Consider the following 144,179-nt stretch of genomic DNA (forward strand, 5'->3'; position numbering starts at 1 on the left):
TGTCCTGTCCGCTGACCGACTTGCTCCCTTCACCTTCCCCAGGTCGAGCCGACCCGGGGCATTCCTTATTTGGGCATGTACTTTCCCGCGAAACACGGATGCTTTCGCGGGCTTCTACATGTCTTGTGTGTGCCTCCAGGATGTGGGCTGGGATGTCTGGTCCCAATACACATCCTGGGTGCCAGAGAGTCTAGGGTGGTGTGAATGTCTGGGACCACCGTGGTCCGTGATTGGTCCACAAATGGTGTGAGTGTTGATGAGCGGATCTCCCATTGGGTCCCCTCCTTTTTGGCGCGAAGGGAACCGTGGATAAGAGGGGGCTGGAAACACCACTACCATGTCGATCTCCTGAGTTCTCACGAACGAAGGAATACAGGAGCCAAGTATCCTGCAACCAAGAGGCTGGACCAAGGAATCGGTGGTGACCCGCTGAAGGACTTCTCCTCTGCACTGCTGTCGCCTTGTGAAACCCTTTTCACCTTTGATCGAACCAGAAGGCCTGTACTGATACTTCGACCCTTGGAATAGCGGGAACAGCTATTCTCGGCATCTTCACCATCTCCTGCCAGTAAGCCTTCGGAAGCGTCTCTGGGCCATCCAGCTGACTGACCAGCTTACACGGGAGTCTTGCTCTGTAATCGCCGCCAGGTTGTGTAGTATTTAGAGTCCTTGTCACTCTCACACGCTTCGTACACTTGGCGTTCCCAGGTCTGAAGTGAGTAGTTTACATTTGGCTCAGATACACACGGCCGCTCCGTTGCCCTGCTGTGGTAACAAACTGTGTGGGTTTCTTCGATTGCAACGTCTTTTTACTCAACACGACGACGAGGCGTTCCCTGCTCTTCTGAACCTGCCAGCTGCTGAAACTGACGCGGAGAAGCCTGGGTCTGCTTGCATCGGGGACCGGTGAGTAGCATAGCTAGGATCTGGTCGCCCTCCTGCAGGAGCCCATTGCTTTTCCCCGCTGTGTCAAACAGCACCCTTTTCCGTACTCGCGCTCTGCTTCTGCCCACTGTGGAGGCTGCGCTTGAGTCGCAGAACTTGTTCTTCTTCTTTTGTGCACTAAACTGAACTGCCTGATTTCCCTCGAAGAGCTTCTCCTTTTGCCCGTTGGCACCAGCGCGTGCAGGTACTTTGAGCACAAGGCTCCACTCTTCGCAGGGCTCGGACTTCCATCTAGTTAGGTGCCGCTGAAGGCGAACTGGGTCTAAGCATTATTGCGCACTGCCTGTTTTCCCTCCCTTTTAGGTGGACTACACATTTCGTGCATATAACGCTTGAGACTTGTTGTATTTGTATATATATTGTGTTGATATGGTATGTGTTGGTTTACTATCGTTATATTGTGATTTTCTCGCTACGGTCATTGTTTTAAAGGCCTTGAAATAAATGTGTATATATTTTTAATATAGCAACTGTTTGGAGTAGTTTGTGAGTGTTCTTGCTTTGTGTGCTCATTGAGGGCTTTCAGTCACCCTCACCCCTCTTGAGACCTAGTCTTGACCGCCGCGATCGCTACCTTGATTGGTCTGGCTCGTCCAGAGGTTACCCTGTTCCAAGTAATTAGGTTGGCCTTCTCAACTTCTGCGCCACCAGGACAGAGTTCAGAAATCCATCTTAACAACCTGCAAGATTAACATTATGCTTAATGAACAATTCATGAGTGCCAACAATGTCTTTGTCAGTGTTAGTAAATGTCTCTGCCATGAAGGTAAATACTTATCCTTGCATAAACCTTATATCTCTCCCAATGATATGCACCGTCTCAAAGCTTGTGGTGTTTTCAATGCAAATAATCTCAACACGTTGCAATTCAAGGTCTGGTTTGACATACAACTACACTTCGCTCGATGCGGACGAGAAGGTCAATGACTGTTTCCTGCTTATACTTTTCAGATTTGTTTCGATAAAAAATGAATGTAATCTGCCACTATGTCCTGCAACAAAGTCACCAAAAATCATCACTCTTTGTTTGAACACCGCCAAATTGACCTGAGATGTCGAATGTATGAAGCCCTCAATGACCCCGAATGTCCCGTCAAATCTCTTTTGTATTATATTTCAAAACTGCCAACAGATGCTCCTTGCTTCTTTGTCATGGCCTGTTCTTTCAAAGCAAACAAGTATACAATGGAAAATATCTGGTGCACCAGCCGTCCTCTGGGAAAGACAACTCTTAGCAATTGCATGCTCAAAATTTGCAAACGTGCTAACCTACTTACTAGTGGCACTAATCTTTCTATTCAGGAAACATCTGTCCAACTTTTAGCCAATGCCGGTTTAGAGGCACGCCAAATCATGTCAGTCACTGGTCATAGAAGTGCCTCCTCTATTGATAGCTATTGGAAGCCTCTTGCAAATGGACATCAGAAATGGTTATCCATCCAACATCATGTCGGTTCTCCTTCTCCTACTACTGAGCGACCTTCCATTAAGCCACCACTACACTTTCTCACTACTGCTAACTCTACTTCCTTTTCTAATGTTTCAACTAATCCTCAATTAGATAACTGTTCATTCACATTTCATGGAAATGTTCAATTTAATCACCCTCCACAGTATCCCTATTAATACATCATACACTCCTCTAGTCCACTACTGCAATTGTACTTGTTTTGTATATTGCCATAATCTTCTACTCTTAGTCTGCATCTGTTGTGATGTTTCCTAGCATTGTGTGAGGCCTGATCCTTGCACCGTAAGTGCAATACATTCTATTCTTCTTCCAGTGTGCTGTTATTTTTCCCAGTGTAGCACTATCCACTCAGTGTTTTCTTTTCTGTTCCCAGTTACCTTTCCTCTTTCATCAGTTCATATTTTCTCAGTTTCACCATGAACTCATTTTATGCAAAGAAGTTACGTCATTGTTTACAAATTCAGCACTGCATCTACAAAGAATGTTTCTGTCATTTGCTTTTAAATATTAATAAAGTTTATTCATGTTTTTTTATTTCATCTGGTGTATTCAATTATGTTTTCTTTTCTTTAAGAGACCACTGATTAGCAAGGTTTGCTAATTAGTGGTGTCTGTGTCCTTACTGACAAGGACTGCCTGGAGTTAAATGGCCCATGGCTTTATTTCATCTGATATATACTTTTCTTTTTGGGAGACCACTGATTAGCATTGCATGCTAATCAGTTGTCTCTAGTGGTTCCATGTGTTTATATTGAAAATGTTATTGTGAAGTATACATATATGGAGTATTTTATAATGAAAACCTGTATACTGAATGCACCCCCCTTTACCACCCTTCAAAACCCACCCCAAACACTTCCCCCAAACATGTAACCCCCTACCCACCCAAAAATACATTCGGTATACATGTTTTAGTTATAAAGTACTGGATATATGTGTATATTCGATATAAACACTGCATACCGTCTATAGTACATCCAACATGGCTGCCCGCCGTCACCACTCGGAATAGAACGAGAAGTCTAGTTTTCTCATTTCATTCCGACTGATGATAGCCAGTGGCCATTTCATGTCGGCTTTGTGTACAAACGCAGATACAGACAGAGGATTAAGCTGCATTTGACATTCTGTTGCTGTTAGCAGTACTAATAGCCACAGAACCCTCAGAGAAGGGCATTACCAGTAGGATAATGCCTGCAGGCCAATGTTAAAGCCCTTGCTACGCTCAGGCTTATAACTCAAACTCTGGGGGCATTTCCTAACCAGTAATGCCCCCCTCCTCGGGTTCTATTTCTACACTAATGCCCTCCCAACCTTGTTATTAGATTCGCCACTCCCTTGTTTCTCTGCTCCCTAACTGTATTCTCCCCCCTGTGATTGTAAAGCACTCTGTTGCTTCCCAAAGCTAGATCCCTGCTAAAAATATACCCTAATCGTACTAATAATAATAATAATGATAATAGTAATGATAATAATAACTGGACATCTCTAGTACACCAGAAGGGATCCGAACAGATTGGAATACAAGTAAATTATAAGACATTCTTGTCCGATTTTGGTAACGTGAATGGAACGGCAGGCTTATCTCTGCATGGTTGTGGATCATTGGTTAGTTGCAACACATCGAAAACACAATTATTACCCATTGATAAAAGGAGTGTCCAGTCAAGGTTGTTTAAAAATATCAAATGTATTATTATCACAATAGACCGTTCTAGCACAAAAAAAAATCAACCCACCTTGTAAAGGAATGCAGAGGACAGACATTTTCAAAAGGTAGCAAGGACAGCTTTTGGGCAACGCGTTTGTCTTGGAAGCAAGATAATGCAGCGCAACACAGGTTTGAATCCCGATTCCGTGCTTAGAAAACACTCACTGGTATTGAGCGAGTTATAAAAGAACAATTAAAAGAACACAAAAAGAAAGGCTAGGGATGCACTCTGGATACTGACAGGAGGGTAGTTGGTAAAGTAATTAAATGCAATTGCTCAAGGATACTTGGTTTCAGCATAAACAGAGCAATGGGTTGTAAAATGTGACTAGGGGCCTTCGCAGAAGGACCAGAGGGACAGAACTACAATGTACCTTGTGCTTGTAGAAGTGCTTGGTTCTCAACAGTGTAGAGTCGGTTTCAGGGCACTTTGCAGCTCCTGCGACAGAGTTCAAAATGGGAGACAGCTGCGGTATCATGTTGCAGGCAGCTGGGCAAGCAAGGCTGGATGGACGGCTGGAGGCATGCCTATATGGCTGGTTGGGTGTCAGAATTCATTGTCTCAGTGCTGGTCGGTGGTTCTGAAGCACTGGTCGAGGCATCTTGGACAGCTTTAGTGACTGCCGTGTAATAACAGTCAGCGTTGCAGTCGGTTGGGGCTCCAACATGTCAGTTAAGGTGGATGGTGGATGTCAGTAGATGCTTGTCGATGCACTCCTCCTAGCTTCTTCACTGGGCTTGGGTAGTCCTTTAAGCTGGAGGAGATAAGATATGATAGGTTATTTATGACGCACTTAATACACAGAGATTTCTAAGCGCGGACCCGTGGATCAAACCTGTGGTGCTCCATGTCGTCTTGCTTCCAAGGTGAGCACGTTGCCCCTGAGCTATCCTACAGAGTTTCACAGGCAGTTGCCTTGTCCTTGGTTTGGTTCAGGTACTTCCCACCTAGGAAGCTTGCTGCAGAGCCTAGCAGGGCACTCTGTGTGCTATCTGGTACCTATTCTGGAGCTGCTGGAGCGTCCTCTGGATTTGGTATCGCCCTCTGTTCCCTGGGAAATGTTTAGGGGAGAAATCTTGCTTCACTCTTGGAGGTCCTGGCCTTCCTTCACTGGCAGAAGATGTAAGGCAGACTGTACCTTCATGAAGCCTTCAGATGAGCTCCCAAAAGAGAGGTTCAGCCCTCTTTTAAAGCCAAATGGATCACAGGGATTGGTGCAGGCTAAGCCTGCCTTAAACATCCATTCCTGGGTCCCCACCAACAATCTGATTCATGCGTAAGGTCATAACCATAATGCTTTGCAACAGAAAAGGTAAAGGCAGTAAAACATGTACTACTAAATCCCACCCATCTTCCTGCCTGTTGTGGATCAAATGGTCCTATGGTTAATGGAGCACTCTGTGGTTCCTTAATAGAGTGGCAGATCTCCCTTGAAGCTGCAATGATACCAGTCTTTCTAGCTCCGTCAAACCACATACTCGTACCTTCTGAATGGGGTCCCTATGCAGGGATGACTATTGTAAACACACAGTCCCAGACGTGACATTTCACAGTCAATCGATGCTGCAGGTAGGAGCTGGCTTCAGGTAAACACAGTTTATATGATAGGGTTTCTTGGTCTCCTGTCTCCTTTGTTAGCCTCTGAAGCCAGGCGCCATGTGGGCCTGTTTGAATGAAACTCTGAATAGTATGCAAATGCTGCTACCAGTTACAGGGGTCAACAAAAGGACACAGCAGATCCATGGAGTTTTTGTTAGTTAATTAGGTTGACCATGGCAGGGGGAAGGTTTGGCCCTCCCTCTTCTGGAGATGCATTGTGTAATCCAACGGTCAGATCCCAACTACATATGACAGGGGGGGCTGTGTCTATAGGCTATGTCCACCCAGAGTACAAGGGTCTAGGTGTATCTCATGCAGTGAGCATAGGAAAATGTGTGCAGATTAGCATTTTATATTTTCTGGAGGTTGATCTACCATTATTCAATTTTATTTCAAATTTCAAAAAAGCCCAGGCGAGCACAGACCGACCATGTGGATGATCAAATTCCTCACACTTCTACCATGGACAATCCACATAAACCCCAGGAGTTGGAGGGTAAAATGTTCATTTTCCAAATGCAATGTTACCTTCAGCTTCACATATGCACATAAAAAAGTGTGCAGCAAAGTTTCATCTTATCATCCTTTTCAGCCCCTGTGAATGTGGAGAGCTGGCGAAATGTTAGACAAATCTCTGCTGGTACCTCCATCTCTATCAGCATCGATAGATGGAGTTCATGAAAGTATAAGGTTACTCAGGAAAGTCTGCCAAAGAACAAACTGCTTGCCACATATAGGGGGGGTATTTTAATGCAAAAGGCCTCACAGTACCCCTCTTTGGTATTTCCAATGTTCTGTCACACTTGTGTCAGTTTCCTAGCACCCTACTTGTATTCATATGTGTGTTTTTTGTTTGGTTTTTGCAGTTGAAACCTAGCCATGAAGTCACAAGGCGCTATAACTTTGGGTCATTGTGGATTACCATAGGTTGGTGTTAGCAATGCTAACAGGTTATTGTAGCCTGGTTATCGCATAGAAGAGAGGGTGTTATAAACATACAAGAGTAGCAGGTCCTAGGGTACTCCTGCATATCCTACACATAACATGTGAGGTCAACCTAAATATAACTCAGAATTCTTCCAACGGAGCATGCTGCGGTCCGGCCAGAGAGGCGTGAGTGGTCACCGGGAACACATGTACTAAATGAGCTTGCAGTCCAAGGTTCTTTCGATGACTGGTGCATTCGCACAGAAAATATCCCTTCTTGTGACCTGGCTTCACGTGAGTTCAGGCCGTCTCAAGACGTCCTCGTGGACCTTAATTGACGGTTTGAGACCTTTAGTAGCACGTGAAAGGGAAGGGTTCCAAAACTGCACCTCAGAGCCTGTTCAGGAGGGGGGATCTGGGAAAGGGACATGCAGACAGGCCCCCATTCTCAGGTGCAGGGCAGGGGTGCAGCTAAAGGTTCTCTACATGCTTTGCTCTGCTCCCGCAGTTACTTCACTTTGACCCTGTGAAAGAGAGTAGAGCCGTCTCTAGGGAGCTGCACCCATGATCTCCCCGGAAACGGCTGCGAGTAGAGCGTTGATCTCCCATTGTTTTGGTCCTATGACTCCACTTCCATGTGGTGAAGAGTTTGGACCAGAGACACAGACCCTTCAAATAATATTCATAAGGATTAGGAGAGACATTTGTTGGAAGAGGAACTTCACTGGAAGGTGCCTACATTTGCAGACGGACCCAGTGTGCCAGCAGAAGCCTTTAGCCTGGGGGGTTTAGGGGGGGGGGATAGGAGGGAGGAGAGGAGTCGCAGAAGGGAGATCCATCTCTGTGGGTTTCTATGGCAGGGGCCTTTAGCATCCTAAAGTCCATAGTCATTGCTTCTGGCGCATGTTGATGTTCATCAAAAAAGTATTCGAGCCTGTCCCCCAATCCATGGCCGATGCTTAACAGCCTTCGAGCCTTCGGACCCCACCATGCATATGACCAGCTCATGAGCTCTGAACTAAGGATGCACCTGGTGAGCTGTGTCTGTGGGCGAGAGCACATTTACTAGAGCCCCACCAGCCGTTGCTGACAGCAGTGTGGTGGGAGAAACAAAGACATCCGAAGAGGGGTGTGGGGGGGGCGCCGTGAATGTTATGGGTACAAGTAGAATGATAGCCACAGTGACAGGGGTATCAGCTGAGGTGGGGATGAGCCAGGTCATCAGAGACATGCAGTGCCATTGCACGTCTACATCCCACTGAGGGCACATTGGCCCTCATGAGGACCCTGGCGCTAAGTGTTTAACGGCGCTGTAAAAGGCTGCGGCACCGATAACCACTTAGCGCCTTACTACGAGGTCCCTTTGCGGGACCGGACCTGAACGGCTGGTCTAGACCAGCCGTTAAAGTAGGTACCCGCAAAAGGACTCTCCAATTTGCGGTACCGTACTTACCGCCTTCCCCAGTCCCATTGATCCCTATGGGGCAAAAATGGGAATGGGGAAGGGCCAATGTTCAATGGGGAATTACCACCCCGCCAACCTTGGAATGGGTTGGTAATTCCCCATTGAACATTGGCGGACTCGTTACGATACGGGCACCAACCATGATGCTAATAGCGCCATGGTTTAGCGCCGGTGTTGTAATGAGGGCCATTGTCCTTATAGAGTGCAGAGGAAGGAGAGGTTAAGAGACTCTACAGTGACTGACCTTGTAAGGACACTGAGGCCAAGGATGCAGGGTCTACAAGTGTGTTACCTAAGTTATTTTTTCGAATTTGTGTAAATGATCAGTGTTTTGGCATACTGTAAGAAGTGCAAAGATTCTGAAGCACTAACAACAAACCAGTGGGCAGAAAACGAAATCAATTATTTCTTTGTGCTCACAGACAAAATGGAATCATGGTTTTCATCTGAGCATAGCCCTATCCAATAATGACGTTGATGTTCAGAGACAAAATTGTGTGACTTTTCAACAAATGATGACATTGATCAACTACACCTACGAACACAGGGAGCAGAATAAATAGCATCAATGAGGGTTCTTAGCCGCCTTGCATACAATCAACCAGTATTTTGGGATCATAAAAATGACCATAGGGCTGCACCATATGGCACTGCAATGGGGTCTTTTTCCACAGACAAAAGTTTCTCATCAATATGAGGAGAGTGTCACTAGGTTTTGGAGCCGTACAGAATGTAAGAAGAGGAGGGGCTGAGCAGTGAAGCTGGGACTCGTAAGGACATATGTGCATTGGGGTTGTGCCCACGATCAGTCCATAAAATGAACTGAACGCAGAGTGAGAAATCATTCACGTTTGTGTTGGCTTCTTTCTTCATTATGGGTGTCTGTTAACTGAGTACACATGATGAGTTCACATGAAGACAGAAAGACATCTGTGAAGGAATATGAAATTGGAGACCAGGTGTATACATTTAATTTCGGGAAGGGGAAACACAAGGGCCATACAAAATTACAGATAAGCTTTCACCTGTGGCCTACAGAATTGCTAAAAAGGAGGGTGAATTGACAGTCAAACAGTTTGTCCATGTTAATGAAATCAAACCTTTCCACCCAAAGCATGAGATCAAAAGATTAGAACTGGTTGAAACTAACAGAGAAAAGAAATTTATATAGATTTGCCATAGCAGATGATTACGTGTAAGAACTGCTAGTGCACAATCGTATTAGGGGGCTTTTATCTGGAAGTACCAGATGGTAGTGGGCTGATCCATTGCATACCTATTGAAGGAATGACTTGGTTGCAAGGCATATGTCTATAATCTGTATTTGTGTACATAATCAAATTTGATTTCAGATGCTCCAGTGGAAAAGGAAATGAAAGTTTTTTTGTGCTTGATACTTAATGGGCCTCATTACGAGCTTGCCGATCTGGATACGACGGTACCGGTAAGCTTGCCGTTTGCATCCGGACCGGCAAACTCAATGTTGTGCTTGCAGGTGCCTTTCATTCAGCCAGGTCTGACCTGGCGGAATCAAAGGCACCCGCGAGCACAGCATTTCTGTAGCACCGGGACTGTTAGAAACGGTGCCGGTGCTACAGGCAGCCCTATGGGGCTGAAATGGGAATGGGGATCACCTGATTCCGGCACCCGCGAAAGGGCAATTACCGGGTCCGGCGGGGCCAGAATAGCCCAGTTATTGCCCATTCGCGAGTGCTGGACTTTCTTGCAAGATTGTAGGCCTTGTTGGTTTTACCGGCAAGGCTACCTCCAACCTTGTAATGAGGCCGATTGTGTCTTTTCATTTTAGTCTAGAACAATAATTGTTTTCCTCGTCAGTGGCAGATTCTTGGAGCGCTGGAACCCTGGAGGATAACCCTAGAGGATATCCCTGGATTGAAGTCCCCTGGAAAGCCCCCTGGACCGAAGAAGGGGGTGAAGATGACAACCCCAAAAGATGTGGAGATGGCACAGAAGGATATGGAGTGGTCCCATGGAATCCTGGAATGGCCTAGTTGTGCCAACGGCAGTTTCCTGTGTTACTTTACAACAAACCCTTATTTTTTTATGAACTGATTTTATTTAAATTGTTACTGTTTTTTTAATATTTGATTGAAAAACACTGTTGTTGTATGTTGTCTGAAAATGTTAATGATTACATTGTTGCTTAAAAAATACAATTAAAACATGTTTGGATCACCAATTAAAATATCAAAAGACTCAAATGTGATCTAAAGATTAAAAAAGATAAGTTCTCATAAACAAAATTCAAAAATCATTTTAGGAGATTTAAAAAAAAACAGATCACCAATAAAAAAATGAAAACAAGATCAAGATAAAGGTCATCAAAAGATTTTTAAAAAATGTTTTTTTTTGTTTTATTCCATTTCAAAGATATTGTTTCTTTGTTATTGTGATTAAGAGTCGTAATTATTTTACTCAAGACTGTTTCAATGGAAAATAAATGTGCAAGCTAGATTAATGCCGGTTTATGAAAATGTGAAATTCTGCTTTGCTGAAAAGAACCATTGCGGAGTCAGGAAGTGAAGGAAGAAATGTAACATTTGTTGTTCAACAATGTAGTTATTTCAATGTGGAAAATACACCGAGCACATCGGATGATGTGGGTGGATCTAGATGGGAGGTATTTTCTTTGAGTGGCAGGAAGGAGTAATAAAAGGACTCAAGTGGGTGTAGCTGGGTCAGACATCCTCAAATGCTGAACTGAGACGAGCTGGTAGGCAGACATCCTGGGACACTGTGCTGAGAAGGACTGTGAATTGCAGGACAGAGTTCAGTGCTGGCAAGCTTCCTGGTGCCATAGCAGTACTTATGTGTGGCCGACCGTGAGGGGATTTCCCATGTTCAGCTGAGACAGAAATATCACCATCCCTGGGGTAAATATGATATGATAGGTTATTTATAACACCTTAATACCCAGAGGTTTCTAAGCACTGACCTAGGGATCGAACCTGTGGTGCTTAGTGACGTCTTGCTTCCAAGGCGAGCACGTTGCCCCTGAGCTATCCTCCCGAGACTAAATTTATGTCAAAAATGAGCAGTGCGGATTGCCTGTCAGTTAGGTAGTCAGGGAAATAGGCAATTGCATGTGCAATGCTGTCATTGTTAACGGGCACGCAATTTCGAATTTACATGAATGCCTTTGCAGTTTTGTTATCTTTTTTTCTCAAAGTATAATTCTTTCCCAGTTCTTCGCTTTCAAGGTCGGATTGGTAAGACTGGTCAGAGCTCATTCTATTTTTGAAATGTGCCATTGCTCATTGTAATACACTCAAATTGAAAAATCTGTCCTTTGCATAATTGTTGACATGCGTAATTGGTAAGTTTATCTGTTACGATAAAATCACACATCACAAAATTACTTGGTGTTCTGGTGCATTTTTGTGGCAGTCGGTCATGTTATATTAAGAGCAAAGGGAGATAGTGTGAGATAATGTTTCCAAGTGAAATATCTGCTGTGAGCTCTCTAGCTAGAAGATGAATGAGTGCACGCTATTTCAATTTGACTGTTTACAATTGTAAAGATATGCCAAAAGGGCATATTGGTGGCGTTGTACATAAGATCCCACAAAGAAATCTAAACAGTTGTCCTAGATGTACCAAGCCTAGTATTTTGTGATAGGAGGTAACCCTGGGAAAACAGTTGTTAGGCAATATTGTGAAGTTAGTCTCACAAATGTAAAAAGAGACACCCCAACGAATTACCATAAGAGATATTGCCACCATAAAATACCACTGTTTACCACCATAATAAAATGCCATAAAGTTAGGTGTAACCCCAAAATATATCCCACAGATGTATAAGCTAATGTACATTTTGAGCATCATTTACCAATTTGGCTTGGTTTGCCACTCCTGCCACTCCTGCCAGGCCGTTCATCCAGACATTGTGGCATGAATCTACATCCAAATGACCATTCCTGCCAGACAACACCCCGGCATCATGGCATGAAGCAGCATCCAAATGACCACTCCTGCCAGACTGTTAATCTGGGATCATGGTATGAATCTACATCCAAGTGACCACTCCTGCCAGACCATTCATACCGCCATCATGGCATGACCTTACATCCAAGTGACCATTCTCCTGCCAGACCGTTCATCCTGGTGTCATGGCATGAATCTATATCCAAGTGACCACTCCTGCCAGACCGTTCATCCCGACATCAAGGCATAAATCTCCATCCAAATGACCACTTCTCTCAGACCGTTCATCACGGCACCATATCATGAATCTACATCCAGTGACCACTTCTGCCACCCAGTTAATCCTGGCTTCATGACAAGAATCTAGATCCAAGTGATCACTCCTGCATGCCGTGCACCCCAAAATCATAGCGTGAATATAAATCCAAGTGACCACTCCTGCCAGACTGTACACCCCTCGGCATCATGGCAGGAAGAAGCATCAAAAGGACAACTCCTGCCAGACCATTTATCCTGGCATCATGCCATGAATCTACTTCCAAGTAACCACTCCTCATGGACCGTTGATTCCAGCATCATGGAATGACCCTGCATCCAAGTGACCACTCCTGCCAGACAACACACCGGCATCATGGCATGAAGCAGCGTCCAAATGACCACTTCTGCCAGACCGTTCATAACACCATCTTGGCATGACCATACATCCAAGTGACCACTCCTGCCAGAACATTCATTCTGGCATCATGGCATGACTCTACATTGAAGTGACCAATCCTGCCAGACAACACCATGGCATCATGGCATGAAGCAGCATCCAAATGACCACTCCTGCCAGACCGTTCATCCTGGCTTCATGACAAGAATCTTCATCCAAGTGACCACTCCTGCACGCCGTGCACCCCGAAATCATGGCGTGAATATAAATCCAAGTGACCACTCCTGCCAGACCGTTCATCTAGATATCGTGGCATGAATCTACATCCAAGTGACCACTACTGCCAGATTGTTCATACCGCCATCATGGCTGACCCTGCATCCACGTGACCACACCTGCTTCACTGTTCATCCCGGCATCATGGCATGACTTTACATCCAAGTGACCACTCCTGCCAGACCATTTATCCTGGCATCATGGCATGACCCTACATCCAAGCGACCACTCCTGCCAGACCTTTCATCTCGGCATCATGAATGAATCTACATCCAAAGGACCACGGTGAGACTGGAAATGCATTGGAGGGACTGGGCCTCCCTGTCCTTGTCCTGTAGTCCTTATTTGTTTGTGTTCTGATTTGTTTTCTGCCCAGGAGTCCATGTTGGACTCCTGGCAGTGCAGCTCTTCCTGTTTTTGGTTTGGTGTACAGACCCATGGGATACCCTTATGGAACCCATGGGTGGGGGTGCTACCCTTTGCCCCTAGTGTATGTTTTTGGGCACCTGTGTGTGACCCACAGAGCAGGGTGTGGGCTGGTGGCAGCTCCATGCTGAATTTGACAGGTGCCCTGAGGATCCTCCATTTTGGGATACCCAGGCCCTGCCATTGGAATCAGTTGATTCCTGATAGGAAACAAGATGGCCCCTGTGGCCTCTTGCTTTCTATTGCTTCTTTACCTTGTTTTCCCAAAGTCCTCGGAAGCCCTGATGCTGTCCCTTCCCCCTGACTAGCTGTTGTGTGGAAGTTCCATATATGGTGTTGTTGTGAAGTCCAGGCCAGACTGGCTGGAGCCTTTCCAGTAACTGTATTCTGTGGGTACACCCTGTGGGTGGGACCTGGGTGAATGGATTGTGTGACCAATATGCACTTCTTGTTGTGGATGTCTGGTTTCTGGTGTTTGACACAATAACTGAGACAGCCCTGCCCGAAACTGGAATGAATGCAGTGTGTAGTGTTAAATGGCTGGGTACTTGTCCCAATACACATTCCTTGTTGTGAGTGTCTGAGAGGGAGGGGAATGGCCCAAATGCACTGTATGACTGATTGGCTGACTGACTGCTGAATGCCCTTCTGAGTGATTGGTTGCCTGAGTGTGCCTGAGTGTGACCCAGCAGAATGAATGGGAGATCAACTAGTATATCTGGGGGCCTCTCACTGCTAGAAATCGTTCAGAAGTTGGAGTTGAAACTAACATTGAAACTGAAGCTGAATCTCAAAGCCGAGCTTGAAGAAGAAGGTTCACTACTGCCTCCCTTTGCCGAAATCCGAAAGCTGAAAGCCGTCGAGACTTAATCAAGAGAGGACCTGGTTAGGCGCCCACTTCCCATGCTCCGAGAGACCATCGAGCACCGATAACCATTGCTGAAGCTCCCTGGAAGTCAGACCCTCAAAAGGCTGCCGACCGGAGACAGGGGCCGCCGAGGAGAACGAAGATAAGCACCGGACATTCCGCCCACTGTCGTCGACCAGGGTTCGCAGATATGCTATAAATGCTGGAGGCCTGTCGAAGTCGTGTTGCCCAGAAGTGGGAACTGCTTGACGCTGTGCCATCGACGACTGAAGCAGCATGCTCCTTTGCCTAAGACTTTTGATTCACGGACGCACTCGTCCGCATCGCCGCCCGCCTTTTCCTGCCGGAGAAGGCCACGCCGTCGATGTGCCGTGGAGCATCTGCCGGTGGGTTTCCTGTCGCCCAACGACCGTAGAGACGCTGAACGACTCAATGCCCTTGCTGGGCCATAGTTCTTCAAAAACTCTTTGCGGCCCTGAACTATCGCCTTCGAGGTGCCCCGCATGCCTCTTCCTTGCAGGACATCTTCGCTCCGTCGTCGACGAGCACCGATGGGACCAAAAATGCCAACTCGACGCTGAGTTCACTTTGTTTGAGGGATCTCGATGATCCATGGCTCCTGATTTAAAGGGATCCACTCAAGAAGGATTTGTCGACGATTCGTCATCGAACTCTGCTATTCCAGGTACATTGGGGTTGTAGAAACATTATAGAAGGAAATAAGACTCATATAACAATATATGGACTGGGCATGTGATATATCTTTACAGGTTGTCCAGGTGGGGGGGATCTCCACACAGAACTGTGTCTAGTGGTAGGGGCCAGCATTCTGCCATTTGTTCTAACCAACTGCTTTCCTTCCTATGTCTATTGTTGGTTACCTTTATTAAGTGACTTGTGTGACATTTAACCAGAGTACAGTGGATGCACTTTAATGAAATCTAATAATAATTGTGGTACTACTTAGAACTGAATATATTTGCCATTGTAGATTTACTATGCACAAAGTGAGTTATTGTGATTGTGTATATAACTTTGAACCTTTAATTATATACTGTGTTTTAACTAATAAGGCGTGTGTACATTCCTTTGTGGGGGCTTGGGGACTACACTGTACTTAAGAACCAGCCTGCATCACCTCCTGAGAAGCTCGCCTCGATTGCTCGACTACGTTACCAATAATAGAGAATCTTGGCTGGGGTCCTCTCTGCCTCTCCTCTGCCATATAGAGAGCTGGAGTACAGACACCCCCCCTCCAGCCTTTACAACCCCTTATGCAAGACCGTTCATTCCGGCCCAATGTCATGAATCTACATCCAAGTGACCACTCCTTCCACATCGTTCATCCCAGCATCATAGCATGATACTGTGTCCAAGTGACCACTTCTGTAGAGAAGATAAGGTAGACGGTGCAGACCACATATTATAAGCTACATATAGTAGATAAGTCCAGGCAAGCTGGCTTCAAATTCTAAAGTTGCAAGGGAGGAAAAAAGGACCTTGGCACAAGGTCCCACTATGCACATGAAAGGAAAAAGAGGATCCAAAGTGGGAACCCTCCCGTCCCTTGCACACTATGTATAATCCGCCAAATAGGTGCTAATTATTCATACATGTTGATTCATAAAGGTTATATATCTGAATTCTCTAAAAGCAGTTAACGTGTAATGCATTCACAAAAATGTTTCTAGAAACACAGAATGTGTAAGAATGACAAGCATTTTAATCACATAACAATCATAAATGTGATAGCGAGCAAAAACACATTTCTCAAGTCCAACATAACGTGGCTTTATGTGTTCCAAGGAAAGTTTCTCTTCATCAGAAGCCTATATTGAACTGTTGGCAGTTGATGGTCGGTAATAGTACAAAGAATCTACATGCGAGTGACCACTCCTGTCTGCCCGTTCATCCTGGCATCATGGCATGGATTTACATCCACGTGACCACTCCTGTCCAACCATTCATACCACAATCGTGGCATGACCATTCATTCAAGTGACCTCTCTTGCCAGACCATTGATCCCAGTATCATGGCATGAATCTTCTTCCAAGTGACCACTCCTGTCTGACCGTTCATATGGTCATCATGGCATGACCCTACATCCAAGTGACCACTCCTGCCAGACCATTCATCCTGGCATCATGTCACAAATCTACATTCAAGTGACCTATTCTGCCAGACCGTTCATCCCAGCATCATGGCATGAGGTGTATGAGTGCTACTGAATTCCAGACCTCTGGGTGGTACCCCTGACTACCATGACAGACAGTGAAACCTCTTAAAACTCAGAGGTAAATCGGGGCACACACCAGCTCATGGGAACGATGAGTCTGATAGGTCAAGCCAGGGTTGAACCCTTTCCAGTGGAAGAGCTGGAATTGTGGGATCACAAACACCTCATTGTGCTAGATTCCTACACTTGAGTTCCAATGGACCAGAGAAGAAGTAACTCTCCATCTAACTGCAAAAGACAGTGGCCCACTAAAGCTGAACTATCAGTGCATTGCGCATTGCGTTTCTTGCCAGGACAGTGAAGGAATGCTCGATCTGCCTGGCCTCCTGCTTTACCTGCTTTTGGCATCAATTCCTGGATGTGCTTCCCTCAGACTCTAGGCGACACTTGAGACAGGCACATCATTTGGCCAACCAGGAATCTGTGTGGCAGAGAGACTGTGCGCATAGAAGTTGAACCTCCGAGCCTGGTGCCTTCTTGAGCCAATGAGAGGCTTGCTCTCACTGACTCTCACTCACCTGAAAGTACCTGCCTGGGAGGTCCTCTAAGACAGAGAGGCATTGTCGGCCATGCCAAGTTTCCATGGGACCTTTAGACATGTCTTGCTTAGAGTACTGGGTCTTTAGCTCCCTTCCTTTTCTACAGGAGAATACAAGTATGCCCTTACAAGAGATTTTAGAATGGAAAATAATGTGCAGACATTAAGTGGGGGCAAACTACAACAGAAATATTGCAGGCTCTTGAGCATGCTGGAGCTGTGGAGAGGTTAAGGGCTGCAACAAGGAGGTACTTAGGAAGGTGGGGGCACAGGTGTAGTCAGCAGATGGCCTGGGACGAGTTATAGGAAACGCTGATAGGGTTTCTTCCTCATCAACAGGGTCCACAATGTCACTAACTTGCCGGTCACCACTTCTGCCCACCATCAGCAGCTGTGGAGCCTGCCCTTTACCCACATTTGCACAAGCAGCTCAAATTTGATAGAGAAAACTTACATTGGATGTTATAACCCACTTATGAAAGTTCTCAAGGATCTTTGCTGAAGACCACCTAAAGTATTCTGTTATGACACAAGTGTCAATCCTTTCCTTACATGTTCTGAAGCCTTTGTTAGGGGAAGCATGCGCAATGGACGGCGATAATACATAAGTGAAAGCAATGCGTAATCCACAAATACCCCCAATCCTGAAGTGATGGCTACTTTTCCAGGCTTGGTGACAAATGCAGCTAGGCCTGCGATGAGCTGGGATTCAGGCTGTAAGAATCTGGTATTGGAGTGGGATGAGCCGGGATTCAGACTGTAGGTAGCTGTTATTGGGGTGGGATGTGCTGGGATTCAGGCTGTAGGTATCTGTTATTGGGGAGGGATGTTCTGGGATTCAGGCTGTAGGTATCTGTTATAAGAGTGGGATGAGCCAGGATTCAGGCTGTAAGTATCTGTTATTGGAGTAGGATGAGCCGAGATTCAGACTGTAAGTATCTGTTATTGGAGTAAGATGAGCCGAGATTCAGGCTGTAAGTATCTGTTATTGGAGTGGGATGAGCCAGGATTCAGGCTGTAAGTATCTGTTATTGGAGTGGGATGAGCTGGGATTCAGGCTGTAAGTATCTGTTATTGGAGTAGGATGAGCCGAGATTCAGGCTGTAAGTATCTGTTATTGGAGTGGGATGAGCCAGGATTCAGGCTGTAAGTATCTGTTATTGGAGTGGGATGAGCTGGGATTCAGGCTGTAAGTATCTGTTATTGGAGTGGGATGAGCTGGGATTCAGGCTGTAACTATCTGTTATTGGAGTAGGATGAGCCGAGCTTCAGGCTGTAAGTATCTGTTATTGGAGTGCGATGAGTTGGAATTCAGAGGATAGTCCTCATTGTATTAAAGTGGAGATGTTACATCTACGGTGGCTCGTAGGCTAAGCATACACTCTCTGTCTTTCGGTTAGGGCCATGGCAACCTGTAAACAACACAATCTGCCTGGATTGATAGGACTTGGAGAGGATGACACGCATTGCAGATGTTTATTTCCCCTAAACATTCGTTTAACTGCCTGCCTGTTAGAATGTTTTGGCATGAGCGATATTTCAGGGTGACTTTTTGCGGGGGTATCTTGTGATAATGCATTCCATTTTTTAAGTTTCCTTATTTTTTAATTTACTGGGTATTTATAATGCACCTATACACAATGTGTTTCGAGGTGCACATTGTGTTGCAGCATAAAATAATAATAATAATATTAATAATTACTTGTTATATATATAGCGCTTTTATACAATGTGCTTTACATAGACATTTTAATACACACTTATTATTACCCAATCGAAATTGCAACTCATTTTAGCAGCCTCAGAAGGATGAAAGTATGAGTCCACATTGTTGAGATTTGAACCTGCAACCTGCAGCTCACATAGGGAGGATAGCTCAGGGGCAATGTGCTCGCCTTGGAAACAAGACGACGTGGTGCAACATGGGTTCGATCGCTGGGTCCGTGCTTAGAAATCTCTGGGTATTAAGCGCGTCATAAATAAACTATCATATCATCATGGAAATCACAGCAGCAAGTGCTTAACCCACTGAGCTATCTTACCGGCCTTTGTGGAGGTATCTAGAGAGAGTCTGCTGTGGCCCTTAAGGAGTAGACATGGCGCCTATGTCTGAGCAGAGACCACTAGAGTTAAGTGTTTCCTAAATGGTGAACACGCTCCAGGCGAGAGAATTGATATTGGCCAGTGTCGGAACCTACAGAAATGCTCGATTTGATGATTTTTATTCCTCTGGCCCAATGGAAAACGTATCAAACAGTGCGTATCTCATTGTCACTGTTCATTTATCAAGGTCTAATTTTTTTTGCAATCGTGCACTCATTATTACATAATTCACCCATCCTATTTTTCGGAGTGGGAGAAAGTTATTTAATATAACCAGTTATCTGACCAGGTGCTAGTAACCACTTTTAGCAAGTATGTCTAGCGGAGAGCTCTGAGGGGGTATATATCACAGTCCGCCATTTCAACAGCCTGATTTCCCCAACTAATTAAGCCTTTAAAAAGTACCTTTGTGCAAGAAACATGTGTTGCTTGATTAATTTACCTTTGGGACATATGCATACAAATGATCAAAGTATCGAGTCAAGCATTATGCAAAGATGTATTACTAGATGTGCCTTTCTTCACTGGGCATGCGCAGTCCAGCATTGAGAACCCCCTGCGCTCCACAGTTTCACTTCAGCCTCTGTTTGCAGCATCCTCGGCTTCAGCTCTTCCGGGTTTCTTTGTTGTAGAGTCGCACCAGACCAACTTTGCAGAACATGTTCAGCAAGCCTAACCCTTTTCCTATGAGCACATTTGAAAATAAAATAGGTTACCACACAGAAGAGGCCCAGGGTGCAGACGCCTACTGGGAAATCTCCAAAGTTCCCCATAGGCCAGTCCACCTCTGCCCAGGGTGCAGAGGCCTACCGGGAAATCTCCAGAGTTCCCCATAGGCCAGTCCACCCCTGCCCAGGGTGCAGACGCCTACTGGGAAATCTCCAAAGTTCCCCATAGGCCAGTCCACCCCTGCCCAGGGTGCAGAGGCCTACCAGGAAATCTCCAGAGTTCCCATAGGCCAGTCCACCCTGACTTTACACAGAGTTCTTTCACTGCACCAGAGGTCAAGTTTGCAGCAAATACACTTTCAGAAGGCTCTTCCTTATTATCAGCAAATCCCCCCTCACACCTCCTACGTTCAGGGGCCATTTGCATATGTTCTGGTACATATGAGGCAGGTAAACCTTTTGTATGAGGAAACGAGTAAAATGCAAACCACTCAGATCTGTTTTGCCAGCCTTCATTCTAGCAAGAGCACAATTCAAGTGTCGGATGCTTTATTTCTCAATTAAACTGTGGATGTAAATAAGCAACCAATCAGAAACAAGGAGCTCCTTCTGCTTTAGCAGCTCACATACAGGCACAACAGTACATTTATAAATAAATACAAGTAACATGTACACAATCATTTCTTTTTCCAATTCGCGAGCCCCCCTCGCATGTAACTAAGTGAATCCAGCCAGCCCTGAGCTGTCATGCCAAGAGGCAGTCTCTCGTCTAGCGCTATGAGTCCGACTGATTGCAACTCTGCGTGTCCGTCCACCTGCACTTCAGGAGTTTGAGGAATGTCTCGATCTTGTGGGCGTCCTTCCGGAAGCAGTCCAGGAGCAGGTAGTTTCGTTGGGCGGAGTCCCCTGGCCATGTCCCAAAATCCACATGGCTTGGTGCTTGATCGTAATCGGCTCTGAGGGGGGCGCCGTCCACCACCTGGGCGGGGGAGAGATCATACCAAACATTATCAGTACATCCTGCTTTGTTAAGTTGTGCTTTCGGTTGTCTTTATGTACCTGGTATGGTATCGTTTATTTATAAAGCGCCTACACACAGGCACGTGTTTCAAAGCGCTCAATCAAAGCTCTTAAGTCAAAGGAGCATTATGATGGGGAAACCCAGCAAATGGAGATGAAATAATGAAACGCAGTGGTTGATCAGTGATGGCGCTTCTGCTAGTGACTGGTGACGTTTTATATTTTCTCCAAATTCCTCTGAGTGAGCCCCAACCATTTCTGAGGATTCAGGGACATTCTCTCCGATAGAACATATTTTAATTACTGTATTAAAAACATGGATTATACAGCTAAAATACCAGAAAAGGGGTAAAGCTAACCATATAATTTGCAAACAGGTTTGTGGCGGAACACTTAAAGGCCCAACAAATACCAGGTCATCAACAGCACACAAGGGAATTATGGGACAAATGTCCGCAAACAAAAACAGCATCCCCTGTCTCAATAATGTATTCCAGCAACATTTTCATGCTACCAATGCTCAATGTTATATGCCAGAATTGCCCCGTAAAATAAATGTACATGTTGCTAGTGCCAAAAATATAGGCCTGCATCGCCCCAGTAAAACAAAATGTGTTATGCTGCATGTGACCAATGTGTGCCAGTGTTGCCACTATAAAAACATGTGTATGCTGCTGTGCCCAATATATGCCTGCACACCACTGAAAGAACACATTTTCATGCTGGCTGTTTCCAATATATGCTGGTATTGCCACTGTAAGAATGCATTAGGGAGACTGCTGATATGGGTCAGCTTTAGAGGCGAGAAAGTATTTGAGACAAATGTTTAGATTTTCAGTTTTTGGGAAGAATTTAAGAGCGTACATATGAAAGACCAGAAAGTGAATGGAGATTAGCAAATGGTGTTTGAAACGATTAAAAGGGGATACTTAGCTGTAAAGCTACTAAAGAAACACAGCATAACAGAACTATTAAAGCGATAGGGTGAAGATGCTATATTTGAAGGGGGGCATAAGCATTTGAAAGTGGTAGATAGCCACACAGGAGAGGCAGAAGCAATGACCTCCACGTTGACTTCTGACTTTCACATGGATTGGTAAAAAGGAGCGAGCACGCTGCAGTGGTACTCCAATAGAAAGCGAGAGAACAGCCGACCATGGTAACATGTGAGAATAGATGGGTATGGTTAATGGCTAATGAGTTCAGTGACAGAGAGGTTGATGAAGGGACATATTTTACGGCAAACGAAAAACGGATTTAGGTAGATGCAGGAAGAGGTGATGTGTGTTTTACGTAAACCTGGCTGAACGCCAAGTCACATGATTTTTGTGGTGATTCGAGGTTTGACAGATCCCCAACGTTTTCCCAAGTTCGGGAAGGTGAGTAGGGGTATCTTTTCTTTCTTCTTAAAAAGCCCTGTGAGTGGAGGCCAGGATCCCCAAACGGCAGTGCAGTATTTATTCTTCCATTGAAACGTCTCCCACCCATTGCAAAACGTACTTACTCGGGCCTTAGCAGGGCCCAGGAAAGAGCACGATGCCACTTGCTAGCTCCTGGCAGGTGTATGCTATAGATAATGCGAGGTAGTCCTTCTTCTATCTTTACTGCTCGGATCCTGCCAAAAGCTGGGACTGGCTGAATGGCACTGATGCCAGGATAAGCATGCCTGGATGTGGGTGTGGGAGGGGGAGTGGGTTGGTTTTATGTCTAAATTATGGTGCAACGCCCTGTGGGTTGTCTGCCCCCCTCATTGCATCATCAATGTTTGCTGGTCACAAGACCTTTGCAAACCAGAGTTGTGAATATTTGTGGATGTCCTTTTAAAGCATGCGCCCATGCACAATTTACCAGCACATGGATGGGCCATTCATGACTTGTAACTCGTATCGTCAGTGATTCATCAGGTAACAATAACAGCACATAACGAGAACCCCCACTGGTTGGTTCTATGTTAATTCCTCCACAGTTTTGTTTTTGCTGACTTTTTTGCCGAAATGTTTGGCTGAATTCTTTTTGTGGCACATGACATGGACATAGCGGGTATTTTAAAACATGTAAATAACCCCAGTTTTTTACAACATGTAAATAACCCAGTACTTTACAACGTGTAAATAACCCCAGTATTTTACCATATGTAAATAACCTAGTATTTTACAACATGTAAATAACCCCAGTAGTTTACCACCTGTAAATAACCCCACGAAACGAAATAAAAAAGGGGAGAATCACTTCCAAATGCAAGATGAATTATGAGGCCGGGGTTATTAATTAATTCTTCGTCAACAGAAGGGGACCCTGAGAAAAGCTAACAGAGATGGGCCCAGAGGAAAGCACTGCTATTGGGGTAACATGGAGACCTCGAGAGGATATGGCCTGCTGGTCAATTAAAAACTCTAGACTGTGATGCTCATATTTCAACCCTTACCCTCCAAGAGCCCACACCTCGATTCTTACTTTCTGGCTCTGTAAAGTGTGAAGTGAATGTGGACCAAAGGGCGACCTGATCCGTTAGAGTGGACTTAGGACACCCCGTCTTACCTTCTTGGTCAGAACCATGACGCCGTGCTCTAAGCTGGAGAGTTTTCCAGATAACCCCTTGATCTTTTCCAGCAGCTCTGCAGGGATGTTATCACTGTGCTTCAAGGCGCTTTGGAGATACAGAAAGGGCTCCATCCAGGACTGGACCATCAGCAGGACAGAGTGCAGCAACCACTTATCCTAAAACAGAAACAGGGATGGACAAGTCAGGATCTACGAATAGACTGACTCTGCGCCCTATCTTGTCGTCATTTGGAATTGCCATGCTTATTTCGGATAGTTACAGGAGCTTCAAACACCATTAATTTACAGGGCGGGGGGGGGGGCTTTGCAATGGTTAGGGAGCAGATTGATTAAGTGTTCAGGTCATGTTGCATCTTGAGCTTTGGCTAGCTCAGTGTTGTGCAAACATTGACTCCATTAGCCGTAGCCAAATAATCTAGCCAAAACATCTGGAGCACAGATGTGCTTCTGCTAGGCAGCCTATGAGCACTGCCCTCCGCTTACTCGCGGTCAATAGATGGTGCCTCAAGCCGCGGGCCACCGGTTCAAGCCTTGCTGGGAAGCGCCCCCTCCAGATTCTCTTGCTGACCAGTGAGATCCCTGGGACAGATCACCCCACTCAGCTGCATCTACCCAGGTGGGCTGAGGGGAACCCTTCGTGTTTCCAAGACCAGGCAGGTAGGGGTCTACCGATAGCACCAAGATGCCGGACGGGTAGCTTTATTACTGCTGCAATAGGATGCCCCTCATACTTCCAATAGGCGGCTGTTTCCACTGCTGGCTTCAGAGAAGGTGGAGAGGGGCTAGTGTCCGGGAAAGGTCAGAGATGGGATGGGGCAAAGCTGCCCCCAGCAGGGGCGACAGCAGCCCACCTCATACTCAGGCAGTTCTGGGCGGTCTACTAAATTGGAGTCAGATGACGCCTTCCATCAACAACCAAACCCATCCCTAAATTGGATAAGCAAAAGTTGTAAAGTTATTTGTGTTTTTTTCTTGCTTTTTTTCTTTTGCTGACTGGACAATTGGTTTGAAATCAGAATGCTGTTGCATTAAAAAGTAAAACAAGTAGTATTCCTGGGCAGGTGCAGGTTAGCAAATGCTAATCAGTTATTTTTTACTTAACCAATTTGTTCGTTAATATTATTTTTATTTTTTTATATTTTTTTAAACCAAAAAATACACCTTTTGCGAATTCATTATTGTTGTTAAAATTCCCTTTTTGATCTCATAGAGAACAGCCGTAGGACATTTTATGACATGATATTTGTGGTTCAGTTCTCACCATTTTACATCAAAAATATCCAATTAAAATTCACCCACACTAGCAGTCAATGGATTTAGATCCATGCCTAATACCCTCCTTGTATAAAGGTGAATTGAAAGAAGTCCACCACTACCGTGCCCTATTCAATCCCAACAGTATAACTAACAGTATATCTGTGTAATATAGAATCTAAAACTGTGACTAATAATCTAATACCCCCTCTAAGCAAATTGAATCTAGAGGCTGACCGAATATCTGCTCTGTGTACAGGTGAACTTAGAAGTGTACCCAATAAACTAAAATCACCTCTGTTTACAATTCTATCTAGAAAACCACCAATAGTCTAGTATCATCTTCAAGCAATTGAACCTTGAGGTGTGCCTAAAAGCGTGTCACCACCACCGCGCCTCAGAACTACAATCAGAAAGCCCTCCTAAATCAACCTAAAAGCTCGCACCAATCATGAATTCCCCCCATTCCTCAAGAGTCAGTCAGAAACGAACCCCGTGGACACCCCCACTCTCCGATCTGCCTGCCCTCCCGCCCCCCTCCCAAATCTCTCCAACCTCCTTTGCACTCCCTGCCTTTCCCCTCTCCAAACACCAAGCCAGGGGGGCACGATAGCGAGCCACTCACCCCAAGACCACTCATCCCCTGAACCCCACCCCCACCCCACCAGCATTACCCATACCCGCTCCCCTCACTATAATTCCTGGCACACCCCACCCTGCATTCTCCCACCTCCCACCCTCCCCTCATACCCCTGCCACCCCCCCCGACCACACCCTTTCCCCTCCCTAAAAACTGCATGCCTAGCCCTAGCAAGAACCGAAGCTGCATCCCTCTCCTCCTCCGACCCCCCTACTCTCTCCCACACACCAGTCGCAGCAAAGAAACTAAAGAGGAAACATTCCTTGTCCCTTTCAATCTCTCAGCACTCCTCACCTCCCTTGTCTTGACCCATCACCTCTATCCCGCAATCTCCTCCTTCCCCCATGGCTTCTCCCTGCCTGAAACCCCTCTCCCTCGACTTCACATCACCTGCAACTGAAACTCCTAACCGCCAACACCCCTCCTTCAAATCCCCCAACCCAAACCCGATCATCCTATCACACGCAGCCTTCCAATCCCACCCGAAGCCTGCCAATCTCTCTGCTCGCCCACTATTCCCATCTATCATCACCCACCCTACCCCCCTCCGTCCACCCGCTCCTCCACCGCCCCATCCCGCTCCAGCACCAAGACCATCCTTGGCTGCCGATGTGAACTGCATCCTATTTAACGCCCGATCTGTGGCAAAAAACAGACATTGCATCTTTGATCTCCTCGCCTCAGTCAAACCAGACCTAGTTTTCATCACTGAAACCTGGTTCTCTGACGACTTCGGCCCAATCGCTAATGAAGCCTTTCCGCCTGACTACTCCCTCAACCCACTGAACTGTCCGTCCAGGAGGGGGGGGTAGCATTCGTCTTCAAATCTCTCTTCCGCGCCTCAATCATCGACAACCAACCCTCCGTTCCATCCTGCGAATCTCTCCTTGTTAAACTATCCCTCTCCCTGTCGCTCTCACACAGCTTCCTAATAATCTACAGGCCCCCTGGCTACGATAGACACTTCACAAACAACCTTTGCGATTCTATTGCCACCCTCCAACTAAACCATCCCAACCTCATCCTTCTTGGAGACTTCAACATATGGCTCGACATCCCCACCAACCCTATGACACACTCCCTGGTTGACGGTTTAGATGCAATTAATCTCCAACCCCACATAAACGGCCCGACTCACTATAAAGGACACACCCTTGATGCCATTTTTAGCTCCAACTCCCTGACCCATCTAATGCCGCCCACCCCTGTCATCTGGTCCGATCACTTAATTCTCTCGTTCACCATCCACTCACCCGAACCCCTTCCCGTACTCACATCTGAACCTCCAAACATACGCAAATGCTGGAAGAAACTAATAATCATCCCGGACCTAGCCGAGGCACTCCTCCAGTCTCCACCACCTACCTGCTATCTCAACAACCAACTAACCCCTGAGGCCTTTGATTCATGGCTCAACGCATCTCTGATGCGGCTCACCCCCTCATGCAAACCATCAACCCGCCGTGGCCTTTTCCCCAGATGGTTTACCCCTGAGCTGAAGACCACTAAACAACAATACAAATACCTAGAACGCAAATGTCAGAAAGAGAAAACCCATGAGAGCAAGACCTCCTTAGCCCGACACCTGTATCGGTACAAAGCCGAAATACGGAAAGCAAAAAAGGCCCACTACAACTCCCGAATCCTAAACTGCAAAAACCAAAGCAAAGAACTTCACAAAATGATCTCCGAATTCACCAATCCGGCTTGTAACACAACCATCCCGACCGCGTCACAATCACTGTGTGACTCTCTCTTCCTCCACTTTTACTCCACGGCTATCGAAAGGACAAAAACTCTAACCAACAAACTGGCTCTCTTACAGCCACCTAGCAATCCTCCGCCTGTACCGGCCAGCCCATCAGCTGCGACCTCTACGCAACCAACGTTCGAATCCTTCAGTCCAATATCACCAGAACAATTTCTCAAACTCCTATCCGCCCGCAAACCATCTGGATCACCATTGGACCCCTGCCCAGCCACAACCCTAAAAGAAATCTTTGCCTCCACCTGCGCAGGAGAACATGCAAGATCTATCATAAATGCCTCCCTTTCCGCCGGTATCTTTCCAGACACATTCAAATTGGTGCACGTCAAACCTCTAATTAAAAATCCTTCGCTCGACCCTCTCGAGCCCAAAAACTACCGCCCCATCTCAAACACCAAGTTCCTTGCCAAACTCATTGACCGAACCGCCTACTCCCAACTAAATGCCTTTGTTGAAGCCAACAATCTCCTCGACCCCGCCCAATTAGGATTCAGAACCCGTCACGGAACTGAAACCACCCTAACCTCGATCTGGGATGACCTTAAGATGACAGCTGACTCCGCGGGATGCGCCGCACTAATCCTTCTCGACCTATCGGCCGCCTTAGACACGATCAACCACTCAATCCTCCTGGACCGCCTCCACTCCCTAGGGATACGTGGAACCACCCTTAAATGGATAGCTTCGTTCCTCAAAGACAGGCACCAAATAACGACACTCTCCGACTTTACCTCCCAAGCCCGACCAGTCGACACAGGAGTCCCACAAGGAGCATGTCTATCCGCCCTCCTGTTCAATCTCTACCTGATCACTCTCTCACCAATAATTCGTTCACACAACATCCTGTGTTACAATTACGCCGACGACACTTAACTAATTCTAAAAATCCTGAACGCAAAACCCAACTCCCGACCTGATATTGCATCCTGCCTCCTGAACATAGAACGCTGGATGACCCAAAGCCACCTCTTGTTAAACCCATCCAAAACAGAAATCATGGTTTGCGGCAACTCTGATCTTCTACCGCACCCACTACCCTGGCCACCCGCCATGGGCAACTCACCGACACCCTCCAACACAGTGAAAAATCTTGGATGCACTCTTGACTCCGACCTAACACTCTTGCGCCAAGTCAACAATGTCTCAAAGTCCTGTCACTACCACCTCAAAAACCTTAGGCACATCTTTCCATATCTCTCATTTCCCAACAGAGTTTCTGCGGTCCAATCAATCGTCATATCAAGACTGGACTACGGAAACCCCTATACCTCGGAATTCATGCCTACCAACTGAATAAACTCCAAAGAGCACAAAACGCGGCGGCCAAAGTGCTACTCGCGCTCGGTCCAAGAGACCACGTATCCCCAGCCCTCAAGACACTGCACTGGCTTCCAGTAGCCCGTAGAGTGGCCTTCAAAACCTTATGCCTCACCCATCGAGCACTACATAAAACTGGACCGCAATATCTTCAAGAAAAGTTAATGCCTTATCACCCCACTCGCACCCTTAGATCAAGCTCAGCCGGCCTCCTAGTAATTCCCAAGACAAACTCAGTCAGGTTAGACGGAGCATCATTCTCAGCCCTGGCACCAACCCTATGGAACTCGCTCCCTCCCCACATCCGCCTAACTAAGGACTTAACGGCATTCCGCAAACTACTAAAAACCTGGCTTTTTCCCTAAAACCAACCGGTTCCAAACCAGCAACATCAATCATCACAATAACACCGACCCAGCAAACCACAAAATAAATAAATAAATAAAGTACAGCTAAACTAACCAGACTGTAACCTACAATGACAAACAGAAATAAAATGAGTAATGTAGATCTAAAACAGTGAAGTGGACAATAGAAATAAATCACTGGGAATGTAGAAAGTGCAGAGAGCGGATGAACGTGGAGACCGGACAAGCGTGGAGAGCAGAAGAGTGTGGATGGCGTGATTGGACGAGTGGGGAGTACGAATGACTGTGATGAGTATAGATGAGTGTGGATGAGTGTGGAGAATTAATGCTGTTGGCGGATGAGTGTGGAGGGCAGTTGAGTGTGTAGGACGGTTGGTGACTGGACGAGTGGGGAGTACGAATGACTGTGATGAGTATAGATGAGTGTGGATGAGTGTGGAGGATGAATGCTGTAGGCAGATGAGTGCGGAGGGCAGTTGAGTGTGTAGGACGGTTGGGTGTAAAGAGCGGACGAATATGAAGAGCAAATGAATGTGGAAGACGGATGAATGTGGAGAGCTCATGAATGTACAGAGCGGTTGAGTGTAGATAGCGGAGGAGCGTGGAGAGCGGATGAGCGTGGAGACCCGATAAGCGTGGAGAGCGGTTGACTGTGGAGAGCGGATGAGTGTGGAGGACGTGAGCGGATGAGTGGGGAGAGCGAATGAGTAAGGATGAGTGTGGATAAGTATAGATGAATTGTGGATGAGTGTTAGAGGATGAATACTATTGGCGGATGAGTGTGGAGAGCGGATGAATTTGAAGAGCAAATGAATGTGGAGGACGGAAGAGTGTGGAGAGCCGTCGAGTGTAGAGAGCAGTCGAGTGTGGAGAGCGGCTATGTGCAGAGAGCGGAGGCACGTGGAGAACGGAAGAGCGTGCTGAGTGGAGGAACGTGCAGAGTGAAGGAGCGTAGATAGCGGAGGCGCGTGGAGAGCAGAGAAGCATGAGAGTGATTGAATGGGGGGAACGACTGAGTGGGGGGAGCGACTGAGTGAAGAGAGCGAGTGAGTGGGGAGAGCGAGTGAGTGGGGAGAGCGGTTGAGTGTGCAGAGCGGTGGGGGGAGCGACTGAGTGGGGGGAACGGATGAGTGTGGAGAGCGGATGAGTGTCGAGGGCGGATGAGTGTCGAGAGCGGATGAGTGTCGAGAGCGGATGAGTTTTGAGAGCGGATGAGTGTCGAGAGCGGATGAGTGTCGAGAACAGATGAATGAGGAGGGCGGATGAGTGCGGAGGATGAGAGAGCTGAATAGGAGACCGAATGAATATAGATGAGTGTAGATGAGCATGGAGGAGGAGCGCTGCTGGCGGACGAATGTGGAGCGCGGATGAGTGTGGAGGTTGGTTGAGAGTAAAGAGCGGACGAATATGAAGAGCAAATGAATGTGGAAGACAGATGAATGTGGAGAGCACATGAGTGTAGAGAGAGGTTGAGTGTAGAGAGAGGTTGAGTGCAGAGAGGGGAGGAGCGTGGAGAGCTGACGAGCGTCCAGAACAGAAGACCGTGCAGAGCGGAGGAGTGTGGAGAGCGAAGGAGCATGAAGAGCGAAGGAGCGTGGAGAGCGAAGGAGCGTGGAGAGCGAAGGAGCGTGGGAGCGGCTGAGTGTGGAGAGCGGCTGAGTGTGGAAAGCGGTTGAGAGTGGAGAGCGGCTGAGAGTGGAGAGCGGCTGAGAGTGGAGAGCGGCTGAGTGTGCGGAGAACGGCTGAGTGTGCGGAGAACGGATTAGTGCGGTGAGCGGCCGGGTGTGCAGAGAGCGGCCGAGCATGCGGAGAGCGAACGAGGGTGTGGAGAGCGAACTAGGGTGTGGAGAGCGAACGAGGGTGTGGAGAACGAACGAGGGTGTGGAGAGCGAACAAGGGTGTGGAGAGTGAACGAGGGTGCGGAGAGCGAATGAGGGTGCAGAGAACGAACGAGGCTACGGAGAGCGGACGAGTGTGTGGAGAGCGGACGAGTGTGGAGAGCGAACAAATGTGTGGAGAGCGAACAAACTTGTGGAGAGCGAACGAACGTGTGGAGAGTGAACGAGTGTGTGGAGAGCGAACGAGTGCATGGAACGAACGAACGTTGTGGAGCGGACGAACGCATGGAACAAATGAGTGTATGGGTGAATAGTGCATAGAGCGGATGTGAACCAAAACACATAGAACGGACCTGACCGCTCAGAGTTGCGCGACGTGCATATTTTATTTTGGAATGCAAGGAATCTTTGAAAGAGCATACTGCATATTACACCCCACGCTTACTCTCTCCTTACACCACCATTCAACTAGAACACAGAGACACTATGACACCATTCGGTATAACTGTTCTCATATCAACATCTGCCGCTCACCCCCCATCACTCTAAGTAAACATGGCTGGTCTCACACCCCCAGCCAGGCGTTTCTCCTCAGGCCTAACGCCGGCACACTCGGTCTGGATAATTCCAGCCAGACCGAACACATATCTCTGATCTCTCAACCACCACACCTACCGCTAAGAAGCAGCTACCACATGAATTCCGCACCAGCTGCACACATACCGGTGCGCACACGCACCTTTGGACTCTCTCTAATCTTTCCACTGACCCGAACTTCGGTTCCCAAGGGCGTTCAACCTACCAGCGCCTTCTGACCATACCAATGGTATATAAGGCGCTATACAAATGCAAAATAACAAATAACAAATAACAAATAACATTAAGCTGCAAGCCCCATTAAGACCTATCTGGCATATTTTCATACTGAAGCAATATCTATATTCGCAGAGAACTGGATATGTTTCCACCCTAAAGCTACGCCAATGAATATTCATCAGGTCGGTATACTTACTGAGAGTTTATGGACCTCAGGCTTAGAGTTGGGAATTGTCATGGTCAACTCTTTGTTGTAACAGGAAGTCTGATACTTTTGGAGGCGTGCACTTGGGACAAGGCGTTCTTCCTGCATTTTAAGTGAAACATAGGATTTGTATTTATGTGGGCAGTGTTTAGTGATTACAACAATAAAACACGTATTTAGCTATGGTCATAATTCCAACAATCGCAGTGAGCATCTTTAAGAAAGGTTGCAATGTTAACTGTGCAACATCAGCAATCAAATGTTGAATACAGGTGTGTGAGCTTCACAAACGTGTTGCATATTTGGAGGACAGGGCAGTGACCGACAGAAGGCTGCTACCTGGTTCCAGAAAGAAAATGGATATAATTTTGTATACAGAAAAGCGATTCTTGCTTGCTGGTGGATGATGTTGTACCACATTATTCTGACTAATAGGAAGACTCTGCTCTTGAGTGAAACATGAAAGTACACAACTGGATACTGTGGCGACAAGGAGTGAAGAGAGTGACCAGGTGGTGGACCAGTGGTTGCTATAGACATTTAATAAAATGAAAACCAAACCTATCTATCCCTAACTATGAGAGGATTTCCCTACCTAAATAAAAAAAAAAAAAAAAAACACCTGGTTGCTTGTCAGGAAGTATGTGATAGTAAAAACAAAAATGCACATCCCCATACACAAAGGCTGCCTTGCTATCCCTGGCACTGCAACAAAACACCATAAAGTCCAGCTACTACTCGTAATCCAGGAGAATGTGTCCCTTCTCCTGGATGGAAGTGTCAGAACACCTCTCAGGTTGTTCAAAACAAAAGTTCCACAAAAGTTCTGGGTTCTTCATAACCCAACGGAAAAAAAATAAAAGGTTGCATGAATTTCACATGGGGCTAGGAGAATGAATCTTCTCCTAGCTGGTTTCCCAATGCCTCTCACAGTTGCTAATACAATGTGTTACTCCCTTTTTGATGTTTTCACAATCTCTCTGTTTATTTCACAATTCTCAATCTGCACCACTCGGACAATGAAGCTGCTCCCAGGAGTCCCTGTGGACTCTCCAGCACCACACTCCGGTGGAACTAGACTGGGAACTATATCACAAATTTGTTTACACATTTATCTCTTTCTTTCTAGTTTACAGTCTCAACAGGATTTCGATTTTCCAGGTATTTGAAGCTCGAAGGAAATGAAAATGCTAGTGGTTTTATTCTTATCTCCGAGGAAGGCAAGGTTAAGGTCATGGGCTGAAAAGACATGACCCTTGGCAGTATCTGGTGTTGACCAATCAGCAATGAGTAACAGTGGTATCGACAGATGATGATTTGGGTGTGGCTCGATGGTCCAGCCATAGACAATTCTGGGGTATGTACAGTGCATCTCTCCTTTGTCAAAGGTGTTCCCAGCCACTCGATGTTCGGATAGAGGAGGGGAGCCTTAACTATTCTCAGGCCGCCAACTCCTTTAGGCCCCTTTGGCTGTACTTTCCATGGTAAATAAGATAACGCCATTGTATGGTGTTTCAGGGAATTGGGGGTCTCGGTTTCATAGACGCACTATCTTCTCAACCACTGAGGTAGGTGTTCTCAGTTCCTATTATTCACTGTTCACCCTTGTTGCCTTAAGTTTCATGAAATGCCTAAAGAGTTTCTTAAACAGCGTGTCCACTCCCTCCCAGACTTTCGTTAACTCTTGTTATCTGTATTGGGGTCGGGATGCTTCACCGGGTCGGTAGGATTTCAGACGACAGTCAAGCGCCTTCTCCCAATTTTGTTGGGGTTTGCTTCCTGGTCCTTGTACAGCTGGCTGTTGGGAAGTGAACCAGGGGCTTAACCTTCCTTCCCTGTAGAGAACATCCAGCTGCCACCTCTCTAGATAATATGCAGGTTTGTGGTTTCGGCACAGTTTTTGGACCACCCAGTCCACTCAGTACAGCTCATGCCACCATGACCCAACCTCCATCCTTCTGTAGGGTAAACTTTCGGTTGACTGGTACAAGACTTTCCTTGTGTCTCAAGAATAATGTACTTCTGGTCAACCAGGGTGCTTTGCCACTCCTTCTCTTGTTCGCTTGCCTGTCACCCACCGATTACCAGCTTGCGGTCATATAGCCTTTGGGCTCTGCCTCCAGGCTGGAGAGCTATTCCCTTCTTTGTTTCTGCCTTCTCCACACCCAACACCTTGTTGACCTGTGAGACAGCCTTGTGCGTTCCTTTGAATCACACCCTCCATGTCTTTTGCTCAAGCTACTCGGATTTACCATTGGGTGTTCTTTCGGCTTCAATTCCTCCCTCTGATTCTCGTTTTCTCGCTCAACCTTGACTGCTCTCTCTAATTCTCTCTCTTGTACTCTTACTGGTATCCTTCCTGGTACCCTTCTGCCTTAATTTGTTTCTGACACCCTGATATAGTAGGGTCTGCCCTGATGTAACGTCCATTCCATTGACTACAGCTGCTCTGGTGTTTTTCCTGCTAGCTTGTAGTGTTCTTGGGAGCTTCTGCATCTCAGTACTTAAACGGTCAGAGTAGTTTGATGTTTCACAGCAAAACATGGTTCTAGTCATGAGTTTAGAGTCCTAAGGTTCAGGTTCGACCATCAGCCTACCGGGCTGTGCCTCCCAATTGCATCCTTATCCCTAAGAGGAGACTCCCTCTCCATGAGATACTCCTGCATATTACCACCCCTACGGGGACTATTGGTTAACAACCTCAGCTCCCTAGCCTCATTCTGAGGGTTCCCCCCTGGGGAGAAGTGATGCCATCTGAAGGATCCTCAGAGTACCGATAAGATCAAAAAGAACTCTTGAACAAACACAGTCATTGATATATTCTGAGAGGTGTCTGTACCCTACAGCACTTCAGATGTTTTCAGCTACAACTCCCATTATCCCCCACTGCTATCTGCATTGGCCAGGGCAGATAGGAGTTTTAGTCAAAAACATCTGCCGATCTAAATGTTACAGATCCCTGTACTACTTTTGCTAGATATGTTAGACTGGGCATGCAGCAATACAAATTAACTTGATTGGAATGTTTAGGTTGGTGTAAGACGAATGGCTTGAGTTGAACCCTTGGTTGAAGTTCCCCACCATCTAAGTTCTGTAATGATGTTCACAGATATCTTAGCATTCTGAAGGGTAAAATAAATGGGTATGTCAAAAAAAAGAATAGTAACAGAATATGAAACATCTTTGGTACTCACAAAGATAGTGCAGGACTGTTCGGACAGTCGGTAGATGAGCTCGGCGTGCTGGACGACTCTGTCAACAACCATTTCCAGAGAGATGGAGGCACAGTGGATAGAAATTCCTTGTTCGTTTTTACACTCGGTCGGGTAGGCAACACCCTCTCTTAGCACGTAGGGCAACAGCAGAAGCAGGACAACCAGAAAAACTTAAGTTAAAAAAAATACAAAGCGTTAAACAAAAAATCTGATTATAACCCATACAATCTCTTGTGCCTCATGTTTTGGGGGCTGGAATATTACTCAAAATTATCACTCAAGGGTCCCAAAATCCAAGATAGCAAGTATACACACAGTGGAGGGTTGGATCAGCAGGTAAAGAGCCTGGCCCAAGTTATAGGGACGGGCCCTGTTCCATTGCCTGACTGATCCAGTCTATCACCATAGGTATTATTGCTGTTAACACCATGGGTTTAAGAACTGGGATGCCGATACCAATGTCTTTAGTTCAATGAATGGGTTGAGCGCTTGTTATCATGGACATGAGAGGAAGGGCACCATGCAGAGCTCCTCCTGCTTTTCCATGGTAGCCCAGGAACGGCGGCCCCGAAAAGTAGAAGTTAGGTTGTTAGGGTAGCAGCAGGTGACGTAGGTGGCTTCGGGACTGGGCATGGACAGGAGCAGGTGGCAAGATGTCGGTGCACTTGGCAGCAATTTTCAGCATACTTGGAATGCTGGCTTGGACTGTGAGATGTAGCCCGTGATCCAAGCAATCTGATTAGCTGTGGCACCCAACCCTGATGCTAATTATGAATAGTGTGCTCTGAAATAATATGTTTATCGGGTCGAAAAGTTCATCTTCACCTCCCTCTAGTGCTGATAAAATATTTTTCTCTAGCAATGACTGCCTTACATGTAGTTGAAATATTGCTTTACTAAAGCTTAAGACAGGCATGATACCAAATGTCTTTTTTCATTTTTTAAAGCGTATTAAAAGTTGTAAAAAAAATAAATATTTGAACATCAAAGTGCTATCCTCCAGTGGGATGTACTCATTAATGAGGACATAGCACTAAATTGGGTCCTCTATCTGCTCATTGTGAGGATTCTCTTTGGGGGTTCATTCCCCACTCAAAATTACTTATTGACAATGGAACTCATTACGAGTTTGGCAGGAAATCGCCGGTAACTCCTTTATTGTTACTCCCACTCTGTCCCACGGCATAACCACAGGATTAGGAGTGGGGGTATGGCAGTATAAATCCCCATTTTGGGAGTCAATAGGACCCCGTGTGGACTTTTTGTTTTTGTAAATTCGTTTTATTGAAATCTTGCCATTATGTGCACAATATTTCACATGACATGACATTAAAACTATGCAAACATTGTGTCCCCTTTTCTCCCAACCTCCTCCCTTAACCCCTACAGCTACCCGCACCCCACACTTGGCAACGGGTGGAGGAGGCCGTCCGGCAGTAATGAACATACTCCTATGTGTTGTTTTAGTTAGGCTACTCCAAGGTCTACAAATCAAACCATCGACTTCCCCCTTGCCTGTCGTGTTTATCCTCTCCCGCATCAGCGGTCGCACCCTGAGTGTCTCCCCTTTACCCTACACGTCTGCTAAATATGGTACTAAGGCTCTTTTGGTCTATCGTTTGCAACTTTACCAGATTTACTCAAAAAAAGTGGACCATTCCATCTCCCTAGATGTACGGATGTCATGCAAGACCCCAGGGTGTTTTCCATTTTATATATTTCTCTGGCCTGCAAAGGCCACGTTTTGTCTCCTGGCAGCAATTCTCTCTTCCACCTTAAGACAATACAGGCCCAAGCTTCCAATAGAGAGGAATGAGGAATTACCAGGCCCTCCAAGGTCGGAATGGCCTGGTAATTCCTCATTCGAGGAACCCAGGCCTGCAGAGCACTCAACCTTTTTTGTCAGCAAGGCGTGTGAAAACAGCTGATTTTCTTTTTGACTGGTGAGAGGCCCATAGAAGTGAATGGGCGTATGAGGGACTTGGCGGGTGATTCATCTGCTTTCAAGGCGGGTGACACCCACCAAAAGCGGGTGAGTTGAGCGCTATGGACCTGGTAACCGGTAAGGGGTAGCCATGCCGCTACCTCCTAACTTGTAATGACACCCTCTGTCTGTTAATGCCCTCTGATCATTTACCAACGTGTAGGCCCTCCTCCAGTTCCCTTATTGCAACACATTCCTCCCCTCTTCTGCATTTGCTCTACTCTTTCCAGTCCTGCTTCAAACCACAACTGGAATCGGGAGGAATCCACAAAGTCATCAAGGATCGGCGGGGCCGGAATGTGGCTAAGTGGAGACGGTCGTGTGGTGATGCCTTGCATCTCCCTTTGTCATCCACACTGCTTCCATGAGGGCCCTAGGATCTTATGCCTCTGAACTCTCTGTGGTATGGCCCTCTGTGGAGCCTATGGTCATTCCTGTACCAGTGATTATCTGACCTTATCCACTGCTTATCTTCATCCTTCCTCAAGTGTGGAACCATTGCCCGGAAATGAGCAGCTCTATGATATCTAACACATCCGGTAGTCTGACTCCTCCTTTGTCCTGTGGTATTATAAGAGTGGCATATGCCATCCTATGCTTCTGATCTTGCCATAAAAACAACAGGATCCTCCACCTCAACTCAGGAACATTTCCCTTGGAATTTCTAGGCAGAGCATCTGGAACAAGTACAACATCTTCGGTAATAGCGTCATTTTTTTCCGCATTTAAACATCCCATTCAATAAAGCGTCCACTGAAAACAAGTCTCCATCCCTTCATACAAAACTCTCAACAGTGCAGGGTAATTTGCCACACACGGGTCCCCCAACTCACCAGTAACTGTCACCCCAAATATCTCATATTATCTCGGCACATGGGCACACTCAAGAACTGAAGGTCTTCAATTGACCGCTCCAGACCCCTCGCACATGAATTCAATTTATTTTAACTTACCTTGAAATCTGATAAACACCTGCAGTCTGTTATGATTCGGAGAACATTCAGAATCAATACCCCTGGGCTGCACTGGTGTAAGAGATCTGCATACATTCCGATCTTATACTCCTTATCTGCCACTAACATGCCTTTCACTCCTTGATCATGGCGAATCTTAATGCCCAATGGTTCAATTGAAAGGGCGAACAACGGTGGAGACAGTGGGCACCCTTGCCTCATCCCCCTACTCAGACGAAAGCAAGGTGAGGTCTTCCCATTGACCACTTCATGCACGCTCGGGTCCACGTTTATACCTCGCACTGCCTCCGGGCACCCAAGCCCTTAAGTGTCTGTGGGCCTCATTGCAACTTTCGGAGAACGGGTTAACGGGCTCCGCTAATGGAGGCGGACCCATTGAACCCGTCCAGCGAAATTACGATGTCCAATCGCGGGACCCGGTAAAGACGCCTGGTAAAACCAGGCGTCTTTACCGGGTCCCGCGAGGGGAAGAGGGAGCTAACAATGGGCCGGTCGTAATCGTCCCGTTGTTAGCTCCCTCTCCCATTCCCATTGAGACCTATGGGGGCTCAGATGGGAATGGGTAAGGTCCGGGCCCGGGTTCCCAGAGGGAGGAATTACAGGCCCTCCGAACTCCGAATAGCCCGGTAATTCCCCATTCTGGGAACCCAGTAAAAGAGGCCGGTTTGGCAGCAGCTATGGAGCTAATAGCTCCATGGCTACCGCCAAACTCGTAATGAGGCCCTATATCTGCAACCCTACAGTCCCTTCTCTCTGCAATTATGTGCTACCCGCTGGCTGCACTTGTGAGTTAACTGCACTTCCCCCTTCCATTCCCCTCTGGCACTTCTCCCCTTCCTTCTTCCTCGCACTTGTGCAAACTGAATGACGCAAGACCTAGTAAGATTGTTAATTTGTCCTCCCTTTGTTACCCCCTCCTTGTCTTGTCGCACCTAGAAACACTTGTGTACAGGTGCGTTATAAATGCCACATCATATCATATCATGGCCCTATCCTAATTTTCTCCCCAAATAGCAGTTTCCAGAGGACAGCAAATAAATTTAAAAAAAACATTCTACTCTGTCAGTTGGTTTCTCAGAGTCAAGAGCAAACAATACTGGCTCCTCCTGGCCGTCTATTGTCAGTTCTATTAGATTAACTGTTTTTCATCACATTTCCGCTCCCTGCCACCCTTTGATAGAGCCGAGTGGACCAGGTATGGCATTAGCACTTTGAGGCGCGACTCCAGAGTTCTAGTGTAAATCTCTGCGTCAACGTTCATTAGGGACATTGGGCGATACGACTGACATAACCCACGACGCTCCCCACGGTTGCCTAGCAACCCTTATCTGCATATCCATAGCGCCTGGCAACAGGAGGCGGAAGCCGGCCCTAGCTGCCTAAGGCCCGTGAGCCAAAGGCCCCTCCTGTCTGCCCCTGTCCGCACCTAGCGGTACGGCGCGGGGCACTGCCTCGCTCCTCATATTGCGACCTGGAGGAACCTTTGTTGCTTCCAGGACAATGCGCACGTGCCGGCCTCCGCAAAGCAGGCTTTGACTGGATAGAGCTTTGTGAACACTCTGGTAAGATTTGTGCCCTTACTCTTGCACTCATACAAAGCCCCACCTGTGTCTATGTCCTCTGTTTATAACACTCGGATGGCGCATCCGCCCATCACATGTTGGATGATCCTAGCCTGACGCAAACTCGTTCCTAGGGTGGTCCTAGCTCACGCCTAAATCACATGATGTGCACCCAGCTCGTGCAGCGTGCCCAACACTGTTGCTGCCCACGCATCTTTTCTTAGCAAACACTCGCTAATGCCGCCCTGAACCATGATGGTCGGATGACCTACAACACTGGACAATCCACTTTTCACTAATCTATGCATTCAAGGTCTATGCTGTACCTATGGTCGCTCACAAACCACCTCGACCATTGTGTTGTGCCTTTTGGTCGCCTATCAGACCACATTTACCATTGTGTTGTGCCTCTTGGTCGCCTTTCAGACCACATTTACCATTGTGTTGTGCCTCTTGGTCGCCTCCAGACCACATTTACCATTGTGTTGTGCCTTTTGGTCGCCTATCTGACCACATTTACCTTGTGCTGTGCCTTTTGGTCGCCTATCTGACCACATTTACCATTGTGTTGTGCCTTTTGGTCGCCTATCTGACCACATTTACCATTGTGTTGTGCATTGGTCACCTGGTCGCCTACTGACCACGTTGCCTGTTATGATGCCTGGCACAGATACTCATTGATCAATTTCAATCAATTTATGTTGTGCCTCTGTCAGCTAATAGACCACCCCTGTCACCCTGTGTACCAGCATCACCTTAAACATCATGTATTGGTACCTATCAACGCTCATCCATCTACTGTATACTTACAGTAGTTATTGGTCTAGTCAGCCTATACACTCTAAACAATATACTTTCACCAAATCAGGTATGGCACCCACCACCTCCTCCCTGAGGCCTAGCACCACGACCCCCGCAAATCTATACTTGGACGATCCAGCACTCTGGATACGCCACTTTGCCACCAAACCAACACCCAACCAGCCCTGTACTATCACCATCAGAAATTCCAGACTGAACTCCAGAACTAGAAAGGCTCGTTCCACCCTAACACACTGAAGAGAAATACTAGTCTAAACATCCGAACCAGTCATCCTACCTCCCCATATTCTCACCACCCTAGTATCTTAAGCAGGAACACCAGACTAAGGGCCCGCACCATGAAACACTCGCATCTTGCCCATAATCACGCTGCTCCCCTCTTTGACGCCAATAATCTCGCCCATAATCCACCGCCAAAATCTGAAAAAAACCTCAAAAAAGATAAACTCATCAAAGCAGCACTTGTGAATGCCAGGTCTCTTCCTGCCCATGCTCTCGACATTGCTGACTTCATAACTTATGAAAACCTTGATGTCCTCGCAGTCACGGAAACCTGTCTGAATGCCGCATCTGGACCATCTCTGGCCCTCGCAATACCTAACGATTATGCTATTATAAGATCTGACAGAAACACCACTCAAACAAAGGGAGGCGGACTTGCCTTCATATATAGAAATACATTCGACATCAAAATCATTCAAGGTGCGCAAATCCCGTCTGCCGAATCCCTGTTAATTAAGCTACCCCTCTCACCCAACCACACAGCCTCCGTGCACCTCATTTATCGACCACCAGGACCCATCTCCTCTTTCACTAAGGACATTGCATCACTTACATCTATAAACACCAAACCCAACTCGCAAACCATCCTACTTGGGGACTTTAACCTCGGTTTCAACGATCCCAAAGACACCAACGCCCTTGACTTAGCTAATTCCCTATCTGATCTGGGTCACACGCACATTATCCACGAACCCACCCATATCAAAGGTAGAACCCTAGACTGGCTCTCACACAGCAACTGCTCTATTGACCTCCTATCTAATGACCCATGCATCTGGTCTGACCACCACAAACTAATCTTTGCTATCAAAGCTAACACCACTCACTCAGCGCCTATCATCGCCCGTGCCATCCGCACGCGAAACAAGAAAGACATTACTCCCGACAAACTCCTACCTATACTACTCCCTATTCTGAATAATATTGATTCAGATGCAGACCCAACAGCTCTAGTGGACACTTACAACCAGGCTATACTTAAAGCCCTGGATTCCATTGCCCCACTAAAACTGCGGAAACCGAAACCACAGCGTCACCTCAACACATGGTTCACGCCACAGTTAAGAGAACTACGTAAAACCAAAAGAACCGCTGAGGCACTTTGGAAAAAATACCCCACAGCTCCTAACAAAGCTGAACTAACCCTAGTATCCTCTAGTTACAAAGAAGCCATACTCCTCGCCAAAAAAGACTCATATAACAAAAGGATTACACAAGCAGACTCCAACTCTAAAGAACTTTTCAAAATACTCAAAGAATTATAATCACCTATTGCCCCGAGTGACAAAGGTATTACTGACGCACTATGGTGTAGCAACATCCAGAAAGCCTTATTAGATAAAATAGCTCGCCTACAATCCAAAATTACCTCAACAAAATCCCTGCTATCTGCTGACCCCAACCACAAACAACTTCCTAACATACCTCCAACCTTCCAGACAACTTGTAAACCTTTCAGCTTCTCACCCCTTTCAACATGGGAAGTAGAAAACATCATCATGAAACTAAAACCTTCAAACTGCCAAGGGGATGCCTGCCCTGCCCCGATTGTTAAAGCAGCTGCACACGATCTGGCGCCATTCATCACCAATTTCATAAATGCCTCTTTCAAATCCGGAATAGTCCCTGACAATCTTAAAAACACCTGGGTCATTCCACTCCTCAAAAAACCCACGCTTGACCCAGCCAACCCGTCTAACTACAGACCAATAACGACGGTACCATTCCTATTAAAAATACTGGACAGAGCAGCTTACCTACAAATACAGGATTATCTAGAAGCTAATAATTTCCTAGGGCTCAGGCAATCAGGCTTCCGACCAAGACACGGTACGGAAACCGCACTTATTGACCTCACTACCCAGATCCAAACCTTGAAAGACCATGGCAAACTAGCACTCCTTTTGTTGCTTGACCTGTCAGCAGCGTTTGATTTGGTTAACCATCAAACACTCTGTCAACACCTGAAATCTGCAGCCCACTTCTCAGATGCAGCCACGACATGGATCGGCTCCTTCCTGGCGAACAGAACCATGAGGGTCTTCTCTCCCACAGATTCCGCCGAGCCGGCTCCAGTACCTTGTGGTGTCCCGCAAGGCTCCTGCGTGTCCCCGACACTTTATAACATATTCACAAAACCCCTCTTCGATATCCTAGATTATCTGGGTGTTACGTATACCAACTATACGGACGATACCCAGATACTCTTTCCTATCACGGGTGACTACGGAATAGACAGCACAACCCTCAACGAAATCTACTCTGTCATACAAGCATGGATGGCACACCATGGCCTGTGTCTCAATGACGATAAAACTGAGTTGATCATCCTGGGCACTCATGCCAAACTTAAAAATCTCAATCCTTTATTCAAAGCCTTTACCATAGATGGCAACCTCATTTCAGTCTCTAATAACACTAAAACTCTTGGTATTTACATCGATGCTACCTTATCCCTCTCTAAACAAACTAACGCAGTAGCGTCATCTGCTGCTTACACCTGCAAGCTTATTACTGCATGTAGACCATTTATATCCGCACCCAACTGTATCACTCTCGCGAGAGCTCTAGTCCTCTCCAAAATAGACTACTGCAACGCCCTTTACTTGGGCACCAGCTACAAAAATATCAATAAATTACAAGTAGTCCAAAACAATGCAATCAGAGCTGCCCTTAACATCCCCAAAAAAGCACACATATCTGAGACCAGACGTAACCTACGTTGGCTCCCAGTCAAGCATAGAATATCCCTGAAAACGCTTGCCCTCACACACAAAGTTAGGGCTAACCTTGCTCCAGCATACCTCACTAACCATTTCACACCACACTCCGCCTCGAGACCTCTCAGAACAGCCCAAACTAACACCTTAACCATTCCGAGATTTAAACTCCACAACTCCGGTGGAGCTAGCTTCCCGGTACAAGCATCTAAACTATGGAACACCATCCCCCCACATCTACGTGCAGAACCGTCATTTAACCGGTTCAAACATAGCACGAAGTGTTGGCTCCATAACATGGACTCATGACAGCTTAAACCTTAACCTATTGGACATTGGCCAATCACTTGGAATATGCACTTGCTTACTATGCCAGCTCCTACCTGTAACTATTTTGGAACTTGGCTTACTGTATTGTTGTGATTGCACACTTATGTAACTGTAACCTTCCTGTAATTGTAACTGTAACGTAACTCATTTAATTGCTCCTTTGTAACTAGCTCCTCATTTACGCGCCCTTATGCCCCCGGGCCTGGCTGCGCTTTATAAATAAACTAAATACAAATAAGTCGGGGTCTCTACCTTCTTTTGGTATGACCAATATCAGTGTTCTAATGAATGATGTTGACTCCATCCCCATCTCCAAAATATTATTAAAAAGTATGACAAGATGTGGGAGGAACGCCCCTGAAAACCTTTTATAAAACCCAATTGTATACCCATCTTTCCTGAGTGCCGTCCCATTTGGTAACCCTTCAATTGCTTTCTATGTCTCCTCTGCTGAGATCGAGGCATCTAAGTAACTTGCCTCCTCATAATGAAACGTTTTATTACAATGGCCTCATAACAAGTATGGCGGTGAGGCAACAACGGCGTCGGTATCACTACTGGCACCATTGCTCCCGTAACGCCATCCCAGGAGTTCTGCTTGCGGGTGCCCTTGCAGCCACCTGGTCTGACCTGGTGGCCATACCGAAACCCATGAGCAGAACATGATGGTAGCACCGGTACTGTTATTAACAGTACCGGTGCTACCACCCTCCCCATTCCCATTGTAGCCCTACGGGGCTCAAATCGGAATGGGGATGTACCGGGCCCGGCACCTGCGAAAGGTCAATTACCGGGTCCGACTGGGCCAGAATAGCCCGGTAATTGCCCATTCGCGGGTGCTGGACCCGGATGCAAGTTTGGAGGTAGCCTTGCCGGTAGAACCGGCAAGGCTTCCTCCAACCTCGTAATGAGGCTCAATGTCCTTTAGGTTCCGGTCTACTGCCATACCACTATTCCCATTTCACCAGTGTACAATTTCACATAGAATTGAGCAAAGCACTCAGAGACGCCGCTGGGTTTTCAAGCACCCGTCCTTCGCCATCTCTCCACCCACCTTTCAGCTCCCCACACTCTGAGTCGTGCCACAAGAAGTGCATCACTTTATCCCCCTTCTCATATTTCTGCTTTAAAAAGCACAGTTTCCTTGCTGTATATCCTTCCATTTCAGTTTAAACTCAATATGTTTCTGACAAACCTTCAATGTGTCACCCCCTCCGTAACCCTCTATTTTCCCCTCCAAGGCACTTTTAACCTTGCGAAAATCCGTCTCTATCTATTCCTCTCCCATTTCCTCCTTGTTCCTTTCCGTATAAGCAGACGTCGCCATGTGGCTTTCCCTACCTCCCAAATTACGTCGTCCCCATTCTCTCCTCTATCGTTCATCTCTAAATATTCCCAGATCTCACGATTCCAGCAGGTCTGCAAATATCTGATCTCTCCATAGAGAATCATTGCATTTCCATTGTGAGTCTCTCTGACCCATCTCCTGTATCTGAACTGCCATACACACCATGTCCTGGTCCGTCCAGCCGACCGTCCTTATCTCACTAGAACATATTCTACTCCTACGTTCCGTGTTTAACAGCAAGTAGTCAATCCTCGTGTAGATGTTGTGCGGTACAGCATAGAGTGTATCCTCTCTTCTGAGGGTGCTGCTAAACCTCCAGACATCCACCAGCTCATTCCTCTCTATATATTCGATTGAAACCCATTCCTGCACCCCATGACATTTAGATGTGTCGGGTAATGCCGTGCGCGCCTATCCACGGCTTCATCTGCCTAGGCATTAAAATCTCCACTGATTAGGACCAACTCGCGCCCTATCGCCATCACTGCCTCTTGCGCCTGTGCACTAAATACATTTGCCCCTGGTTTGGACTGTAAATGGAAGCAAGCAAAGACCAGATGCACCCCTCCTAAATGTCCTTCTACCACCAAGAGTCGCCCATTTAATATTTTCAACACTTTCATTTGAGTCAACCTTAGTCGCTTGTGGAGCACAATGCCCACCCCCCCTTCTTCACCACACTGAAAGCCCAATACACGTCTCCCAGCTCATACGCCCTTATTGGGCACTCCTCGCATTACTTCAACCCTGTTTCCTGCATAAATAACACATCAAGAGCTACCCTTGGAACTCCTGTAACATCGGTGACCTCTTTGTGGGAGAATTCAATCCTTTAAAATTGGCTCATTACGAGTTTGGTCGTATCTGGGTGGTAAATCTGCCCAGATACCACCAGACTGTACTACCGTTGCCGCCATTTGGTCCAGCGGTATTACCACGAGAATACAAGTGGCTGTGGCACTGTAAGTTCCCATGTTTGTAGTCCATAGGAATCTATGGGATATTTTGGGCAGAATTACCACAACAGTAATTCCACCACGGTAATTCTGTTGAAATTTGGCAGAAAGCTGACAGATTTACCACCAGCTCATCGCTGGAGATGAATCCACCAACTTTAGGCCAAACCCATAGTTGGGCAGTGCAGTAATGTGGCAGTATACAGTAATACCACTGCATTTTACCCACACTGCCCAACTCGTAATGAAGCTTGTGCCTAACAACATCCCTACTGCTCCAGAGGAGGCCTCTCTATTACTGGCCGTCATCTCAAGTCAGAATCAGGGAATCTATACCACCGCGGCCACATGCCCTTCATGCTCTGAGCATAAATCGCTTCCCTGCCCCACCTGTTGTCTCCCCAAAATCCACCTTCTGTCCTCCAACTATTAACAACACTGTGTACTCCCCAAACATAAACATTCCCCTCTCCGCCTCAGCCTCTTCCAAGGACATGGGGTGCCCAACTTCACACACTTCCGGCCCACAGCCCCTTTGTCGCTCAGGAGATCCTCTTGGAGGCCGGGTACTGATCTGCCTTCTCCCCTTGTGAGAGCCCTGGATCCGACCGTCCCTCTCTCAAACGCAATATCCGGTGCCATCCTCACTTTCACCAGCACTGCCACTGTTTCTTTATAGCGATGGGATCTCACAATAACCGCCCGTCCGTTACTGACCGCTTTACCTCCTCTATTGGCCCCCTCATGCCGCACCACCTTCCCGCCTTCTGACTCGCGTAGGGGGTTATTTATCACAAGTGGCAATCCCATTTGGTAAATGCTCTGTGGTAAACTGGAGGATTTACCTCCAGCTTTTTGCTGAAGATCAATCCCCTACTTCACCTCCAAAGTCGAAATTCAGCAACGAGTTTAAAGTGGCGGTAATTCTAAAACCGCCAAAAAAAGCGGCAGTAGTGAAATGACCAGCTCTTTTCATCGTACCACCGGAATCGTAACCAGGCCAAGTAGTTATAGTTTTCATAGCAGAAGAGACTTTTAGGGACGTCATACTGGCGGCGTTTTCATTGGCTAAACGGAACGGCCATTTTGTTATCGGTGCCCATCAGACCCTATTCATATATTTTATTAGGTGCTTTAATGTCTTATAAACTGTATGTTTTAATCAATGTCTGTGCATTAAAGGGACACGGAATAGATTGGTGGACAGAGAGAAGCCCTGCTCGCCCCTCTGGTGTCTGTTCATTCTTCGTTCCTGAGTCAAATTATTTATCCCAGGAACTCTGCAATGTGCCCTCATGCCCATAATGGCACCCGTGTCAATTTGCCTTCAGCCATTGATGCTCAGATATTTCTGTATATGCAGGGGGCGGGGGAGGGTGGGGGCCTTTTAGAGAAGCCCCTTCACGCCATTAACCCATTTCACCATTATAACTGCTGTTTCTATCCCACACACGAACAGAGGTCTGCAACTTGCAGTGCCAGTTCCTTTGGACTACAATTCCCATGATCCCTCACAATGGATTATGCCGTTTAGGGCTAATCAGAGTCGTACTGCAAAAAAATCTGCAGATCCAAAGATCTCAGGTTCCTGTATTACAAGGTTTCCAGCAGGTTAGCGAGTTTCGAAATCAGACACTTTCACTGTATTCCTGAAAATCACCCAAATCGCAGCTGAGTTCCTCACAATTTAGCAATCTGCCAGGCAGACTATTCGATGATTAGCTCACACATATCCAGGGTTTTTAAGATACACAGCTACACCAGGGACTCTTTAAATGATTTAGACGACAACTCCAATCAGCCCTAGTCAGCATAGTCAATGGTGGGGTTGATGGGGGTTGTAGCCCGAAACTATTACAGAGTGGCAAGTTACAGACCCCTGACTGACAGAAATACAGTAGGCTCTATCTCAGATTTATGTTTCAAGACAAGACATTCCTGCAAGAAGAGGAGAGACGGAAATGGCCTTCCTTACCCCCATGACAAGTCATTCTGGCTCTTGTTGGAGAAACAGCTCTGACTCCTTTGGGCTCGCGACTCTGTCCGAATGTCGACCGGCGTCGACGCTGCCATTCTTATACAGCGGTAGACCGTCATGGCCGCAGCGGAGATCTTGAATGTATTCATGTTAAGAATAGCACCCTGGATTTGTGAGGATTGATGCAAAGCTATCATTTATCCGCACACATGCTCAAAGTGCACACCGTACATTTTAATATTATGAATATTGAGTCTTACACAGAGACAGAGAGTCCATGAACTTCTTTGAAAAGAAGCCAGCGCTTCTAGGTCACTTGATCCCAGAATTGATCAACAGCTGGGTATGCACAGGACAAAGCATTGAAACATCTACCCTGTTATCAATGTTTCTTTAATGCAGGGACAGGTCACCTTGAAAAGACATCCCCTGCACTTCACGCAAGCAATAGCATGGGGTTCATCAGGCTGCCCCTCTGACCAATTCTCCAAATTGAAGGTGTAGTATAAATGTAGTGGGTCAGCCAGTTGGATTTAACAACTTTATTTGCTGTAGTAACGATCAGCAGATAAGACTGAAAACGGTTCTTTAAATGTCCAGGAACCAAACGAAGTAAGCAATGCAGGGCAGCTAAGTAATACAGTGCAATAACAGTCTTTAGTCTCTCCCATAAAGAGGAGCGCCGGGAGCGCGGCTGCGCTGTGGCATTGGTGCCTTCAATCTCGTTCCTGGCGCGCTTTGCCGGCTCTTGCCGGGTCACGCGGGATTTCTTGCGCGACTACGCCATTGCGCGTCAAGCGAGGTCCCTACAGAAGGCGATTTTAATTGTGCTTGCAAATGCACCACAGAGGAGGCCCTGTAGCCTATTCAATGTGGGTTTGAAGTTGGGGTGTATAGTTGATTCCAGTTCTGAATTCACACTTTGCTATTGGTCAGGACAGTACTTGGTTAGCTGATTCTAAAAATAAAACATAAAAGGAATTGACTTTGTTGATATTTATCATGTGAATGCCTGAACAGAGTAAATATTATCTGTGAATTTTCCCTGCTCCTCAAAAAGCTTGTGCGACAGTCAGAGATAGGAGACGTGCCACATGACATGGTTTCCATTAAAGTGATTTTATTAAAGGAACGATTGCCTCATCTGTCCCAAGCGCTAAGACAAATTCCCTATTCTTCAAAGAAAAAGAAAAAAAAAACAGGTGCACGCCAGGACTACTCACAAAAACTCTGACCTCTGTCCACACCCGTTCACTACTTATCTCTGACCCTAACACTATTACAAAAGGAAATGATGACCTAAACTGAGGAAAGGATGACTTCCCGCTCGTGCTTGGCTGCTGTTATTTTTCTGACCCTCACCCAAAGGAGCTCTGGATGTTCTCTCTCGGGCCCTTTGCCTCTTGCTGTGTTTCAAGAGTTTATTAGTCTTTTTTTGTGTCTTGGTAGAGGGTGCACAAGGACCCCGCCACAATGTTCCTTACCCCCCAGCCAGTTTGCTGGGTCGGGCAGTTCATTTAGTTGAAATCCTAAGTTTCCACAATGTCCTAGGGAATGTTCCCCTCGTTGGAGGTAATGTACTCTGGTATCATGGGTTTGCCTGTGTTCTCTTGGCTGTAAATATCTCTTAGCCCCGCTTGGGGTATGTTGTGGCCTAGCCCTGTTTGGGCTACCTGGCTCAACACTTTCTCGTTGAACGGTTTTCTCAGCCCTTCAGGGAGTTTCTCATTGTCGAGCCAACGTTGTCTATGGGACTTTTCAGCCTGACTTTCGATTTGGGTTTTCTCACCCCCTGCTGTGGTCTCTTGCGGCTCTGAGGGGGCTGTATGTTGTCTCAGCATTGTTTTAGGTATCAGTTTTCTCATCCCATCGTAGGATCTCTTGTTGCTCAGCCCTGTGGGGGCTATATGGCTTCTCATCCTCACTAAGCGTATCATGGGGTTGCTTGCTGCTCAGCCCAACGTAGGCTAGTTGGCCTCTTGGTCTTACTTCAGTTATAGGTTTTCTTACTCCTTTGTTGGATCTCTTGTAGCTCAGCACAGTGTGGGCTATGTGGTGGCCTCACTGCCCTCCGCCCGCTCCTCGATCGGTGCCATGCAGCTGCTCTCTGGCGGCGGATATCATTGCGGAGGTGGTCTCTCCAGCCAGAGTGGAACCGCAATTCCTGCTCAGCTCCAGTCCTCGTTCCCAGGGTTCCGGCATCGCCTCTTCCCATCCTGGACTGTCAGGCTCTCGCTGTCTTCTCTGCTGGATCCTGACACGCTCTTTTGGCATGGCTTCGGTTCTGTTCGCCATGGCGGCTCTGAGCTCTCTGCCTTCCTGGATTGGGCAGCGTTCTGCAGGCTCATCAATTTCTCCACCAACCACGCCGGCTGTGTGGTCCTGCCTCCAGGCTCCTCCTGAGAGGGAGACGTTCCCTTCTCATGTCGTGGTCTCGCAGACCGGCTTCCTCGCCTTTTGGCTTATTCTCTTCCCTCTATAGGTCGCGGTCCTAGGACCTTTAAGTTCCTCCTTGGAATGAGGTGGAAGACTCCACTGGTCCCACGCTGCGTGCAAGGATGGCAACAATCCCAGGCCAGCAACCAAACCATCCACCTTTAAAGGGCCTTGCACATGCTCAATTCACATATAACCAACAAGTACTTGGGTTTCAGTACATGAGGGAGGAGGATTAAAAACCCTGCTTGGGTCTTCCTTTGTCCATAAAGCCGGATTTGGTCACCCACCAGGGGAATCCCGCTTGACCTGACCCCTAGGGGGTGTTCAGAGGAGCAGGCTCACCTTCCTAGTCCCAAGGGGGGAGTGACTCCCCTTTGGGGAAAAGGGACACATTCTCTGGATTCCTCACTGTTGTCACCTTTCACAATTGTCTTCAAAAGCAGGACATGCTTTGTGTTATATATCACGCCAGGGAGATATGAAGACGCTGCAGTAAATGCATTATATCCCAAACTGTAAATTGCATACAATGAGGGAGAGAGGCTAGATGGGAAAATAACTAGAGTGTCCCAGTAATACATCCACTTAAGAAGACATATTGGTAAGCGCAAACAATGCTACTATGATATTTGCATGACAAAAGAATGGCTTCCGTGAACTACACCACTAGACCGCTTGATCTGTCTAGTGGTGTAGTTCACGTGACCCCACTCCCTTTTGTTGCTTGGTTTGTTACTCCTCTGGGTCCACGTGTTTTGGGATGCCTATCCTTGATCATAAAAGAATGGCTTCCACCAATCACTTTGACAGGACTACTGGGTTATGTCATTGCAGGTTACGACCCCCCACCCATCCAAAAGGAGTTGAACCGGCTACCTCTTCAAGCACACATCATTTCCAAGAAAGCCTGACTCATCTACAAAGCTGTCAAAATACCACTCTAACTGGCTGAGAAGCGCACCATCTCCGGGGGCCGACACACCACCAAAAGCCATGACTTCAGCAGCCTGGACACACAGACCTGCTAGAGGGAGAACAGTCAGGAACAAGGTTTTACCTGTTACATACCATGACTATTAAACATGTTATCCAATGCAGAGAAAACTGGCCGCATTCATCCTGCTCTTTAGGAGGGAACTTAAGACCACAGTGTCCAAAGGATATCCTGCCAATGGCTGATCACTCCACTCAACTCTAATCATCCCCCTCCCCTGCTCCACTACCAATACACCTTCTCTGATGAGCCTGTTATTTGTAACCCGTGTATCCTATATGCACAGAGCTCTGTTGCTTCCCTGTTAGGCGAGCTCTGTCTTCATCCAATCCATATATTATACATCTTGCTATGGAAATATGCATCATTGAAGGCTAGAACTTTTCCAATGATCTTATCCCTAAAGATAGAGTCTATAGGGCCTCATTACGACCTAGGCGGCCGCGGAATGAACGGAGCCAGTAAGGGACCAGCACCATTCATCTGGGCCGCCCTATTATGAGGTCTGCAACGGGTCTATAAGGGCTCAATGGGAATGGGGATGTACCGGGTCCGGGTCCCTCGAAAGGGATTTACCGGGCCCTCCAAGGTCGGAATAGCCTGGTAAGTCCCCTTTTGCGGGACCCGGACCCGGTACACGGTATGGGGGTAGCCATGCTGCTAAAAGCGGCATGGCTACCTTCCAAACTCATAATGAGGCCCATATGTCTTCAGTTGTGGGGTGAAGGAGCTGCTTTTCTAGGGGAAACACTTTGTAAATGCAGGGTGTGTGGACTAAGCCACCTCCTTTGTTGATCAATTGCAAAGATAAAAAGTGCAAGCGGGTAAGTGTTTTTGTCACACAAAACACTTTCAAAAATAAAATGAGCTTAAAGTCTTTTCATAAATGTCTTTAATGACTTGGGCTAGAAAATAAATGGTTACATTTTAGAACAAACTAGCAATACACTTTAACTTAAAAAGTGCTAGTCTGTGCCAATCTATGCCTTCATTCATCCCCAATTGGTATGTCCTTAGGGGTTTAATCCAGCACTGTTTTCATCTATGGAGGAGTGTGTATGTTAAAGCATGCTCCAGAGCAATTCTAAAAAAGAGGTCAGGTTAGTGCATAACCTATGCTACACTTACTCTTTGGTATTGAGAATCTGTATTCAGGAGCTTTGTGCAGGACTTTGTCCATAAGAGAAGAGGAACATCCCCATGTATTAATATATTCTACAACTACCAAACCATAGGTATCTGTGGACAGGGGGGCTCTGTGCTTGTCTAAACCATTAAGGAAATGCATATATTTCAAGTAAGATCAAAGTTGCACCGTGGGCTACTATAGATTACACAAGGTAGCTAACATATGCTGCTTGTTAAACATGGATGACTAAACTTACACGCCACTAGAACCGCAGAACATTTGGTGTTGTACAACACCTAGCACAGTGATTCCTTTTTAACCTTAATTAATTCACCCTCAGACAAGTCAACGCACTAGGATATATTTTTAGTTCCACCCTTTAAAAGAAGAGCTCACAACAAGGTGGCCCATATCAAAATGTGTGTATAACAAATGTGAAGTTGTGCGCTGCCAGGTCCTAGGAATCACATTCTATTGATAGACCAATCGGTTCCATGAGATAATGTTTGTGGAGCACGTATGGCCAGTTGGTATTAGGCTACAGAGTAAATAACATCTTCCTCTTGTCATCGCTCTAGTGTCATATAATGACGTTCCTGATTTGATAGTCTGAGACCTCCCACAATAGGTTGTGCATTTTACCATTTTGATTCAAGCTTTAGTTTCATGCTCACCCAAAGAATTTATTTGATCCCCTTCAAGTTCCATAGCCTATTGTTCAGGATCTGCAGAATTTCTCTTTGATGCTGCTAAATGGATAATTCGATTTAAGTGTCACCATCATTTAAAGAACATGTACATGTCCCAATGCGATAGTTTAATAACTTCCATTACAGACTATTTTAAGGAACCGGAGGAAGAGGTTGCAGAGTCTTCAGGTTTGCTTGTTATTGAGCTTAGGGCCCTTTAGGACCGTCACATCGAATAACTGTAAGTGCAAATTCATTTTTTTCTTTTTTTTTGCATATTTAAAGTGCTCACACAGCCCGGGGGCATCGAGACGCTGTTACCAGAATATGTTTTAGTTGTTTATTCATAACACGCTTAATACTCACAGGTTTCTAAGCGCGGACCGGGGATCGAACTTGTGTTGCTTTGTGTCATCGTGTTTCCAAGGCGAGCACGTTGCTGCTGAGCTATCCTCTGAACCAACTCAGGAAGATGGCAAAGTACTGTTTTATTAACAATTATCTAAAACAGGAAGTTACAATGAACATCCATGGACGTTCGCTCGATTTCTCTCAGCGATCTTTTCACAAAACAGAGGTTATATATGAAAAATACGTCAGAGGTGACCTTATACCAGGTGGCAAATAATTAAAAACCTACTGGTGATTGGGATAGGCTTAAGGAGACACCTAAGTATACGATCTGTAGGAACTAGGATTGTATTTGGCTGCCCACTGTCAGGTGGACTACATAGTCCTCCCTCTAAATCATGTCATCTTCAACAACATTAGTTACACAGATTCTTATTAGTTTGTCAAGCTATAAGGTCATTATATGGGCCTCTACAATTGGTTGGCATGCGTGGACCATGTCGGGAACATTTGGCTCACTTAGCAGCACGTAAAACCAGATCTAGGTGCAAGTAGATGGCGTCTGACTCTACCTCCCTGCCCAATTAGCCCAACATCTCTCATCGTCCGTGCTTTCTGCCATGAAGATTGTCTTTGAACTTGGACTTGCAAAGTATCCTTGTCTCTGAGAATACACAGGAGTGCAGGCACTCACTATTGTTGTTCTAGGACTCTGAATTCAAACTCTATTTTCATCCTTGGCTCACATGACAGGAGACCACAATTTGGTCCATGTTGCAGCTTGTCTTAAATGAATTAAACTTGGCACTCTTGACATTCTTTCGTTGCACCCTAACAAGGGATGATTCATACTTTGTACTTTTACTCCTTTCCACAATAGATAGCTGACCTTGGCTGCTTCAATCTTGACTTCAGGTCAGACAGCCTCTCCATGCAGCTCCACGATTTAACTTATTCTTGCTGCAACATACTTTTTCTCTTCCCTCTTCATGGGTCCTGGCTTACAAAATTCATGACGCCAATTTCCAGCTTCTATACTATCGTGGTTTTGCCTGCATCCTATTTACTACGTATAGCCAGCTTCTATGATGACTTAGTCTACTTGATTCTTCACTACGTCATCAGTTTCTATTGGATCCATACATCCTTTTCAGCCAGTATCCCGAGGCGTTATTTATACCTTTTCATGACGTCACAGGCTTCTTTTCTTTGCTCCTTCTCATGTTGCTTCAGGGAGTTCCTCCCTCAAATTGTCATCCCTTTGGGGATACATTCGATAGGGTTGTCTCAATGTGTATCTTCTTTCGAACATACGTTGTGAAATTGGCAAAACTTCTGGTGTCAAACATGGCACAATCTCAGGCTTCCAACATATGGGATGTAGGGGGTGGGGTTTCCTGCAGACGCATACAGCTGCTCCTCTACGTTATTATTTTTATTTTGTTGTTAATTATTAGTGTTTGTTCATACTATTATACATCCATGGATTCATCAATACTACGAACCAATGGCCGTGATGCAAAATGAAAAATTGCCTCGCTGCTGGTAAAAGCAATAGATATCAATTAGGACGGCACCCTTTTCAAGAATGAGGGACATTTTGGGGGAAAATTGTGTGCATTTTCTGCAAAATAAGCTATTAATACTGCTATAATATTTAGTTTTACTAACATTGTAAACTGGCTCTTTGTTAATATTTTACAAAGTACATTTTTAATGATCACTTTCAGGATATACACAATAAGAATGTTAAAGTAGTGTTAGGTGGCAGAGCATATTTTGAAAACCTACAAAAACACTATGCATTGTTTTCTGACAGAAGGTTATAATTCCAATAAAGACAGTCTGGTACAATCCAATTGTACTCTTTGAAAATACCTTTCTGAGAAAAAAAGGGGACAAACAGCAGCAATGAAGGCTACGGGCTGTTTTACTTAAACAAAAGGGGCATATCAGGAAAACAGAAATGACAACAGATATTTGTAGTTGAAATATATATTTGTGATGCAAGGTTTGTTTGCTTGAATCACTAAGTACATTTGGTATCATCAGGGTCCTCAGAGGATGCTCTTGGGAGAACGTTGCGCTTCAGAAATTCCAATAAGATAAGATAAGATTGGTGCAAGCCATAAGAGATCTTACATTCTCTTGCTGTGAGCGCAGCATCTGATATGCTGACTCTCATGAATCATGGTGTATGGCTGAAATGACCATATGGTCATCTTTTTGTTTCCACTGCGAATCTGCCAGCTGCCTCGGCCTGTTCACAGCGGGAGCTGGGAAAGCAGAAGAGTGTCCATTTGCCTTTATGCCTTTACATTCCTAGTAGCCTAGAGATTACAATCTGTTCACTATTAACAAATTTCTGGCTCAATAGTTTACCCTGAGCTTGAAGGGTTTCTTGTTTCTTCTTTATCTCAGCCTTTCTGCTGATTTTATTTTACTTATTTTCATCTTTATTCTGTGTCACATACCCATAGGCCTCAGATGCTTTCTGTATCAGTACACGCCTAAGGTTTGCCTTCCCTACATCCCATGCCACCCCCCACCATTGCCACAGGTCCCTCAATATTAGCAAGCTATTATTTGTATGTGCTCCCATAGGTTTTATTTGTTAGTTGATGTTTGGAGGTGATTAATGGAGCATTGCAGCCGAGAGAGAGATAGAGAGAGAGAGAGAGAGAGAGAGAGAGAGAGAGAGAGAGAGAGAGAGAGAGAGAGAGAGAGAGAGAGAAAGAGAGAGAGAGAGAGAGAGAGAGAGAGAAAGCGGAGCTGCAACTTGAGCTATTTGCCCGCACCTGAGTTATCAGACCGAGGCAAAGCTGAGGGCACAGCATGAAGGTAAGATATGATAACACCTGCTACAGTCCTCTCCCCAGGGCTGTAATGCCATGTTATATGGACACATCACAATGACAACAGTCTAAAGGTAGACACTGCAATCAAAGAAGACTGATGGAGACGGTGCTCAGAAACTTGCAGTGAGCATTGCTCTGATGTAATGTTGGCTAGAGGAGCCACTGAGTATTTGGCGGGAATGTGGGGTGAGAAAAATCCAGCTTTGTAACATTGGTGAAGGCTTGCTTCAAGCTGTGGAGGATAAGAGGAAGGACGCAGACACTCTGAGGACATTTGGAATGTGTTATTATTACAGAATAATGAATGTCTATCTTTCCCTATCACTATGGGGCTTCCCTGCCTGCTTTACTATCTAAGGTGCTCGTGAGTCATGGATAAATGTCCAAAGAAAAAATAGTCCACCGTCTAAAACTAACCAAACTGACCCTACCACCTTTATAATCAAGTAAGGTTAGATGCATGACTCCCTTCTCCTGTCGGTTGTGCTTTTGCGCTCTTCATATCTTCTTCCTCTGTTCAGGTTAGTATGCAACTCTCCTCGTGATCCTTTGTGTTAGTTGTTGTAACTCCCTGACGGGATTGATAGTCTTTCGGTTTCCTTTTATTAATGGTTGTTTGGTTCTGGTCATAATCCTTTTCTCATTCCTACAGGATTCTGAGAGTTTTGATGTAGTGTGTTATTCCCTTTGAGTTTGGGTTTCTATCCAGTCATGATTAAACTTTTCCTTCACAGCAACGTCTTTGTATGCAGTCTATCCTAGGGACAACACTGGTCTTTTGTGCCCAATTATCTCCCTCTATTGTGTTCCAAATTGTGCTTCTTACACTCATGGTTATTTTACCCTTTCCAAAGGCAGCAATGTTCCAGTGTTATAACTCTCCCTCTGTGTAGGTTCTGTGCTTCTATTTATCACATTCATACAGTACAAGTTCACCAATGGAATTTACACAGTCTCGCCATTTGTACTGGGACGAGCATCTCCAATTCTATAACTCTGGGTAGATTATATGCTTCTGTTTATCACATTAACACATTCGCATTTAATTAATGAGATTTTCAAAGTCTTACCATTTTTATAATGAGTAACTGTCCCCTTAAGCTTCCCAGTCTTCCCGCTCATCCCTTTTCTCTTCGTCATACCTATGGAACTTGTGCCGATTTGGAGTGTTAAATAATTTCTTATAGGCCATCACATGGAGGGCATCAGGGAGTTCCTAATGGAAACATGTGTACTTGTCCCCAAAGCGGGAGTCTCTACCGGTGAGGACCCCCTTGCCTCAACCACTAGGGTGGGTGTTGTAAAGCAGGCAAACCTGCCTATCCTCACAGGTGTGGCTCAGTCTTGCTGACAAGGGGCAAATTCCCTCAATTTGTCACATACATGTCTGATTCCATTAGCTGTTGTCTTAGTCTCTCTCGTTCCATACGTATTATGTCTGTGTGTTGGTCATACTCTGCAGGCAGAAGTAGCTTCAAACCGATCATTTCTTCTGCAGTTTTTTTAGATTTTGCCATGCATGCTTTTATCCCAAGCAGTGAGGCCAACCCCACGATTAGGCCTCCCGCCAGTATTTTTAAGCCGTCCGCAAGCCAGGATGGCATCCAGGACCAGAGGTATGAGAACCAGCTTCCCTCTTTTCTTGTACCTTTGGATTCTTCTTCCATTTTAGCGTGCATTTTTGCAAATTCGGACACCGCTTCTAATAATGTCCTGTTATCTTCATCGTTTGCTGGTTGAACGTGCAGCACAAACTGCCTATCTTTGCACATACTCCACCTTCCATAGCTGTGAGCACGTCCAGGATATACCTGTTCTATAGGGCCACTAATCGTATAGCTTGTAGCTCTTCTTTTATAGCATTGAACCCCTTCACTGATGAGTTTATTGTCATGATTAGCTCCTATCCTGTTATCTGGAGCCTTTTTGCATTTGCATATGTCTGGAACCCTGGGTGTATGATTGCAGAGAAGAACATGGCAGTCCTGCTGAACAGCCAATGTGATGGTGGTACTTCATCGAGTGCAGTTTCTGATTTGCCCCATATTTAATTTCTTTGTTGTTTTACTCTCCGTAATGTGGCAACTTTGCTGATGGTGGTAGTGCAGTAGGTGATAACAATCTCTTCCTTCGTTTGTTGCTTTCATCCACTTTCGGGAATTTGTCTAATTTGACATGTTTCTGGGGCAGTGCTAGTGAGGGTACGTTGACAAGCGCCAGGGAGCAAATACCTCCCCAGTTAGGTGGTAGTTTATCGTATGCTTTTGATTCATATGCCCAATAATGGTCCATCAGTGCTGCCGTTCCTGATCCCATGTCTCCGATCTTCTCTATCCACCTGCATCCTTCGTTTGTCCCTACTTCAATATCCCTGTCATGTTGGTAGTATAGAGTTAGTGTTGTTAGAGGAATGATTGCAAGTGGTCTGTCTTCTTTATCTAGCGACGTCAACAAGCTTGCACTTCTGGCCCACTCCTTGAGGCATTTGTCATTTTCTTCCTGCACCTTGTTTACTGCAGCTTTTTGTCAATATCAATGGCTTACTTCCCACCACTCAATCTACCCATCCTTCTTTAGTATACACCTTTCCAAACACCAACATCTGGGGACGTTCCCAGCAGCTAGGTTCTCTGCCAGTTTCCCTGGCATTCCATTTGCACGCCAGGTAGTTCAACGTCACTTCCTTTGTTTCTCCTTTCTCTGGTCCGTCAGTTATATATTGTAGCACTTAAGTGTATTGCCAGTAGTTGTCGAACACAAGCAATGGCTTAATGAAGCTATCCTCATACGGGTATGTTGCCTTTCATCTCCACCGGAGTGTTGCTGTCTTCCATTGGAATCTCCCTAGCATCTGGAACATTGCGAGATTTAGGAGGCATTGCGCCATTGTTGCTGGTACTTCTGTAGCTACGAAGGTTCTGGAAGCGCTCATAGCATATGGGATCAATGAACAGACATAGCAGCTGTCCCATGTTGTGTCTTTACCAATTTTCGACATGTGTTTGTACCACATGTTGTTTGTGATGTGAGCCGTACCAGTGAGATATGTGTCAACCCCATTAACATCAGTACCAACAATACGCTTACTTCTCCTTACCTTTCCGTCCGTGCTGGTCATACCACCTGACACAGTACTCTTTGCAGCTTGGTTAGGGGGAACGTTAGTATTGGGGGTTGGAGAGACAAGCAGAGATTAATACAATTGCCAAATGACAGTGGCTAACAATCCGATGGATAACATGAGCCAAACAGTTGTCAGAACAAGTTTTATTAACATAGCCATGAGCAAGTATATGTACACTTCTTACCACCTTGTCCAATCATTTGATGAGTTGATAGAGTTGCCCGCCTGAAAATTGCAATAAAAAGCATTACTCAGGATAGTATTTGTAAGTAGTTCAAGCCCGATTTACTAAATAATCATTCAATGCCCATGCAAATAGTTCCTCCCAGATTTTTCGTATTGATCTATTTCTAAGTATGGGTAGGGCATCGTGGAGTTGTGGGTACGATTGGGCTACGTACTCTAGAAAGGCAATATAATACGTGTGTGGTGGCCTTGGTCTGGAGTGTGTGGGCCTTCGTAGTGCATGAATATATTGATGAGACAGTGCTTCAGGGTGTTCAATGGGGGGTAACATCTGAATCCATTTTTCAAGCTATTTATTACATTTATTCATACACATTTACTTAGACGCAGAACCCTGTATGTGCGAGAAAAAGAGAATATGCTAAAACAGTGTTAACACAGTGGGGGTCATTACGAGGTAGACGGTAAGGGGTTAATGGCACTGGTAAAGGTGCCAGAGCCGTCAACCCCTTAACGCCTCATTACGAGTCTGCTCATGGGAACCCACTAAGGACGCCTGGTTTTAGCAGGCGCCCTTAGCGGGTCCCATGAGCAGATCAGGGTGCTAACAATGGGTCCGTTATTACAGGGCCCTTTGTTAGCACCCTACCCATTCTCATTAAGCCCTATGGGGGCTCAAATGGGAATGGGGATGGGTCCTTGAATGAGGAATTACCGGGCCCTCCAAGGTCGGAATGGCCTGGTAATTCCCCATTCAAAGAACCCAGACCCGGAAGAGGGTATCCATGCCGCTAGTAGCGGCATGGTTACCTCATACCTCATAATGACCCCCAGTGTATTCCTAATGAGTGTATGCGTGCTATATTAACATATCTACATCAGGGCATCATATATTTTCCTGTGGGTAACTCTTGTGCAATTCTGTATCGTTTAATAAATGATGTTCAGTTTATTAATTCAATTAAAGAGATCAAGTGCTTGTGAGCGTCTGGTCATGGGGTGATGAGTATGCTCTTGTTCATTTGGGTTGATAGGAATATCTGTGTTTGATGTTATTGCGAGTGGGGCACTATTGCTATCCTGTGTGTATGTCGTTGCTGTAGCGTTGGCCCTGTCACTGGTGTGCTGGGGCAAGGTCGATGTTTGGTGGGGCTGGATGTCATGACTCCAAACCATCTTGCCTTCAAGATTTACAGCCCTGCCTACGACTGCCTCAACTACATATGGCCCTGTAAATCTGGGCGTGTTCCACTTTCTAAGATAATTCCTGAGGAGCATCTGGACTCCTTTTTAATGGGCCATTCTGTTATGGGCTCTTGAGTGTTGTCGGTTTGTTGTATATCAGTCTCCGATCTCCCCTGTTTCCATCAGATCTGTTGAGAGATAAAAGAAGCGCTAGAAACAAGTAAATTAACATATTCATACATTTCATTAGCAAACACTTCTGCAGCCCCTTCACAATCTTTGGTGGCCCTTGTGGGTGGAGCTAAAGGGAGATGCATCTGGCGCCCTGTCACCACCTCGTCGGGTGTGAGGTGGTGGTCCAACCCGGGTTTGTTCCACAACTCAAAAAGAGCCAGCGGTAGGCAGTGGAGCCAATTTTTGTTAGTACTTTGCTGTGTCTTTGCTATGCTCTCTTTGAGGAGTCTGTTAAGGCATTAACAGTGTCCATTGGCCTGCAGGTGGTACGCACACGAAAATGTATGCTTGATCCCTTGCAATGTTGTAATATGCTGGAATTCCTCATTTACAAAATGGGGGCCATTGTCAGAAAGCACGACCTTGCAGACGCCCCACCTTGGGAATACCTCTCTAACCAGAAATGTGCCCGCCCCTAAGGCATCTGCATGTGAACACAGCCCTGCATCGACCCACCTTGAAAAGGGGCAAACCACCACAATCATGTAGTGGTAGCCTTGGCATACGTTGATCATATTGACATAGCCGATTTGGAGGTATAGGAAGGGGCCTTCGGGCCGGGGCTTTACTCCTTTGATCACCTTAAGTGTGTGACCGGTAGCAAAACTGTTGGCAGGTGAGGCAATTACTGATGAAATTTGATACATGGGCATTTAATTCTGGGCAAGACCATAATTCCCCAATGCGTGCCACGATCACCTCTTTCCCTGTGTGTACTGGGTGGTGTAGTTGTGTTAATGCTATTTCTATTTTTGCAAGGGGCATAACTACCTTCCCCGTATTGTTTTGTCTCCACAGGGTCTCTGTGGGGGACATTGAGCAGCCTCTTTTCACCCACAGTTTCTTTTCCATCATTGGGGCTTCTGCCTGCAGCTCCATTACCTGTGTCTGTGGTAGATGATTTTAGCCTTCTTTCATTAGCATTTTTCTTGACCCTCCCCTTTCTTTTTGTTTTTCATGGAGGTCCCATATTTCTGACTAATCAATGTACAGTATTTCTCCCCCCTCAAGTGCATCTTCCTCTACTTTGCACGTTTCTGAGTAGTATTCAATAGCTTTTGTACAATCATGGACATATTCTGGTGGACATTCTTGCACCTCACTATTTTTAGTTCTGGTTGCGAGAGGATCATTTTGTACCCGTTTGCTCTCATTGTTGTCAGTGTGCTTTTTGGTTTGTGCCGAATCACGAAGAGGGCGTGCTCTACATAAAGCGTTGTGGAACATACCATAGTTATTGATGATGCTTTGCTACAGTGAAAGCTGCAGCAGCCAAGTGTTGTTCGCAAGGAAAATGCCCTGTAATTACTGGGTCTAATTGCCCGCTGTAGTATGCAATTGGTTTGTGGCCCATGCTTGTTTTATGTGTCAGTACTGCTTTCATCACCACCCCATCAGAGTGTGAGAAAATAAAAAAAAACTCCTTTTTATAATCAGGGATACTCAGGACTGGCGCTGTTGATAATGCTTATTTTAATTCATTGAATGTACCCATAATTTCCCGTGTACACCCCAGATTTATCTCTGCCCTTTGGGCTTCCCTGAGGGCTGCGAGCAATGGTCCTGTGTATGTGCTGTAGTCAAACACCCATGCTCTACAATAGTTGTAAAGACTGAGGAACTGTTGTAATTCTCGTGCTGTCTGTGGTTGTGGAGTGTTTAGTATTGTCTGTGCCCTCTGTGCTGCTATGTGTCTGCCCTTTTGAGATATCATTTGGCCTATGTACAGAACCTCCTCCTGACCGTATTGCACTTTTGCCTTGTCTACCTTCTATCCTTTCTCTGCTAATACAGTGAGCATTTTAACTGAGTCCTTCCTTCCTGCACTCAGCTTCTGTGGTTCTGCAGATGAGGATGTTGTCCACATATTGTATGATCGTACTCTCTGTCTCGATGTTCCCTAGATCCATCTGGATCACCCTGTTGAAAGTGGAGGGTGACTCGCGGTACCCTTGGGGCAGTCTTGTGTGTTTCCATTTTGTATTGGGATACATGAAGCTTGTTAGGTCTTGGGAATCTGGGTGCAGTGGTATCGATCAAAAGGCATTTTTTAGGTCAATCACAGTGAACCTTGTAGCCTTGGCTGGAATGCCACAGAATATTGTGGTTGTGTTAGCCGCTATTGGGTATTCTGCTTCCACAAGGTGGTTGAGGGGTCTCAAATCTTGTATAAAATACCATCAACCCCTGTTTGCCTTGTGGACAGGGTACACAGTCTTACTGCAAGGGGATTCTGATGGGACCAGGATGCCTCTTTCAGTGAGGGTGCGTATTGTCTCATAAATTCTGTCCCCCTTGGAGGTTTGTTGCCCTTGCTCACCCCACCCTTGATGTGCTGCTCTGTATCTGCATGTGCAGGAAATGTGGCCTACTAGTCCACAGATCCAAATTTGTCCTGCTGTTGTTTGTTCTTCCAGTGCTATTCTCCACACCTCCAGCATGAGCTTTCTAGTCGATACAGTTGTTTATGAAAGTTGGTTGAGGTTTCCTGTCTTCTATGTTAAACCTTGCAGCAAGGTTCCATTTGGGTCTATTTGAATTACCCTCTAATTGTTATGCAAATCGCTGCCACCAGCTGCAGGGCCAAACAAAAGAGTAGCACAGATCCCCTGGATCCTTTGTTAGTTAATCAGACTGACCATGACAGGGTGAAAATGTTGTCCTCCCCCTTCTGGAGATGCATTGTGTACCCCTGGCTTGCTTTGGACCAGACCCCTGCAAAATGTTGCAGTTATACATAGAAGAAACCTTCTCCTTAGTTGATTCAACTTTGGACTCTTACACTCTTGGACAGCTCAGAATGCCCCCACAATTCTCCATTACCTCAAGGCTCTGAGAACTTGACATTTTCAAAAATATTTGGCGGAGGACTAATCTCAATTGAAGTACAGACATATACAACTCACAGAACTGCACTATTGTTAAAACCAAATGCTGGCCACACACACTGTACAATGCTCCACTGCTACCGAGCTAGGTCAGAACTTTAGACAATAAAACAAAGAAAGAAGAAGGATTCTCTGACCCTCTGTTAAAAATGCAGCCTATTCCAAAGTCATCTGTGACAGGGGCAACCTCTTCTCCCTGACAATAACTAGGGAATCGGGCTCCTTGCTCACTTGAGTACCCTCAACGGTGCATCCCTGTAACCAAGATGATCAGAAGCAGCTTGGAATCCTGTTGAACATCTTTAGGCACCACTGAGATTGCTCGACATCTCTTACTCACGTTGAGTTGCTACAGGACACGTATTGCTGCTTTTGGCACTCTAAGGACTTTGAACTGCTTACATGCTTCTTTGAGCTGATTTGACGGTGACTCGACAAAGTGAAGTGCATTGCTGCTGCCAATCGATTGCCGTCTCAACAATGTGCAAACATACGACTCACTACACACGACTCAAATGCAACACAAGCATCTCATCGACCCTATTCGAAAGGCAACTTGACCTGCTGGAAGTCATCCACTCATCCATCTCGAATGCCAAATAAACCAAGTAGACAAATTGTTTCAACCCGACTCAACTGCTGATTTGATCTCTTGAGATCATTAAACTTGAACCACCTCAAACGCTGACTCGATCCACAAAGATCCTTGCTTCAAAGCTAACTCGGAGCTGATTCACCACTGGATCAGTGTATGTAGATCGCTGTCGATACAAAACGAGATTTTGGAAAACAGCAGCCATCTTTTAATCATAGCCTGGTGCTGTGCTGCAGCCAGGACAGTTGGCCCTTCCACAGGGCATAGCGATACGTGTGTGAATGCGGGAGCAGGGTACGGCCGGGGCAAGTGTGGGACAGGCTGGACTCACACAGATCCATAAACCTCTCATAGTTTCAGATCATTAGCACATGTAACCGAGAATACACCCTGCAAGGCCATGAGGGGGCCGAGAGCTCCCGGTGAGCAGTTATCCCACAAGAAGGAGGGTACGAGCCTCTGACCCAGCCCAGTAGAAACCCTAAATTATATTGCCCAGATACCACTGTCCCAAGACCCTAACATTCCAGAGCATCAGCCAGTCCAAGACCCCAGACCATGAAGATGTTTGACCACCCATGAGTTATACAGATCATAGTAGAGTGCAGAGGGCCCTGTGATTTGTGCTGCGAGGCACCAGGGAGGGAAAGTAGCACATTTAAGGGCAAGGGTGGAAAGACTTGGAATGGCGCTGATGCGTCTGATATCGAGCTGGGATGAGGCGAACTCTAATGTAGCTTCTACGCCCATGTCTGCGGTACCAGGTGCACATTAGGCCACTGATAGGGCAGGCAGTGTATCTCATTCTTAATTGGCAATTATCAAGCTCAGCACATGATGACGTCGTGAGAAGAGCCCCACATGGAAGATGGACAAGAGAAGCTGGGACCAATGACCTGGCATCCCATATGGAGCAGGCCGTCTATGTATGTGTTCCTACCAACCAACTCTGTGGATTTGTACCCTATGTAATGCATGTCATTGTGACGCTTTTTGCCTTTATATAAGCTGCCCTCCATGTTGGTTTCGTTAGAGCACTTTGTGGCAGCAGAGTTCTTTGCTATGGCGTTCCTGATTTCTTATGAGAATAAACCTTGTTCTCCTTGCAAGAGGTGTGCTGGGATTTTTCCCCTAGTGGGTTGTATTTTCTCTGGTTTGAGCGTTGAGTGGCTTCCTCTACAGTGTTGAAACTCTATCAAATCACACCCCTCCTGAAGATAAGGTTTGCTCTCGGCTTCCATTATAAAAAGGAGGTAAAGTACGTATACCTTTTAGGCTCTACCTTCTCCACCTTTAGAACTGAGATCACTGCTAGTTCAGTAATCGTGTGGGTCTGAGTGGCCGGTTTAGCCACTATTCATCATTGTACTCCTGCATAGCCACAGTTATTTCATCACAGGCAACTCTTGCCCTATATCCGCTTTCCTATTCACCTCTTTACACCAGCTTATGTTCGGTGCAGCCATGTGTTATACAGATGGGCAAACACCATGTATCTATTCTTGCTGGCTACAGCCAGTTTCCCAATGGCTGCAGAAACAATTTAGGGTTTGCGTCAGGCAGTGGAACTTTCCGCTGGTAATTCCAGCGGCATACCAGCAAAACTGCCTTACCATTTTTGCCACCCGATATCCCGGTATTACCGAGATATTACAGGCAGCAGACACTCCGGTAAGTTCCCTTTCCATGTAGGGTTTTGTTACATTTACCGGCACCCGTACTACCGGTGCCAGGTGATTCCAGCATTTATTTGCTGGTAGGGGCCTGAATTCCCGGCAGGTCCAGCCTGCCTGGAGTTCACTGACCCACTGGCAAACTTTTGTTTCCCCGTCTTTTAATAATGCCGGTGCCAGAATTGCCGGCATGTTCTCCGGACCGGTGTGCATAAGGATGTCAGCATAAAGGCTGAGGCCGTCTGCCTTATGCAGACCCAGGCGCTGATTCTGAGCAAGCAGGAAAGAGGCATTCGGATTATTGGAGCACGATTCAGGATGATACGGAAGTAATGAAAAGGTGTTACCAGGGTTTCACTGGAACTAAACATATGCAAGCACAAACAGTGGCACGCACACAGTAACGCAATCACAATGGCCCTAACATCTTGTTAAAGGAATAACACATCTTTGCCAACCCCCAGCTGACAGGGTTCCTAGAGATGTGTTTCATAAGAATCAGCGGATCTGCAATCCTTTCTGCTGTGTGCCCACACAGTGCCATACAATGACCTACCGCTTGGGTGTAGTACTAAATACAAATCTCAGTGCCCATGTCCTGTTGCAATTTGGACATGGCTTTGGTGTGTTGGGCTTTGTGCTTCAGTCAATTTCCTCCTACACTCATGCATTCCAAAACGGCCCGCGTCTCTAACCCATCAAATCTCTTTGCCACTTTCAGCATCCTCTGGCGCGCAGCCGCGCGCTGCACTTCGACAGCAGGCGCGCGCTAAGTGGCAGAGCTCGAAAAGTTCAAAAATGCAACTCGTGTTTTATCCCAGACGGAATCTCTGGTGTGAAACAACTGAAGCCTATATCTTCTCGCTGCCTGGCCGTCCTCCAAGGAGAAAAACAGCAGGCTTTATCGAAGGAGCAGAGCCTGGGGGTTGGCACAGGGTGCCATCGCCAGTGCCAAGCTAGGAGAAGTGGGGTATGCATATTCTACTTACGGCAGAGCAGAAGCTACCCACGCACAAGCGAGAACACACTCACACACTCGCCTCAACGCATGCTCGCAGGCACTCACGCATGCCCCCACTCATGCATCATCACACACACTCACGCATGCTCACAGGCACTCACGCACGCCCCCATGCACGCACACACACTTCACAAACCTGCTGCATTCTCTCAGAAAACTCTTGGCAGGTTGTGTCTAAACCAGCCCCATGAATATGCAGGACTCTGCACGCTTCACCCTTTGAGCTGTTCCTTTGGATAAGCCCTGGCCACATTCCATATGCATCACAGTTCCAGCCACACAGAGTCTGTTTATAATCTTTTGTGGCTGGTCGCTCACCTCTCGCCAACTTTCCACCCAGAGAGTTTTGATGTCATGGTTTCTGCTGCGTTCGCAATATGGATAGCTCAGGGGCAACACGCTCGCCTTGGACGAAAGAAGACGTAGAGCAATACAGGTTCGACCCCTGGGCCTGCACTTAGCGATATCTGGGTAATAAGCGCATTATAAATAACAAATTATAATGATGTGAATATGTTTGTGCATAATCCATGCCCCAATATTGTGACCTTTTAGTTCGGTAAGAAGGAAAGGAAAAAAAAATATATAATGTTTGCAACCCGAGCAAAAATGTCCAATTAAATGATGGCATAAAGCTCAATGATTTTTCAGAGATCCTTCACGGATGACTGCCAGGGACCAGATTACAGAAACTTTGCACCGGTGCAGGTGCAAAGTTTGCACGGTATTAGCACTAGGGAAAACGTTGGCTTATTTTTAGAAAACACTCGGACATTAAAAAAAAAACATTGCACATCGACAAGTGCCCTTTGGCATATTAAAAGCACCAGGGCTAAGATTGCCCTAGTGCTAAAAAGATGCATTTTTAATGCATTTTTGTATCAGGACAACGTGTTCCCTAGAGCTAATACCATTCCATGTTAGCACTAGGGCAAACGTTGCCCGGTGCAACCATGTAGTGAAAATACATCTTTTTAGCACTAGGGCAATGTTAGCCCTGGTGCTTTTAATATGCCAATCTGCACTTGTCGAGGTGCAATGGTTTTTTAATGTGTCCCAGTGTTTTTAAAATAGGAGTGCTAATACTGTGCAATCTTTGCACTTGCGCCGGTGCAATGTTTCTGTAATCTGGCCCCACTGTGCAATCTTTGCACTTGCGCCGGTGCAATGTTTCTGTAATCTGGCCCCAGGCTCGGCAGGTAGGAGGAAAGCGAGAAGCACTGCTATTCCTTTGCCAGAGTGAGGTCCTCCACATGCACACGGCTGACAACAAACAGAATCTAAAGTAAGCTGTCAAGGGATCCTTGGACCACAGGTGGATTGTTTGGGACCAAGCCCAGGCTTCTGTGTAATTCGATGGGAGTTGCATATGCATGGCAGCTAAGCTCCTGACGCAGCCAGGCTGTTGCATTTTCAGCAGGACTGTGGGCACGCCGTGCTGTGTTGTCTTCTCTCTGGACGTCATCAGGGAGGTGTTGCGACTTTCCGAGAAACGCAGGGAGCTTTGCCAACAGGTGCTTGCCAGTATGGTTCTGAGCTTTAAAAGCAGCGGCTCACAAAACATGTGTTACTCTCATTATTTATTAATTTGTTGTTAGGGGCGCAACAACGGCACATACATTTCAGAGGGGGGGCTAACTGGAGTTGGGAGAGGCAACTTCAGAAAATGGGCAGGCAAACTTGGAGGCTCCACCCCACTGCTATAACCCCAGGGTCTGGTGTGGGGACCAATTATCAAATACTACATTGTAAAGCACAATGTGCTGAGTGGCGATGGAAGCCTTTCTTGAAAGCAGCAGCTTTAAAGTTTTAAAGTGTTTGTTCAAGTACATTTTTTCTGCACAAGCACAGGGATGGACTGGGGACCAAAAGAGGCACTGGAAATAATGTTCAAAGTGTCCCCATATTAAACATTTTCAGCAAGCTCTACCCTTTTCTTAGGAGAACATTTGAAAATGCCACACCAAATTTGTTCAGGCTGCCAAGGCCTACAGGGAGTTCTCTACAGGCCAGCCCATCCCTCCACAAACACAGTAAAACCTGAACATCGCCAAATTAGGGAAAGACTTCCCTCAAGTCTCTCCACAACAAAATGCTGGTGTGCACAGCCAGGGGTGCACCTAGGCTAAAATGTAGGCGGGGAGTAACCCTTCAAATGTTGGGAGCGGCACTAACTTCAGAGACTGTGGGGGAGGAGCAAACTCACGTGTTATGGGCAACTAACATCTTTACACATTCTAATGGGACTATTCTAGTTTAGTTTAGTTTAGTTTATTCATTTGTATTGCGCACCAGACCCGAGGGTATGAGGGTGCAGGAGCAGCAAGGTTATTCGCAGCTTGGTTACATGTTACAATACAGTACAGTCATTACAATGGTTTTATGGATACAGTGCAGTAGATACAATAGATGATTGAAGCAGTCATGAAAAAGGCAAAAGTTTATGGATTTACAAATATACGTATTTACAGGTAGGTAGCGGTGAGGTGGGATGAATGGAATTAGAGGTCATTGTTCTTTATCCAGTATATGTAGTTGAGTCTAAAGTGTGTGTAGGTTTGGGGTGTTCTTAGAGAACGTGGTAGGGAGTTCCAGTGTTGTGTTGTGCTGCTTTCACCTGGAAGCTGTTGCCACCCATTTTGGTGCGTTTGAATCTGGGAACTGTGAGAAGATTAGCGTTGGATGTTCTAGTAGGTCTGTTGGAGGTGTGTTTACTTATATCGACTAAGTAGCGGGGGGCAGTGTTGTTGAGGCATTTGTGTGTTAGTGAGGCTACTTTGAGCAGGATTTTATCTGTTGTGTTGAGCCAGTTATGGGCTCTCCTAATGTTGGAGATGTGTTCTCTCTTGAGGATGCTGAGCGCTGCTCTGAGAGCGTTGTTTTGTAAAGTCTGTATTTTGTTAGTAACTTGTTTGCTAGCTCCTACATAGAGGGCATTACAATGGTCCAGTTTTGATAATACAAGGGCTCTGGCTAGAGTAATGCAGCTCTGGGTGGATAAGAAGGGTTTGGCTGCTCTTATAAGCTTACATGTGTAGGCCGTGGAGGATGCCATAGAGCTAACCTGTTTATGGAAGGAGAGGGAACGAGTCAATGTATATTCCTAAGGTTTTCACTTCCTTAGCTACTTTGATCGTGTTCCTTTCTCTAATGAAGCTGGTGTAGTTGTGGTCCAATTTGGTTAGGTTTGCAGTGGAACCAAGTATAATGAGTTCAGTCTTGTCATCATTCAGGCATAGACTGTGAGATGCCATCCATGCCTGGATGATGAGGTACACCCTGTTCACCAAGGCCAAATCAAGGTTGTAATCTCCCGTCAGCGGGATGAGGATCTGGGTATCATCGGCATAATTAGTGTAGGTGATACCCAGACCACCTAGATCATCAAACAGGGGCTTCGTGAACACGTTGTACAGTGTAGGGGAGACGCATGAGCCCTGGGGAACTCCGCATGTGATGGGGATGGGGTCGGCGGCAACTGTGGTGGAGAAGACAAGCATGGATCTGTTGCTGAGGAATGACTCGATCCAGCCAATGGCTTCTTGGGAAAAGTGGGCAGCAGAATCCAGGTGATTGCATAAGATTTTGTGATCAACTAGATCAAATGCCGCAGAGAGGTCAAGGAGAAGCAGTAAAGCCGTTTTCCCATTGTCTCTAGAGTGTCAATTTGAGCCTTCGGGGTCGATAAGGGCTGTTTCTGTCCCGTGCTGGGGTCTGAAGCCTGATTGTCGGATACCAAGGAGATGGTTTACTTCCAGGTATTTTTGGATTTGTTGGTATGCTGTCTTGTCTAATATCTTGAGCAGGAAGGGGACGTGGTAATAGGTCTGTAGTTGGTGGGATTGGAGGGGTCCAGAGAAGGCTTTTTGAGAAGGGGGAGGACCCAGGACTCTTTGAGGTTGCTGGGGACGGTGCCTGAGGAGAAGGAGGCGTTGATGAGTCTTGTGATGAATGACGAGAGGTCTCTTGCTGCATCTTTAATAATTTGTGGGGGGCAAAGGTCACCCTGACAGTTAGATGGTTTTAGGCTGAGAATGATTTTTTCCACTTCGAGAGTGGAGACTTTGGAGAAGCTAAAGCGGGAGGGGTTGGGCAGAGGGTGTTGGGGCGTGGGGCGCGGGGTCGTGTTAGTGGGGTTGGTTGGTTTGGCTAAGGAGTCTTTCTTATTTTTGATTTTAGTGTGAAGGCTTGTGACTTTGTTGTTGAGGGCATTTTGTACACTGGTGCACCATTGTTTGTCCTTCACACAGGTGTCTGGGGTTAGCACAGGTGTTTCCAATTCTTTAATGATCTTAAACAACTCTTAGTGCTGGAGTTGAATTGGGCGATTCTCAGGTTGTACGACTCTTGTTTGGCGGCTATGATTTCTTTTTTGTAGTTGGACGTTATTTTATTGAGCAATATTTTGTTGTGGTCTGTGGGAGAATGTCTCCAAGCTTGTTCCATTTTGCGTTTTTCTAATCTAAGGGTTTTGAGGTGATTGGAGAACCAGTGGTTGAGATGCTTTTTCGGTTTACATTTCCTTAGTTTTAATGGTGCAATGGCGTCTAGGGCAGTGCGCATAGTTTTGTTATAGCCTTCTACAAGGTCGTGAGGGTTGGAGGAAGCAGGGAGTTGGTTAAGAGTAGGGAGGATGAGAGTTTTTCCACTGTGATATTTTTTTTACTTCTCGTGGGGATGGCTGAGGCTAGCACATTGTTGGTGATGGGGCTCGAGGCTTCGAGGGTAAAGGAGAGGAGATGGTGGTTGGACCATGATTGAGGGGAGTTATCGTGATGGAGGCTGCGCAGTTGTAGTCTGCTACCCAGTCGAGGGTTCTCCCTTTGTTGTGGGTGGGGCCAGATAACTTTTGGGTAAAGCCTAATTCAGAAAGAGTATTATTGATGAGGGTAGCCTGGTGATCTTTGGGGTCTTTAAAGCCTAGGTTGAAGTCCCCTAGGAGGAGGCACTGGGAGGTGTTTTTCAGGTTATTGGTGAGGATGGTGCTAAGGTCTTCCTCAAAGGATCCTAAGGGTCCGGGAGGTCTGTAGAGTAAGTGAATGGATGTTTTTTGGGAGTTAGTAGTAGGCAGCTTAGCAGTGAGTGTTTCACAAGATGGGAGGTGGGTAGAGGAGTCAAGTCTAATGTTGAGGTGTGTTTTGGCAATTACGGCCAGGCCACCGCCTCTAGATTCTGTTCTATCCGTTCGGAAGATGATGTAGTAATCGGGGATGGCTAGTGAGAGGGCTGGTCCTGCGGCTGCGTGGAGCCAGGACTCGGTTGTGGCTAAGAAATCTAGATCTTCTGCTAGAATGAGGTCTGCTATATCTGTAGCATGGGCTATTATTGAATGTGCGTTGATGACGGTGCCTTTTATGAGTGCGGCAGTGTTTTTGGTGGGGATGGTGGCTGTGTTGTAGGTTTTGTGTTTGGGTGTAGTATTAGGTGGGCTGGTCTTAGGTCTTTCCAATGTGAGGTTGGCGCAGGTGCTAATGGTAATGGAACGGTTACTCGGTTTGGACTGGATAGAGTCCCTGGCTCGAGGCTTGTACAGTTTAGGTAATCTGGACCGTAATCTGGTATTTCTTTCTTTCTTGTTCAGCTTCAATGTTATAAGCAGTTAACTCTCTCTTTTAAGCCTGAAAGCAGCAACTTAAGGGCTGCTGAGAGAATAAGCTGTTTCTTGTCTCCCCTACTCTTTCAATCACTCCCCTGGCATCCAAGTACCAAACCCACATCACAATTTCAATTGCATAAAAATGTATTAATCTGAATGCATGTGCTAAAAATGAAATGCTTTATGAAACCACAGTTTCCACAAAGCACTACAAGGGATCAGACCTCGGGTTCTCTGCATTTCAAAACATATCCCCAAACCCTTTGAAGAAGATCATTACTCACGACTCAGGTGCTTCTGAACTGCACCCGCCTGTCAGCATTGTCACACCTGATCAGGGGCTCCACAAAACCTACATTTCGGGGGTGGGGGCCTAACTGGTGCTGGGAGGGGCCACTTCAGAAAGTAGGTGGGGCAAACATGGAGACTTCACACCCTCTGTTCTACCCTAAGGGTTGTCTGGCGTGGGGCAACCACACACACACACATCATTACACATCCACTGACCCATTTAAACATCCATTCACCATACATATCCTCATTTACATGGGCACCCAGCCTGCCATACAACATATACTCATTCACACACGCTCACTTATTACACATAAAGTACATACACACTCCTTGCACACATGCATACATACTTAATGAGCTAACATCCAACACCCTTTAGCACTACTCGTTTCGGAAAAGGCTCTCTGCCTAACAAAAAGCAAGTACGCACATCAGTACCTTCCCCTCAAATGAAAAAGAACATATAATGTTGTTATATGTTCACTTACAAAAATCATCTTCTGGGGTATCAGGGGTCCAGGGATGAATATCGGTTTCTAAACCATCAATCAGCCCCACACCACCAGTATACCAGAAGGGACCCAAACTGATTGGAAACACAAGCAAATTATAAACCTCTGTGTCTAATTTTGGTAGCATGGACAGAACGGCAGGCTTATCTCTGCAAGTTCATGGACCGTTGGTTCGTTGTAACACAGCGTCAATACATTTATTACCCAGTGATAAAAGGGACTGTCTAGTCAAGGTTGTATACAAATATCTACTTTATTATTATTCAACAGATAGTTCTAGCACCCTACAAAATACAACCCATCCTGTAAAGGAATGCAGAGGACAGACCGTTTCAAGAAGGAAACATGATGCACTGATATTGACAGGAGGAGGGCCCGTAAAGTAATTAATCACAATAGTTCAGTGATACATGGTTTCAGCATAAAGGGAGCAATGGGTCATAAAATGTCACTAGGGGCCTTCTGAGAAAGACCTGGGGGACAGAACCACAATTAATCTTGTGCTTGTAGAAGTTCTTGGTGCTCGATGGGTTGAGTCAGTGCCACTTTGCAGCTCCTGTGACAGAGTTCAAGATGGGAGACCACTGCGGGTATCAGGCGTCAGGCAGCTTGGTAAAGGAGGATGGACAGATGGCTGCAGACAGGCCCACATGGTGCTCAGGGTCAGGAATCTTGGTCTCAGTGCTGGTCGCCGGGTCCCAAGCACTGGTCGAGGTATCTAGAATGGCATCAGGGTCTGCGGCGTGACAACAGTCAGTGGCACAGTCGGTTACAGCTCGAGGTGCTCGACTGCCTTGAAAATGTCCTTTAAGGCAGGCGTCGGTGGATGCTTGTCGATTCAGTTCTCCTAGCTACTTCACTGGGCTTCTGTTCTCCTATAAGGTGCACGGCCCAAAGCTGAGGAGATTGTTGCAGACAGCAGCCTTGACCTTGGTTTGGTTCAGAGACTCTCTGGCACTTCCATCCCAGAAAGCCTCCCAGCAGAGCCTAGCAGGGCATTTATTTATTTAGCATTTTTTTTAAAGTGCTCACGCAGCCCGCGGGCATTGAGGCGCTGTTACATGAATTGTTTGTTTTTTAGATGCGTAATTGTTTATTTTGTCTTAGTTGCGTATTTATAACGCTAAGCGAGGACCCGGGGATCGAACCTGTGTTGCTTCATGTTGTCTTGCTTCCAAGGCGAGCACATTGTCGCTGACCTATCCTCCCGGGCATACTGTGATCTGGCATTGGTACCGGTTCTGAAGCTGCTGGAGGATCCTTTGTATTCAGTATCTCCTCCTGTTCCCTGGGATATGTTTAGGGGAGGGATCTTGCTTCGCTCTATGGAAATCCTGGCCTTCCTTCACTGGCGGAAGCTGTAAAACAGACTGAACCTTCAGCCAGGGTCCAAATATGTTCTTCTTGTTACTCCTTGCAAAGTCTTCAGATGATATGCCCAAACAAGGAGCTCAGCCATCTTTTAAAGCCACAAGAATGGGCCACGGTCATTGGTGTTGGCTAAGCCTACCTTAATGAACCCATCCTGGGTCCCCAACAACAATCTTGTGTATGCATGAGGTCATAACCAGAGTGCTCTGCAACAGAAAAAGGTAAAGGTGTGAAAAGATGTAATACTAAGTCCCACCCATCTTCCTGTCTGTTGTTGATCTAAGGGTCTCTCTAGTTAATGGAGATCTTTGTGGTTCCTGATTAAAGCAGCAGGTCTCCCTTGAAGCAGTGGCAAGAAAATTCTTTTGGTCTCCATCAATCCACATACTCATACTTTCTGAATGAGGGTGTTGCCTACTGTAAACACATAGTCCCAGACATGACAGGTCACTGCCTTTGATACTGAGAGGCAGGAGCTTACTTCAGCTAGACACAGTTCATATCAATGGTTGTTGGACGTTTCTTGTCTTTGGTTAATCCTGCGACCAGGCCTCCAGTGGGCCTTCTTGAATTAACTCTGATTAGTATGTGAAGCTGCCACCAGCAACAAACAAAACAACACAGCAGATCCATGGGGCCTTTGTTAGTTAATTAGGCTGAAAGACCAACAAAATATCGAGGCTTAGTACGACAAGATGAAATACGCCCATCACGGGTCAAAAGATACAAGTATCTTTATTTCTGTACAGATTCAAAGCAAAAACAGATAGCTATCTGGCTCCCAACACCTCACAGTGTGTATCAGCAGACACCTGGACATCCCAAAGCGTGCTTTAGTTATATACCATTATGGTCATTGTCCAGCCCTTCTCCACACTAATAAGTTACATACAAGGATTCATGCCCAGTTCATATGACAAATATGACAATATTGTTTAACTTATTTAACATGTTTACTTGTCCATGAAAATTCAATGGTGATGTTGTTTCTCCAGCTTAAAGTAAGTTCAATTTCAAGAATGAACACAATATGTCTCAGCCAAAGCACACCGTTTTAGTTGTTTTACATTCTGTTCCCTTGTTTAAATTAGCATGAGGCTGTGGGCACAGACAAAACTTAGATTGCATTTCATTCCAGTCACAAGGTTTCTTTGGCAGAACAAACATTCTGCTCTCAGCAGACTTAATGTTGACATAGCTCAAAGTTCACTTTTCTCAGCTGCAGCCGAAATCACAGTCTACCATTTTAGGACAGAAAGCAGAGTTGGCGGATGATTCTAAAATGGCAGCAAAGTCAATTCTATTCGGGGCAATTTAGACGCGGTTTTCTGTACAATGCCAATGTGCTTATGCCAATGTTCATAACCAGGCAGTATTATGCAAATATGGTTTAACAAGGCTGGCAATGGCAGGAGAAAGGTCTGGCCTTCCCCCTTCTGAGATGCCTTGATGTACTCTTGGCTGTCATATTTCAACTAAATATGACAGGGGATGGCGCCTATAGGCTGTGTCCACCCAGAGTACACAGGTCTATGTGTAAATTGTGTGGTGAGCATAGGAAAATGTGTGTGGATTAGCTCCACTCATTTTCCAGAGGTTGATCTACCATTATTTAATTTCATTTAAAATTTCAAAAAATCCTAGGTGAGCACACACCCACCATGTGGATGGTCGAATTCCTCAAATCGCTCGCATCCATGAGGAGGGGGCTGATGTGTGTATTTGATTTATGTTAGGCATAGTGGTTGAGGGAAATCTTTCTTGAAACAATCAGCTTTAAAGTTTTGCTGTATTTGTGAAAATGTAGTAAACTTCAAAGCTGCCAATTTCAGGAAAAGCTTCTCTGCCCTCTGTGACTAACAAAAAGCTAAGTGAGCTCCACTCCATATCTCACATTTTAGGGGTGGACTGAAGCCCATTTAGCTTAATGGTGTTGTGCACCTGCTCCTGATGCACGTCACAATTGTGACAAATCAACCACTGGGGCATTAGTGGTCCAGGGATGAATATTGGTTTCCAAACCATCAATCAGCCCCTCACCTCTAGTACACCAGAAGGGATCCGAACAGATTGGTAACATAAGTGTAGAGGAGCAGCTGAATGCCTCTGTAGGATGTCCCGCCCCCATTTTACCTATATGTTGGAAACCGGAAATTACAACATGCACAATGGCAGTAATTGTGCATATCTTGCAAAGAGTCTTTGAGAAAAGCTACCCATTGAGAAAACTTTATCTGATGCCTCCCCGTAGAGATGACAATCTCTTGGAGGAGATCCCTGAAAGAATATGAAGATGAGAATAAGAGAAGATTAGTGATGTCACAAGAAGTAAGCATGACACACTGAGAAGAGTGGCTGAAGAAGAGGATTTATAGTCCATATATAAACTGATGACAAAATGAAGAATCAAATGAGCTTACATATGCAGATTGAAGATTGCACGTGTGAAGAGCACTGCAGAAAATGCAAGCAGTTTATATGTGTACAGATGCCGCAACGCAAGTAGATTAAGTAATCATAAATCTGGCTATCAATAGTTAATAGACTACAGGCGGTGCCATCACTATATAAAGAGTCTGGATATTCGATGTCACAATTTTAGTAAGCTTAAACTCACAGTGAAATAAGTATTAATATCTATGAGTGTGTCACTGCAAGAAAGCAGCTGAAGATCGTGGAAGGATCGAGAAGGCTGATTGGCCTGGTGTCAAGGGCTGGAGCAGCCAATAACTGGTTATATATCCTTGAAGAACAGTGAACCTGAGAAGAGGAATTATCCCTTGTTAAGATGTGAGGAAGCAGCTCTGTGAGTGCCAAGTTTCATTCATTTAATACTATTACATTCGATAAAGAAGCCGAAGCACAGTCTCCTGTCACATGGGTCAGATGGAAATAGAAACTGGGCATGCAGCACCAGACTTAAAGATAACAACATGCTCACACTCCCATGTATTCTCAGGAGAAGGGATCCTTTGCAAGGCCAAGTACAAAGACAATCTGCATGACAGAAAGCATGAGGGATGATGGATGTTGAGCTAAATGGGTGGGGAGACATGGAGAAAGTCCACCCACTGACACCTGGGGTACCAGCTTACATGCTGCTACTGAGTCGAATGTTCCAGAAGGGCAAAAGCATGCCAATAAATTGCAGAAGGCCATATAACGAAGGGCCTTGTAGTTTGAGAGCCAATGATGTACCGTCTATCTAACATTGTTGAAGATGGCTTGCAATAGGGGTGGGTATAAATTGTCCACCTGACTGTAGAGACCCAATCACAAACACAACCCTTATAGAAAGTATACTTAGATGTTCCCCTTAAGCCAAACACAATCTCCCATAGGATTTCATAGTTTATCATGTAGTATGACATCATGTATGACAAGTTTTTGCTATATAAATGTAATTTTTTAGGAAAAACGCTGAACAAACTTGTGCGACATACGTTGATATCTGTTGTGTATGATGAGACACTTCCGTCTTAGTATTTGGTGTAAGAGTTATTCTGCATCCCATCCTTCGTACGATATGTTACCTTAATTAACAGGATTATAATGGTTCACAAGTCAATTATAAACCTCCTTGTCCAATTTTGGACGTAACAGCACGCTTATCTCTGTAATGTTGTGGATTGTTTTTTAGTTGCAACACAGCGAAAATACTTTTATTACCCAATGATAAAAGGGGCTGCCAGTCAAGGTTGTATAAAAATATTTACATTATTATTAACACAACAGACAGTTCTAGCACACTACAAAATAAAACCCACCCTGTAAAGGAATGCAGAGGACAGCCAGTTCAAAAGAAGGAAAAGGGATGCCCTCTGGATACTGACAGGAGGGTAGTCTGTAAAGTAATTAATCACACTAGTTCAGAGATACTTGATTTCAACACAAATGGAGAAATGGGTCATACAATTTCACTAGGGGCCTTCAGAGAAGGACCAGGGGGACAGAACCACAATGAACCTTCCTCTGTAGGAGTTCTTGGTGCTCAACTGGGTTGAGTCTGTTTCAGGGTGCTTTGCAGCTTCTGCGACAAAGTTCAAGACAGGAGACAGCTGCGGGTATCAGGTGGCAGGCAGTTCGGTGAGCAAAGCTGGAAAGTCAGCTGCAGGCTGGCCTACACAGCGGCTCATGGTCAGGAATCTTTGTCTCAGTGCTGCCCGCAGTGTTAAAGCATTGGTCGAGGCATCTCAAATGGCTTTAGTGATTGTGGCGTAACAACAGTCAGCTGTTCAGCCGGTTGCATAACAAGGGGCTCGACTTGCTCCAAAATGTCCTTTAAGACAGATGTCAGTAGATGTTTGCTGATCCACTCCTCCTAGCTTTTTCACTCGGCTCATTCGTTTTTTAAGGTGGACAGGCCAAAGCCGAGGAGAGTGTTTCAGGCAGCTTTTTTGTTCTTGGTCTCATTCAGAGACTCTCTGGCACTTCCCACCTAGAAACCTTGCCGCAAAACCTAGCAAGGCCCACTCTGTGCTGGCTGGGTACAAGTTCTGGAGCTGCTTTAGGGTCCTCTGGATTCAGTATCTCCCTCCGTGTTGGTGGCAATGTTTAAGGGAGGGATCTTGCTTCTCTCTTGGAGGTCCTGGCCTTCCTTCACAGGCGGAAAATGTAAGGCAGACTGTACGTTCAGCGAGGTTCCAATGGTGAGTGCTTCTCGTTAGTCCTTGAGAAGTCTGAGTTCTTCTTTTTTCTCCTTCATATGTCTTAGCAGATAATCTTCCAAAAGAGGGGCTCAGCCCTTTTTTAAAGACAAATGCACAACAGGGATTGGTGTAGGCTAAGCCTACCTTAATGAACCCATCCTGGGTCCCCAATCTCCTGCTTGTGTGAGGTCATAACAGAGTGCTTTGCAAAGGAAAAGGTAAACGGTGTGAAAACATGTGCTACTATGTTCCACCCATCTTCCTGTATGTTGTGGACCCAAGGGACTCTCTGATTAATGGCGATCTCTGTGGTTTCTGATTAAAGTGGCAGCATTCCCTTTAAGCTGCATTGAGAGCAGACTCTCTGACTCTCCCAAACTACATTCTCATACCTTCTGAATGGGGTGCCCCTACAAGGATTACTACTGCAATACATGCAGTACCAGATATGACATTTCACTGTCAATTGATACTGAGGGTGGGAGCTGGCTTTGGGTTGACACAATGCATATGAAAGGCGCTGGGTTTTCTTGTTTCTTTTGTTAACCTCTGCAGCCAGGCCCCATGGGGGCCTGTTTGAATTAAACTCTGATTAGTATGTGAATGCTGCAGCAGCTACAGTGCTCAACAAAAGGACAGGGCATATTAATGGAGCCTTTGTTAGTTACTTAGGCTGGCCATGGCAGGAGGGAGGTTTGGCTCTCCCCCTTCTGGCAATGCATTGTGTGCTCCAACTGTCAGATCGGAAAGGAGAGGGGAAATAGTGCCTATAGGGTGTGTCTACACAGAGTAAACGAGTCTATGCATATATCGTGCTGGGAGCATAGGAAAATGTGTGCAGATTAACCCCACACATTTTCCAGAGGTTGATCAACCAAAATGTCCAGGCGAGTGCAAACCCACAGTGCAGATGTTCGAATTCCTCACATGCCCCCCAGTCTCAACATGTGAACCATCACCCTACTGATGGTCTGGTTCATCATCAAGGCGAAAGTATTTACTGAGGCCATCTTCATTTCCATGCTGGAAGTCTGGTGTGTGTTGGATGTTCATATCTAATCCCTGTAGGGATATGGCCCAACGCAAAAGCTTAGGGCTCTCCCCTTTCATGACAATCAACAATCGATGAGGCTGGTGGTCTGTCTGGATGGTAAAGTGCAACCAAAAGATGAAGGGTTTCAGCTTCTTCACAGCCCACACAACAGCGTAAACCTCTTTGTTAATCGACTGGTAAGGTATGCAACAGGTTTCTCTACTCCTTGAGAGTTCAGCCATGCTAACATTGCTTCAATCCCAAAACACAGGTGCCTGTCTGAATAATTAACTCCTGACCATACTCTGGCACTTTTAGAACTGGGTGGCAGGGGCATTCTTCAAATCCGAAGAGAATCACCGTGAACTGATAATGTCCATCTGGGGTCGAGAATGCTGGCCTCTCTCTCTCTGCATCTGTCAAGTTGACCTGCTAGTACCCTGCAGTGAGGTCAAATGTACTCATGTACTTGACAGTGCCAAGGTTGCCAATGAGCTCATTTGCCCAAGGAATGGGGTGAGCATCTGTCTTCATGACAGAATTGAGCCTCCTGTAGTCCACACATAAGTGAACGTTAGTGTTCACACCACTGATCTTTTTAGGGACCAGTACCACTGGGCTAGCCCAGAGGCAGTGGGATTGTTCTATCACTCCTAGTGACAACATCTTGGAAACATATTCCTTGAAGCTGTCCCTGACCTTATCGGACATCCGAAAAAATCCTATTCTTCAACCGGCTTTCTGTCTCCAGTGTCCACACCATGGGTGCACTCATCTGCGCGACCTGGAGTCAGAGAAAACATACCAGCAAACTGTCCCAGTAAACAGTGACCATCTAGCAGTTGCTGTTCTGGCTAATCTGTTGCAAGGTTGACACCTTCAACTGACCCATCTGTGGCTTCAGAGTGCAGGAGGTCTGGGAGGGGATCAGTCTCCTCCTTAGTCTCTCAGTCAGTCACTAATGCCATGACCAAGTCATTCTGGCTATAATGGGGTTTTAGCCAGTTGACGTGAAAGACCATGTACATCGGTTTAGGTCCTTTCATGTCAATGAGACAATTCACCTCACTGACCTTTTCCAGCACACAGTAAGTCCCAGTCCACTTGTACTGAAGGGCACTGGGTTTGACAAGCTCCATAATCCACACCCACTAGCCTGGAGAATAGACTGTCACTTTGGCCTTCTGGTCATGCCAGTTCTTCATCAGTTCCTGACTGGCCTTTAGGTTTTTCGTCGACTGTTCCATGTTCTTTGTCATTCTAGATGGAAGTCCAAGCACATATTCAACCACATCTTGCTTAGGGCATGAGAGGTTGTGCTCCCATTCCTCTTACACTAGACTGTGGGGACCTCGCACAGGGTTTCCAAAAACAGCTCAAAGGGGCTAAACCCTAGCGTGTTCTGTGGCACTTCAGACAAACAGAATGCATTGCAGGAGAATGTTCCATTTTCTCCTCAGGTTCTCTTCCAAGCCACCTATCATGCCTTTCAGTCTCTTGTTGAACCGCTCAACAAGCCCATTTGTTTGTGGATGGAAGGATGGAGAGAACCAGTAGGTGACTCCACACTCTGCCCATATAGATTTCAAATACGAGGATATGAAGTTTGATCACCTGTCAGAAATTACTTCCTTGGGGAATCCATCATGGAGGAATATACCAATCAGAGCCTTCACAACCACGTTGGCTTAGATTCTCCTCAGAGGGAGCGCTCAGGGTACATTGTGGGGTTGTCTACCACCACCAAGATGTGTCTGTTCGCTGAGCTGGTTTGAGGATCCAAAGACCCACAATATCAATACCTATTCTCTTGAAAGGCCACCCAACCACAGATAGTAGAATTAAGCGGGCCTTTGTGGTACCACCTGACTTGCCATAAGCATGACAACTCAGGCAGGACAGGACAAATTCCTTAACTTTTTCACTGAACTGCGGGCAGTAAAAGTGTGCAGACAACCTGCCTGATGTCTTAGTCACTCCCAAGTGACCCACTAAAGGAATTTGGTGAGCCAAATCCAAAAGGAACTTTCAGTGGCTTTGCGAAATCACCAACCTTCTGGTGCCCTCACACTCGCCCTTAGAGTTTTTAGGCTCACTGTACAGGAGCCATCCTCCCACTACACTTTGAATTTGAACAGTCCAGGGGCCTCGCCCATAGCCTGTTCCTCAGCCTGCTTCCGCTGACCCGCCAGAGTGGACACTCTTTCTGGGATTTGAAGAAGTCATTTTTCACTGGGCCCGAACCGATGCAAACACATCCAGCTTGGGCAGACACTTCAGATCTGTGCTCACCTGGACCTCCACCTCATGTGCCTGCACTGTGCCAGGCAACTTTGAAGTCACTGAGTCCTCTGCTACCAAAGTAGGGTCCTCAGTGGCTACTTGCCCCTCTCCGGCAGGAGTAGGTGACTCAACAGTCTGCAGAACTGGACCAGGAGCTACCAGTCATGCTGGTGTTTCCAACAAGCCCTCTGGGAGCACTCCAGGCCCTAAGGCTCTGATTATGTTCAATATGGCGCTCTCTTTGGCCCTTGACCGGGTAGCGGCTGCGACTATCTTGGGATCAGGAAGACCAGTACCCAACAGACATGGGACAGGGATGGAGTCGGTTGCCAGTCATTTGGTCGAAAACAATTGGTCGACTGGACAACTGGTCGAATCAATTTGGTCGAAAACCAAATGGTCGAATTTTTATTTTTTTATTTTTACCCCATTTTTTTTGGGGGGGGGGGGTTCCCCCCCAACCCCCTTTTTTCTTTCTTTTTTTTTTCTACACGAAAACCCACAAAACACATATATAAATAAAAAAAAAAAACATTCGACTATTTGGTTTTTGACCAAATGACGTCGACCAAATTGCAGTCGACCAGTTTGTAGTCGACCAAATGACTGGACACCATGGAGTCTTTCACCGCTACATGGTGCTGGGCCATTCAACCTTTCCAGCTGAACTCTACTATCACCAAGGGTCACTTACTCTTTCCGTCAAACTCACTGATGCTACAATCAGGCCTGGAAAACTTCAGCGCCACCTATCTAGATGACATTGCTGTGTTCAGCCACACCTGGGAGGATCATGTATCCCACCTGAAACACGTGCTTCAGATGCTGCAGGATGCAGGCCTGACTATCAAGGTCACAAAGTGCCAGATAGTGCACGGTACCATGACTTACCTGGGCCACCTGGTCGGTGGAGGTAAGAAACAATCTCTCAAAGGAAAGGTACAGGCTGTGAAAGAGTGGCACATCCCCACCACACAGATGCAGGTGAGAACCTTTCTAGGTCTGACTGGGTACTAACGGCCATTCATCAGAGGGTATGGGACCATTGCCATGCTCCTGAATGATGGAAAGTCCAAAAAGATGGCAAATAAGGTCATTATGACCCCCTCCTGTCAAACCTCCTTTCAGGATTTAAAGGATGGATTGTGCAGGGCCCCAGTTCTGAAAGTGGCAGACTATGGTCAGGAATTCATTATCCAGACAGACACTTGTGATTGTGGGATTGGAGCAGTGTTAGCGCAGCGGAACTATGAAGGGGTAGAGCAACTTGTCGCCTACATTAGCAGGCTGTTGACAAAAAGGGAAAGGAATTGGGCTGATGTAGAAAAAGAGGGATATTCAGCCGTATGGGCCATAAAGAAGCTGAAACCCTCCATCTTTGGGTCTCACTTTACGATCCAGATGGACCACCGGCCTCTGCAATGGTTAAGACAATTCTGTTCAAATAGAATAACTCCAGCTCTGCATCCATCCTACTTTTATCTTTCTGCACCTGGATGCCTGCGGGCTTTGGAGCGTTATACGTGCAATTAACATAACATAACATAATGGCCATTCAAGGGGAGAACCGTAAGCTTTTGCAGTGGGCAATACCCCTACAGGGATTAGATATGGACATCCAGCCCAAGCCAGGCTGCCAGCATGGAAATGCAGATGGCCTCAGCCGGGACATTCACTTTGATGATGAACCAGGCCCCCAGTAAGGTGGTGGTTGAAAGGTTGAGGCTGGGGGCAGTTGAGGAATTTGACGATATGCATGGGGAGAGTGTGCACTGCTGGGCTTTTTTGATTATTTAATAATCAAAATGAATGATGGGAGATCAGCCCCCGAGAAACGCGTGAGGCCATTCCGTGCAAGTTTCATCTGCTTCCCGCACAAAGCTCATAATCACTTGTACTCTGGGAAGCCACAGCCTACAGGCTCTATCTTCCCCTGTCATATTCAGCTGGAATGTGACATCTCCGGGTACATCAAAGCATCTCAAGGAGGAGAAGGGCACACCTTCCTCCCGCCATGGGCAGCCTAATTTAAATATCAAAGGCTGCATGGATCTGCATTCATTTTGTCTACTCTGGCTGGTGGCAGTGCATACTAACGAGATAATTGAGGCAAACCTGAGAGGCTTGGTTGCTGGAAGAGACAACAGGAAGGCAGGACTAATGCCCCTTTGGTATGTAATGTGTCAACTTGAAGCTTGATCCCACCTATCTGTATGAAAGGCTGTGAATGGCCAGTTTGAGTCCAGCAGTTACCGTAGGTGTCCCTGCAGAGCAGAGCCCTTTCAGAAGGGAGAAGTATGTCACTTGGGGGAGACAAGAAGTGTGCTCTAGCCACATACATCAAAGGAAACCTGCACTTTAATCATGTGTCACCGAGGACTCAGTTAACCAGAGAGACAATGTGATCTACAACAGACAGGAAGATGGGTGGGGCTTATGTATATGTTGTCAACCCTTGTCTGTCCTGTTGCAGAGCACTCTGGTCCTGACCTCATGTATAACAGAAGATTGTTGGTGGGAACCTAGGATTGGTTCATTAAGGTAGGTTTAGCCTGCACCAATCACTGGGCTTATTTGGCTTTAAAAGAGGGCTGACCCCTCACTTAGCTGATTATCTGCCGACTTTGAAAGCAGTAAGAAGAAGGACTCATTTGGACCCGAGCTGAAGATACAGCCTACCTTACATTTTCCGTCAGTGAAGGAAGGCCAGGAGTTCCAAGAGGGAAGCAAGATATCTCCCCTAAACATCTCCCAGGCAACAGAGGGAGATACTGGACTCAGAGGACCCGTCCAGCAGCTTCAGAACTGGTACCTAGCCAGCAAACAGTGTGCCCTGCTAGGCTCTGCCAGAATGCTTCCTAGTTGGAAAGTGCCAGAGAGTCTTTGAACAAAGGACAAGGCCATTGCCTGCAATCCCTCTCCTGAGCTCTGGGCTGTCCGCCTTAAAAGGACACATTCCCTGGAAGAAGATAGGAGGAGTGCCACACAAGCATCATCCAGCGTCCATCTTTTGAGGATATTGTCGAGACAGTCGAGCCCTCAAACCGCCTACTGCTGCACTGCTAACTGTTGTAACACCACAGTCGTAAGAGCCGTCTAAGCTGCCTCGACCAGCATTCCAGATCTGCCAACCAGCATAGAGACAACGATTCTTCACCCCGAGCTGCTGCGCCAGACAGCCTGTAGACATCTGTCCAGCCTTGCTTGCCGAACTGCCTGCCGCCTTGTACCCTCAGCTGTCTCCTGCCACTAACTCCGTCTCAAGGGCTGCAAATCGCCCTGGAAGTGCTTTGACGCTGTTGAGCACCAAGAAATTCTTCAGCACCAGGTACATTTTGGTTCTGCCCCCCTGGTCCTTCTCAGAAGGCCCCTAAAGACAGTTAAGACCCTTCGCACCCTTGGTGCTGGAACCGAATAACCTTGAACAGTAAGACTGATTACTTTACCAAAACCTCCTGTCAGTATCCAGGGTGCATCCCTTCCCTTCGTGAAACTGTCTGTCCTCTGTGTTCCTTTACAGGGTGGTTGTATTTGTAGTGTGATAGAACTGCCTGTTGTAGTAATAATAAAGTATATATTTGTATACAAACTCGACTGGACTGTCCCTTTTATCATTGGGTAATAATTGTATTTTCGCTGTGTCGCAACTAACCAACAATCCTCGACCTTTCAGAGGTAAGACTGCAGTTCTGTCCACATTAACAAAACTGGACGAGGAGGTTTATAATTTGCTTGTGTTTACAATCTGTTCAGATCCCTTCTGGTGTCCTAGAGGTGTGGGGTTGATGGATGGTTTAGAAACTGATATTCATCCCTGTACCACAGGTGCCCCGAAAGTTGATTTGTCACAACATTGGAAGTTTAACTCTTGGTGATCTACAATCCAGGGAGGGAGCTAGGCAGTGTGGAAGCTATCAACTCATCCCCCTGATTAATGTGAATGCCAACATCATCACACGACATTAAATGATAATGTTGGGTAGAGGGATTATAGGTGTAGTGGGGAAAGAACAGACTGTCTTTCTTAAGCAAAGGAACGCTAACACACGAAGGTTCCTTGACAATGTCCTTCAGCATGCTGGGAGAAGAAGCCCAGCATATTTTGCCCTATCAATTTACACGACAAGGCCTTGAAAAACATCCACTGTCATTTCTTGGACGCTTTACTGAAACACAAGAACTTTGGGCCAGTCCTATGACAGGGATCAGGGCCACATGTGAGACCACCAATGTAAGGGCATCTGAATCTAAGGAGCATACTTGTCCTTGGAACTTAAGGGGTTAAGGTTAAGAGGATGAACAAGCACCACCTCGCCCAGTTGCTGTTTGATGAGGTGATGGAACCATTCCTGATTGGACTGAGGACTTCCCGGGCGTCCACCGTGCACCTAAAGAGATGTGAAGTAATCAAGACGCTTGCCCATACTGATGCCATGGTCACTGGTCCAGACACGTTGGTACACAGTGGTTATGATGATGATAGATACACCTGGCTTGCTCTATGGATCCAGGGTAAACTCGAAAGTCCAGCAAATATCAAAACAAGAATGGCAGTGTGATCCGACAAAAGGTCCTTCATGGTTGCTGATGGATTTATGAGAAACCTAGGGGTTGACTTCAAAATACATGTGGAAGGGACTTTGCAGGAACTGCAGAAGTTGTACAGCAAAGCTTGGCTGATGGTGTGGAGAGATGTCCAGCTCTCAAGTTGCACCTCTGGGCAAGAATTAATATGATGGAAATAATCCTCTTTCCCAGGAGATTGTATGTTCTCGACAATGTTTTGACTGTTCTTCTAGCAGTGTACCCAAAACGAGACACCCTTGCGAAAAAGGATTTGTCTGGGATGAACACAACCCACCACTGTCTCTCCAAGGACTATGCATCCGATCATTCCCAGGAGGTTTTGGTCCTGTGGACATTAAGCGATACCATGTGATGTTTTTTCTCTGCAATTGAGGAGAATGATGTGCCCAATTCTGATTAATTCAAAACTGTGGCTTGGAATGGAATCTAAAGCACTCATAGATGACATGCCAAGGATGCACGTCCTAGGAGGTAAGGGGGGAGAGACAGCTGCCACTGACTTCGCTGACAGTGACATGGCATGCAAAATAGAGTGCATCTGCAAAATCAACAATAGGCTCTGTGATAACCTTTATGGGAACACATCAGTATTGGGTAGTGCGGAAAGCAGAATTTATGATGACAAATTGCTAAAAAAAGCCATAGGAAGGGTGCAATAACTGTCATCTGGGGTGGTGACACCCCCATTGACTTCAAGATCAGAGATCTGGGCCTGTGTTGGACTAGGAAGAAGACTGGGGTCCAGCCTCCTGAGTTTCAGTAGCTGGGTCACTGACCTCTTATGGGACTACGGTACTATCATGGTGGGGCGTGTATTGAATGCAGACTTGACCACATCTACAAGACTCTTATGAAACGCCGTCAGAGTTACTTTTAAAGTGTAGGTCAGCCTTGTGTCATCCTGCGTGCCTTCGGGCCTAGTTGTCACACTTTCAGAGGATAAATGGCCAACCATGTCATCAAACATCCCTAAAAAAAGCACACACATGCAGACATGTGTTAGGAAGCTTCTGCCTCCATTTCCCCACCAGAGAAAAAGAAGAAGCTATGTCTTCCCCATGATGGCTGCTATTGGAAGCGTCAGAAGAAATAAAGGGGCACTTCCTTGTTCACATATTTCTGGACTGTGAAAGAATGAATGCTCTGAGAGATGGGAACTGTGAGGGAACCCACATGATTTAGGGACACACGCTTGAACACGGAATGACTTTGGTTCTGTTGAATGACCTGCCAGATTAGTGCAGGCCCAGGAAGGCTTCCTGAAGGTGGATCATGTGACCAGTCCCAATGGTGAATAAGCTGGCCTGCTTCATTGGTGAAGAATCTGGCCTTGCAAAACTGACCTTGCTTCATTGGTGAAGAAGTTGGTGAAGAAACTGGCCTTGCTTCATTGGTGAAGAAGCTGGTGAAGAAGCTGACCTTGCTTCATTGGTGAAGAATCTGGTGAAGAAGCTGACCTTGCTTCATTGGTGAAGAATCTGGCCTTGCTTCATTGGTGAAGAAGCTGGCCTTGCTTCATTGGTGAAGAATCTGGCCTTGCTTCATTGAGAAAGAATCTGGCCTTGCTTCGTTGGTGAAGAAGTTAGTGTGGAAGCTGACCTTGCTTCATTGGTGAAGAAGTTGGTGTAGAAGCTGACCTTGCTTCATTGGTGAAGAAGTTGGTGAAGAAGCTGGCCTTGCTTCATTGGTGAAAAAGCTGGCCTTGCTTCATTGGTGAAGAAGCTGGCCTTGCTTCATTGGTGAAGTAGCTGGCCTTGCTTCATTGGTGAAGAAGCTGCTTTTGCTTCATTGGTGAAGAAGCTGCTCTTGCTTCATTGGTGACGAAGCTGCTCTTGCTTCATTGGTGAAGAAGCTGATCCTGCTTCATTGGTGAAGAAGCTGGCCTTGCTTCATTGGTGAAGAAGTTGGTGTAGAAGCTGACCTTGCTTCATTGGTGAAGAAGTTGGTGAATAAGCTGGCCTTGCTTCATTGGTGAAGAAGCTGGCCTTGCTTCATTGGTGAAGAAGCTGGCCTTGCTTCATTGGTGAAGAAGCTGGCCTTGCTTCATTGGTAATGAAGCTGGCCTTGTTTCATTGGTGAAGAAGCTGGCCTTGCTTCATTGGTGAAGTAGCTGGCCTTGCTTCATTGGTGAAGAAGCTGCTCTTGCTTCATTGGTGAAGAGGCTGCTCTTGCTTCATCGGTGACAAAGCTGCTCTTGCTTCATTGGTGAAGAAGCTGATCTTGCTTCATTGGTGAAGAAGCTGGCCTTGCTTCGTTGGTGAAGAAGCTGGCCTTGCTTCATTGGTGAAGAAGCTGGCCTTGTTTCATTGGTGAAGAAGCTGGCCTTGCTTCATTGGTGAAGTAGCTGGCCTTGCTTCATTGGTGAAGAAGCTGCTCTTGCTTCATTGGTGAAGAGGCTGCTCTTGCTTCATCGGTGACAAAGCTGCTCTTGCTTCATTGGTGAAGAAGCTGATCTTGCTTCATTGGTGAAGAAGCTGGCCTTGCTTCGTTGGTGAAGAAGCTGGCCTTGTCTGACCTTGTTTCATTGGTGAAGAAGCTGACCCTGCTTCATTGGGGGAAGAGGGCAGATCTGGGACTCGAAGGTTGGCTTGCAACGAAGACCCAGCTGGCACCGTTGGAAATGAGGACCACTGGGATCTGCTCGCGGAGATGTGGGAGGGGATTTTGGAGCTCCATGGAGGAAGCTGCGCACATTAATGACTACGGGAGGAGTCCTGGAGGTGACATGGATTTCCATGAACTTCCCACGTAACAGCCCTGCACATCAGGTAGGAGGATGCTTTGGAATGTGGGAAACTCATGACCTCTGGAATGGTAGCTTGGGGTGGTCGGGTGCCAAAAGATCATGCCCTCGGCTAAATTATTCGAAAGCCAATAGGACTAGAAAAACAGGTGAACCAGGTTTTACTGTGACCCTGCCACTGGTAACTAGTAGGAGTCTGCTGTAAAAGTGGGACACTACCAGACTATCAGAAAATGAGGGTTTGGTGTGGGTGACAGTGGGGACGTGTGTATACTGGTTGGGTGAGTAGTCCAGAGTATGAGTTGGGACTATTTATAAGTGGAGGGCTTAGCCGGGGGAGCACCCCAGCCCTGGGACGGGTACTTAATTGAATCAAGTACAGGATTTCTATCATTTAGAAGATACTGATGGCCTAATGTTTCAGATCTATTGCCGAAAACCAAACAACACAATGAAAAGCAAAGAGAAAATACATGACCATGAGACTGTCTGTCACTAAGGAGAGCATGGGGAGTGCAGCCACTGTGTCGCTGATTCCTGATCATGGAACCAGTGCAATCATATGTGGATTGTCCAAACAGGAGCCAACACTGATTTTTCTATGCTGGTAAAATGCAGGATGCTTTAGCCAAGACACCCAGGGGCTGATTCATGGAATTATTTGCTCCGAAACACTGGGGTTTGTGCGCCATTCTGCCCGCAAATCCCAATTTGTTAAACACGGATTTGCGGGCAGAATGGCGCTCAAATCCCCTTTTTTCGGCGCAAATAATTCCATGAATCAGCCCCCCTCCAACCCACAATGTTTTGCTTTTCATTTTGGCTTGAGGAGTCTGACGTACTTTCTTTCTTTACATGTTTAGTATGAGCAGAAGTGATTATGCTTAAACTAGATAAACAAGAGAAAATGTCACCTTTTTCCAGTGCAGGTTCACAGGATGTAGGATAAAGGTATAACTTGTCACATTGGACTTCCGACGCATGTGTGGTCCAGATACGGATGCTGGACCTTTCCAGGTTGGAATCAACAGCCCCTGCCTCAAAGGGCCCAATGGCTACATCTGAACCTATTCTGGCACATTCCCGGAAAAGTTCTAATCTTCCCAGGCCCTCCCTCAAACCACAGGACAATAAGTTGGTTATACTTTGTCCCAAACTAATGTGTTCTGCATTGGCAACATCCTATAGAATCTACAGGGAAAGGCATATACTCGTCCATGTGGAAGGCATGGACTGCTAGTGTGACCTACGGTGGTGGCGGAAATGACTAAGATTGGTGGGGGATAGCATTTTGTGGAAATCCTAGAGTATCGCTTATTTAGTTTTTTCATTTCATGTTTTATAAAGCACTACATGTATAGAGGATGCACAAGCGTGCACTTATGGACCCTCCTTCGCCTACTCATGGACATTCCACAACCACACCCATGTAAGTTATGGCAGAAGAATAGCAGATATGTTGTATGTTGACCTGAAAAGATGATGGCGCTACAGTCAAGTGGTTCCGCTTGGTGCTCCAACCCCAATCAGCACCCGCAGATTTCAGCTGCCCCCCCTCACAGAGGGGAGCCGGATCTCCTCGAGTGATTGGGTCTAAGATGGGAGAAACCGAAAAGGTGATAGAGACATTGGAGCAATGTCAGCACAGTTTTGCAGGTTGGGTGACCTGAGCAAGAAGAGGCACGTGGCTGGAAGCAGGTGCGATGGCAGTGGTTGCCCGGTGGGAGCTACTCGCCTCCTGAGGCTCTGGTCAGACTCACAGTATAACGACAGAACCCAGATCCTCGAGGTCCAGTCCTTTATCTGATTATTTTTCTCTTTACACTCATTTCTCGGCGCAGATCATCGGAATGACCGTGTTCTCTCCTTCCCTTTCTGCTGGGCATGTCACCGTGTGCCCCACACGTTTTGCTCAGGCAGTTTTCTAGCTTCCCAGGTAGGGTCTGGCACCTTGGGCAGTCTTTCTCAAAGAGTGCCCCGATGTCTGTTTCCCTCTACCAGAACTCAGTGGCCTGTTAAGAAATCTGAACGTACATTTGTTCAACGTAGGATTGAAGCGTTTCTTTACTCCTGCAATACTTCTCAGTGCTTACAACTAAAGTGAGTCTTTAGTATTCAATTTTTCCAAAATTGTTACTTTTTCTTTGGACCACATTTTCCAACATGCAATACCAGCGATTCTTTCTTCTAAGACTTACAAGCCTGTCAGACCGTGTTTCCAGTGATTATTTTCTTTTTGAGCCTTTCTAGACTGTGGCTAAGTTGGTTGACTACATGTACCAGCATGCAACTCAAATAAATTTCACTTCTTATACTTTAGTCGGTTTCTTGAAGCTCACATACCAGTATGTATTTCTATTCCCTCCTCACTCTCCCTTGCCCTACTATTCACTTTTGATGGCTACAATTTTCCAAACAAGTTAATAAGGAAAGAACAACACTCTCCACAACTCTAGACCATATATACTTCTGGAAACTTATTTTGACAGAGCAGCAGCAAAACGCGTTTCAGAAAGAGACGCCACGGCTGTCATGGCTGCGGAGACAGAAAAGCGTCACCCACGCAGAGCATCGTGTTTCTCTCTTAAGGCAAATGCTAAGAGAACGTTTCTTGCTTCTACAGAGATAGAAAAAAGCAGACAGAGCACACACGCCTCATTCAGTGAACGTTCCAAGGCTCATTGACACAGAGGGGCTGCGTCGTATTGGGCCATGGCTGTGGAAAGGGGCCTGGCTATGTGTCAGGAGAGCTCGTGACAATCCCTTCAGCAGGGAACTATCCAACCTATCCAACATCCAAGGAGGCACACAGAGAGGATTTCACCCATAGAACGAGTCTGTTTGTATATGGCCTGGTGGGAGTGGTGTTCTCATTTCAAAATTATGGGCCGAGCTGAGAACGTATAAACAAGACCAAACCTTCAGGTCAGGAGGGAGTTAAATGGGTAGGTGCCATTTCGAGGCATGTGCTTGGCACATCAAGACCGATTCCATCACACATGGTTCAAATATAGTCTCAATTGCATACACCATGTCACAGAAAGATCAAGAGTCGTTAGGTCGAAGGATTCCATTGCTGGTTGTCTGTTACAAGGACCTTGTTCAGAACGTTAACAACTGACCAGACGCGAGAGACCAGGGACCATATCGCCGTTTGTCAAGGCGCCCCACCATTCCTCTGGACACAATGATGGGAAGGCCAGGATCAACAATCCAACATATAGAATTCTAACCTGGGTCAGCCCTGGGTTAAAACATCAGCAGATGCTTCAAGGTCTCCACTCGATTAATCTCTGTGCAAAATCGAAAGTGGCTTGTTTTATTGCCTGGAATGGAGACTTCAAAGCAATTACTTTGTTAGTTGGAAGCAAGTTCATCCCAATCTGTAGGAATTGGTTTCTAAATTGTTTGGGAATTTCTCCAGATATTTCGGGAAGGTACCCAACTTTCTTACTTGATGATCCGGCTGCCGATATAATTTGTATGATGAAGCTTTTTTCAGGGTTATGATCCAATCAAGCTCGTACAGTTTTGTTTTTATTCTGTATGGGTTAGTTAATAGGTCCGTAGTACAGCTAATATATTTCAACTTGAGATTGTTAGCATCCACCCAGTCCTTCAATGGACTGTTGGTGCATTTCCCCATTTCGTTGTATATAAGGAAAAAGAGTACTGGCCTCAAGACCTCGAGACATTTCCCATATAATGTCAGTCTTTTCCATTCCACTGTTGCCATTAGAGAGAGGGTACCTACTTATCTTCGCAGAATGTACATAGGAAGTTAACTGGGGAGTCCCAAAACCTTCCTCTCCAAAATGCACCTCCGAGCTACAGCCATAGCTCATGCTGGACTTTCAAAATTGCCTCTGCACCCTAAGTGAGGGTTGAAACAACTTTCATTTAAGAAAAGTCTAAAACCGGCACCAATGTGAAGCATCCATATTTCATATTTACTCTGGTGATTTGGCTCGCCAGAGCTTTGGTCTTACTTCAGAGGAAATCCACCATCAGAGATTCGACATTGCTGTTGTTGATCATGGTTCCCAGATATTTAAATGCTAACACCTGTTCAATCTTTGTTTGGTCGAGGTGCGAAGATGTTATGTTTGGATTTTTTTTCTCCAAGTTCTTACTAACACCAAGATCTTTGTTTTCTCAATGTTAATCTGGAGATCATTTTCCTCTACGTATTTCCTTAGTTCGTCTAGCTGCCGCTGAAGACCCACCAGTGTTTTATCTATTAAGACGAGGTTGTCCACGTAGAGGAGTCTGCTAATTTGGATCCCACCAAAGAAAGGAGGATAACTTCTCACTGTGTCGAGTGTTAAGCCAATCTATGCCAAAAAGAAATAAAAAAGTTCACGTGGCAGGGGGACACCCTCTCCAACCATTCTGTTAGTCGGGTCAAGAGGAGAGAGAGAGACGAACATCTTACTGATTACATCAAGAAGGGCAATTGGGCGATAGTTGTTAGGGTCTTCTCTGTCGCCCCTCTTGAAGATTGGAACCACTATTGCTTGCCTCCAGGAATCTAGGATGGTATGGGTGTTGGTTATTAATTCAAAGAGAAGTTTGAGGAACCAGGCCCATTCCTCCGGATGTTCCTTTAACATTGCATTGGTGAGGCCGTCTGGCCTAGGAGCACGGGAGCCTGACAGTTTCTGCAGTTTCGTCATAATGTGGTCCAGGTCATGTGGAACGTCCCAATAAGATGCTTTCTCATAAGTCTCTGTAATAGTTGGATTCCTCTTCCCTTCATATAATTTACTAAAGTGAGAGATCCAGGCTTCTTCTGGGACATTATTGGGATTTACATGCTCTGAACAAATGTTTATAAAGGACCAGAAGACTCTCGCTCATCTGACGCAAACTGTTTTTAACATAGTCTCTAAGTCCTGTTAATAGAGTTTTTGTCTGTGGGCACATAACCAGTTTTTATACTCCAGGGTAGCTGTTTTTGCTTTGAGGATGTCCTCTAAGGCCTTTGTTTGGCCAGCTCAGTGTTTCACCTCATTATTTTTCTTTTTTCCACCACCAATGTGTCGAAAGAATGTAATGTTGTTAACTGATTTTTGGTTCTTCCTTTATTTTTGGTGAAAAAACACCCCAAAAGAGGGGTACAGTCCACCTTAGAAACTGCTTCCAATGAGTTGTCTTCCTGATGGTCATGAGATAATTTCTCATAAGCTTCCTGATTGCTGTTTTTGGCATACATAATCTCCTTCCTCCATTACAGTCCTCTACAAGTTGTGCCCATTTGTGGACAGGTCCTGGGGGTTCTGCTTCCCAAGACATTTCCAAGAGATCGTGATCACTATGGTTTGTAGCGATTATTTTAAGGAATGGACTGCAGGAAGGAAAGCTCCTGAGACTAGGATGTAATTAAGGGCAGCCTTTTTTCCCATCTCTTGCCCAGGTCATACATGGTGAAATATCACCCACCATGCGGCCATTTAAAAAGTGCATGCCGTCGGCCACCAGGGGGCGCGCGGATGAGTCGCCTCTCCGTGTGAGCGCTCTACACAGGGTCCGGAAAGTGGCAGTGAGCCCCCACTTCGAGACCCCCCCCAGAGCTGATTTTTGACCAAGAGACGTGGGAAGGTGTCCCCCCCACCTGAGAGAAAACCCGGAGAAAATCGGAAGCGGCATCGTGGTGAAATTAACGCCGGCGCTTTGAGGCCTTCGGCGCGGCGTGAGTTCCGCGGAACTCCCAACCCGGGCCTGCGTATACGCGGGAAGTGCCGCCCTCTGAGTTTGATCCGGCGCACTTCTCGGTCCTCCGCGTGGAACCGGCTGCGCACCTCTGCCAAGGGCGGTTGATACCCCCACCGCGACACGGTAGGCGGACCCCTCACCCCCCCTGCAAAGCTCAGGAGGCCCTGGTGGCTTGGTCCTTCACGTCCCCCGCGTTGGCGGGTGCTAACGTCGCTTCACGACCCGAATGCTGTTGGAGGCCTCCCTTTATGGACCCTAAAACCAGGCTAGCGAAATATACGTTTTCACCAATTGCCAGATCCCCAGGGCCCTCCTTGATTTCTATAATGTCGACTGCAGGATCCGAGGCCGCCGCGACCAAGGCGGATGTTGCTGATTTGCTCGCCGAAATGAGGGGCATGCGAGCAGATATTGGCAATAGGATAGACAAGATCACGCAGAGGATCGACAAAATGGACGATAGGCTCGAACAGGTTGAGCACAACCAAACATCTCTGAATGTGCTGGAAGCACAGATGGATCACCGAATCGCAGATATATCGGACAGAGAGAATGAACTGCGCCTTAAGGTCGATGACCTCGAGAACAGGGAGCGCCGGAACAATATCCGAATATTTGGTCTTCCTGAGAAAGAGGGCGAAACCGAACTGGACCTGAAGCAATCGTTACATGCCATCCTGAAGCTCCTATACAACGATGACTCAATTGACGCGCCTAAAATTGACCGCATCCATAGGGCCGGAGGTAGACCGGGGGCCCCGAGATCGGTCCTGGCCCGATTCCATAACTATGCGGACAGAGCGCGAATCTTGGACAAGGCCAGAAGCGCCCCACAGCTGTCCTTGGAGAACTCCGTCATTTCACTTTTTCAGGATTTGTCATCCCTCACGTTGGCGATGAGGAAAAAGTGCTCTCCGATCACGAAAATGTTGAAAGACAAGGGCGTCAGGTATCGCTGGGGGTATCCATTTTCCCTCACTTTCGAATGGGAAGGCTCGACAAAGAGACTTGTCTCGGAGAAGGACATTGCTGACTGTACGTCGGATCTGCTGGGTGCGCCGGAGGGTGCTCCCTCTCATGAGGATCAAGGATCATCTGGTGGTGAATGGAAAGTCAAGGCTTCGCGGCGAAAAAGGATTCCAGGCTCTAGAAAATACAGAAAAATGAACACCTCCCAAGATATGGAACATTGACAGGGTGCCTGAGGTACTTTGACATACTATTTGGTTAGAGGTAAACTGGGAAAATTACTCCACCACGGAGGTTACGAACTCTCATGTGCGAGTCGACCTCCCTATATGTGACTGACTGTGAAAGGTCGCCTCCTCCAAGTGTGAGGTATTGTTAGCTCGATGTCTCGCAGATGTTAGAAATGTGATAAGGCACAATATCTCTGCTCCGCTAGCTCCTGGGGGAGGGTAAATGTCTCTGTTACTGAATTATTGTTATCGTTAAAGTGCACACAAAAGTTGGGGGCTCACTGATATATATTATCCTATTATGATAGGACCGCCTGTTTTGCGGTCTTCACGGGTGGTCCGAGTTCGGCTGGGTGATGTCAACCTGGGCGAATCGGGCGCCGAATGTGTTGGGGACGGGGAGGGGGGTGGGGGAGGGGGTGGTTGGGGAACACACTTCTTACACTGATTTTGACACGACGTACACGCAGACACACCTTGCGCACACCGAGGCCCACGATATGCTCCAGACGAGTTGGTCGTCGGTCTCCATGGGATTCTCTGGGAACCAATCCCTTCACGACGACCCATGCATAGCGATGGCCGACAGGAAATGTGCCATGGCACAGAGGGAATGGCCGCCCACGATCAACAATTACACTCAAGATGGCACTCACACCCCGTAGGGACACATTACGCATTTGCACACTCAACGTCAAAGGCTTGAACTCTCCCACAAAACGGTCGATGGTGGCCAGGGAATTTAGAAGGTCGAATGTAGACATCTTGTTCCTTCAAGAAACGAGATATCGGAAGGGAGAGGAGAAAGCCATCCCATCACGTGATATTGGGCTCACCTACTGGAGCTCGGGTATACTCAAAAAGGCAGGGGTGGGAATTCTGGTTCGTAAATGCCTCCGAATGACAACCCTTGACATATGGACGGACAATGAGGGGAGGGCGATCACGGTTGTGGGCAATATAGGGGGCACGACGATTACTCTGGCCACACTCTATGCACCCAATCAAGGGCAAAATCGCTTTCTCCATAGAATCTCTGAAAAAGTCTTCAATATGGCTAAGGGATACACGGTCCTGGGCGGAGACTTTAACATATGGATGGATAGCTCTATTGACAGACAGACCAGGGCTGATGCTTTAGACCCTCCCAACACTCGAACTGAGGCTGAAATTAAGTCTACCCTTGATCTTTATGGCCTTGTAGACAGCTGGCGACATCTACACCCGTCGGAAAAAGGCTTTACCTTTCACTCCCTCCCCCACGACACACTCACACGCATCGATTATATCTTTCTCTCTAACGATCTTCTATGTGTACTGCAAGCTGCCACTATATACCCCTCCGCTTGGTCAGACCACGACATGGTCACAGTTGACATATCCTGGGGTGAGCTGTCGCCGCGCAACACCAAATGGAGGTGTAATGACTCCCTCTGGGCCGACCCGGTCTTTAGAGAGACCTTTGAGATAGAGATTGAGCAATTCTTTCCGACTAATGATACTGGGGAAGTAGGGAAGGTAGCTGTATGGGAAGCAGCCAAGGCTACTTGGAGGGGTATCCTTATAGGGGAGGGGGCACGAAAGAAAAGGGAACGTACAATATTAGAAAGGGGCATCAGGGAGAAGCTTGCTGTGGCACAGAATCTGGCGCAGACCACCCCGGCTGATAGACCAAAGTACTTTGCTGAAACTAAGCAACTTAGAGAAGAATTGAGGATTCTTATTGCTGGTAAAACGGCCCAGACCTTGCAATACCTTAAACAGAAATACTATGAGAAGGGGGACAAGGCAGATGCTCTCTTGGCGGCCCGCCTCCGTGCGCAGAGAGCGGAGAGATGGGTCGACCAAATTGAGAGGAATGATGGCACCCTGATAGATACAACGGTCACATCCCCGAAGGACATACAGGAGGCATTTGCCTACTTCTATGAGGACCTATATATGTGTGACCCCCCTCCCCCTGTAGGGAGCGTGGATGCATATCTTGTGGGGGCGCGTCTCCCCGCCCTCACGGGCGCGGAGGCCGAATCTCTAGACGCTCCGGTCACTGGGGAAGAGGTGGAAAGTGCCATCAAGAGGCTGAAAATAGGGAAGGCCCCGGGGGAAGATGGATTTACACCGGGTTTCTATAAAGCATTCTCCACCCTCCTTGCACCCTTCCTAGCGTCCTTGTTTAATCACATTCTTGACACTGGGCAGGCCCCTCCGTCCTTTTCTCGGGCCCTATTGGCTGTAATTCCCAAGGAAGGCCGAGACCCTAAACACTGTAGCTCTTATCGGCCCATCTCACTTCTTAACATCGACGCCAAGGTGTATGCTAGGGTCATCGCGGCTCGGCTCGAAACATATCTCCCTAGACTGGTGCACTCTGACCAGGTTGGCTTTGTTCTAGGCAGGCAGGGCGCAGATACCATGCGAAAAACACTCCACTTATTATACGAGGCACAGGGAATGGAGGGGGACCCATCGCTCTTATCACTTGATGCTGAGAAAGCTTTTGATAGGGTGTCCTGGGACTTTCTAGAAAGAGTATTGGTCTCATATGGGTTGGGATCCAGACTCTGCCGTGCCATTAGAGCATTGTATGCCTCCCCTACGACATCGGTGGCGGTGAATGGGGGATACTCACGTTGGTTCCCCCTTGAAAGAGGTACGAGACAAGGCTGTCCACTGTCGGCGATATTGTTCGTCATGTCCCTTGAACCGCTGGCGCAGAAACTAAGAAATGACGGTAGAGTCAAGGGCATCACGGTGGGAGAAAGAGAGTACAAACTGGGGCTATATGCGGATGACATCTTGCTTCATTTGACCGACCCCTTGGCCTCAATCCCAGCTGCGCTTGAAATAATTGAGGAATACGGCGCGCTGGCCGGCCTAAAAATCAATACGGAGAAATCAGTCCTCCTCCCGATTGATAAGAGTAGAGATTCTGAGATCGCACGCTTTGCCCCGTTGGGAGTCCAAGTCAGCCTCACCACCCTCCGTTACTTGGGCGTTAATGTTACCCGTGACTTCGATTCCCTATATGGTGCTAACTTCCCCCCACTGCTACTTGCCTTACAGAAAGACAGCCAACGGTGGTCTAAACTCACAATCTCCTGGATGGGTCGTTTAAATGCCATAAAGATGGTCTTTCTCCCCAAGATATTATATTTGTTCCAGATGCTCCCCGTTAGGTTGCCCCCGGAATATTTCGTAGATGTGCGAAAAATGTTTTTGTCCTTCTTGTGGCAGGGCCAAAGACCCAGAATCCCAAGACCCTTACTTCAGCTCCGCAAAGACAACGCGGGAGTAGGCCTCCCGGACATGGAAACATACTACAGGGCGGCGCAACTTAGAGTCCTTGTCCCACACTTTAGGCAACGCTCGGAACCCCAGTGGATAGCCTTAGATAATTACCACCTTCGTCCCTTTATTGTGCCTGAATGGTTATGGGTCCCCAGATCCCAGTTACGTGAAAGTGTTAGATCTCACCCTATCCTAGGTACATTATGGGCTATTTGGAGACCAGGCAAGAAAATGGTTGGAGTCACGACGTGGCCATCCCCCCTGGGTCACCTTTGGTCTCCAGGGATCCGTGACGCCATACCGGAACCGGGAAGCTACGAAACGTGGTACCAGGCGGGGCTGGAAAGAGCAGGCCAATTATGGCGTGGGGGAACCTTCGTAACTATACAAGAGCTCCAGGAAGCGCTTGGCATAGGAGCACTCTCGGTCTTCCTCTATCTGAGACTCAAAGGGGTGATGACAAGGCCTGTATGGAAAGACCAGCTGCAGAGGGACCTTACCCCTTTTGAGGCGATCCTTGATCGATGTACAGGCTCCAGTGGTCTGATCAGTGCTATGTATTCGGCCATGATCGAGACTGATATCTCCCCTTCTTTGGTGCTCAAGGGCAGATGGGAGGCGGATATGGGCAGACAGATCTCCGAAAAGCTGTGGCTACACATCTGCAGACGCACTGCGAAGTCCTCAATATCCTGCCAATACAAATTGCATGCTATAAAACTTTTGTATAGATGGCAGTATGACCCGATCAGGCTCGCCAAAATGTACCAAGGTGTTAGTCCATACTGTTGGAGGGGTTGTGGGGAGCGGGCTGGCAACTGGCATATGTGGTGGGGGTGTACCATGGTCCAGACTTACTGGTCGGAGGTTCTTAGCTGGATCAGGGACCTGGATGATGAAGAGAGGGTGAAGCAACCAATGTTTGTCCTCTTCGGTCTGATCGAAACAGGAGACGACGTTGTAAAAGCGCCTAGGATGGTACAGGGCCTCCTGATGGCTGCGCGAGCTTGCCTCACCATGGTTTGGAAGCGGCCCAAGCTCCCTAGTAAAACCGAATGGCTTGGGGTGGCACAGAATCTCTACAGAATGGACTGCCTGACCGCCACGTTACGCGGAGATCGTACTAATGTTGAAAGTGCCTGGTCTGAGTTTAGAGCCAAGCATGCCCCGTAAAGACAAAGTGTGCAATACATTGTTGTGATTTGTGCCAATAATAGTAACAAATGAAGATTTTTGTTGTGGCGGCTCTCTGAGTTGCGTTATGTGTAATGGTCGGTCATCATACTCATATTCGAAGTTTTCTGGTGTTGTCTCGCTGTGCAAGGAGGTTTCCCAACCATTTATTTGGAGATATTAGAGAAGGGGGGGGAGGGGGGAGGGGGAAGGGTGCGACTGGGCGTTGTTGTTCTTGTTCACTATACTGTTCACTTTTCAGGAAATACTGTACAGGATTTATGTTGATGATACTTCTCTCTTGTGCTCTTTCTACTTATACACTGAAATTTCTTCATCTCAATGTAAGTGAATGCTCAACTTGTATAAACTCAATAAACTTTGAATTTAAAAAAAAAAAAAAAAAGTGCATGCCTCTTTCTGCCATTAGTGTTTTCCAAGCCGATCGTCTTGAGGCTGAAGGGGTTTGGTTAAGATCACCAACGGAGGCACCAAGCCATAACATACCAGTTGCGTTTAGGTCACCACAGGATGATGTTTGTGGCTTCATGGTGAATATAAGCATCATCAATCAATCTTTCTGCAAGGTTCAAAAAGGCTTTGGTCGTAATTTCCATCAGATTGCAGTATAGGTTTACACTAGCCAGGCACACGCCCTTCGCCTGGCATGGTTCCACCATTGAAGGAGTCCACTCAGTGATGATTTCTGGCACAAACACGTTTGAAAAAAACAGCTTGGTTAGTTTTCGGCCTGCCTCTGTTCAAACAGCAGTCAAGAGACCTGAGACGGGTCTTCCCTTCGCCTCCTCTGCAGACAGGCTTATAAATAGTTGAATCCAACTTAACATTGTTTTTGCATCATCTAGGTCACCTGGAAACATAGGAGGTCGTAATCTCCTAAATTGACGTCACTCTTTGACGAAAGATGTTTAAAACCTCTCATGTTCCATGGTGCCATCTCCAGCTGCCTGCTGGTTTCCCCTTTGGGCAGCTATGAGCTCTTCTTGTCTGCCAGAGCCCATGATAGCCATGACCATGAATAGCTATCAAAGTTATTTGCCACATTCGACGAGGGCACTGAGATATCTCTTTTCGGTTAAAAAGCATTTTCGTCCTGGATGGTGATGGTAAAGTTTGTCATCTCTTGGCCCAAGAGGTGCGATAAGTTTGCTTTTTCAGTTTGGAAGGTGACTCTTGTTGGTGTTGGGTTTCCGACATTCTTTGTTATCTCACGGGATCTATAGACTTTTAATTAGTGAGCCCCATTTTCGTTGGTCGGCCTTGCCGCCTCAAGCTGTTCTTTTGCATCGTTCATCCTCGTATCATGGTCTTTGTTGTAATTGTAATTCTTTATTCATTTATGATGCGCACCGGCCCATAGGCATCTCCTCAGGTTTTGAACCATTTCCTGCAGTCATCACTGGGACATCCCCAGTTGTTTATTTTACCAACGTAATATTGAAGGCCAGCGTTAGAAAGCTTTCTGCTACTTCTTTTTTTAATTAGATTTTCAGCAATTCATAACAACGTCACATAGATCCAATAAAATATTGCAATAAGCATTCAATAACCAAAGTTTCCGAACATCTAACATCGTATACTTCATTACCATAACCACTCTATGTGAAACATAAAATAAAAAAGCATTACCAAATGTACTCACTAACCCACAATAAACATCACAAAAGACAACATGAACAAATAAGAAAAATCAAAAAAAGAAAAAATAATAATAAAAAAAAGGGGGGCGGTGGGAGTACACTTACATTTTCTCACATCTATCTTACCCACCTCTCACAGTCTCACTACTATATCAATCATAATGGGCTTCAAATTATCCCCAGGACCTTAAGTAGTCTTCCTCTTATTCTTCATTGAGACCTTATCATACTTTGATAGAACCTGTAATTCCACCAACCGATCTTCAATATTAGGTTTCTTCCTCGTCTTCCAAATCCTAAGGATTATCTTAATCACTACCATCAGCTTTCTGCTGCTTCTAATAGCATTCCCTTGACCACCAGTGATGGTATTATTAAGTAAGCACGGTGCATGCAAATATTATCCACAAATTCAATTATCTTCAGTTCAGAAGATAAGAATTGGCAGAGGTTTGGAATTCCGAGCAGTAGGTCTATAACACTCTTTCTGTTCATTATGAGAGCATCGTCCTGATTCACTATTCTCTCCAATTTCACTGAACGGTTTGATTTTACCATACCCAACCCTGCTTGCAAGCGATTGACCGGCTAAGTGGCTCTCCCCTTGAAAGCGGACCCTGTTTTTACTGGTTATGGCCAAAGGGTACCATTTATCGGTATTGTGTGCCCACTCCCTGTTGTACCATTCTTCTGTCTAGCACAATCCAAGTGGGCGCACTGGCAGTTCCTGTCAAGGTTTTTTTGAGCCACGCTCCTAGCTTTTACGATGTCCTCAATGTCATTGGTTAAACCCACTAGAGTGTTTATACCTTCTCTAGGGTGGTCTTTTTCAACGGGTGGGTAGTGTTTTAGAAGAAATATCTGCCTTCTTTCTTCCAAGGTCAAGAACCGTGAAGAAGAGGTCCCAGCTATTGCGTTTGCCTTCGCAATGTTACCAGACAAGGTCTTTGATGACGAAAGCTTTCCTGGAGAAGGCCACAAGTTCTGGTCAGCCGTCGCATCCTCCAATGAATAAACAGACAAGTTCATAAGATCTTGATCAGATAAGTCAACCGCTTCTTTGTCTCTACTCTCCAAGACTACAATAAGCTCTGCTTTGTCAGCTGACAAGATTGAAGGGCCCGGTGTGAAAACTGGGGTAAGATGGAGCCCATCCCAGCCATTTCTACCAAGAACTTCCAGGAGAGGTTGGCCTTTCTGGAGACCCCAGGAGGATTTTGACTTTGGTGGACAGTACAAAGGTTTTGATAGGTGTTTAGAAACACATAGGGCTGCAGTTTTATCTTCTTCCTTTTTTGCACAAATATCCGAAATTCTTTACTTTTAGAACCTGCCAGGTTTTTTCCTAGAGTAGAGGATTGAGTGTTAGATTTAGCCTTAATGCTGCTGGTGAAGCCCCCCAGATGTTGATGGGTTCGGAGACCTTCTCGGTCGGGAGGTCTGTAAATAGATCCGCATCTCGAGAAGATGTTTGGGCTGCTGGATTGTTGACTTGCGCTATCCCCTCCCTCCCCCTAATCCCTGCTCTTCCACTTGCCCCTATGCAGCCACCTCTCCTCCCTCCTTCTCTGCCTTTCCCCTGTTCTCCGCAGACGAGGTTTCTAGACGGGTCCGATCTATGAAAGTCTCGTCAAAACAGGTTCAACCCTGTTCCTCCAAAATTATCAAGGACCACATCGACTCCCTGGCTCCTGCCCTGGCTGATTTCTGCAATCACTCCTTCACCACTGGAGTCTTCCCATCCCCCATGAAGCACTCCCTTGTGCACCCTCTTCTTAAGAAACCCTCTGCCGACCCCTCCTGCCCAGCTAACTATCACCCAATCTCCATTACGCCCTTCCTGGGCAAGCTCCTGGAGAAACTGGCCATCTCCCAGCTTTATCTCCACACTGAATCTTTTCGTTGTCTCCATGACCATCAGTCTGGCTTCAGAGCTGCCAAAAGCACAGAAACTGCTCTCCTAAACATCCGTGAAGACCTGCTCTCCAACCTTGACTCTAACACCCCCTGTGTCCTCATCCTGCTTGATCTCTCTTCTGCCTTTGACACTGTCAACCAGGCCATCCTGTTCAACCCTCTCCGTGATAACCTGGGTATCACTAGTCAGGCACTGGCATGGCTGACTTCTTTCCTCTCTGACTGACCATCCCAGGTCCAACTTGGGTCCTTCCTCTCTGCTGTCTTTGTCTCTACCTGTGGTGTCCCCCATGGGTCTAACCTCTCTCCCTGGCTGTTCAACCAATACCTGGCACTCCTTGCCCACCGCATTGCTGCTCTCTCACCCAACTTTCAGTGCTATGCGGATGACACCCAGCTCATTTTCAGGCTACCCTCTGCCTCCTGCTCTCCTTCCCTCATCTCTGTCTGTTTGCTATCCAGGACTGGTATGCCGCCAATGACCTCTGCCTTAATGCCAGTAAGACTGAGATTCTCCTCATCAACACGCCCGCTCCCTCCTTTCCTGCAGCCCTCTGGCCGGCCTTTCTTGGTCATCTTCCTGCTCCCATCTGCATGGCTAAAATCCTTGGGGTCATCTTCGATTCCACACTCTCCTTCTCTCCTCACATCTCTGACGTCTCTAAGAAGGCAAACTACCAGCTGCACCTTCTCAGAGGTATTCTCCCTTTCCTCTCCTTCCCCCAGAAGCTCACTGTCTCCAGAGCTGTGGTTCTCTCTAGGCTGGACTATTGCAACAGCCTCTTTCTAAATCTGCCTGCTTCTACTCTCCTCCCTGCAACTCATCCAGAACAGGACTGCGAGACTTGTCCTTGGCCTCAAGCCCAGGGATCGTATCTCTTCAGGACTGAAATATCTGCACTGGCTCCCAGTGGCTGCAAGGATTAAGTTTAAAACCCTCTGCATCATCCACAAGGCCTTCTGGGCCTGGGGCCTCAATACCTTCAACTCTCTCTTCCTAAATATCTCCCTTCTCGAGCTCTTTGCTCATCGCCTCCAACTCCCTCAGGGTCAGTCGCTTCGCCAAGCAACAGGTTGGTGGTAGATCTCTTTCTTCGGCTTGTGTCTCCATCTGGAACAGCATCTCTGCCTCCCTTAAACTTGAGGAGAACCATTTCCGGTTCCGGAAGCACCTCAAAACCTTTCTATTTGCTTCTGCTTTTTCTCCTCTCCTCAACCGGAACTGTACTGGCTACCTGGACACCCTCTGATCTTGGGCCCAGGTCCCTCCACCTCCAGCATCACACCTGCACTGCCCACCTTGCAACCCCCGCACTTGGGGACTGTTTCTGTATCCCTACAGTCCCCCTTCCAGCCCTTGACACCTGATGTATGCACTTACCTATGCACTTACCCTTGCACTTGCCACTTGCTGGCCGTTACTTTACTTATTGTTATTTCCTATTCCCATGTTCTGCACTGTCCCTGCCCCCCTTCCCACACACTTGCGTGATCTGAATGACACCTGGCCTAGTAGGATTGTTGTCCATCCTCCCATTGTTACCCTCCCTTGCCTCGTCGCACCTTGAAACACTTGTGTATAGGCGCATTACAAATGCCATAACATATGATATCATATCATGTTCACTTCCACCCTTGAAAGGGCTGGTTCTTCAAGTCTCAAGATAAGCTCTCCTTCTTGATCCACAGTGCTTTTATACAGGTGCAGGGCGATGGTGAGGGCTGATAGATCTGATCATTCAAAGCCAATGTCCCTGGCCAATGATTCTTTGTTGATCCTAAGGTGTCCTGGAGACTTCTCACCCTTGGTTGCATCACTCATGGAAGTCTGACCCCTCTCTCTGATTCTCTCAGCTTCCCAACATAGAGCCGGTGTGAAAACAAAATCAAAATATCGAGGCTGAGTACCCCAAAAGGAAATACACCGAACACGGGTTACAAAGGAACATACAAAGATCTTTTTATTTTATACTGAACAGTTACAGAGAAAAAAGGTAACAGATAGCTATCGGCCCTCAGTACAACACAACAAACTCCAGCGTGGTTCAGTGTGCTTAGTGAGAGACGCTGTATATTAGAATTCGTTGCTCTTTTATCCCATTTGCGAACATGATGTCCAACCCTACTTCGGGTTAATATTCCTCTAATACATCACTGATCTAGGGTTTGTGCCGAGTTCATACCACTATATGCATAGGGATTGCCTTTAATACATTCGCCAACAAGCCTACATGGTAACAGTGTATTTTAGGATTTCTAATAAAGATATTCTCAAACATTAATACAATGTAGTTAAACAAGTGTTCTTAGTTCAGTATTTGGATACATTGTTCATAACATATGCTCGTGGATTAGTTTCATTGCACGAGTAATCCTTTACACACAGGTCAGCGAAGGACAAGGTCTCAGTTCACGACCCCAACAAGTGGCCTGCAGGCAAGTTACATATTAATTGCACACAGAGTTCAAGATGGCCATGTTGTATTCCGGAATGACATCGTCCACCATTTTAACTCACAGGGTGACTTTACAGAGAGAACATAAAATGGCGGATTGACCTAAAATGGCGGTTTACATTGATTCTAAGGTCAGGACCTTGCAACACGGATTCCTTCTCAATTGGCTTATAAGCAGCTTGGCATAGGCCAATATACATATATTCGTTGCAATAAGAGGTACGATATAATTTCCTGTTTGACACCGGCAGGGTGGGAATTCGGTCGCAGACCTTATTCTCCGAGGTCGCTGCTACCTCTGACCCTTTAACCACCAGAGGGCCCGAAGGTGTAACAATGATTGAATGGGGGCTAAGGGGGAGAGGGTACTGCAAGCGATGACTCATGTTCTGTTAACAATACAGCTTTGTCTGTTAGAGGGCGGGGCAACACAAATCCATGGATGGAAGCGCACCACAGGGATCCTGATTTCTGGCAGAGCAATCAGGGTTGGACATAAGCAAGATGTTTAAAGAAGCTGTTTTCAGGTTACGTTTTGCCAACAGTTCTTGCAAAGGTGGTTGCTTTTGTGGGGAGCCCTATTGGAGACGGAATAACCAGGCAAGGCTAGCAAAGCCAGCGCCAAAAATGCCCGAAAATGGAAGGAGAGAGGCAATCAAGTGGAGACCGTACCTATATGCTGAGTCCTGCCGGGTCTGGTGTTCTAGGTCGGGTGCCCAGCTGAAGCACTCGTCTCAATCTGGCCGTGTCCTCGTAGTGCCAGAGCAGATGCCTAGTGCTGCTTCCAAAAGAAATCTAAGGAAAGGACCTAACGGCGTCCTGAAAGCGTGTCAAGCTGAACACCAGGTAATCAGAAGCCACTTCTGACACCGTAAACGAAAGGCTGTGAAAGTTTGTGGTTGGCCGAGTGGAAGTTCAGAGGCCTTCACACACAACCTAAGTTCCTCCGATTCCACATTCCCTGAGAAATGTGTGATTCTCCATACTATTTGCCAAAGTGACCCTACATTTTGTTGCCCCACAAGGGGCAGTGCCCCCGGTCAGGCCCGGCCTGGGGGGGGCGTGTCGGGCGACTGCCATGGGCACCACACCCCCTAGGGCGCAATTAGCCCCCGCCACACCAGCTCGGGGGAGTCTTTGAAGGACTCGCCCAAGCTGGCATAGCGGGAGAAGACGCAGCAGGCGGGCACATTCAATGAGAATCGGGTGCTCAGCACCCCATTGTCACCAAATGAGCCCCTCTGACACGGGCGCCTTCACCAACAAAAGGCACAATTAGCCCTCCACCACGCCAGCTCGGGGAAGTCTTTCAAAGGCTCCCCCGAGATGGCACAGTGGCAGAAGGCATGGCAGGCACCTCATTGTTAGTCAATGCGCCCGAGGCAGCGGAGCGCATTTAGGAACAATAGGGTGCTGATTCACCCTATTCATAGAATTACCTCCTCGCCTGAGCAAAGAGGTTTAAAAAAAAAAAATAATAAATAAATAACAAAAGGTGAACCTTCCTGGCCACGCCCTCTTTTGACCAGGGGCGCACAGGGTAAGGTGGGGCGACAATTCGCCCAGGGCGCTGCTGCCCATAAAGTGGGCCCTGCCCCCGGCATCTCGCAATCGCAAGCTACATTGTGTAAGAGGAGTCTCCCCAAGTACTGCATAGGCAAGCTTCTTGCACGCCAATCTCCCACTCTAGCCACAGGGCCAGCAGACTCTGCAGCCCATCCGTATCTGCCGCTGTCCTACAGGCATGTGACAATTCACTTGCCCATTTGTTCAGCTTAGAGACAGACATGCCACTCATTTAGACAAAGACATTGGGTTGCCCATAAACTTATTTTCAAAGTTGCCCAGAATAATCCAATGGCATTTTCCAACCATAGTTTGGCTTTTACTTCTCACATACTGCTACCAGCTGTGCCTATCAACCACACTGAAAACAGAATTGTCACTTTTGTGGCACAGAGTCTTTAGCTGCCCTTCTTTGCAAGGCCTCTATATTTTTCCCAGTTTTTTTTTTCCCCTGCCTGATACAACACCATTTGCATATTGAGGTCCCATGAAAGACCTCAACAGTGATACACATTGGAATGCTCCCAAGTGAGGTTATGTATCTCACGGGGTTAAGAGGAACAGAATATACCCTCTTTCCCTGTGTGAAATGAAAAAACTTTGTTAAAGGGATGTTATGGTTAAGCTGCACTAATAAAAACCTATGAAATTAAATGAAACATTTTATTAAACGGACGTTACATGTAAAACCGAAAACCACCAGAAATTCGCCTGTTATGGTAAGCTAAGCAACCATAACTCGCGTCACCAGCGTGCACTGCTAAGACTAACACCCTGTACATGAAAGATGACATCACAAATATCATTGATGACATCACTGATAACATCACATATCTGGGCCACTTTTTTTGTTTTTTTGTTTACTGACATCTGTAGGCTACTTTTTCTTTTTACTGATAATGAGAATTTTAAAAATGGAGAAGGTGTTATATATAAACATTAACCTTCTTATATCTTCTTTAAGTACTTTCTATATAGTTTGATTTGAACTCATAATGCACATACACGAGCAATATGCAGGCCTCAAACACACAATTAATTTGTCTACATGATAATTAACTCTAATGTAATTGTCATTTTTTTGTGCTGTTGTTTGATATGATATTATGTGATATGTCATGTATAATGCACCTGTACACAAGTGTTTCTAGGAGCGACAAGACAAGGGAAGGAAGACAGAGGGAAGACAATTCAAACGATCTTACTAGGCCTTGTATCATTCGATCGTGCAAGTGCGAGAATGAGAAGTGCAAGGAGAAGGGGGGAAGAAAAGTACCAGGGAGAGGGGAGGGGAACAGGGCAGCATTGCTCAGAGTAAGTGCAGCCAGGGCAGCGCAGGCTCTGGGAAAGTGCAAGGAGGGAAGGGACTGTTCAGGTCACAGTTACAGCCCCTAACTGTGTGGTAAACCCGGAGGCAGTGCAGGAGTGACTGATCAAGAAAAACCTTATACCCAGTGAGACTTCTGAGGGTAGCCAAGCAACCAGTTGGTCTACCAGGAAGGTAGGCCAGGTAGGTCAGCTGGGGAGGGAGAGAGAGAAAGCAGAGGAGAAGAGCAAAGTTGTGAGCTGCTTACGGAACTTCAGGTGGTCCAGCTCAATTTTGACAGGGGCATGAAGGCCATTCCAGGGGGATGCACCTGCAGAGGAGAGAGATGTATCCCCCACTCTCGGCCTGGAGAAGCACCCGGTCCTTAGAGAGTTGGAGGTGGCTGAGTGAAGAGCTAGAGAATGAAGGTATTTTGGAAGAGAACACTGCCCTGACCCCAGAAAGCTTTGTGGATAATGCAAAGGGTCTTGAACTTGATGCTTCTAGCCACTGGGGGCCAGTGGAGAGATTTCAGGGCTGGAGAGATACGGTCCCTTGGCTTGAAGCTGAGGATAATTCTTGCAGTCCTGTTCTGGATCAATTGCAAAGGGCAGAGAGTAGCGGAAGGTAGATTGAGAAAGAGGCTGTTGCTGTAGTCCAGCCTAGAGAGAGTACCTTTGAGGAGTTGCAGCTGGTGGTGGGACTTCTTGGCGATGTCCGAGATGTGAGGAGAGAGAGACAGTGGAGTCGAAGATGACACCAAGGTTTTTGCCTCACAGGAAGGCGAGGGAAGATGGCCCAAAGAGGGGGGCCATAGTGAGAGAGGGAAAGCGGGAGCATGGGTCCCAATGAGCAGGATCTCTGTCTTAATGGAATGAAGGCAGAGATCGTTGAAGGTGCACCAATCTTGAATTGTGAATAGACAGTCAGAAATGAGCGATGGAGGAGAGGAGGCTGAGGGAAGCCTGATGGAGAGCTGAATGTCATCCACATAACACTGAAAGTTAGAGAATGTGGAGATCGGGTGTACAGAAACGGGCGAGTAGGGCATGAAAAACCAGGGTGAGAGAATAGATCCCTGGAGAACGCAACAGGTGGATAGAGAGGTGGCAGAGAGAAAGGAGCCACATTTGAGCTCGGAGGGGTGGTCCAAGAGTTTCTCACAGAGTCGATTGATCAGGATTGCATGGTTGACTGTGGTAAAGGCAGAGTAAAGATCAAGGAGGATGAGGACAGATGGAATTCTGGAATCATTCAGGAGAGCAGAATCCGTGCTTGTGGCAGCTCTTAAGCCAGACTGATGGTAATGGAGAAAACCAAGTAATTCAGTGTGGAGAGTAAGCTAGGAGATGGCCAGCTGTTCCAGGAGTTTGCCCAGGAAAAGGGTGATAGAGATGGAGCGATAGTTTGACAGACATGTAGGATCGGCATATAGCTTCATGAGGAGGACATGCACAAGGGAGTCTTGAGGAGAGAGGGGAATCTCCAGTGGTGAAAGAGTGATTACAGAAATCAGCAAAGGCTGGAGTGAGGGTGTCAACATGGTCCTTGATGGTTCTGGAGGAGCAGGGGAGCACCTAACGTGTTGTTAGAGGCTGCAGCAACGTTGGCTTGAATGTGGGATGTCGTCTTGGACAGGGCAGAGAGTCTGTATTGCTTTTGGAACAGGTGGCAGGCCAGTTTGTCAAAGGATGCACCCGCAGCCTTCAGCTTCCTCTCAGCCACCCTTCACTTGCGTTTCAGGGTGGCGAGGTCGGACTCATTTGGAGGTAGGCTTCAGATGGATTCTCATGATAGGTGAAAGGATGTCCAGAGTGTTAGAGATATAAAGATGCAGGTTAGAGAGGACTGTGTCAGATTGTGCATAAGCCACAGGAGTACGAGGAGCAGAGAAAGTAGAGGCAAAGACATCTACTGACACATGCTTCATGGGCCGAATGACCGTCAAGTTAATTGGCAGTGCTGGGGTGGGCTTTGCCTGAGGGATAGAGAGCTTCAGGTGAGAGGAAAGTAGAAAGTGGTCCAACCATGATAGAGTAGTAGTAAGAGGGTTAGAGAGGGGGATGTCTAAGGAGATGAGAACATCCAAAGTATGTCCGGACATGTGTGACGGACCAGAAGGCAGAATGGAGAGAGCGAGAGCACATTTCAGAGGTTGCAGAAAAGCCCAGAGGAGGGATTAGAAGCATTCAGGTGGATGTTGAGGTCTCGGAGCAGGACTAGTGTAGAGGTAGAGTCAAGGAGTGACGGGGAGAGGTCAGCCCACTCAAAGAGGAAGAGGGCAACCTGGCCAGGTGGCCTGTAGATAAAGGCCACAGTCATAGAGAGGCTAGGAGAGGTGGTGAGCCTGCAGATCAAGCATTTAAATGAGGAGTAGGTTTGCGTAGGAATGACAGACACAGGGAGCCACTCAGGAAAGATCAGGGGTACTCCACCTCCGAGTTGGTTGGTTCTGGGCTCTGAGAGGATCTTGTAGTCGTCATGGAGGAGAGCATCAAAACTCATGACAGAGCTGGTAGTGAACCATGTATTGGTGAGAGGGAGGACTTCCAGGTCAAGTTCTTCGAGGAGGTGATAGATGTCAGAGGAGTGTTTGACAGCAGAGCAAGAGTTGAAAGTAGGTTCGTGGAGCAGGTTGCCACATTTGAAAGACTTCCAGGGAGGGGTAAAGGCTTGAGGTACACCCAGCTGAAGTGAAAGAGGGGCCCAAGAGTGGGCAGAGGTGTAAGTGAGGGGTGGCAGAGGAGCCATAGAGGTGCTAGTAGGAGTAGTAGGAGAAGAAAGGAAGTTGATAAGACGCAGCAGTTGCCTCTCAAACAGGAGGAGATTGGGCTGAGGGCCCTGGATAATGACAGTGCCATTCAGGTAGACATTAATGATGACCTTGGAAGAATGGAAGGAGGCCAAGAGGGCCTCCCACTGAGTGCCACCATTAATGAGAGAGTAAGAGATAGGAGAGAGAGCCGAGACCATATGCAGGGTCCGTGGGTCTGGTGATGGAACGACAAAGAGGCTATTGGTGAGAGTCTGTCTGGATGAAGCACTGATGTAGGTATGAGCTATAGTTGGGCCTGGGTTGGAGACCAGGATGTCCCTCTTGAACTTCTTCCTACCAGACTTAGTGAGAGGGATAGGATAGGAGATAGAGTAGCAGTTCGATAAGATGGGGGAATTGGAGACCACCATAGAGGGAACGAGGGAGAGTAGGAGGAGGATGGTGCGGAAGAGAGAGGAGGGACGCACAGCCCAGCAGTGCACAGCATGGATGCGTAGAGGGGGGTCATGCAATAGGGAGCACACATAAGGAGCACATACAGGGAAACATGCTTTAGTTTCCCTGTATGGGGCTCTAATTTGCATGTATTCTGGGTTTTTATATGTATTTTTGTACTAACACAAGTGTGTCGTAAGCTTGAAATTGTTAGCTATTTATTCAATGTGTACCATTATGCAGAACTTTCCTACAGTAGCATTTATTATTTTACTATTGCAAATTACCAGATTAAAAATATTGTACTTCTTTGGTACATGCTGCAACCATTGCATATGTGTATGTATGATTAAGTCCCTGTGTTAAAAATAACACTTGAATATAAGGTTTTCTTTAGATGAGAACATTCTTTAATACATGAAGTAGTTTATGATAGATCTCCCGATCACCCCTGACATCTTGTTACCAACATTAAAAACACTACCCTTTATATGGACCGGTCATCAAAATTATTTTAACGTGATGTCATCAGTGATGTCATCAATGGCATTTGTGATGGCATTGTTCATGTACTGGCTGTTTGTCTTAGCAGTGCACGGTGGTGGCACGAGTTATGGTTGTTTAGCTTACAATAACTGGTGAATTTCTGGGGTTTTCCAGTTTTAATTGTAACAATAATGTCTCTTTAACAATGTTTTTTCATTGAATTTCATGGGTTTTTAGTTGTGCAACTGAACCATAACGTCCATTTAGCAACATGTTTTCATTGAATTTCATGAGTTTTTATTAGTGTTCTACAAATCTTTTGCATCTACTTTTCCCATACGTATACCAACAAATTGTACATAGTGCTCCTATAAATGCACCTATGCATTGTGAGTTACAGAACTGCATAAATAAAAGGCACAGTATGGTTTGACAAGTGCTCATGGGAGCCCGGGAGGGAGGTGCCAAGGGAAGCAATGGTGGGAGGCCACTAGCTAACTGCTGGGGCAGAGGAGTCCCAAGGGAGGGGTACATCTTAACTGTAACGTCACTTGAACAAAGTTTTTCCTGTCAATTGAATATGTTTTCATAAGTGAAAATGTTTCATAATGTTACATCACTGTATATAAGTTAATAATCCTTCATTTAACACAAATTAAATAACTATAAAGCTCCTTTAACAAACACATTTTTTGCAACACATACTTATGTGAGTCGTTATCATCAACACATACCCCAATCGCCAAATCAGAGTAGACATTTGTCCATGCCGAAGGCCAGGCCATCTGTCCAAGGCAGAAAAGTTACATCAATATTTTTTGTACTTTTCGACAATTTCAAAAAAGTAAAACACAGGACAGATTTCCGAAAGCATCCTTTCAGGTCCTTGCTGATGCTCCTCGCACAACTTTGATGCAACCCCGTCCAGCACTCGGCACTGCAGCTGCAAGCAGATTCTTTTTGTCCTATTTAAATGTAGAGCTTCAGCCATGCTGCATGCCCCAATATGTAAATCAGAGTAGGCATTTGTTCTGTACGAGGGGCAGGCCCATTGTCCATGGACAAAACTTATATAACTTTTTTTTGTGCTTACATTTGGGCTCTTTGAAAAAATGAAACACAAAACAGATTTGCAAAACCATGCTTTCCAGTCCTTGTGTATGCTCCTCACGCAGGTTTACTGCCATTCAGTACAGCACTTCAGGCTGTAGCCACAAGCTGAATATTTCTTCCCATTCAAACCTAAGGGTCGGCAATGCTGCATGCCCCAAAAATCAGATCAAAGGGCATGATTATCAAGTAATTGCAGGGCGGTAGAATGGGTAGACCGCTGCGCTTCATCTAGTACTTTAATCAGATCACCCTGCTGCAGGTGATGGGGTTCTTATGTGAAGATGCCCTCCCTTCTTCAAGTGTTAGGTTTCGAATAAGAGAGTGACCCCTGTACACCTCAGCTCTGGGTTATTCAATAAGTAACTGTTATCGTAATGAAGCAGTCTTCAAAACCATTTGTGATGATACATTTTTTGTTAGAAGTCAGCAGACTCATGATTCGACTCTCTAGGGTCTTTCTCAACGCATGTGGATTGTGGGCCAGTCATTGCTGCAAGGTTGTAGAAATAAGTCTGTCATCCAATTCCAATATCTTGTTCCACTATTGTCACAAATAATGGTGGTACATGATTTCAAGGGGTGGCCTAGTGACCAAATGGGCACCTGGTAATTATCTGCTCATTAGCATTATCTCAGAGTGTATGCAGCAATAGTCAAGGTGATCTGTGGATGCAATCCTGTGCAGAACGTTTAGCCATGGACATAAGTTTTACCACAAGCAGAATTATCTTTTCCTTTTCAAACCTATTCCACTTTTCAAAAACATCACTACATTAACAGTCCCTGGTGGCCATGCCCACTTTAACATCATTGCCAGTCCCACGTGGTTGTGGTCAGTAGCCAGGACTCAGACAATCTGGCCACTAGCTATACCTCAGTCACCAAAGGTATATCACTATTTTTTGTACCTACATTATTTTTTTTTATTTTTTTTTAACAAATTTGTTTATTGGCATTTTTAATAAAATCTTTTACATATTTCCATATTGTGCCTTATTCTCATGCAAACCAAGATATATTTGATTTAATTTCAACTTTAACTAACGATAACAACCGTCTCCTTATGGTGTCCTCTTGTGTGGCTCATCACTTCACTGAGGGGTAGGGGTGTTGTGGGGAAGCATTCATATTGTTAACAGGGTGTGAGGGGTAAGCTTCCCAGAGGTCTGTGGTGTCTCTTGGTGGCTCTCCTCTAGCCCTCCTTTATATCTCTCAGGCATATCCGTGCTAGCCGCTGTTTCAGGGGGGCTTGTCATCCGACGGGAGAAGCATATGTCCAATGAGTTCCTTCCATGCTTCCAAGGCTCCGCTGGACTCTTCAGTTGATCTGGCCACGCTTTCTTCCCAGGCCTTGGTCTCAGCCGGGAGCCATCTTATCATTTCTCCATGCCATGCTTTGTATTGTGGTCCGGCTGTTTTTTTCCAGGACATGGCTATGGACCGTTTGGTTAAAATGCATGTTATGTCCATGAGTCTGGTTAAGTGTTTTATCTTGGCCAATCTAGGGTAGGTTCCCAGTAAGCACTCCTCTGGCGTCCATTTATACTTGGTCATGCCTGCTTTCTCGCATGCTTGTTTCACCTTTCCCCAGAGTGTCTTTGTTTTGGTGCATTCCCACATCATGTGTATTAGGTCTGCTTCCTCCTTGTTGCACCAAGTGCAGTTCGATTGTGTCTGTTTGTTAAATTTGGCTATCCGCTGCGGTGTTAGGTAGGTTCGGTATAGCGTGTTCATCTGTATTTGCCTAAACCTGTGATTTCTCGACACCTCCTTGGGGAACGTGAGCGCCCGGTTCCACTCCTCCTCTGTCATCTCCCTGCCTATATCCACTTCCCATTTCCTTTTCATGTCCGCGCTTCGGGGATTAGGTGTGTCGTTCAGTTGCCTGTATATTTGGGATATTGGTCTACTACCCTCCCCCAGGTTATATAGCAGTGTTAGTAGTGGGTCTGTGTCCGGTTCTTCGGGCCATGTCTCCCATTTGCTTCGCGCAGTGGCACGGGTCCTCTGGTACCAGAGAAACTGACCCGATTGTATGCCCTCTCTATCTCGCAGCGTGTCGAAGTCCTTGAATGTGCCTTCTTCGTATAGGTCTCCCCAGGTGTAGACCCCTTCTCTTTCCCATAATCTGATTTGTTTCAGGTCTGTGGCTACTGTATATAAGTCTGCGAGCAGTGGGATCTCCGGTGAGTAGGCCCTCTGTGTATTGGTGAGTGTCCTCGCCCTGCGCCAGATCTCCCTCCCCAAGTTGACTATGTGCGGTGTTTCTCCCATCAGTTTCGGTGGTATCCAAACCAATTCTTTCAGGCGGTGTGGCAGGCTCATGGCCTGTAGTAGGGAGTTTTCCTCAGTTGGTTCGTCTGATAACCATTTGGTCGTGAAGCTTAGCTGTGCTGCTAGGTAGTATTTTTCTAAGTTAGGGAGCTGAATGCCACCCCTTGTGTATGGCAGGGTTAATGTTGACAGTGCTATTTTATGTCTGTGCTTTCCCCATAGGAATTCCTTTATCAGTGTCTCCAGCAGTCTGAAGAAGGGTTTTTTAATATAGCATTGTATATTTTGAAACCCATACAGGAAGCGCGGTAGGACAACCATCTTAACTATGGAGGCCCTTCCCATCATTGACAGGGGGAGCCGCGACCAGAAGATCGTGGATTTGCGTAGGGCCCGTAGCGTCATCATCGTGTTATGTTCGTGCATCAGCTTGGGGGTGTGCAGTATCTGGATCCCTAGATATCTGAATTTGGTGGTTTGCCATTTTATCCCTACCTTTGGGAGTGTCTCTATCTCAACATGTTGCAAGGCCGCCAGGGGGAACAGACAGGATTTAGACTTCCTGAATTGGATCCCGGACACCTTGGAGTAGTTGTCCAAGACCTCCAGCATAACTGGTACGTTGAGGTGTGGGTCTCTAACATATATGAGGACATCGTCCGCATAGAGTGAAATGATGTGATCTACCCCCCCCCAGTCTTATGCCGGCATCGAAAAACTGTTTCCGAAAATAGATCGCTATAGGTTCTAGCCCAAGTATGTATAGCATTGGGGATAGGGGGCAGCCCTGCCTGGTCCCTCTCTGTATGTCCCATGCTTCTGATATGTGTTTCCCAGATTTCACTCTAGCCCTTGGTCCGGTGTACAATATCTGTACCCATCTGATGAACCCGGGCCCGAATCCAAATTCTCTAAGTACCGCCACCAGCCACTCCCAGTAGATGGAGTCGAACGCCTTTATGGCGTCTAAGGACATCAGCGCATATGGGCTTCTGTCCTCATTGGTTTGGGTCATAATGTGTTGTAGTCTACGCAGGTTCATTGATGTGTTCCTGCCCGGTATGAAGCCACATTGATCGCTGTGTATTATGTCCTCTATGATTCTGGATAGCCTCTTTGCCAGTATTGATGTTAGTATTTTCGCGTCGTAATTTAGCATTGCTAGTGGGCGGTAAGAATCACACAGGTCCGCAGGTTTGTCCGGTTTAAGGACCGGAACCACCAGTGTTTCCCTCATGTTTTCGGGCAGCTCTCCCCTTTCATAGGCTTCCTGGAATACCTCATGTAGTAGGGGTGTGAGGGAGGGTTCATATGCTTTATAGAATTCTGGGGGCAGGCCGTCAGTGCCGGGTGTTTTGCACGTTGCCAGTGACCGGATAGATTCTGTTATGTCGTCGAGTGTGATTTCAGCATCTAGCATTTGGGCCTGCTCGGGTGATATCCTATGGAGTCCTATCTCTTCAAGTGTGTCTGAGATCTGTTCTGGAGGGACCTGTTCTGCATGCGAGTAGAGTTTTGTGTAGTATTGTTTGAAGGTGTCGTTTATGCCCTGTTGTGTGTGATGTGTGTTCCCTTCCTCGTCTTGTGATGCCGTGGTGGAGTGTCTAGGGTGCTCTCTTCTGCATAACCAGGCCAGCAGCCTTCCCGGTCTGTCTGCCTCTATGTGTGCCCTATTTGTTTTTGTCACGTGGTCGAGCTTCTCCAGCCTATTCCACGCCGAATCATTTTCTCCCCTGAGTTTTCGAAGTTCCGTTTCCCTGTTCTGGTTGCCTGCGTGGGCTGCCTCTAGTCTTTCTATCTCTTTTTCCAGCTGGTCTAGTTTTTTCCTGAGCTGTCTCCTCATTCCCCCGGCCTTAGCAATAATTTCTCCCCTTATTACTGTTTTCAGGGCATCCCATATCGTGCTGCTGTGTTCCACACTTCCCACATTTTTGTCTATGTAGTTGTCTATGGATTCTTGTAGCTCCTCCCTGAAGCCTGGGTCTTTGAGTGCTTCTGTTGGCATTTTCCACATGGGGATTGGGGGCCTGGGGCCACTGTGGTTCCATGTCACCATTAGTGGGGAGTGATAAGATATGGTTCTTCCCAAATACTGCGCTCCTTCCATCTGTGGCAGGTGTTCTCTACCTATGAGGATGTGGTCTATTCTCGTGTATATTTTGTGGGGGGATGAATAGTATGAGTAGCCTCTCTGCATTGGGTGCATTTCACGCCACACATCTGCTAGGTCCAGTCTCTCTATCATTGTAGTCAGTGCCGTTGTCGCTGCCGATGGGCCCTTCGGGTGGGGGATGGATCTGTCAATTGTCGGGTCGCATACACAGTTGAGGTCGCCTCCCCACAGGAGTAAGCTATCTCTGTGTTGCACAATTTTGGGGTATAGTGAGTCCAGGTGAGCCGGTATGTTGCTGTTGGGGAAGTAAGAGTTGATTATGCATATTTCTGTCTGCTCTATATGTCCCCATAATATAACAAATCTACCCTCTGGGTCAACTACTGATTTTCTCAGGCGGAAAGGGAGCTGTGGGTGTATCCAGGTATATACTCCCCTGGCGTATTTGGAGTATGTAGTACCAAAAACCCTGCCCCCCCCAGTGCGTTTGAAGTTTGGTTAGTGAGTCTGCCGTGCAGTGAGTTTCCTGTAGTAGTGCTATCTTCACCCCTTTTCTATTCAGGTAAGTCTTAATTCTGTTTCTGCGAATGTATGTCCCCAAACCTCGCACATTCCAAGTCATTATTTTAACTGCTGTTGTAGTCATGGTGGTTTGGAGTGGGCATAGTGTCCGTTCAATTCCCTTTTCCCCGGTATTCGCGTGCTAAATGCAGGCGTAGGTGGCCCCTCCCCTGTGTGTGACAAGAGGCGATTTTCCTTTTCCCTCCATCTTGCTCCTCTACCCCTTCTGATCGATCTCGGAGACTTACCAAAAATAGTAACTTCCATTCTTCTGAATGGGAACAGCAAACCATGTAACTTTAAACTGTCCCCAGCAGTTGCTTCCAACTTGCAACGCTCGGGGGGTCCCGAGCCTTCCAGGCCGTTCCTGGCCTTCCGGATCAGGGTGTGTGTAGGTGGGTTACCCACACAGTTTCCGTAGGGGTGGGTCGTTTTTCAGTGTTCGTGTGGTCCTTCGAGTTTCCGTCCGGTACAGCGATCTGCTTAATGATATGTCTCTGGGGTCTCAGTGACTGCTTTGTTGGCTCTGTGCGGGGGGGTCTCCCCTTGCTTATTGTGTTGGTGGGTGTGATGTTATCCCTTGTCCGATTTCGCTGGATCTTCCTTGCCGTCGGCCAGGTTGTTATGTTCCAGCCATAGGCTTGCTGCAGCAGGTGTCTCCAGGAATGTTGCTCTTCCTTTGTAGAGGACCTTGAGGCGTGACGGATAGAGCAGCATATACTTTAAATTGTGTTTTCGTAATTGCGCCTTTATTGGGATAAAAGAGTTCCTTGCTCGTTGCACAGTGGGCGTGTAGTCTGGATAAATGACTATCGTTGAGCCGTTTTGTTTGATTTCTCCTCCTTCTCTTGAGTATCGTAGTATGGTTTCACGGTCTCGAAAAATTCAGGATTTTAGCTATGATTGGTCGTGGGTGCGAGCCTGGCGGTGGGCGCTTTTGGAGTGATCTGTGGGCTCTTTCCACTGAGAACCCTTGGGTGAGCTTCCCTGGGCCTATCTCCTGCAGTAGTAGCGTCTCGACGAAGTCGGTCGGGTCCGGGCCTTCCATGTCTTCGGGAACCCCTAATATGCGAACATTATTTCGGCGGGCTCGGCCCTCTGCTTCCTCTGACCGTGCCTCCAGCCTCACCACCCTCTGCTCAAGCTCCAGTACTTTCGACTGCAGTTCTTGGGTGTCCTCCACCGTGTCTTTTAGTGTGCTTTCCGCCGTCTTGACCCTTTCCGTGAGATTCCGTGCATCTTGACGCATGAGCTGTATGTCCGATTTCACCTCTTCTATCTTCCCCTCCACCGATGTGCGAAGGGCTGATATTGCCTGGAGTACCTGTGCGTGTTTGAGGTCTTCTTCCTTCTGTGGGGGTTCCCCCGCAGGTTCCTGGTCCTGTTGGGGTTGTCTCTGGGGTCTAGCCGTCGTAAATGAGTCCATTGTGACCAGTTTCGGTTTGCTCTTGGGGGGTGACATCCCCTTCCCTGGGTCCCTCCCGTTCCTGCTCTCGACTCGCAGGTTATGTGGTGCTGGGATATCTCCTGCGGTTAATGCCACGGTCCCGGTGTTACTTGTTGGGGTCTTCGAGCGATGCTCCGCGGCCCGTCTGTGGCTAGCACCCCCAATGTTCGCGGTGCGGGCCCCTTGTGTTGTCCTGCCTCGGCTGGGTGGCCTTCCGTGTGTTAGGGGGTCTCTCCCCTCTCGCTGTGTGTCCCTCAGATGTGGTCACGTTGAATCGTGCCAGCTCCGCAGGTACCGTTCCGTTGATGGTCTTCGGATTCCGCGGATTGCGGCGCGGCCCAGTGTTTCACCGTGGGCCCAAATCAGAAGGTCTGCACACCGTCGCTTTCGCCGGGGGGTGTATCCGGGTGGCTCAGTGCTCACTCTCGGCCTCCGCTACGTGCTCCTGGGTTGGAGCTCGGGCGATACTTCGGGTTGCAGGCCCGGCGCCCCCAACGGTGTGCAATAATACGCAGGTGTACGCTGCTTGCGGGGCCGAAGGTCTCCCCGCGTGGCGAGCCCCGGATAGTCGTGTCCGCTCTCGCCTTTTAGGGTCCGCGGCTCGCAGCGTTCTGCTCTTTCGGCCTTTGGCGCCGAGATGGGCCGCGGCTCAGCTGGTCCAGTCTGTCGGTTGTTGCTGTGGGCTCCACGGGGCCTCGAGTCGGCTGCCGCGTCAGTCTCATCTCGCGGCGGGCGGCGCCATCTTGCTTTCCCCTGGGGCTCGACTTTAGGCTCCGCGTTTTTCGAGTTCTCCTTTGCGACTTGGATCAGGAGTCTGGTCGAGTGATGGGGGTTGGTTCCCCTGCTGGATCATGCAGTTAGATCGAGTGTAGCAGGGCTATTTAAGCATTAATAAGTCTTTTCAGCAGGATCTCGGACGGAGCTCCACGGGAACCTGTCTTTACAGCATGCGTGCTGGCCACGCCCCCCTTGTACCTACATTATGACACTTTAAAAAAAAAAGAAAAAACACGGACACATTTGCAAAACCGTGCTTTCAAGTCCTTGCCAATGCCCCTTGCACAACTTTCCTGCAAATTCATCTGTGTTTTATTTTTTGAAAGTGTCAACATTTACTTACATAAAATAGTCATATAACTTAGCACCCAGTTGACAAAATCCATTCAGACTTTGCAGAAAAAATCAAGGTTCAGTCTGTAACCTTTATAAAATCTTTTGTGCACATTCATAGACAGCAACAAAGTTATAACCCATCTAATAATGTTCAGACCTTCCCTCTAATTTTACCCCCTCTTCACAAAATCTCACCAGCCTTGCAAAAATATACAAATCTGGGCCTTAAATCTTTTTGCAAACTTTTGTGAAGATTTGTGAAATGACACCAAATTTAAAAGCCTTTCAAATATTTTGGGACAGCCCCTCTAATTTTGTTCCCTTTTGGCAAAACAGCACCAAACGTTGAAAAATCAAGGTCATGTCTAGAATGATATCACACAATTTCATACAGTTTTATTGAGTGGCACCAAAGTTATTCGCTATCCAAAAACTGCTTTTCACCAACCCTGTAATGCAAAAATATGTATGGATGTCTCCTAATCGTTCACGGACATCGAAGATGAAAAAAACACCAATTGTTTGGGCTTTTTAGGGCCATATCACATCCTATCCTCATCACCCCTCACCTCCCAGAGATTGTTTCATTAGTTGGACAAGTGTATGTTGTGTTTTTTAATGTTTTTACTGCGATGTTCGCGGACACCGGCTGATGACCACGAATCCAACATGGTGGGCGTTTACCCAAAAATATGATGCACCTCACGCTTTTCACCATCCAATCAGCAGGCGCATTCGATGTCCGCAGACATCACATCGCCCATGGGCCAATCACAGGGATGTCCGCAGACCGAACAAGGAAGTGAGTCCGCGGACCGAACCCAGATATCACACATTTTTTTTACCTACTTTTAGACCATTTTAGAAAAAAAACTACTGGGCGGATTTACATCAAATTTACAAAAGCATGCCTTTGGGACCAATCCGCCACTCCTGTCGCAAATTTGATGACAATCCATCCAGCGGTTTGGGCTGTAGGCGTGAGCAAAATTTATTTTCCATTGTATCCATGGGAAAAACCATACATTTTGAGCTCCCCTGCACGAATCATCACCAAACATCACAGAATCAATCTGGCAGGGTCGTATAATTCTTCTGCAAAGTTTTGTGAGGATTCGTCCGGGGGGGGCGGAGTTATAAGCCTCCCAAAAAGTGCTCTTTCTATGGGTTGAGCAACTTAACCATAACTACAGGGCCACTGCGCAGGTCGTGTAATATATGATAGACAAAAGGTTTGCAGTTGCCAGATGAAGACATGGCTGGATGTTTAAATAGTGTCTGTAACCTACCTTGAATCCACACATGGGTGAAATGCCGAAAGATGCTTGGAAAACTTTGAATATGGCAGTGCCCACTTGTTGTGTGGCTAACACGTTTGAATGGATGACGCCCCTTCATTGGGAGCTGGACCACTCTCGGCTCCATGTTTTCTACAAAACCCAGTGGTCTACACCCTTACCATGCAATCCTGAACCATGCAGATGAAAAGTATCAGAAGAGTCATTGCAAAGAAGCTCAGTCAGTTTCAATCTTTTCAAGCACATTTCCACCTGCAAACCTCTTCCAGCGTTTGGGAACACCTTGTTGGGAGCAAGGCCTTGCTGGGGTTCCCATACCTTGACCAAGAGCCAAGCTGCCAGCTCACAGAAACGTTGCTTCTCGAGGACCTTGTGGCTATCCATGGGTAGACGGAGCACAACGAGACAAAAGACCAGCAGCGCCTTTGGCCTTTGCTTGCTACAGAGCTGAGCTGAAGTTGGCCACTCAGGCACAGCTCCTTCCAGAACCCTTGCTTGCTTGCATAGGACACAGAACTGGACCTAAATGAAAAACACCTGCTAACTGGCTGTTTCTGCTGATGACAGACGCACATCCAACGTGAAGTCGTTGGGTGCATCCTGCCGTGTACTCAACTCCCTTGCATCTCATGCCAGAACCTTTTTGGGCAACAGCAAGTCACCTAGACTGGAACTTCTAATGTGTGAAAGGTAGTCCAAGGCTTTCCTAATTCATTTCAAACTCAGTATCTTTGACATTACGTGTTACCGCTTTTCTGAAAAATATTTGAGATCTTTCTTAGCGTGATGGTCAGTGCTTGTTGTGATGTTTTGAAATTGTATTATATGTGATATTTGTACCTTTTGATTAATTAAATAGTTGATACTTGTATATTTTAATGTGAAAAATGTTTAGCTGGATTTTTATGCAAAAATGTTGTGTATTTACTATGTATCTTTTGTATTATTGTAAAGGATTATTGTAAAGGATTACTACAAACCAAATCAATTAAATAAATACATAATGCATTTCATATCATCTCGCTACTCAGCATACCATGTTTCTGCAACGTGTGCATTAAGAGCACATGTTTTATAACATCTGTGTGGACCTGGCCGTATACTAAGTGGAATTATGTTACACCACACTCATGCCACCCCATGTGCCCTCCCTGTCCATCCACAGATGCCACTTGGTGAGTAAGGGGCAGCGTGCAGGAGACCGTGTTTGCCCAGGGAAGCATGTCTTCTCATACCCTGAACAGAGAGCTAGTAGACATCACCCTAAGAGCAATGAGCTTGGATGGAAACTAAGCAGAGCTCGTGTTTATCTACTTCAGAAAGTTGAAAGGTAGAGACTGCTCTGTCAGTATTTGAACCTGTAAGCTGGAAGTTTCTGTGGGGGGCGGAGGGGGGAGGGGGCTTCAGTCCAACATCTATGAGGATTAGCAAACCCAACAGTTTTGGTATTTGTATGGGCATGTAAGAGGCCTTCATGGTACTACCTTGCCCTAAAATGCCAACAGCTGGCAAATGGTATGAGAAGCTGGGCTTGTTTTGTCAGTACCAAAGCCAAATGTAACTCCTGGTACGACTCGGATCTCGCCACCCTAAAACGCAAGTGCAGGGTTGCAGAGAGGAAATGGCGTGCTTCATGTTCATCCTCTGACAAACTGGCCTGCCGCCTGCTCCAAAGGCAGTACCGGCTCTCCGTTCTCACCAAGAAGAGAGCCCTTATCCAAGCCCGCATCTCTGCGGCATCAAACAACTCCTCCGAACTCTTTAAAATCTGCAAGGAGCTGGCCAACCCAGTTGCAGTCTCTACCTCTCCTGTCCCCTCCCAGGCCCTCTGCACTGCACTGGCCTCTCACTTCATCTCTAAAACTCAGGACATCCTGTCCTCGCTCTCCTCCTTTCACCTCCCTCTCTCCCTACCCGGCCCTTCCTCTGGCCCTTCTGCGGTCACCCCTCCTCCCTCTTTCTCTGCCTTTCCACCTTTCTCTGCTGACGAGGTTTCCAGACAAGTCCGATCTATGAAAGTCTCGTCTAAACAGGTTCACCCCTGTTCCTCCAAAACTATCAAGGACCACATCGACTCCCTGGCTCCTGCCCTGGCTGACTTTTGCAACCACTCCTTCGCCTCTGGAGTCTTCCCTTCCCTCCTCAAGCACTCCCTTGTGCACCCTCTTCTCAAGAAACCCTCTTCCGACCCCTCCTGCCCGGCTAACTATCGCCCTATCTCCATCACTCCCTTCCTGGGCAAGCTCCTGGAGAAACTGGCCATCTCCCAGCTTAACCTCCATGCTGAATCTGTTGGTAGTCTTCATGACCATCAATCTGGCTTCAGAGCTGCCAGAAGCACGGAAACTGCTCTCCTGAACATCCGTGAAGACCTGCTCTTGAACCTTGATTCCAACACTCCGTGTGTTCTCATTCTGCTCGATCTCTCCTCTGCCTTTGACACTGTCAACCATGCCATCCTGCTCAACCGTCTCCGGGAAAACCTGGGTATCACTGGTCAGGCTCTGGCGTGGTTGACCTCTTTCCTTTCAAATCGACCCTCCCAGGTCCAACTGGGGTCCTTCCTCTCCGACATCTTTTTCTCCACCTGTGGTGTCCCCCAGGGATCTAATCTCTCTCCCTGGCTGTTCAACCAGTATCTGGCACTCCTTGCCCACCGCATCGCCGCTCTCTGCCCTAATTTCCAGTGCTATGCGGACGATACCCAGCTCATTTTCAGGCTACCCTCAGCCTCCCCCTCTCCTTCCCTCATCTCTGACTGTCTGTCTGCTATCCAAGAATGGTGTGCCGCCAATGACCTCTGCCTAAATGCCAGTAAGACTGAGATTCTACTCATCGGTACTCCCACTCCCTCCTTCCCTGTAGCTCTCTGGCCTGCCTCCCTTGGCCCCCTCCCTGCTCCTACCTGCAAGGCAAAAAACCTTGGGGTCATCTTCGACTCCACACTCTCCTTCTCTCCTCATATTTCTGACGTCGCCAAGAGGTCACACTACCAGCTGCACCTCCTCAGAGGTATTCTTCCCTTCCTCTCCTTCCCCCAGAAGCTCACTGTCTCCCGAGCCCTGGTTCTCTCGAAGCTGGACTACTGTAACAGCCTCTATCTTAATCTGCCTGCCTCCACTCTCTGCCCTCTGCAACTCATCCAGAACAGAACTGCGAGACTTGTCCTTGGCCTCAAGTCCAGGGACCGTATCTCTCCAGGACTGAAATCTCTACACTGGCTCCCAGTGGCTGCGAGGATAAAGTTCAAAACCCTCTGCATTGTCCACAAGGCCTTCTGGGGTCTGGGTCCTAAATACCTTCAACTCTCTCTTCCCAAATATCTTCCTTCCCGAGCCCTTCGCTCATCCGCCTCCAACTCCCTCAGGGTTAGCCGCTTCTCGAAGCAACGAGCTGGGGGTAGATCTCTCTCCGCGGCAGGGGCCTCCCTCTGGAACAGCCTTCCTGCCTCCCTGAAACTTGAGGAGAACCATCTCCGGTTCCGGAAGCACCTCAAAACCTTCCTCTTTGCTTCTGCTTTCCCTCTCCCTCTCCCCTGCTGAGCGGCTAATTAATTTTCACTGAAGCTGCACTGATCCTGCAATTGGACCACTCTAAACGGCCTCGGTCCTGGGCCCTGCCACTCTCCACTTGCACTGATGCCCTGGAACCCCTTTGCACTGCGGGTCTGTCTCTGTATCCCCACAGCCCCCCCTCCCCCAGCACTTGTTCTGCACTTACCTCACACTTGCCACCAGCTGGCCCTATTTATTTATTTATTACGTACGCCTCTTACCTTGTACTGCACTTCCCCCCCTCCCCTTCCCCTTGCACTTTTCCCCTCCCCTACCCCTGCACTTGCGCGATCTGAATGACACCTGGCCTAGTAGGATCGTTTTCTGTCTCCCCTTGTACCCCCCTCCCTGCCTCGTCGCGCCTTGAAACACTTGTGTATAGGCGCGTTACAAATACCATATCATATCATATCATATCATACCTGGCAAATGTGGATCTAATGCCTTCGCGAGAGCTAAAGGTATTGGCATGGTCATGTATTGTTTTTAACGGGAATGCACTGCAAGGAACAGATAAAAGGAATTAATGCCCTCGGATCAGGGTTCCAGAGATTGAAAGAAAAGTCTTGAATCAGTTCCAATCCGTCACCCTCACCTTGTCCTGTCAGCTTGTGAGAGGATTCGAGCCAAGCCTTAAAGTGTTCGATTTACATTGTTTGGGGATCAAGCTGGCCAGAACCGGTTCTAACCATAGTTAACTACTCGCTGGAAAACAGCAGAATCAATACACATCTGAATAAAGACACACAAATAGAATACGATTAAATATGATTTGCAAACATTATTAAAACAAAATAGTTTGATGTATGTGAAAATGGAGGAAGCCGGTTATGCAGTAAGCCGGGTAAAGCTAGTGGCGCTTTTATTTAGTGCAACCATTTGAAGAATATTTATAATCATGCAAATCATTTTAAGTTTCAAATACAGGTGGTTCAAATTGAGCTACATTAATGTCCCATTTTTTCGATTGTAATCAGATTTGAGATGTCCACACGTAGAGTATTTACCCTGACTCAACCTTCAGTGTGCATTGTGTAGGCTTCATTGGTAATATATATTATAGTTACAACAAACAGTGGCAAAGCCAAGCAATATGGCGTGTGTCTAGGCTTGTGCTAGGCATTTGCTAGGTACTACCATAATGGTACCACCTGGCCACAAGAGGGCAACATTTGGACAATTGTGTTGTACCTGAGCATATGATAACAGTCTCTTGCAAACACCTGTGCATGGGAACCAAACCGGACACATCCACTGTGATGAAAAACCTGGGAATACTCAAGGACAATGGACTCTCACTAGAACCACAAGTCAAATCAATAAGCAAAGTAATGCGTCTACCTCCTGCAATACGTTAGAGGGGCATTCTCTTACCAAAACTTTTCACACAGAACTCTTGCAATCATCTTGTTGGCATTATCGAGACAAGATTACGCAAACAACCTCTACCATGGAATACCAGAACGTCTCACAAAAAACTCCATCACTTCCAAAATAGTGCAGCAAGACTACTCCTTCAACTAAACAGAAGAGACGACATCACACCAGCCCAGAGAAGCCTACAGTGGCTTCCAGTAAAAAAAAAAAACATTAACTTCAGAGCCCTCTGCATCTCTCACAAATCACTACACAGACAAGGAGCAGAATTTCCCCAAGCCAAAATCAATCTCTACCAACCAGGAAGAAACTTAAGATAAAGCAACAACTTCCAAATTGAAATGGAACAGTATGAGAAAAGGAAATTCGGAGGAATCACATTTTCCCGTTTGATAGCCAACCTAAGGAACGCGATACAGAAGGAAATAAGAACAGAATATCAACTAACCTTCAGAAAACAACAAAAAATCTGGCTAATCAATTCACTGATACAAGCATAAAAAACGGCACCTCCCACAACTCATACTCTGACCCAAGAAAATCATGGAACAGTATGAATCCTGGAAGGATGCAAAGGATCCAATTTTCCTTTTAAAGATGAACACACTGCACACTACCAGACCTAAGGCAGCTCTACGCTGTGGTCCGACCTACTCTGCTGCTATCCCTGATTGGCAGGATGCTCCTACATGGGTCGACATATCAATTTGCCAGCAGGCAATGTTGTCCCACTGCAAGGGCCACTTTTAAGGGCCCTGTATGTCTGAGCCTCTATGGGTGTGGAAGGCACCCCCCCATTCTACCCAACAGTGTCCTGCAAAGGCCTAGTGGCGTCAGCCTCCCACCACAACTTGCCTCACTGCCTCCCTGCCAAAACATCCTATAACCAAGCGGGGTCCCCAACAGCAACCAGCAGCAGCAGCAGCATCCAGGTGGAAAGAAACAAGGATGCACACATCAAACAGAGTGCCACCTCTGCATCCTCGATCACCACATAGCTCCAGCTCCACCTAATATCAACCACCACCCATGGCAGTGACCCCCCACCCACCCCCTGCCATCCGACACAGCCTGTTTGAAAGGCTGCCTTCCCAACAGCCCTCAGGCCCACACCCGACCCTCACCTCAAAGGGGTAGAGTAACCAGACCTAGGACTTCACACACATAGCCTAGCCTGTCTAGGTTTGTACCACCCCATAAACAATCCTCCTCTCCATGCTGCTTCCAGATCCCAAGCAGAATATAGGCATTTGGTTGTTGGTGTCCCCCTAAATCGTGTGCTCTGCCTCAGCTGCACCCCTTATATCCTCTCATCTGCCCAACATATTTTCTCCCTCTGCTCGCATTCTCTACTGTTCTGGCAATGGTCTTCACTGCTTTCCCTCGTGTTTACTCCCCGCCAGTCACACACAACTACCTGGACCCACCACAGCCCCAGTTTGGATAGACTGCCCTGTGTCCAGCCCCAACTGGCCTCCACCACATACACCACCCACTGCTGCTGCACCACTCACCTACACTTCTAACCCCGCCATAGCCACACAGCACTGCATCAGCTCTGACCGCCTCACCCAGCTCTCAGTTTGCACCTCACATGCACTCCCTCCCCTTCTTTCCTTCCCTCCACAATCATTTGCAACACCCGCTTAGGTTCTCAAATCACCACAATGAGTGCCCCTACCACACTCCTACCCCCCTCCGGCGCCCTCAACCATCCCCTTCTCAACACACTGCCCACACCTCAACCTGACCTCCATTGTGCCTTAATCAATGCATGCCCGCTTATCGCGCATACAACTGACATCCTTCTTTGATCTCATTGCGGTCAATAACCTTGAAATCTTAGCCATCATTGAAACATGGCTCCATGACACAGATGGCCCTGCCCACTCCATGGCCATATCAAATAACAATGCTATCCTCCAAAATGATAGAACCATGCACAAAGGTGGCAGAGTTGCCATCATCTACAAAGACACACTCTCCATCTGCTGTTTACCCTCCACCCCCCCAACTGCCATTTGTGCACTGTTAAGCTCTCACAGTCGCCTACACCCACCATTACTCTACACATAACCTACCACCCACCTGGGCCTACCACCACCTTTGAAGATTACCTCACTCAAGTCCTCATGTGTAATCTCAAGTCCAGCTCTAAAGTCATCGCCCTGGGCAACTTCAACCTTGGTTATTCTGGCCCTCCAAATAAGAATGTTGCATCCCTCGCTTCATCCACCTTCTACTTAGAATACTGCTCACAAATCCTCGACCCTACAAATTCCCTTTGATGCACTTTTGGAGGGCTACTTGACCACCACCATATCACTCCAATACTGTCCAACACCCGCTGTGCAGGGTCTGACCACCTTATCATTAACTTCATCACCCCACCCCTAAAGAACCGATGTTCCAGTCCACCAGACTCTCCATCAGGCTGTCCCCCATCATCTCTAGATGCACCTGCCCACCTATCAGGATGGGGCTCTTTGCTCCTCGGTATTGAATCTTGCTGCTTCCCTTAAACATTGGCACCCTGATTTGTTGACGTTTGGCTATTTTAACTCTCTTGCTTTAAAATGACATCTGATAAGACTGAAAGGTTTCTGCAGTTAATTAAGGATTTAGACCATTTGCAGCATATTGCTGGTCCCACTGTTAAACGGAAATCATATTAGTGCCTCCTTTTGATTCATATTGGCCTAAGCCTAGTTGCTCTATGGGGAAAACCGCGTTGCAAAGTTCTGAATTAGAATTGACTTCAAGCGCCATCTTGGAAAAAGCCCTCCATCTTTGGTTCTAAAACTCCTGCTCACTCCTCAGTAAATAATTAGCTATGTTTTCAACTACAAAAGCAGAATCGGCCTTTGAGCCTATGTCAACACCAGGGCTGGCAGAGCAGACTATTTGTCCTGTGCAAACAAGACCTTGCAGTCAGAACGGACTCCCATTCAAAGTGTTATCTATGTCTACAAACCTCATCTTCCCACAAACAGTGTTATACAATGAATGCAAACTGATGCTGCCAGTTTCTGAAGGAATCCTGTGTACATTGGAAAGCTAAAGATCCACACAGCTGACAGCAACAAAGTTTGTCAGTACGTTTAAGGAAACTTGAAGCTAAAGTGAACTCCAATTTAAAGTGTTTTCTGTATCAATAGCCTCGGCTATATTCAAACATAAGAACTGAATGTAGGCAAACTATAAACTGTGTACCTTAACAAAAAGCTATTGCATTTGTTTCTTGGAACTAGGATCAGCCTAAGCTGAATAACTAACATGACCAGACAGAACAAAGTTGTAACCATTGTATTTTGAGGACTGGAAAACACTTGAAGTATGTAGAGACAATATTGTTGTATTTGCTATGTGAACTGGGCACAAACCCACATTTGTAACTTATTAGTATGGAGATGGGCTGAGCTATGACGTGGATTGTGTATAAATACTGCATGTTTTGTGATGACCAGGACTCACTCCCCTCACATTGTTTCTGGTACACGTTGTGAGGTGCTGTGAACCAGATAGCTATCTGCTTTGATATTTGAATCTGTGCAGAATAAATCTTTGAAACTTTGTGACTGGCAGATCCAATTTTTGGTGGTACCAAGCCTTGATATTTCCTTGATTTTACACCACTTATATACAGGGTGATAGGCTTGGTTTTGCCGTTTCAGCATCTGGACTGATTACCATGTTTACATCTTATAAGGTTCCATGAACTGATCATTCTGTGTTACTTTTTCTTAGTAATTTCTCGGTTCCTTCTGCCCCCTCTATTCAACTTCCAGCACTTAAGCAGAGCTGGGCCGCTATGTGTCCGACTATCATTTCAGCGAAGGTGATTTCCCTCTGTGATGGGGGCAATACTAACATGTCACAATTGATATCTGCTTTTAATATCACTGCAGATCTGTTGGACCAATTAAAGCCTTCCAAAACCCATGCATGTCCTTCTGAGCCATGGTTTTCATCACACTTGGTGGAGCTGCGCCTGCTTCACAGGCAAGCTGAAAGGAGATGGAAGATTGACTGTTTTGTCTCCACCAGGGATATATTTCAGAAGGTGCCTCGTATTCATCAACTTGCCATTGTAGAAGCTAAATGCACTCATTTTTCTGGGTAAATTACAAATGCCCTTAACCAGCCCAGATAAGTCTCTCTCTGCTGCACCCATTCCTCACAGTAGTGCTCCTGTTACTCAATCTTTGTGTGATTCTTTGGCAACTTTTCTGTGGATAAAATCAATCTTATTTGTCAAACTATACTGGCATCACTGCCTAGTTTCCATGTGAACAGTCCTTCTCAAAAAGCAGTTTGTACCAATCTCTCATCTTGGTCTGCTTTTACCTTGGTGAACTCGGACGATATTATCAAAGCCACTCTGAAGCTTTAGTCATCCTCTCCTTTGGATCCTATTACCTTTACGGTTGTTAAACAAGTTAAACCTCACATTGCACCTCTTGTTTCTGCTGTTAATCCATCTTTGCTTTCTAGCTCTATTCCTACTTCCCGTAAGCACGCTTTGGTGATCCTGCTCCTAAAAAAGGTCTCACTCGATCCTCTACTTCCATCTAGTTATTGATCCATCCCCTTGCTTTCCCATTTGATGAAGCACATGAAATCCATAATTGAACTGATGCTTAGCTCGTTCTTGGAAAGCTCCTCTTTTTTCAACCCATTCCAGCCAGGCTTCAGGTCTGGCTGGGGCACTGAGTCGGTTTTGGTATCAGTCATGGATGACCTTGCAGGGTTGTCTGATCTGGGTGGAGAGGGCGTGCTGATTTGATTAGATCCGTCAGATGCCTTCAACACCATTGATCATGCCATCTTGCTTCATCGGCTGTCAGTAGCCGGCATTTCGGGTATGGTGCTGGACTTGTTTGGGTCTTTTTTGGCTGACCGATTACAAACCGTTTCTTTATGTCCCTTTAAATCACCCTCTTGAATGCTCAATTGTGGTGTCCCTTAGGGGTCAGTATTCTCACCCATTCTTTTCAACATATATGTCCAGCTTCTTGTCCATCTTATTCAGTAATTTGGTCTGTGCTGCTATATGTATGTAGATGACACGCAGATCTTAGTTCCCCTCAGAATGGACAATCCCTCTGGGGCTGCCAATTTTAACTACTGTTTGAAGACTTTTGGAGAGTGGATGTGCCAGAATTGGCTCATACGTAATGCTGAAAAAACTGAGGTTTTGATGTTGGCCTTCCATCTGTCGTCTCCCTGTGGACACCTGGCACTGGCCTTGATCCCTGGGTTCTTTTCCTCAACTAGTACTAGTGGTGAAGAACTTGGGGGTCAAAATATCAGCCTCCCTATATATGGAGGCACAGGTTAGTTCAATTTGCCAACAAGGCAGCTTTAAACTCAGAGTTTTGCATAAAATGCAGCTGTTTCTTTCAACTCCTCTATGGGCACCTGTGGTTGCCTCACTGATTCTGCATACTCTGTACTATTGTAATGATGTTTATCTGCATCAGCCAGCTTTCTTACTGGATTGATTACAGGTGCTGCAAAATACAGCAGTACGTGCTGTACTTGGGTTCTCTGCTCGCGATCATATTTCACTTGGGCTACGGAGCGTTCATTGGCTCCCGGTATCTCGTTGAGTGGAGTTTAAGGCATTATGCCTGCTCCATCGTGTCTTTAATAATCAAGGTACTGATTACTTACAGTCTAATTTCTGTTGCTATGTTCCTGCTCGACCGCTTCGCTCTGATTTAGAGTTTTGGATATCAGTGCCTAGAATTTTTCGAGTCAGGATAGGTGGCCGAGCCTTCCCCATTGTGGCAGCTCAAACATGGAACAGGCTTCCTTTTAATCTTCATGAAATCACTGATAATTTGACTTTTTGGCGGCATCCAACATCTTTCTTATTTAAGTAATCTTTGAATTATTTGCTCACGTCCTCACCGGTTAGTCTTAGCGCCATGGTGCCTAGGGGTGAAAGTCATGCTCTATAAATGGATTTAACATAACATAACATAACATAACATAACACTTGCAAACTCTCCAGCGACCGCCTCCAGCCACTACTCCAAAACCTTTTCCCTCTCCCCTAACACCTCCAGTGTAGATCTCTTAGTAAACCAATACACCTCTGTTCTTATGTCAGCCATCAATACACTGGCCCTCATTACGACCCTGGCGGAAAGGGGTTTACGCCGGCGTAATGCATGGCGTACCTTTCCGCCAGACTACGAGTTCCCGTAGCGCCATGGCGATTTTTACGGCTGCTTTTTGCAGCCGGAAAAATCCATGGCGCTACGGGACTTGTTGTTAATTACGCCACCGTAATTTACGGTGGCGTAATTAACGCCTTCCCCACTCCCATTATACCCTATGGGGCAAAAATGGGAATGGGGAAGGGTAAATGGCGATTGGGGACTTACCGCCCCGCCAAGGTCGGAAGGGGGCGGTAAGTCCGCCAACCCCCATGGCGGAGTTGGCAGCTTTGCGCCATGGACCATGGTGCAAATTGCACCATGGTTCTCCGCCAGGGTCGTAATGAGGGCCACTGACTCCTCTCAAAGAACATGTTCCCAAATGTTCCAAGTGTACCAGCCCTTGGTGCCCCTAACCTACACACAGCATTCTAAGAAGCGCACCATCAAAGCCATTCGGAGTAAACACACCCCAGCAGAGAACAAATCTCACTACTCAGCTCTCTCTACAAACCACAAAAAAGCTATCCAAGCCGCTAAGGCTCCTGCCTACAACACTCCTATTGAAAAAGCTGATACCAACTCACGCAAACTCTTCGCCACTCAACGCAAACTTGAATCACCAGCCTCTCCCCCACCCTCTGTTACCAAGGACGACACCGGTGTAACAATGTCCAAATTGCTTTTCTAGGAAAAATCGCCCATCTACAAAACCAAATTCAGCTAAAACTGTCGACCATCAGCACCCCCTCTACCCATCCAAACCACTCCCTGCATACCCCCATTTCAATTTCCAACCAGTCACTGAAGCATACACCGTCAAAATCCTAAAGGGCCTCAAACCCTTGTAGAGGAGCAGCTGCACGCCTCTGCAGGAAATCCCACCCCCCTACCTCCTATATGTTGGAAGTCTGAGACTGTGCCATCTTTGACATCAGCAGTTGTGCCAATACCACGGGGTATATTTGAAAGAAGATACCTATTGAAGCAACCCTATGAAATGTATCTCTGAAGAGATGACAATCTGATGGAGGATCTCCCTAAAGGAATATGAAAAAGAGCAAGGAGAGGAGCTAGTGACGTAACAAGAGACATGTGCGACATTTTGAGAGGTTGGCTAAATAGAATGCATGGATCCTACAGAAGCTAATGATGAAGTTAAGAATCAAGCAAACTTTCATATGCGAAAAGAACATTGCATGCACACTAAGTGTTTCAGAGAATCAACCGTTCAATAATTGTACAGATGCTGTAACGCAAGGTAGATTAAGTTCTCATTGAAGCTGGCTATACGTAGTGACAAGAATTCAGGCAAAGCTGCCATTGCACCGAAGCTGGGCATCGGTGTCATGAATTTTAGTTATTCATGACCCATGAAGAGAAAAAGAGAGAATTGTGTTGCAGCAAGAATAAGCTGAAGAATGTGGAGTTGCACGGTGAGGTTGTCTGGCCTGGTATCAAAACTGAAGCAGTCAAGGTCAGTGTAAAGACCAGAGGAGGGTGTCTGTACTCCTGATCTCTATATGGCAGAGGAGAGGCACAGAGGAGTCCAACCACGATTCTCTGTTGTTGGTAGCAATGGACGAGCAATCTAGGCCTAGCTTGTCAGGAGGTGAGGCAGGCTGGTTCTTAAGTACAGTATAGTCCCACAAAGGAATGTCCACACACTATGCTAGTTAAAACACAGCTCTTTATATAAATAAGGTTCACGTTATATACACAATCACAATAACACACTTTGTGCTCCGACAATTCTAAAATGGCAAATATATATTGTTCTAGGTGGTACCACTATTACTCTGATTCCATTAAAATGCATCAACTGTACTCAATTCAAATAGCTTACGAATCAACACAGCAAAATGTTATCAACCATAGACATAGGAGGAAGACAAGTTGGTTAGACAATTTGCAGAATACTGACCCTGATACCTAGACACAGTTCTGTATGAGGATCCCCCCACCTGGGCAACCTGTAAAGGAAGATGCACTACAAGCCCAGTCCATGTATTGTCTATTTGAGTCTTATCTCCTTCTATCAAAGTTCTACTGCCCCAAAGTACCTGGTTTCACAGAGTTGGTGAGTCGTCGACAGGCCCTTCTTGAACGCACTCCCTTTCAGGCAGGAGCCGCAGGTCATTGACATGTGGTGAAGAAAAGGGTGAACATTGTCATTGCGGCAGCAGCCTCAGTTCTTGAGGTGCTCGTTGACGATCGGTTGAAAACGTCCTGCAAGCTGAGGCGTGGGGGGCACCTCGACGGCATGTGTTCCAATCTGCAAAGAGTTACTGGAGAACTTTGGCCCAGCAAGGGCGTTGAGTCGTCCGGCGTCTCTGCGGTCTTCGGGTGGCAGGAAACACACTGGTGGATTCTCCTCGGTCGTCGACGACCTTGACTCTCTCCGGCAGGACGAAAGCAGTTGGCAGTGATGAACAAGGGAGTCCTTGGGTCAAATGTTCTTAGGCAAATGGAGCACAGAGGCTCCGGTCGGCGACGGAGGTCGTCGATGGTAGATGGCTGTCCGGTGCTTCTCTTCATTCTCCTCTGCAGTCCCCTTCTCCTGATGGCAGCCTTTCGTAGGACTACCAGGGAGCCTTGGCAAAGAACAGCTAGTGCATGAAGGTCCCTCGTAGCTCGGGGAGAGGTCTCCTAGCCAGGTCCTCTCTTGGATCAGTTCTTTGAAGGCACAGCAGCTTTCATATTAGCAAAGGACAGCAGCAGCAGTTCTTTTTCTTCCAGTGGGCTTCAAAATTAAGCGTCAGTTTCAATGCCAGGTTCTGCTTCAGCTTCTGAACGATTTCTAGCATTGAGAGGACCCCAGAGATACTGTTGATCTCCAATTCACTCTGCTGGGTCACACTCAGTCAACCAATCACTCAGAAGGGTATTTAGGGGCAGTCAGTCAGCCAATCAGGCGCAAGGTGCATTCAGGCCATTCTTCTCCATGCAGACACTCACAACACGGGATGTGGATTCAGACAAGTACCCAGCCATTCAGCAATACACTCTGTGGAGCTGGACACACTGGTGGAGCTGACCTCGGACCACAACCCAGTAGCATTCATTGTGGGAGATGAGATGGAACCCTACCAGCAGACCGAGAAGTACAACTTCAGAAAAGCTGGTTGGAGCCGCTACAAAGAAGAGCTGAACAGCAAGGTCACGCCAAACCAGCTGAGCACCAAGGAAGACATCGACAAGGCAGTGGAAGATTTCATGACAGCAGTCCAGCAGGGAATCAAGAGCAGCATTCCAAAGCAGAAGATAAACCAATGTTCAATTTAGGACCTACCATGAGGCATCCAACAGTCAACAATCGCTGACTAGAACCGTGCTCGACACCAGTGGCAGAAGTTCTGCACACCGGATCTCCAGCAGAAGTACAACACATTAAAGAGGCTCCTGCGGGAAGAGATCCGACAGCACCGTGGAGAGAAGAGGGAGGCCGCAACAGCCAAGATGAAGGTGGCAGACAAATCAGTATGGAGAATGACTCGTTGCCTGACTGCAAAGGAGCCAAGCTACCAATCCAGGGACGATTCCAGCTTGCGTGCAGCAACAAGGACAAGGCAGAGGTCCTTGCCGAGACACTTGAGGCTTTGTTCACCCCGAACAAGGTAAGTAGGCTTTCAGACAGAGTGGAGGAAGACGTTGAGACTCATCTTGCAGAAGACCAAATCTGTTGGGAGCAGAAGATATCAAGGAGTGCACAAGCTCTGAGGTAGCAGGACTTGCAGAGAATCTGGCAAACAGTAAGGACAAGGGAGCGAAAAAATAACCAACCTGGCAATCAAAAACCTCCTGCCAGCATCAATGGAGCACCTCACAGAAATCTTCAATGCATGCATTAGGCTCCACCACTTTCCGAGTTCCTGGAAAGAAGCAAGGGTCATCGTTTTCCCTAAGGCTGGCAAACCACTGAGGGATCCTGGGAACTACTGCACCATCAGCCTGCTCTCTGGATTATCATAGCTCCTGGAGAAGGTCCTCCTCGCCCGACTCAGAAACTTCGCCTCTGAAAGAAATCTACTAGCAAAGGAACAGTTTGGCTTTCGAAAGGAGCATGCAATGGCCCACCATCTGCTGAGAGTGGTGGAGGCCATCAGCCACAGATTCAACATCAAGAAGTCCACAGGAATCATCTTCCTGGATGTCGCCAAAGCATTTAGCCGAGTCTGGCACAAGGGACTGCTGCACAAGATCATTGGCCTGTGATTTCCGAACTACCTAGTGAAGACGATTGCAAGCTACTTGGGAGGCCGCACCTTCGATGTTGCCATGCGGTCTGAGATGTCCTCATCACATCACATCCGAGCATGCGTGCCACAAGGATCGAACCTCAGACCCTTCCTGTTCAACCTCTTCACCAATGACATCCCGACAGACCTCCACAAGACCAACCTGGCGCTGTATGCAGACGATGTTGCAGTCATTTCCCAGTCATTCAGCGAAAAGGAAGTGGCGAAGAACCTGCAAGCTTCATTGGCTACCATCTCGACGTGGTACAGCGACTGGCAGATAGAAATCAAAACCAGCAAGACAACTGCAATGCAGTTCACCAGAAACAAGATCAAGGAGCACCCGGACATCATCCTCAAAGTGGAGACCATTAAATGGGAGAACAGCAGCTGCTACCTCGGTGTGACCATGGAGAGCAAACTCAACTAGGGAAGCCATATCTAAAATACTCAGCAGAAGGCAACAGGTAAGATGGCAGCGCTGTACCCACTCCTGAAGACCAAGTCCATGCCCTACGGACAAAGATCAATGCCTACAAGGCGATCATCACACCTACCCTGACGTATGCCTCCTCAGCATGGATGACCTACTATGAGTGACACCGGAAGAGTCTGCAGATAGTCCAGAACAGGGCCCAGTGGATATTGTCTGGCGTTCCAATCTTCACAAGGATAGCAGACCTTCACAGAGACTTGGAAATCGAGGTGTTGGACCAACATCTATCAAAGCTGAGTAAGAACTGGATCAGAACCCGAACCCTCTGATCAGAAGACTCACTGCCACCACTGCAAACCCCTTCGACCGCTACCCGCAGCCCATCACTGCGAGGACCCTGTGAAACCAGCCCTCCTGTGACAAGACCACACAGACCAAGAAGAATACTAACCCACGACTGCATACTCAACCCGAGAAGATGGAGTAATGAGGCTGAAGCCTCGGTATCCAAAAATCACAGCTGATGGATACAATCTATCACCAAGAAGAAGAAGACGAGAGAGGACTATGTGCATTCATACCAGTCTCGGGCAGGGCTGTCTCAGTCATTGTGTCAAATACTAGATACTAGACACCCATAACACAGAATGCATATTCGTCACACACTCCATTCACCCACAACATACAGTCACTGGGAAGGCTGTGAACCGAAGGTTCCAGACATGGCACACGCATGGCAACCACTTGTAGGGGGCCATATAGCAAAGGTCCTTATAGTTTGAAGACCAATTGAAAACCATATAATTAATGATTTTTATGATTACATGTTTTAGAGGTATGCTTGTATTGTCCACCTGACAGTGGGCAGACAATTACAATCCTAGCTCCTATAGAAAGTATAGTTGGATGTTCCCCTTGAACCAACGACAATCCCTTGTAGGTTTTTCATTATTTGCCACGTGGTATGACGTCACCTCTGATGTATTTTTAGTATAAAGTTTATGTTTTGTGAAGAAATAATTGAGAGGCCGAGCGAACGTCCGTTGATGATCGTTGTAAACTCCCAGTTTTATATCATTGTTACTAAAACAGTACCTTTGCTATCTTACTGAGTTGGTTATTTGAACTGAGAATTACTCTGCGATACCATCCATTGCATGCACATTACTTAAGGACCATATGCTCACCCTCTCGATGCTGAGGAGAAACCTGCACTGACCCCCTTCTGCCACAAATCACAGCCTTTATCAATGGCCCCTTTGCTTCCTGCTCACTCCCCACTTCACTAAAAGAATCCTGGATCTCACCCCATCCAACTACCGGCCTATCACCACTGTCAATTTCCTCCTAAAAATCATTGACCTAGCTGCGTACATTCAAATCCAGTAGCACCTTGAGCATAACCACATTCCCAGTCCTCAGCAATATGGCTACCATCCCAGACATGGTACGGAAACAGCACTACTTGACCTCACGAACTAGCTTGATGACTCTAGAGATGCCAGCAACCTCTCCCTCCTAAGGTTATTAGAGTTATCGGCATCCTTTGACCTTGTTGACCCCTCCATCCTATGCCACCACCTTACCTTTGCTGCCTGCTTCTCGAGAGCAGCCACCGAATGGATTGCTTACTTCCTTGCAGGCCAGACCTAGTCTTTGCTGACAACCACTCCTCAACACCCACTGCATCCACATGCGGAGTACCCCAAAGCTCCAGCGTTTCTCCCACCCTCTACAATATATACACTAAGCAACTCGTTGTCCACCATGAATCAGTCAGCATTAAGTACACGAAATACGCTGATGACGCTCAAGTGTTCCAACTGTGGCAGCTTCAGTTTCCTTCTCTATGCGACCAAATTCTGGAACTCGCTCGGCCCCGCATTGAGGGCAGAAACATCCAACAGCCTGTTCCGGAAACATCTAAAGACTCACTTGTTCAATTAGTTTTCCCTAAACCTTTCTAACTGCCTAATACTTTGCCCAGTCACCAATTGCCTGTAAAAAGCGCCCAGACGCCCCAGGGTTAAGTGCGCCCCTACAAATGTCTAAATAAATAAATAACACAACTACATTCTACTAACTACTAACCACCCCTGCTCCTTGCTCCTCTCCAGTGTACCTCCCACATACCACACACTCCCAAAAGGGCCAGCCTTTCTAATCACCAAACATACAACCCACACATCTGCCAAAAGAACAAACTGCTGCAAACAAGGACATTGCCTGCCGGATACAATAACCCCAGAGCACATAACCCAAACACACCTAGAAAGCCAATACACAAAGATTCCAGTTTCTCCTGGTTCTGCAAGCACCAATTTAAGAGCACAACCTCTATCCCATCCCTTCTTCTCCCACCAACTGCCCCACCCACTTTCTTAAAGAGCCGCGTGAGCGCCTGGAGACCATGCAAATGGTAGCAGTGCACGGTATAAATCAACATAACATAACCTATACCCAAGTCAAAACTATTTGCTTTGACAATGCTTGTTTTCTACGGGACGTCAGAAGCGAGAACATGCATACTGCTTATATATCAAGTGGCTCAAGGCACACCTGGTTAAGACATTTCATAAGCCCAGGAGCTGGTTTACAGCTGTAATTAAGCCATGGCCTTTAAACACACTGATCCGAAGTAGCATTGGAAATGCCTTGAAAGTGCACCAGCTCAAGGGGAATCCGATGGGCAGTGGCTGGAGGGAGGTCTGGGGTGAGGATGTTTTGGGGGGGAAAGGGCAGTCAGCATGGCCGCAGGAACTTGGTAGGCTGTAGGTGGTCAGTGGGTGATAGCTGTCATGTTTGTTGAGGTCTATGGGTGTGGCAAAAAAGGTGAGCTGGGTCAGGGTGTCTGGAGTGTGGGGGGTTATGGAGGACGTTCCCCTATTAAACGCTAAACGATATGCCACAAGAACAGCGAAGACGAGGTACAACAGCACACAGTTGTTTATTTCGACGTAGAGCTGCCAGTGGGTGGCTTAAAACACACCCCACGTGCTGTGTGTCCCTCTGCATCCCATCGCCCTCTTGCCTTCACTCCCCATGCAAATAGTTTTGGCTCATAGGCAGCCCTCACAGTGCCATCTAATAGCCAAAATTAAAAACAGCGAAGCGGGCATGCGATGCGGAGAACCTGTCTGCTTGATTAAAAACATCAGATGTCACTGGTCGAGTGGAATTAACCCTTTAACTGCTGAGGGGGAGTGTGCGTGTCCTAATGTTCACGGGAACGCATTGTGGCCTCGCACTGGCATTAAGAGACGTTTACAGGGGCCACGGGGCCACAGCAGGGGACTCTTTTGATGGAGGCGGGTAATTAGGCCGCTCCTGAGCTAAGCAGAGGGGAGAGACGCGCTGCTTTCAGGCTCGCTGGAGTCGCGCCATCCCCCGGCTGTTCTGCTGAAGCTCCCGTGCACCGCGAGCCCTTTGAAGCGGGAATATTGGGTTAGCAGGCCCGGCGACCCCCTCCTGGGCATGTTTTCACTGCAGTCCTCCCCGGGACTGCACAACCACTTGCTCTCCCCGGATATTTTTGAGAGCTGACCTGAAATGAGACCTTCTCAGACCCCATTAAAAACACATTTCCCTGTTTCTATTCCCAAAGAGCCACGGGTCGTACGAGGCAGCGGCATGAAAAATGACTGCCAAGGCCCAGCGGTGCCAGCCACGCGTTTCCTGGTGCCGTGCGTTTAAAAAAGGCCCGCTTTCTCCCTTCAGAAAATAAGGAGCCGTGTGCACTGAAAAGCAATTTGCCTTCGATGGCTGTAACGAGTACAACGTTCTAGTATTGATCCCAAGTGCCTTTCTGCATCCAGCCTCTGCCCGCCCCCCAACCCCCTCCCAGCCACTCCTACCCAACTAGGACCACTGTGCTGTAACATGCAGTGCTGGTCATTGGGCCTGCTCTCGGTGGAGCACCAGATATGGAGCCGGATCTCGGGATCCGCCCAGAGTCAGCAGCCCAAGCCCATGAACGCGCTGGAATACTTAAAAAAAAAAAACAACAAAAAAAGTACCCTCGACGGCAGCATTGCCTTTTCCTGCAGCTTTGGCACTGGTGTGTAATGCACAATGCTCGTACAGGTACAACTGATCCTTTCAGTTGTACGTGTAGGGAGCATTGTGCATTACACACTGTGGCGCTGCCCGATGACGGGCGCGCACGCGGCGGCGTGACGTAGCACGCTGTCGCGTGCAGTTTAAATAAACAGGGCGTTCCCGGCCGGGAAGCCCGAACCAAAACAGGCGTGTCGGTCCATGTTCTTGGGGCCAGGGCTTGCGG

The 144,179-nt window shown here is 46.8% G+C and overlaps 1 protein-coding gene across 1 annotated transcript; it reads right to left on the minus strand.

The window, feature by feature from the left end:
• Window positions 1-20,610: 20,610 nt before the first annotated feature.
• Window positions 20,611-94,904, minus strand: LOC138487255 (somatolactin-like). Its single transcript, XM_069613885.1, has 5 exons — window positions 94,664-94,904; window positions 34,818-35,008; window positions 31,615-31,725; window positions 23,394-23,573; window positions 20,611-20,814 (listed from the first exon to the last, which is right to left on the minus strand). The coding sequence occupies exons 1-5, from the start codon at window positions 94,902-94,904 to the stop codon at window positions 20,611-20,613; spliced, it is 927 nt and encodes a 308-aa protein (XP_069469986.1).
• Window positions 94,905-144,179: the final 49,275 nt, after the last annotated feature.

Source organism: Ambystoma mexicanum, chromosome 9 (genome assembly GCF_040938575.1).
Source record: "Ambystoma mexicanum isolate Mex_15411 chromosome 9, UKY_AmexF1_1, whole genome shotgun sequence".
Classification (NCBI taxonomy): Eukaryota; Metazoa; Chordata; class Amphibia; order Caudata; family Ambystomatidae; genus Ambystoma; species Ambystoma mexicanum.

Bases quoted from the DNA above. Each gene is read 5' to 3' on its own strand.
- LOC138487255 (XM_069613885.1), bottom strand. From the start codon at position 94,904: ATGACGAAACTGCAGAAACTGTCAGGCTCCCGTGCTCCTAGGCCAGAC. The intron at 35,009-94,663 runs GTAAGATGTTCG...TTTTAACTTAAG, and splicing joins TGCCCTTCTTGATGTAATCA to TTTTTCTGGTTGTCCTGCTT. The intron at 31,726-34,817 runs GTGAGTACCAAA...CTTAAAATGCAG, and splicing joins AACAGTCCTGCACTATCTTT to GAAGAACGCCTTGTCCCAAG.